Source organism: Gasterosteus aculeatus, chromosome 14 (assembly GCF_964276395.1).
Source record: "Gasterosteus aculeatus chromosome 14, fGasAcu3.hap1.1, whole genome shotgun sequence".
Classification (NCBI taxonomy): domain Eukaryota; kingdom Metazoa; phylum Chordata; class Actinopteri; order Perciformes; family Gasterosteidae; genus Gasterosteus; species Gasterosteus aculeatus.
The window spans coordinates 9,778,203-9,922,381 of record NC_135702.1 but is presented as its reverse complement, the minus strand read 5'-3'; the positions used below and the strand labels follow the sequence as shown (position 1 = coordinate 9,922,381).

Genomic DNA, 144,179 nt, shown 5'->3' with positions numbered 1-144,179 from the left:
CGATACCCATTCAAAACTTTAAACAAGCAGAAATTATTATAAGAATTAAGCAAATCAGCAAACGTTTAATATAATTACTCGAGAACTGGACTATTTAATAAATCCAGCCAGTTCAATAGATGATTTTGTTGTGTAACTTGTGCTGCAAATGGTCAGATGGTCCACTGGTTTAGGATGATTTAGCCTTCTCTTCTTACTGCCGCTAATATTGGTCTGAAAAGTATGTGGCTCAGTGGAAACCAAAGCTTGCCACTCCATAAAAAGCTGCCCTCACTCAATATCAGCCTTTTAATCTGCTGGCTGAAAGCCATGTCCTAGTATCTGCTCTATCTTTGGCTTAGCACTTTAATACGAGCACTTGTGTTCTCGTCCACTCCACTCATTTGGACAAAAGGTGGACCCAATGCTGAAGCTCTGTAACACTGAAATTAAGGCAATAAAGCATAGAAGAGTGAACTTACATTCATTAATGTTTAGGATTGTAGCATATTTTTCACACCTACCATTCATTCATCATGCACGATCATTCACAATATCCTTGCTGTCACAATTGTTTACGGTTGTAAATCATGATGACAGCTGTTTCGATAAGCTGTTGTCCTTTTATCTAAATAGTGCAACAAAACAATTACACCGTCATCGTCTTGCTGCTCGAATACGATTGGCTCTCTACTCTCAGTACGTCCGTGCTGCCAGAGAAGTCAAAACGCGAAAGTCTCCGTCAAGACTATCGCCACATACCATCTGTTAATAATAAACAATTATTTTATTCTTCATCTGACTTGAAACGTGGCCGTCAGACTGAATGAATAATGAGTTCCCCGTGTCTAAGAGAGAGGAAAACAACCCAACCTGCGGATCTGCTGCCGATGCAAAGGGCCGCTCACCATGCAAAAGACTTGCAGGCGGGCCTTTTATAATCCTGCTGAGGCCGGCAATTCCAGCACCTTTAATTGAGGTTGGATCTGTTCAAACACAAAAGACGGACAATGCTTCACATCACAGTTCCCAGGACAATCTGTCAATCGATTTATTTATTTTTAGCCCTTTCATAGAGGTTGGTGCCGTAACCCCCCTTTACAGATGACTGAGAGTAAGATAGCTCAAGTGCGAACCATAAAAAATAACAGATCATTACAAAACGTAAATTCAAAGAAAGACAAACGTGCCAATTTGAGCCGCAAAATAATTAAATACAGTATTTAAAAAATAAAAATTTGTAATAACAAAAGTAGTAGTGGTAACACTAGATTAAGCAAAAGTATAAAACTTAATAATACTTAATACTTGGTTATGCCCCTGGTCTTGAATAGATTGCAGTAAATTGGGTAGTTTCACTATCTATGAGTAAATGCTGTAAACAGCAACATCGTTCAATACCACAACAGCAGAGACTACAAGGCTCAACATGTGACAAAGCACTCGGTCGAGACAAACTTATGGTAATTTAATGTTTGCAGGTTATTACATTCCGTTGCATCATAGTTGTTTTTCTGTTGTTTCTGGTCTTTACATAAATTGTTTTAATGAAGATGAAGCAACAGGCTGGATGTGTTGCGTCTGCCGTATGCGCCCCTCAGTCTTCGGAAATGATTGTGTGAAACGAAGAAGTACTCCAATTCTGTTCTCTTCTTGCTTTCTGTATTTTTTATCACAAACAAAACTTATTTCATACATTCCGAACGGATTTTTAAGTATCCGTTCATCCTATTGACATTGGCTGTGCGTGAATGTTAGAGCACAAATGTAGATGTTTTTGGTCAACTTGTTTCAGCTAGTCGTCACCGAGGCTTTGGCCTGTGTTTTATTATTATTGATGATTATTTATGATTATTATTATTTTTTCTATCCTTTACATCAGGGGCTTTATTTTTGCATGAATCCTCAACTCAACATGGAAAACATATTTCTTAGAAGTTAGCAGCAATATTCAGTGTGAGTCCTATTCTGATTTTCATCCTCCCTCTTCATTAGTTTTTCCCTCCTGTGTATCTTCTTTAAGTAGGCCAGTTGATGTGGGACAGCAAAACAAGCCTCTTCCTTTTTCACCTGCCTCTGAGCGGGGAGCGAGCTTAAAAGGAATAATCAGGAATGATCTTATCGCAGTGTCTCACCTTAACAGGTAGTGCAGCGTCACCCGCCTCAGGGATCAGAATTTCAATGTGTTCGACAATGCGCCGTTTTTTGCAAAGTCAGTGCTGTCTTTAAAGGGGCTAGTTCTAATGCGTGTAGACGTATCCTTATAATGTGAGCTTAACAGCTACTGCCTTTTATCACATCGAAGTGATGCAGTTGTGGTCTAACATGGCTGAGCAAATATTCAAACTGTTTTCGGATAATTTGAAAGCTAAGAGGAATATGACTTGAATTAATATATTATCAGTGACATTAACTGTTATCTTGAAAGACAGTTCCAAATTTGATGTTCTTAAAATGGAGGAAAATCTGCTAAATAATGATTAATTGGTCTCTTTGTCTATTTACAACATGTTTTTCCTTGTTGCCTTTCATGTGTTTTCTATCAATATTGTACAGTGATGTCTCCAGGTAATTGTTTTAACGAAGATGAAGCAACCGGCTGGATGTGTGGATCTGTCAATACAGTGATGTCTCCAGGTAACCCTATTATTATTAAATATATTATATATAATATACCATATATATTATTTATATATAATTCATTTGTAATAATAACAATAATACTTTCATTTTTTAATAGCGCTTTTCTTGGTACCCAAAGACGCTTTACAATGTAGATCTAAGTAATGGAAACATACAGATAATAAAAACATATGCATTTTGTCGGTTAATGCATTCTTTGAAGTACTTCAAGGTAAGGGAAAGGGAAAACACACAGGCTTATGTGTTTTTCTGCACACCCCTCTGACAGAGGACGGAGCTAACAGGTGGTAATGACAGCTACCAGCTCCAAAAAAAAAACAAAGTAACACACTTTAAGAGAGTGAAAAGAGCTGTTCTTTTCACTTTGGTGTAGGATGTATTAGATGCCAGAAAGTGCTCTGAGTCTTTATTAGGCAGCAAAGGGCAGGAATTCGACACCGTAGCATTAACAAAATATTGCTGATCAGCTTTGATTGAACTAATCTACACTTCTCAACGACCAACGTGATCTCCAAAACCTGTTCGTAAAAATGTATACGAAAATCTTGAACATACAAATTCGTAACAATACATACGAACTGGCGGTGGTTAACCACGCCCCTTGAGTGAACAACATGGCGGACCATGTCGGATTCTTGAGTGAACGTCTCTCCGTCATGTTGGATTTTTTGAGGGGGTTAGGGTTAGTATTGTATTCTTACAATTTAACATTAATTTCTCGTTAAAAATGCAATCATAACACGTTTATTTTACATCGTTAGACTTCACGAAGTGTGTTTACGGGGTGCAGGTCCCCATTCACTTTGAATAGTTGCAGTCCGTATTTATTTAGTATGTATCACTACGAATTTGTATCTTCAAGATTTTCGTATACTTTTTTACGAACAGGTTTTGGAGATCAGGCTGCAACGACAGCATCACTGCCAGAGGTTACAACTTCGCTTTCTCCTTTTCATATAATCAGGTGTGGCCGGCCGTGGTTGGGCTCAGCTGGACGGTGCCGGGAAGAGGCTTAATCCGCCTCAGATGATGGCGTCCAATGATGGTGTCTTCCCTTTCTATCTATAACCATTAGGCGGACCAGGCAGGGGAGGAGAACGCTGACGCTCCAGATGGTCTTTGTGTATGGAGAGAGTGAATTCCTTGAATAGAAGAAAAGAAAGACCATAGTGAACCGCTATCGGTGTGGACGCTCATCATTGTGCCGAGAGGATCCAGGGGGAATCTAAGCGCGTTACTTCAGGTGGAACAGAAAATAATGAAAGACATGCTACATAATTACCACAAAAGGTCATCATATTAAACCGTTCAGAATTCAAACCGAGCATCTTCAATGCTTCCATATATACTGTAGACTATGACTCACGTAGCCTCGCCACATTAACTGTGTTCGTTGTTTGGTAAACCTCGACATAATTGGCCAATTATGTAACCCATTACAAATGTAGCAACGTGGATCTTCTAATCTTATTCTTTAGGGAGCATTTTATCCATGTTTATTCTTCATTTTTTTTATTTAATTTTGTAGTAATTAACTAGGATTGAGCATCCTTGTTACATCATCACTTGGGAGTCCACATTCTGAATCTCTGAGTTATAAGAAGTCTAGTTATGAAATAAAATTATGATGATAGAATATTTGTTGAATGGCATTCAGACCTTGTCCTTGAAAAAAGATAAACGTTATTCTGTTAAGACATTAACTCTGGTCAGTTCCCTGCCCTTTATCCCTGACTCGTGGTCCACAGAGGAAATTATGTAGCAGAGAAAAAATGTCCAGTGTGAGATGCAGTCTAATTAGAAAGAGACAAATTAGAAAAAAGGCCAGACTGGGTCATGTAGCATAATTGTGGTAAAGTGCTGTTTAGTGAATATACAAAGCAATATACCACACGTCAAACAGCCCCTGCTGACGTGTACTCGACAACTACCGCTTTTCATTGGCATATAATCAGCAGCACGTCACTTTGCTTATCTCTGTTTGTGTTGGCTGTCTGCTTAATTTTTCTCTATCAGATTACTTTGTTATCTGTAGGTTTATTTTAACATCAGTACTTGAACTGCCTGTCTATTGATTAATTGGAGTCTGCTGATTCTTTTCTGTATTACAGCAACCTCCGCCTGTACACTTTTACACCTTCACAGTGACTGCGGCCATGCACATAAAAAGAGAAAATTAAAATAAGTGGCTATATGTCTATAGGGGTTATTAACGGTAAAAGAACGGGTGTAAATAATCAAGTTAATGTCGGGTGAAGTCTTCAGATATTTTCTAATTTTCTAATGAACTGGCCCAGTTTGACACATGTTTGTCAACATCTTTTTCTGTGAAAAAGGCCTATGAAATATGTTCACTGGGACGGCAATATTCTCATTGAGGAAACCTTGTTGCGGGTGGTATCACCTGCTGAGGGACAAACCACTGAAAAAAAGAGTAAACTACAATCTAGGAAGACGTGCTTCATTAGAAATAAAGTCCAACTGTAGAACTCAAAAGAAGACGTTCAGACTTGTCTAAACCGAAAGTGCCTAACATCAGTAGCTTACATACATTGGTCGCTTTATCTCTTTATTTTTCAATCAGCCCCACATTTGTTGTTAACAGATGAAGCAACTCTGTCTCTACACCTCTTCCCGTTCCAACAATTATTTATTTATTGCCACCTCCAAAAAGAAGCAACGTGAGAAAAGTCCACTATGCATTTAAAGATGCGTCGCGGCATCGAGACCGTCCTCCTCGACGTATCGCTGATGGCACACAGAGAAAACACGCCTGCACCCCGATTAGGGAAACTGAAGGCTGTATTTTCCCCCATCTGTCTATCTGTGTGTTTTTTACACATATGAATACTGACGTTGATATATTCTCACCCACCTGAACACGGCGAGAATGAGAGACAGTGAAATGGCCTTTCAAATAAACCGGGCTGGAAGAACACTATTGTTGTTTTTGCTCAAAGAGCTCAAAGTGGCCGGCGTTGCTTCGAGATGACGGCTTGCTATGTATTGCGATCACAAGAGTTGTTGTCTTTGTGAATACAACAGTGACCTAATGCCACTAGTCACCTTCTCCTCAGGGTGGGAAGAAACCAGGAAAGGTGTCTGCAGAGAAGCATCTTGTGGCATTTGAGAAGTTTGCTATTTTATTTTCTAATTCATGACAAGAATTTTAAATTATAAATCAGTTGTTATAATCACAACTATACAATTGTCTCTTCATGTGTGTTGTCTTCTCTGGACTCCTAACAAGGAAGAATGTGATCCACCAGTTCTTCATTAGGCCGTACATTGCAGGTCAACCTCAAGATGTACATGTTCATCCAAACTACTGTGTACAATATTGATGTTGACAAAGTCAAACAGTCGTTGTTTTGATGAAGTTGCTTCATTAGAGCTTGAAGTTATGAGTTAACTAGATGAAATACACTTGTCAGGCGAACGTTCTGTTCATGGTTACTCGCCTCGCTTATCTGTCCAAGTGTACAGAGTACTGCCGTAACGTTATTATCTTTACTGAGGTAGAATGTGAGATGCCTGTGTTTTTGTGAGATAAGGACTATTGTTGTTAAAGATGACAACGTATCGCTCTGTGGAAAATTGCTGGTCGGGCTTCATCCTGACGGGATTATAAAGTTATTGAACATAAATTACCTTTTTTGCTTTAAACCAATGTTCAAATGCACTATTCCTCCTTTTATGTTGTTCCTTATTGCCATTTCATGCAGATCTGAGGTCAATGTTCTGAATTGTTGCCCTGCACTGTAAAGAGATGTGAGATGCATTATTTTGCATTAACTGATTTTGCTTGTCAATTCATGACGTCTTGAAAAATTTACAATGAAAACAAATTGGATGTAATTTGATACTGAGTAAATTTATTGTAAAATTATAGTGTTAAATTTCAGTGACACAGCACAGTTTTAATGGATGGTTGTAATTTTACACTACATTACACAACTACACCTCGAATTTACGTAATGTACTTTGCATACTCTTATACATAGAGACTTTACTCTGCATAGAGTACGTTTATTTGACATGATTCTCCAGCCCATTGCCGGTCCGTCTGTCTCAGGCTCATGGAGGGTACGTCGTGCAACCTCCCGAGCTTGCTTCATCCGGCAACCAAAGCCCGTCTAGCCGTGCATGTGCACAGTGCACACCACCGTCCTGAGACAGACAGACAGAGCGGGCAAGCCGGGTCGAGCCCCGAGCTCTACCAACGAGTTCTAGTATATATTACTGCCGTGAAAACACAGCACTGGTAAATAAAATTGTCAACAAGGTTAGGGTTAGTGTGTAACCTCAGCACCGTCCAGAGTTATTTGAAATAGTGGTAAATTTATTCAACCCGATATAGTGTTAAGCATTTTTACTCTAATTAGAGTTTATTAAACAGTTAATTTAACTCTAATTCCGATTGTGATACACTCTGCAAAAGTGTCAAATTGAACTCTTTAAGTGTTACTTTAATACTGAAAAATGTACCGTGTGGACCCCCATGCTACATGAGTGGCAGTAACAGTTGGGGGTCTCGAGACTGACCACAGAGCAAAATCAGCAGAGCCAAATTAAGACCGTCAGCCACTTATGGTGTTATTTTAACACTTTAAAAGAGTGTATAAGGGTCCACTCCACAAAGTGTTGTTTGACATATTTCTATAAAAAGACATATTTGTCATAAATCAACTTAGACAGCAGATAAATGAACTTGTATATGTAAGAGAAGGATATGTTGGATGGAGAAGGCTTAGATCTTTATTAGTCTTTTAAATAGAATCAACTAGATCTCAAATTTTGATTCTCCTAATGGAGGGATTTATTTGCTGCATGCCCAAGCTCTTTAGCCTTTGTAGTTTCAGGATCAATCAATATAATAAATAGTATTCAACATAATACATGTCATGTTGTAGCACATGATGGAGCATATTATTGCAAGGGGGTGTTGAGTGTGTAACTGTCTTTTCATTGGAGGGTGGGATATGAAAGCTTGAATATATTAATCATTTCGTTCGTATTTGCGCTTTGGAAAAGGGTTGGTTAGTATGTTGAAATTATCCTCCACATGAATCGCTTTCATTTAGTTACCAAAAAATCAAATGCACAAACACTAGCATATTTTATCAAACATGTTTCAAGTAGTACTGTTAACATTTTATTTTGATTTGGTAGTTTAATTTATAATGTATTTGGTCTATCTATCTATGTAATCAACATGTGTATATTTATACATTTTCTAGGTTCATGTTTAAGGTTGAATTGAACCATGTTACGCAGTTTAAGGGTAAACACACCACGTATGAAGATCCAATTGATACTCAGCATTATCTGTGGAAATGTTGCGTTATTTTACAGTAGGCACAACATCACACATTGACATAAATTCCCCCTGACCACCTCCAGCAACACAACACAGGCAGCCTCTCTCTCTTCCCCTCTGGCTTTGCTCACTCCCACACAACACAGAAAGGATGGTGCAGAAAGACGGAGGGATACAGGAAATAGCATTATTCTCTCACGGCTTCCTCCCTGCTTAAACTCTTCCATAGCTGCCAAGGCCTCATTCTCTTGTTGGTAATCCTCCCACCTCCTCCTTACGCTGTGGGTGTTTGCCATTTTCAAACTGTCTCCATTCTGTCCGGCCTCACTCCTTCTGTCTAACTTCTCACACTTTTTCCAGACTTTCTGACTTCAATCCCTCCGTCTTCACATCACCCGGAGGGTCTAATTATACATGTGTCTCTTAACCGTTAAGAAAGCCAGCATTAGGCGGAAATAAAGGTATATTTTATTTGTTAAAGACAATGAGAATTAGCTTCAGGCTCATTCTTTTACTTTGGTGGAAATGATGAAATCATTGAAATGATTACGGGACCATACAGGACACAAAAATCCTGACATCAAGCCCCATCTGTGGTATAAATTCCACACATGAAACCTGAAATACGCATCAGGAGCAGTTAGAGCTGCAGCCAGAGACGGTGCTGACTGACTTCAGAGGAGGTCAGCTCTGCCTGGTTTATTGACAGACCACCACAGCCTTTCTGTCTTTGAAAACAGAATGAAAATATTAAAAGCAGAGCATGCCAGCTGTGTGTGCATAGGCACTGTGATGTGAATAATTCAGTGTGTGGGACACTTCAGATGTTGCTGTGGATGCACCGTAGGAAATTAAATGCGGCGACAGGAAGAGCGCATATGTAAACGCACCTAATTTAGCTTACTGTACAGTTATACTGATCAGATTGTTTGTACCCGGTTCATTGAACTGCAAAAGACAGAAAGTTCTTTAGGGTAAATTTCTCATTTATGTGAAATTTTAGATGTAAAGAGTGCTGGTTACAAATACCCTCAAAACAGCAAATTAGGAAAAATGTTTTTGGAAGGATTACATCTATTCCAAACCAGAGTGCCTGAGACTTATATAATGAAAGAAAATCTACAAGTAAAGGAACACTACAGATTTTCTTGCTGTTTTTGTTGTGCTCAAACACTTTAATGTTATTCTGGATGCTGCTGTTTTAATCCGTCATCCATCTGTATTCGTCCAGTTTGCCCTGCAGCCGTGTGATGCAGATCCTACACTGCTGCTTCGACCGGAAGAAAGAGCAAACCCTTGCTGTCTGCTTGCTAGCGGCAAAAACATTTTAAAAAAACAACCCACAGTTGGTAAACCTTTCAAGGCCAGTATGTTTTACTTTGTTGTGTCTTTACAGATATGAAGATTACACGGATCTGTGGACTGCAGACTATTCTGTCCAGGGTAATGTGCATGTAACTTTTTAATAAATGTTTGTTGTGGGACATCAGCATTGAGTCATGTAAGCAGTAGGGCATTTTAAACCAAAAACGTGTCAGTACTTTTAAGTGAATACTCAAAACTAAGTGTCTGGAGAGTAACAATTTACTTGATTTACAAGTGGGGGGAGTCAAAGTCCTGCTTTTGAACAGTGCATCACAACCTAGTGAACTTCAGAGAGCCACTGCTGCAGACTGCGGTTCAGCGTGCGCCGGTTATGATGAACAAACACTTACTGAACCAAAGAAGTCACTCATTCACACAATAACGAGTAAGGGACTAAATAAACGTACCCAGTTGAGCCAAATAACAATAGCAGATTCTAACTGAAATGGCTGATTCAAGCTGCAAGCTTGTGAAGGGTTATATTTTCTTTGCATGTTGCTGGAGGGGGACAAACAGAACCAAAAGAGTCGTCCATGAATCGGCTCACTGAGAGTTGGGAAATCACGAGGACCAGGTTACTTGAGAGAGTCACTTCATTTAATTTGACATGAGTTTATGTGATGTCATGTGTGACGGTGTAAGAAACTCAGCAGCTTCTATGCTGTCGGTCAGAGGTCATTTAATGAATCTGCTGAGACTGCTTCAGGCCACAACAATAATAAAGGAGTCGTCTAATAGCTCTGATTTATATTGGAGATGAGGGTGGCTATAGCTGACATAACCATACTTCCTCCATGTGTCACGGCTGAGGTGGTCACGTTATTTAAAATTTTATTAAGAGGCATTGTAAAGGTCAAGGAAGGTCCTATGTATTCTCTGCACTTATGTATGTACACCAGTCCTGTGTGTATGTGTGTATTTTAAGACATGCATGTTTTAATGAATAACACAACTAACGGAAAACTTTGAATCCCCAATGAGGATTTAATGAGGAATCAATAAAGGACTCCGTCTAGGAGGGGCCGGATACTTAACTTTTTATACAATTTATCTCAGGGCAATACGTAATTTCCCTTCAAAGACCTATGGCTCCAAAACGTAACAGGGGGTCGTGGACTTAATCATAAAAATTGCAAGACAAGGAAAAAAAAAGTTGCCAGTGCGTCTTGGGTGTCTTTGCATTTAAATAATTTAAGTCTACGTGTTCTTTTTTTTTGTGACCTCTGCCTGTGAGCCACAGCCACCAAAGAGTGACACTACACCGCTGTGGGTCTATACAAGTCTTTGTGACACACATTGCACTCTATATGTCAAAGTAATCTTTTCTTTTTCGACTGTCACAAATATGAATTGAGATGATTAATTAATTAATTCAATTTTTTAAAGCTGATCGTCCAATGTGGACTCACTCGGCAGGATATTTCTGAATATAATTACTAGTGAACAAAATGTGAGGTGACCCTTTGACTTTGTCGTTGGCATTGACGTGCTTCCCACTATTCTGTTTGGTGATACATAACACTAGAGTTCTCAGCGATCAATAACTCCTCAAACCACAACACGTAACACCTCATTAATAATGTAACACAGCAATTTTAAATTAGATGAGAATTAGTTCACATTCCCTTTAGAATATGGAAGTGGGACACGCACACACACAAGCATATAGTTTTCTTTTTGAATCTTTTGTCATTGACCTTGGCCTGAAATATGATGCTCTTTAGTGCGGAATTAAACTCCTCTGATGACCTCGATCATTTCGCCCCCTAACAGCTATGATAAAATATGAATGTTCTATAATATAAGAGGCATCACTGATGTTTCAATTACACAATAAAAAGAGTTTCATGCAAAAAAATCGTTACTAGCACGTCACATGTATGAATCAGATTATCTAATAGCTGAACTGAAGGATGACGGTCGTGAAAATTAGTTAAATGGGGCCATGGTCAAAATACTCCCAGGTAAGTCCCAAGATTGGCCTTGTGAAGAAAAATCATGCAGTTATCTTTACTTATAACTGGCCAGTAGTTTTCATGGCCAAATGTACTGTTTGTTTCTTTGTCTTTCATATTTACATTTCAGGCGATGTTCTTAAAGGTTCTTAAAGAAATTATTTGTTTAGAATTTTCTCACATTCTTTTTTTATAAAAAGTTATGTAACCTTGTGTTCATAAGAAAAGATACAAGGCAGTATATCTAGTTCTACAGTATGAGCACAGGTGCGGTGCAGCTCTTTATTGGACTACATGGGTAACAGTCACTAAAACCCACGAGCATGTGTTAAACCACTGAATATTTTCCTAAGCCTCGCCAGCTAATGAGGACGGGTCTTTCTTTTGTGGTCACAAGATAATGATTAAGGAAATCTGTCACTCCTCCTCTGCCAAAGAAAGATGTAAGTGTGCTTACCAATGTGGTACCAAATGAACTGAGCATTACTTTCACCAGCATCACACCCACTCTGAGTGGATGCTGTCGTGATCCCAGGCTTCAGCTTCATCGAGTGTGCAACATTTGGCATTATGCAGAGGGAGTTGTTTCTCGCCAAGGCACCTTGTGTCAGATTAAACGCAAGGCTTAGAGTGAGTTTGCAGCAGTTAATGAAGCGAGTGGAATTAAAATCACTGAACACCTGGAACACAGTGGCACAGCAAAAGAAGAATGGACAGTTACAAATTGCTCTTGAATGCTATTGGAAACAACAATTAATGGTCAGACCCACGTTGCTAATATCAACAGTGTTAACAAATGTTCAATTCAGGCAGTATTTCTTGACAGACGTGTATACAAAGGCGTATATCACAGAATATCATTCCAGTTTAGCCGATTTCCGCTTGTATACAATCTATTGTATCTATCTAATGTAATTAAATTGTCACGGTGTGGTTCACTTCCTGTCTTATTTTGTAGTTTTCTGCCACTCGTGTCCTCGGGTAACTTCACTTCCTGCCTGGTCCTGTCGTCCCCTGTGATTGTCGGATTGTTTCCACCTGTGTCCAATCACCTGCACCTCCCTAGTGTATTTAAGCCGTGTGTGTTGTTTGTCACTTGTGGCGTCATTGTCTTTTGTCCTGGATGGTCCTCGTTCCTGCCAGCCTGTTTCCCCACCGGTACTTGTATGTGTTTGTAGGCCTTTTGCTTTGTTGGACTTTATGGCTATTAAAGTCTTTTTGCTTTAAAGTCTGTATTTGAGTCCTGCCTTCCTACCCTGACATAAATGAACCTTCAAATTATTTCCTTGGATTTCTTTTGTGCAATATAATAATCTGTTTTTATTGTGGACAAAGGAAGAAGTATACAAGGACATTAAATTTGTTTGAGACGCATTATTTTATTCCCGGGAGTGAAGGTGAGAAACTCTCATTCATTAACATTCGAAGATCCAGGGACAGATGGACACACTCTTTCTCACACACCAAACTGTTTTACCTTATTAGCACACCTTGGTTATGCACATATGGATTTTAACTCGTGCAAAATGAGAGGTTGTCTAAAAAAAAACATTGGACATATTTCCTTCTGAGCAAAAACACTGACACTTAAAAAGCCAGCTCATTAACTCATATTTTTAAGCTGTTGCGTTTACTATTCTCTGAAATCCCAGAGAGCACCAAAGGCTGCGGTGAGCACAAATAAACAATTTGGCAGCATTCTATAGAATATAATATATAAATTATAATCTGAGGATAACTTTCACTGCAGCAGGGCCAAACTCTGTAAAGTTTTATGGATATCACAAAGTCAGCTTGAAAAGTGTCCCTACAACAAAGCTGTTAGCTATTTCAATCTGCTGATGGCCACATTTCTATAATGACAGGCTCTGAGCAACAGCTGCATGTAATACAGCTTTTGCAAGAAAAAGCAAGAGCATCAACTGATTGCCGTCATGATTTAAAATGGATTTCTGCATCTAGTGTTCAGAACCTCCTTTCCTTCACATAGGTAAATGTTTCCAGTGCTGGGTATTGTTTCTAGATGAAATTTAATATAATATTGTAGAAGTAAAGGATTGGTTATGTTATTTTTCCATTTGCAAAACGATTATTTGACGGTTGGCATATCTGTGGAGATTCCATGGATTTTAAATGCAAAAATGCCAGTTCTCACAAACTGAATGAAATAATGTTGCTACAATCAATTAAGTGCATTACCTGACACAATGTGAGCCAGCCACATATTATTGTGACAGCAGTGAAGGTGTGATGGTAAAAAAATCAGCTAAATTAAAATTGGATTAATTTGTCATAATTTAGGCGACTGACAGAAGACCTCCACAGAGACACACAAATAATGAGGCAGGCTTTACTTTTTAGTCCCTTTCATTGTTTAAGAAATCAAATTTCTTTCATCGCATTGCAAAGTCGCCAACCGTGAGAAATGGAGTGAAGGAAGGGTCGGCGTGGGGCCGGGGTAGAGAGGGGGTGCCGGAACAGCAAGGTTGGAGGTTCGAGCCCCGCCTGCTCCACGTCCCATGTTAAAGTGTCCCTGAGCAAGACACCCAACCCCTAATTGCTCCCTGGACCAAAATGTAAAAAGCCATGGGTCAAAAATGCAACGTAAGTTGCTTTGGATAAAAGCGTCGGCTAAATGACCTAAATGCAAAAATTGTAGGTGTACTATTTAGCTATTTTCTGAAAATAAAATGTATTGAGTGATGAAAAAAGTATCCCTCTAAAAACATCACTGATGACAAGAAACGTGTGAAGGTAAGACCCTGCCCCCTTGCCCGTATTGTTCGCTTTTCTTATTTTACTCCGGCACCTCCGCACAGGTTCATGGGGAGGAAAGGATGTTCAGATGTTCCTTACCGCTGTGAAACATTCAGAAAGTAATGGTCCATTCTTCTGATTTAATGCTGTGTTCTCATGTCCATCACCCCCTTATCTCACTCTGCACCTGCGAGTAACACTACAGGTGACACTAAGTGTCACACCTGAAAGCCACAGGTGAGCATTTTTAAAACCACTCAAAATTTCATGTGGCTCAAACTGTGTCACCTAAAAACTGTTAGAAGTTACAAAATAAGTCAATACGTGATTCACCCTTTGCAAACAGACACACCCAAAGGTCAGGTATTTTTTTTTAATCAAAACTAGTTTGACTTTGACTTAATGAATGTCAACTGTACTCATTAGGGGCCCATATGGCTCCCAGAAGCAGCGGCGCTACATCCTGAACGATACCTCGAGGAATGCAAACCCGACTGATCAACTCTACGACGCCTGAATACGATTTATTTTTGATAGTTAAACCACACACCGATCCAGCAGCTGGATTCCTGTAATGTATCACCTCAGAGTATTCGCTGAAAGACTTACAACACCCAGTGATGCAATCAATTTGTGCCTGGGGCAAACTGTGAGCACATGTAATTGATTTCTAGCAGCAAAGAGTCTCTCTTATGTTCCGTCTAGAAACTTACTTCATCTTCAGTGTTCACATGGGGCCTTTTAAGTAGACTCAGAGCAAAGCAAATCATCAGAGTAGTGCCGCACCTTTCATGTTAATTCATCCATTCATCACGCCTTTAGACGGCGGCGCGAAACAACGGACGTGAACCTGAAGATTTCCCTCCCATCGTGTTGCCGTTTTGTCATGCTTGTTTAGACAATGTACATAGAAAGTGGCCTACGCTCGTGGCGCTGTATCACAAATAACTGTCAGCTCGTGGAGCAGTTCCAGGTTTGAAGGAGATGTGGAGATGAATAAAATCGTTCACCAGAGACAAAGCCTCTAAACGAAACAGCCTTTTATTCCTTTTATTATTTTAAATCGGTGGTTTTAGTTCCTTTGCGAGTTAGATTTGTCGCTAGATATCGTTATATAAGTTGATTTTAGTCTGTATTTCCCAGAATAAAAGGATTCCACATAAATGGTTGAGGACATTTTTTCCTCTTATTAATCAAATCACAGATCCAGTCAGTCAGTCATCTTCAAAGCCGCCCAGCCTTCATACTGGAGACAATCACAGGCAACATCGGGCGAGATCAAAGATCCAAAGAGAAACTATTTTAACTTTATATCGTTGAGGCCATTTGCTAGGCAAGAAAAACTGTTGTGCATTCATATGGTTATTTTATGTATAGAGGTGAGCCATCTTAATTACTCTTATAGGTTAACCTTTCCCTGGAAATATGTAATGCAGGACTTAATATTCAACTCTATCAACAATCCAGTAAATTAGTTATTTAATTTGAATTAATGCCAATGAAATGCCACACTCGAGTAGGATATTCCTTTGGTTTCAGTTTCTCAGTTTAATTAGCTCAACCCATAAAGGGTACAAGTCAGATGTCAGACTGTACAATTACTAAAGGAAAAGTACAGTTTGAGTCCGTTCTACTATCTACGATGACAAAAGTTCACCGTGGTGTCTTTTGTCTCCAGCCGTTACCTTTTTCATGATGTGTAAAAAAGAAATATCGTTACATCCACAGCCCTTGTTGTTCTGCAATCAGGTTCCTTGATTTTACTTCAGGAGAGTGAATCATGAACTCATTATTTATAACCTTTAATCTGTTTATTATTTGGGGACACTTGACAAACATTTCCACAGTGGTGGTGTTTTTAAGCAAAAACATCATCCACGTAAGAGCAAAACTCTCCACTCTATATTCAAATGAAGGGCGCTCCGAGGGGGAGGTTGAGCCAGAGTTTAATAGAAACCACTAACTGACATTGCAGTAATTATCAAACTCCTGTTAATTCGAAAAGGACACTTTTTAAAAATTCACGAGTCACTGTTTTGAGTACAATTTTGAATCTTGTTCATATGGGGCCTTAATAGTGGGCCTGTAATAGTGAGACACCAGTAACCAAATACGTTTCTGAATAACTTTTCCAGTGGCAGTGTGAGATTTGGGCAACTTTTCAGCCTGTTTAACAAGTGTGCGCCCGCTGGCTGAGGGGCAGAACAGTTCTAAAGCCTCACTACAGACGCGCGGCTTGCATCCTGATCTGGGGTCGCAGTTTCGGTTCCTGACAAAGAAATACCCAACAATGTGATTACGGAATGCAATAGTACATTTACAGTAAAAGGTCTGCTCTATGCTCCTGTTTTCACTCCTGTTGCGAACAGTACAACTGCACAGTTTGTGGAGAGTCATCTGTGGCTACCGAGGTCATCCGCCTGTACTTTGGGAAGGTATTTCCTTTAGAGAAGACCGAGACAGTCGGGTTTGAAACATGCAGACTACACATTGGCAAGCTCTCCCTGTCAGCGGAGGCCAGTCCATCTCTATCAAGTACGGGATGTTCAATGTTTGTGATGAACTGAGAGAGGAAGCGTGTTCCTCCATGGGTCAAGAGTATCCGCTTTACCTGAACATCAAAGTACTTTTTTAAAGGGACAAACACTCATGTACACTGAAATGGGAAGTATTTCTATTACTTGTAGTTACGTATTTCAATGACCGTTGAGTATTTTCGTCATTTGTGTTCGACAGGACCGATAAAAAAAAACACTTACTCCACCAATCCAAAACAGTTCACGAGTTCAGATTTCCCAGGTTCAACAGATACATATTTTATCTGAGTGTCACAGGTGTCAATTAGCTTGATGTATAATTCATGTCCGGTGTGGCTTCATTGCCGGTTGATTAAACATGGTGATGGCTAAAACATTCACACACTCACGCGGGCTTGATCAACCCACATGTGGTGACCTGTAACCTGGTGTGTCACCACTTATTCTCCAACATCTCATGCTGCTCCTTATTAGCAGTATCGTAATTTGAAATCATTATGTGGTTTTACCGGTAGCTCTATTCTAATGACTTTTGTCAAACGCGTGCCCTCCCAAGCTCACAGACCCTGTTTTTAAATGATCTCATCTCTCATCTTGCATAACCAACCCATTATTTACTGACATATCAATTCTCCATCAAAGCATAAGCCAAGAGTGGGATATCTATTTTATTTTACTTATTTTACATAGGGAGTTGAACCTCTTTAAAGAGTCTGCAGTGTTGAGCCAAATTGAAAAAGACTACTTCATACTTTTGTAAAACCTAAAGGGCAGCTTGAGAAAACAAAATTGAAAATTTAAACCATATTCTGTAAGCAGACACCATCTAAAGAAACACGAGAAACAATTTAATTACATAGAGAAGCAATTCAGTTGTTGCCACTTAAAACAAAATATATCTCCCATTTTACCTCATCTCTGTTTTACTGCCTTGTGCGTCATGCTGCCTGATAACCTGAACCTGGTAGAGGCAGAACCAAAACCATAGCAGACGCACTGATACAAGGTTATCAGGAGGAGGGACTTCAATTAGAGAGCCACGATGCTCAGGAACAATAAGAGGAAAAGCAGAAAATAGCAACAAGTAATGGATTCCATTACGGGGAGTACATCGGGGAGCATGTTGTTGTTTGAATGTGTTGAATAATGGAGGAGTGTTGAGTGGTCGAGGGTGGCGGGTTTAGATCAGACTTGTTACTTTGTAACAGTGTGTAAGCAAATTATTTTCAAATCAGATTCAAGTGTATCCGCATCAAATTGGATTGAACAAGGTCATCTCCTGACGCTGTTGTTTCTGTGGCTTAAAGCGCCGATGTACATTTTCATTACCAGCCTCAGCTCACTGTTGCCCTGTGCGATATCTACACAGCGACAGGCACCGTTAATAAGCACAATGCCATTACGCCGGATGTGTGTGACATCAGCATACTGTTCACTTCTCCCTTCGAACCGCTCAAAAACTCGCTTAATGCCGTCAGTCACCTTCAAAGCCGCTGATCCTTCATACGGGGGCCCCAGCCAACATCGGGCCAGAGACGGGGGGCAGTCTGGACTGGACGCCGGTCAATCGCAGGGCAAACAACCCGTCACATGCATTTAATGCTGAATTCCGTCATCCTTAAGAACCATATTATATCAGTTTGACCATGCTGATGATTTATGTATATGAAAACAGGTGACCTGGAACAGTCTGGGATCAAAACTTCGCAGCCCTTTTTTGGCATACAAATATGGTACAGTGTTTTTGTAATTAAAACTTTAATTAATTTAACATGATTGTAGGGGTCCTGCATAGAATGTGCTGGACTTATTATACAGTAATTATTTGCAATTTGAAGTCTATTTCACAGTTGAGCAGGCTGCTGAACTTTGTCTTTCTGCTTGTTGTTAGCTGTTTACCAGCACAGGGAGGAGCAATGCACTCTGGGTAAAATCTAAGTGGGACTGGGGTGAATGTTAACTAGGTCCAATTTGAGCTCGTCAGATTGAAATGGCTTAAAGTCCAGATAAACTGTGTTTTGGTTATGAAGCAGCAGCTACCTTTCACAATGAGTAGCAGGGCATCGGGTGCATCCTTCACTGTATACGATTGAAAACGAATAAGGAGGGAAGAAAACGTTGACACATGTTTGAGGTGAAGGTGAGCGATAGAGTCAGTAATTAAACACGGTTTGAAATGACATCTGAAAAGTTGTTGCACAGGAGTGGGTTTCTATGACTGCTTTTGTGTGCCAGTGTTTTGAGTGTGTGTATCCTGCGCAGATGAATGTACAAGTGTGACTAATTGATGAAAAGTGGTGCTGTCGTTTTACATTAAGTCAAGTGGCAACCTTCAAAGCGATCTCTTTTGATCGAAACTCCCGCATACCTGCCAGTTTTCCACCTCTCTGCCACCATCGTTTTGCAGCAGTGATTTAAAACTGTTTTCCGTATTGCAATAAGCCCAAATATTGTATGTTTTTAGAAATGTTTGCATGTATGCATGTATAAATGATCTAATAATTCTAACACATCATTGGTCGTGTTGAATGAGAACATTCTAATCGTATGCATCACAGGATGCTTACGGTCAATGATGTGAACACGGAGAGCAAAATGCCACTTTAAAGTCTTTAGATGAAGCTCTAGCGTTGGTTGAGTCAGGTAGCAGGAAATACTTTAGGCCTGAAGTTTATTTCTCATACATCTGCCATTCACCTCTCACGCGTGAAACTCATTGTTTCCTCGAGCCCAGTGTTTGGGGCTGTCAATCAGGACATCAGCTGTTTGAAGCAGCTGGTTCTCTTCTTACCAACGAGCGCAACGAAACAATGACATCGTCAACCTGTCATCTTGCTGCTGTCGCCTTTTGAAACCACTGAGGAGCTTGAACATTGTATATATTGGGGGCTTTGCATGAGTGGTTTGTCCTGCGACGAGTGTAGAGAGGAATAGACGGGGAGCACAAATGCAGTCAACAGAAAAACCTGCATTTTTTTAAGGGATTTACTGGAACAAAAGGTTGACAAAGCAGGTCTAAGTGACTAAGTGAGTTGCTGCGGAAATAGAAAGATTGGAGACGCATGTTGGGAAGTGGATGAGTCTGGTACGGAAGCACGAGAAACAAGGATTATTTGCAGGTTTAACACACCTTTGTTTTTACCTGCACGGAAAAACAAGAGAGAGAACTGTTGTGGGAAAGTCTGATGAGACCTTGTGAGACTGGGCCGACCCGTTCCCTTCCAAAACAAACCCACAATGAGATCAATTGTTTATACACTGCAGGGTCACCTTGCTCTCATCTGGGGATGACGGAGCTTTGGCCTTTTACCAGAAATCTTTAACCTTGCTAAATACCATTTGCCTGGCTAAAGAAGGCCAAACCGGGACCCTATGGGATAAATTATTTTGGAAATTCAACAGCAAATATAATTGTTGAGTAGATGGAGGGAAGGTGTGTCAGCAGAGCAGAGTGAGTGAATGATCAGCTGCAACAGCGTTGAGCAGGAGCAGGACAAACAGGCAGAGGCACGGGTTATTTACAGCCCCTGCTAAGAAAAATAGATCACGGTAGGATGAATATGCAGCATCCTCGGCTTGCTGCAAATATCTGCAGAGACACAAACTGACTGCCGACGGCAAACTGAAGTAAACAACTGGGAAGAATACAACATCACGGTTGCATACAACATGTACCTGCTGATTATGGGGTTTTGGCCATGGCGCCGCATGTAGATGTTCCTGCCGGGAAGATGTGAATTAGATATTGTTAAATTTTACATATACACATTATATTCCCGGAGAATTCGCTAGTTTTTCTGTTTACATTCCTCCCTATTGTTTTTTATTGAGAATCATTAGCATAGACTAGGTTACAATTCACAGAGTAAATTGTCCTGTAAGTTTGAACCTGTATGTTTCGGCCTCTGTTTTGGATTTAGTGGTTTTCACCCTGTATAATTGATGCACGGTTGGTGTGCTTCTCATTAAGATTATTTACCTGAATGTAGGTGTATGAAATCCTGCATTTACTGCCTCATGAAATCAAATTCAAAAGCATGACACAAAATCCCCGTTTGACGCGGAGGAGCAGCATTGAGCACTGTGGGTGCATTTGTCTGAGCAATTTAACACAGATATTGGAAAATATTCTTTCAAAACATCAAATGATTGTGGCTTAGTAATCGGCGGCCTGCTCGAATGTTTCCAAAAACATGTGCATGTCGACTGCAGAAATTGGATTTAAAAACTAATTGGCGTTTGAGAAATTGCTATCCATGGAAACGTGTACTCAGGAGTCCTTTTTCCATCTTCCAGACGACAGGTTTAGCAGGTATACATTCACGGTGATTCAGAATGTGACTGCTTGGTATTCATTTGAATCCTGTTTCATCCACTTGCGGTGTGTGTTGCTCAGCACGGGGTACAAACAGCAAATCACACTGTGTCTATAGAAATTTTCACTGCCACGTTGCGGAGCGCTGCGAGTGCAGCAAGGAAAACGGAGACGAGGACAATGATGGGTGTCACTAAGTGCTCACAACACGCAACCGTCGCACACATATAAGCCGGGATCACAACTGTTATTGGTAATGTGACTGACATGAGTGACAGAGAGAACAGAAAACATGAGAAAAAAGCAAGGTGGGGCGAGTAAAAAAAAAAAAAAAAAAATAGGAAAGAGAAAGGCTTACAAAAACCGAGTGAACAATTGCTTTGTGTGAAGTAGGGAACACAAAGAGAAACTCAAACTGTAGCATTAGTTAGACCCCATGAGAGTGTGACTGCTGCCATCGGAGAGAACAAACAAACACTCAAAGAGCTGGAATAGGTTGCCTATCCACTCTCAGCATTGAGCCCTCAGTGTCTCAGCAAAGAAACCTCATTCTTCCAGTGACCCATGTTACTCTATTTCGCTGCAGAGCTTTCATGCTAATGTTGCATTGTGAGTGTATTATAGTGTATGTTTATGTCATGTCGTGCTGTCGTTACATTGTCTTTTTGGATGCAAGATACGTTCTTATTACGTATTAAATGTGAGTGCGAAGTGTGCAGGGAAGAAAATAATTACGCTTTCATCTGTCGGAGGGAGAGGTATACTGAGGAGAAGAAATATTGTGTGTGAAATAGAATAGGATTGTTGGGCAAAATATGTGCACAGTAAATCTAAAAGAAATTGCACTTTTTTTATCCCTATGGTTGAAATGCACTTATGGTAGGTCGCTTTGGATAAAAGCATCAGCTAAATGACATTTAATGTAATACAAACAACACAAATACAAGTGAGGCAGCGTTAAAGGGAGCAATAACATGAAAAGACAGTTTAGGTATAGCAGAAAGACTCTCTTCTCAAGGAGGATATTATTGAAAAGTAAAGAGATTTCCGCTATTCTTTCTTCCACTGCTAAACACTATTTTTTCAAATCTGCTTTTTAACAATGCAAATGGTCTTCCGTCCCTCAATGAGCACTTCAATTATAACACAACATATGTGTATTCCATGCACATTCATGGCTGCAATTAATTTAAACCCATAATAGAGAAATATATTAGGGTTAGTCTTGGCGTGCAGTTCAGCTGCTGTTGAGTCTTTCATGATGAAGCTAAGTTCAGTCAGGAAGACTAATTGGTAAAACAGTACTTGGAATTCACCTTTTTTAATATTATATTTGTCTGTGACAAATCATATGCAAATGCCTTCTTTTATGTACAGTGCTTCAAACTCATCAAATGTATTCTCGGAGTTGAACGTGAGAATGTTCCGCGTGTTCGGATCTTCAGCAGACACTTGAGGATTTGGATCAAATTAGAGCAAGAATTGTGAAATGCATCTTCCCAATTATGGAATTATTACAAGTGCAAATCTTGACAGTGGCAGGGAGAGGAAATGGAGCCATGGGAGTCCTAGAATGTTATGGTATTTATCTTCGCTGCTGACAAGAGAGAGCTCCCCTCCACAGCAGAGGTAAAGAATCATGGGGGGAGGTTTGGATGGAGGAGGCTGCGGTTTGACAGTTGAAAGGTTTAACAAGCAATTTGTTTTGTGTTCCAAAATGAAGAAACTCCAGACGGACAAAGTACATCTTGGAATAAAAAGTTAAAATCAAGAGTATTTAATTATTATTTATAAAGGTCAGAAAAAAGGGTTTTGCACTTTTTCTGTAAAAGTTTGTTCCAGAATGAGCAAAGAAGATAGTTGAATAATGAAGGAGACATCTGATTGGCTACATACTTTATTTATGTGTGCATTTGAATGAGTGCATTTTCTGAGATAAATGTATTTGGAAATCAATCTGTGTGCATTTGTAAATCTAATATATTTGTAAATTGTTGTGTGCGCGAGTCTTTCTGTGTGCATTTGCAATTATTGAGACTGATACGACCCCACAGCCTTCCATCACTCTCCTTCATTCACCCCTTGTGTTTTCCCGGGAAAAAAACAACATATTCTCCCTCTGTGCCTGGTCTGTGTCTGGATTTGGGTCTGCAACAACACCCTGTGACCAGCAGCCAGCGGTTCAGCCCCCCGGACACACGTGGGGAAGATTGGTCTCTGCAATAAGGCCTGGACAGCGATGGGGTTGGTGAAGTGTAAGCACGCTGGGCAGAGAGTTGTGCTGCCTTTTACCGTCTAGAGGGTAGAATGGATGAGAAATGCACAAAACACAATCCATGCCAACACCAGTATTGCCAAAGCCTCATGTAACATCAGATACATTTAGACATATGTATTTGCAAGAGTGGTGTATATCTTTTTAGCAGGGGATTTGTTAACGGCACTCTAAAATTACATGACAAAGAATTGCCACGGGGCAAATCGGTTTCAATTCTCTTTTGTGCATCTAAATAATGTTTTGACTCGGAATATATTGATCAATGCTTAAACATGGGTTGGTAGTTTATGATGGTAATCAAGCCTAGCCCATCCAGTTTACCAACAAAGTACGATAAATAACAACAATCGATTATTTTTTCCTTCTCTTTTTTAAAAGCCTAATGTGTGCTTGGATTATTTAGGACTTTTAAGAATATTTTTTGAAAACATCCACCATGAAGCTTTTCTAAAATCAACTTAATACAGCCGGGAACTCTTTATATCTTTAGAAATGTGCCGGCTCCGGTGAACTTTAAATGAACGCTGACGCATTCACAACTCATTACACTGTACAGAAGGAGATAGTTCTACTCGGTGAGCATTCAGCACATGGATGGACAACCTTATTTTACATTTTTCAAATTCTCCTTTATCCTCTCTCGTATCGCCTCAACCGTCCCTGTTATTCAGACTTCCAGTTTTACTGTATTTCAGAGCCTTTCCATTCCTTCTCTCGACGTACACACAACTGTATAGGTACTGATACGGACAAAGGATACAACTAGCATGTCCACGAGGGTCAGAAAGACACACTGTCATAAAAAAAACGATTTCCCGCTGCTCCACAAGAATAACTGCAGTGTCGGTTGGATCGCCGTTGTCATCGCTCATAGCGTATTGTTTCTTGCAGAGCTGATGAAGGTGGGTAGTCGGCGTCAAGCAGAGAGCAAGCCTGTGAAACAACAAACATGTCAACGGAATCGAGACCACCACAGTTTCGACATTCAATCGTGTGTGGTCAGGAATTTGTGTTGTGTAGCTGCAGTGTCAGTGAATCTCAGTGGAGGTCTTGATTGGAAACAGTTGCTCTTTAAAAGCTTTGGACGTTTAACCTTCCAACCCAACAGTAACGCGGCGTTGTTGTACATCACAGATTAGCTTCAGTATGTTTTACCTGAGTGACGAGGCTCTCTATGTTAAATATCTTACCTCAACACCGACTAAAGATCCAGATCTTATCTTTCAGGGCAGAGAATCTTATCCTGCAAATGATTTGTGTCACAGTGTGACGGACTGACACGTTCTGGGAGCGAGGTTACATATTTACTGAGTTTAGAAGGTCAGTGAAGGGCTCACAATGTTTTATGTCAATCATCCTAGTGCCACTTATGGGAATGATGTTCGTGGGTGGGTTAAGTAACGGGTTCCTGTGATTGAAAGCAATGGTTTTGTGTCGGCGTAGGCTGCAGCCCACAGTGGCCTGTTTCATAATAAGATCCTAAGAAGAGCGCGTTGTCCAGAGCTTCATTAGCGAGAGTCGCCACAATACTGTTGGAACCAAAGGTAATCAGCACTAAAGAAATAAAGAGCTGTAGGAAACATAAAAACACAAGTTCGGCTGATTCACTTACTCTGCACTCTTGTCCTTAAATAACTTAGATAGATTGGATCCACTTCTTCTATAAATTTGCATTCAGTTCTTAATGTGTAAGGAGTGTTGTCCTGAAGTGCTGTTTTTTTATTCCTCTGACTTCAATTAGTTCTCAAAATATTGATTCACAGACAATGGAAGCTGCACGTACCAAACCTCGGGATGACCAAGTTGCCCACACAAAACAATAGAGATGTCTGAATATATGTTTCTCCCGCAAGGGAAAGGTAGAGATGGAGATGAAGATGAAGATGAAGAAGTAAGTCGAAGAGGAGAGAACAGGAGGTTCTGTCATCTATAGCTGAGATAAGCACAGAGAGATAACGGTAATGATGCTCCAGTCAACGTATGACACTGAACAAAGACCAGATCTCCCACCTGTCCCATCGACATGCTGACAGACAAAGCAATGACAAAACCAGCTGCACTATAAACCCCTGAAAGATCTTTCAGCTAGAATCAGTGGAATTTTAACACCAACCTGGAATATTACAAAAATATATGTGCTTGTAAAATTATCAAATATTACATTTAGCATTATATACTAAATCAGAATTTGAAGTTTTAACAAAATAGCTGAGGTCAAAACAGCTGTAATACATTTGTTTTGATCAACAGAATACGGGTGAGTAAAGGGTGTCGCCTTTAGGGTGAGACCCGCAGTTGATTGTTTACCGAACTTGGCAGTCGCCCTGAGCTCTGCAGAGCTTTATATCAGGAAGGTTGATTCCATCCCGTGCACCTTACAGCTAACAGTAAGTAAGCGCCTCTGAATTCAATTCACCAGCTAAGGAGATATTAGTTATGGTGAGCATTGGACTTAAACTCTTTACATGTCCAGACAATTCAAGTCCCTAATCAATTCAACCTGTCAAATCATTACAGTTGCATGAAAATGGACTAGTGTCATTTTCCGGGCCCTGGTTATTCACCCCTAGCTGCCTCTGCAGTGCCATTATTTAGTCACTTCCTGCTGCAGTTAAATTTTCTAAGTGTTCATTTGTGGTTGAATATCCTTGAGTCTTCCAGAGAATCCACAGCAGACGTTGGTTTTGAAAATGAATGTACTTCACGCATTTCAACAACTCTCTTGTGAAATAAATACCAATTCACAATATCTATTCATAGCTCATTAAAGACAATATACAGCAGATTGGCCAGACACAGCCCGACAGCATCATTTTAAATTTTCATTAGAATAATTATATCAAACTATTCCGTAAATTGGCTTGACTAAGGTATTCAAATCAGTTGCCTATTGCAAAACAGTGCTTTGGTCTCTGATGAGACAGAAAACATTGAAAACTGTCTGTTTTCTGCAGTGTGTACACTTAGACCTATGAATATAGTAAGTGCACTTGTGTGTGTGTGTGTGTGTGTGTATATATGGTCTTGTATCTCGTTTAAATTGTCTGAGTTGAGTACTTGGATGCAGCCATGGAATTGAAATACTGAAGCCTGAGCCAGCTGGCTTTGAATAGTGATTTCCTGCCGCGCTGAAGTGTAAGCCTCACCTTTTCATTTTATAGCACCTGTTCTATACACGAAACGCCACAATACAAAAAGAAACAAACAATAGCTAATATTGTGGTAAATTAAAGCACACTGAATACAAAGTAAAGCCCATTTTCATCCACGCAGCAGAGTTAATAGGATGGTTGCTGTTAATTAGCAGGTACTCACCAGCTAAGGCATTTGCGTTCAGGCTGTGTTTGTACACCGGTGAAATGTTGCTCTGTTCGGCTCTTAAATTGGTAAACACCTCCAGGCCATTAAAGACGATGGTAATGACAGTTTGTTTTGCCGTTCCCTTAACTTTTGACTTTCTACAAGTTGTCTATGTCATCATAGAAAACAAAAAAACATATGCTGTCTTTTATGTTTTCCAAAAATAATCTCCTCAAGCAAATACCTTCAGTCTTGTACAAGAAGTTTAGTCTTTTTCTCATTTCTCCTTTGAATTGGTTTGAGTCGGCCAATGACTGCTTACTGTATATTAAATTAGGCAATTTCGGTGATTCCCTGATGCCTCCCCTTGCAACAATAGGAGGATGATGATTTCTATTAACTATTGGAAGTATTGGCTTGACATTTTACAACTAAAATACAAACATTTGAATTAATTTCTATATCCTCTGATATCCTCGTTACTAACACAAATTAGTCAAATGTTTCAAATTCCCCCAAAACTTCGGTAATGTAGTACTATACTAAACCCTTGAAATCAATACGCGCACAGGACTTCTCCTGACGGCCGTCTCATTACCAATCCACGAGACACAGAAAGTCTCTGCCAGGGAGGAGCAGGTTTGGGAGTTTTCCAGCAGAGGAAGCAAAGATGCACTTTAATGACCCGGGTGGTTGGAGAGGGCTTTAACTGCCACGGTGAGGGAGTTCATGCAAACCGTGTGGTCCAGCCTGAAGGGTTGGCAGCAATTACACACTGCCGGGCTGCCTGTAGGTCCTAGTTGGCCCTTCGGGTCTGGCCACTGGTGTGTGGATGTTGACTGTAACTATTAATTTGTGATGAAGGTGACCATTGACAATTTGGAGGGTGCAAGGAGGTAAGCGTTTGGCCCGTCCCAAAGCGTTGCACACACACACACACACACACACACACAGCACGAATAAACATTGTGAGTATGCTAGTTTGAATTTAGCTCAAAGTACTATAATGCCAATACTCTCTGCAGCCTCAAACATCTGTTAAAATGTCATTTATATTATATATTCCTCTTATTCTTCTCCAGCTTGTGTTGGTTGAAGCATGATAGCTGCCAATTAAACGTGGCATTGAGCCAGCAACACACCATGCGTAGTCAAGAGACATTCATTTCCTTAAGCACACTCTGAGTCATGCGACGATCAGATCAGAAAAGAGAGAGTTTCAAGAAAAGATTTGAGATAGAAGAAAAAAAACATTAGTGTGCTAAATAGGTCAAAGTAATTACAACTATTGATACAAATGCAAGTGAGAAGAACGGTGGATCAAATTGCAAGAAACCAGGTTGTCGAAAGGCAAACTTTGATGATCCAAAGCTGCCAGCCAAAGAATTAGAAAAAGTAAGCAGGCAATGTCATAAATATAAATGAGGGTCTAAAAGCTAAAACCGGGAACAAACTATATTATGAAAGATATGATGAATGATAAAGGAACATCAGCATCAGTTTGATTGAAGTGAAATCAAAGCTGGCAAAGACAGAAAGGCAGACTCGTGAGATGAAATGTTTTAATAGGTCTCCTCGGCAAACACCTGGATGGATCCAACGCCTGTAACTGGAACAGCACAGGACTAATAATTTTTCTTTTTTTAATAAATCTGTGGTTATCTGTCGCTGCAGCCCCATCCGGTGACCAGGGGCCCACGTGGAACACTTCGGCCTTCTGGACGGTCAGTGCGCCCATTAATGTGAAAAATGGCAGAGGAGATATTTCAATACAATGTGTTAGAGACCGGACTGTACCTGCAAGTGTCTGAAGGAATGTTTCGCATGAAGAGAGAGTAATGTCATTATGACAATATGGGGCAGGAGAGATTACTATCTTTTGTATTTGATCATTTAACATTGACTGGGTATTTGTTATTTACCCGAGACAGAACAACATTAATTACTCCGTATTTTAATGTACATCATAGTGACAAATTCATGTTGTGCTATGTGGATTCACTTAGATGAAAATAAAAAGGTTTCCATACCCCCAAATTAAATTCGGCTTGAATCCCACATTCAGCCTCCGGCTTCACCGTTGCCGTTATCTTTTATCAGAGAGGACACGTGTGCGGTGGTGTTCAGCGAAGTGCTCCTCCTCGCCGATTTGTAAGCATCAACACTGCCACCAACAGGTCACGGCACAGAAACATTCCTTCCCCTCTTCATACGCTAAACCTCCGTCCTCCACACCGTATTATCCGCTGTAAGCGCATACGTCTTCTGCTTCTTCTTAACGCTTTTATTTTTCTTCTTCTATATTCACTATTTTCTCTATTTCTGTGCCTTAGTTTCATTGAGATGATGTGATGGTTATCAGAACGTGTATTCTGCAGGATATGTGATGGTTATCAGAACGTGTATTCTGCAGGATATGTGATGGTTATCAGAACATGTATTCTGCAAGATGGGATTATATCTCTTAAATGTACTTTTCTCTGTAAAAAAAAATAGTCATTCTCAAAAAAAGACCAAAAAATAAACAGTGCTTTTAAATGTATGTTCACATCATCCTGTTTATCAGCAAAAATACCTCATTATCTGGTAATAACAAGAGGACAGGGAGGAATCAGTGGACATAAACAATCTGTATTAAAAACTGACACTTGAGCTTCAGCAATAGGAAAAATAGTAAACACTACGTTAAAGCCTATTATCGGCAAAATGAAAGTATATATACAACTTGTTTTCAAATAAAATCACTTCATTTAGTTCTCTACTGGGTTTGAAAGGGCACAAATGAAAAGTAATATCTGGACTTGACTTGAGCAGTCCCTTCTGGGGCTCAGAATAAACTCAAAATACGTTGAATTGTAAGCAACTTGCGCGCTAATGGAATTACATCCACATGACTGCTGATTGTCTAAGGAAAATCAGTTCTTCGCTGTGTTTTTTCATGCACCTTCATCCCTCCGGGCTTTCTATTCGGATGTGCAATTACAGTTTCCATTATCCAACCTCCCAGAGTTTACAATGAGGGTTTATTAAAAAGTGACTCTCTTTCTGATGTGTGTTTTTTTGGCTTTAGTTTTCAGGTTCCAGTTCAGCACAAGACTCTGCAATGTGGCTTTTAAGCAATGATCAGAGTGGTCTGTTGGATAATTGTGACAGTGGCCAGAACTATTGAATTTGCTGTGCATTCAGTGCTGGTTTGTGGTCATGTGACAACAGTGCGTGATTTTTGAAAAACTCTCAAAATTCTGCTAGTGCCATTGTCACAACTAAATTGCCACTCTATTGGATGTGTGCGAAAGTGTGTGACTCTTACATATTGTGTCATTCATGCTAATGTAACGGAGTTAGAAATACACTTATTTTCAATGTATCGTATCGTCTTTTTGGTTATTATTCCACCACTGCCTCCGAAGCCAATTGTGACACATTGTCTTGTTACCCAAATTGAACACGCTGTGATCTAAGATTAATATTCCTGACAGAACCTGGATCGAACGAGGCTTGAGAGAATCAAAAGAAAAAAGGTAAACACTTTTTCGTTCAGCGCCACTAATCAACAAGAATTACGGTGGTTGATGAATTCTTTTCTCAACAGGTAAATACTCTTTGTTGGATGTTATTTTTTTAATAACTTCCTCTTGTTGCATAAAAGTGCTTCTCTTCTCTTCCCTCGATGATTGTAGGATTCTATATATTCTAAGGTAGCCAAACCGGTTTCCAAACATACATCAGCTCTGACACGCATCACCGTAGCTCTAACGTCGGTCTGCTTCTTCCCCTCTGCAGCGTAGCCCGGACTGTGATCAGCGAGGCTTTCAGGAGTCGATAAGGTTCATCTGCTCCATCTTTTCGCCTTTTTCAGAGTCAGTTATCTCAGCCTCACTGTTGAAAACCAGAGGATCCTCGAGCTGCAGCACAAGGCTCAATCATCGGCCTCATCCTGAAAGGAGTAATCAGTTCTCATTTAGGATCAATCCAGGCTTATGGTTATTAGGCTTGTATCTGGATATGCAGCTAATGATACAGCTAATGAAAGGACTCCTTTTCAATTGATTGGATTATCGTTGGGCTGTAAACTGTCCATTATCAGCTGAATGTCGGAACAACCTCAGATGTTTTATTTCCCATTGTCTTAAAAATGATCACCAAGCAATGTTTAGGTGCAGTAAAACAGTTTTAATGATATTCCCTTACAACGTATGGCTCTCATACCTAACATTAACCTCACAATTCTTGCAATTATACAACAAATACATCCATATGTTGTTGGATATAATATTATATATATATATATATATATATATAATATATATATATATATATATTTGTAATTAAAACTGTCTTTGAGTTTAATACATATTGAGTTAGCAGCCTTTTTCAGCAATTCAGTGATATACATCATCCTTTTAAATCTGCCTCGTTGCATTTCCTCGACATGATGGAGAATTTCCATGAAAACATGATAAGATGTAATCATGGTAAGCCTGGACGGACAGCAGACTTGTACTTGGAGTTGGTGCCTGTCCCTCTGAAACCAAGTTCATAAAACCAATGGTCTCCGTACATACAACATACCACAACCACTACCACAGTTTTTTAAAATATCAAGTGGAACATAGAGATTTTGGCCTTCAGCTATTTTATTGCAGACAATTAGGCCCCGCTCAACAAACATGTTAACATGTGAGACAGCAGTATTTGCAGGGTTTATTTTGCTTTGCCTTTTATTTCTGTGACTTTTCTGCTATTTTCTCACATTTTTGTATTTCAAATTGATCATGACAGGTCGAGGAGCCGATCACAGGTGCCTTATGTGCAATGTTGGGTCGGGTTGCTCGGAAAGAACCCAAAATGGTCAAAGGGAACTTTGAGAGACTTCACACTTACATGTGTGAGGTGGAAAGAATGGGTGGGAACTTTCTGAGGGGTTTGTAGCACCATGCGTCTTTCAGAAGGGTGATATATTCGGCCTAAAGGAACGGCCTGAAATGTCCTTAGAAAAGCTTCACTGTCAAGGTTTTGACACGTGGGTGCGGGGCAGTTTTCTGCTTCCTACTCCATAATCCAAATGATCCAATAAGTCTCTTGCTGTAAGACCTTCCTCTTTGTGATTAAAGAATGATTCAACTTTTAAGTAGAAACTGGTCAAATGGATGCCTAAATAAAATATATTTTTCTTGTCAGATATCATGAATTAATGAGCCCATCCTGCCCAACACACATAGGAGCAGGAGGAGGCATAAATACTGTATGTCTTTTTTTGTATTGCTTTTCTGGCCCTTCACCTGCTGTTGTTTAACCACTTCACATGACGGGAACAGGGGCAAAAACGATCAGCACATTGCTGCTGCTGCTGCTGCTGCTGTCGTTGTGACAATCCATTAAATCAGTGAAAGTACTTATTACTTTCCTGGTAAGCCGGTCAGTCAGTGAAGGAGTCTTAAGTTGCCCTTGCTCATGCAATTAATTCCCCCCCCCTAGCTGTGCTCGTCTATATGGCTGGTTCATGCTCTGTTCTCTTTGAGCAAGAGGCAGCCACCATCAATAAAGCAAACCATTGGTGGAGTGACTCCCATTAAAAGCGCATGCATAAATAGGAGAAGAGTTAGTCTTATCAGCTGAGACACCATGATGACTCGGTGCCAGGCCTCGATCCCTGCCCGAGCCTCTGTGCTGCAGGGCTGTAATTATCCACCGAGTTAATGAGAGGTTCCATGTGTGGGAGCGTACATTCACTCTCCAATAAACTCCTGCCAGGAACAACATCATTTCCCTCTCTTATAATGGCAATTTAATAGATAGTCGTTTGAAAACACGACTGAAGAATCAGTGCGGCAGAGAAAGGCGGAAGGTACAGAGATGGGAAAGGTAGAGATGCATATGGGAGTTTATGCGTGTGTGTTGGGCTGACCACAGTTTATGGTGGGATGTGCAAAGAGGAAACATAACCCAAAGAGAGAGGACGCAGGCAATAACTCTGTATACGTATTGAAATCAGAAAATACTGGTATCTATAGATTTCTTCTTTCCTGTACAGGATCATTAACTAAAATATGGTGAGAACGAGGTACAGTATTGTGTGTTGTAAGAAAGTCACAGTGTAGTAAGTTATTAAGTGTTGTGATCAATCAAAATGCAGAATGTTAAAAAGAAAACCTAAATATTCTCATTTTAGTTTGTCAAAAAACAGACATAGACATAGTATGTCAGGAAAAGGTAAAAGCCTAGGAAGTATTTAAAAAAACATTGCAATTAATTGCGTAGTATTAAAAAAAAAGAATGTCAAAATATAGAATAATAAAAAAAGCACATTAGAAACATAATATAACATGTTGAAAAAGAAATTTAAAGTTTGTCGGAAAAAAAACTACTATACTTTGTTTTACTTTTTACAACACGTTATGAATGGAGTTTTGGCAATAAGGGTCCGCAGTTAAAACAAAATAAGGCTACATATGGTGTCTCTTACTGTCAGCTATCTTTAGCAAAGCAGGAGCAGGAATTAAAGCCACAGCTTGTTTTGCTGACAATTTTTTTCCAATACTTCAGCTCTTAGTTAGATAATAATAGCATTTATCTGATCATTTTATTAAAATGGGTATTAATCTAATCAATAAAAGATATTTAATACATACTGGTTACACTGTATACACTCATATGTCACCTTCTGTTTTTTATGTAACATTTGCAGTGCAACACATGAGGACAACAAGAATACTAATACAAAATAACTATTTTTGAGGTGTGGAACATACAGAAATGAAAGATAACTTTAGAAATAGAACCATAATAACTTTGTAACCGCTTGCAGGCTGCCTCATTTATTAACCCATTTGCCGCAATTTGTATTTTACTAATATTTTTTGACAACTCTGATTTATGTCTGAATACTTCTTTTGTTTCATTCTCCCTATTACCATATGGTCAAAAGCGCCTGTGTAAAGCTGGCCTCTCCTTTCCTCTGGATCAGGCCCAGGATCAGCAACGCTGAAGTATTTCCGAAGCTGTCAAGAGCTGTATGAAAAAATACTACACAAAATAGGAATGACACATGCCCGATGTGCTGAATCATAAAGATTTACACTCATATGTGAGTATGTATCTGCTGAAACAGCTGATGTGCATCAAATGAAACACAGTACCTCAGCTCACAGGCAGAGGACAGCCTTGCTCACCATGCTTTGCAGAGTGATTTACAATAATAATACCTCATTTTTCATTTTAATTCAGCATAATGCGTATATTTTCTTATCTCTGCTGATAGTGTAAACACATATTTTTTTATGCCCAGGAGAAAAGTATTTTTTTTTACTAATTCATTTAGTCACACATTTGTGCCTGTAATGCATCTATCTGAAAAATGTGTACCGCTCACATGTGTCTTCAATGTTCAGCTGGTTTCACAGTCGATTTCAGTGCTTAATTCAGTAGGTCAACAGCATGTAGCTTGATTTCACTATAAGCTATTCATACAACCCTGTCAAATGTCTTTTCTACATTTTGAATGGGGGAGGATAAATGTACCTGCTCGCGCTACCGCAGAGCTGCCAATAATAATGTTGCTCATCGTGACCCTTGAACTTCAGCTCTCTCCCTGCCAGTGACCGCGTTGATCCTGAGCACACATTCCTGGAGCTGAATCTGAGGACCTCAGAGTTTATTGACAGTGTAAGTGGATATCAACCAAACCCACTCAGAACCCGTACGGCTGAAGTTGGACTGTGTTAACATTGAGGGTACCTGTGTGTTACAATACTGAACGCGTATGAGGTCCGTATGGTGTGTGTGTGTGTGTGTGTCTTATGGCTCCAGGCTTGAGCGCCCAGTGTGGGCTTCCTTTTATCAATAACGCACCCTGAAAAATTGTTCTCTGCGAACAGGATCTGTTGACCCTGGCTGTAACTGAGTGACACCCTGCGGAGTAACACCAGCGCACAAATGGTCCATTTGTTTATAAGATGACGATCACCGGTCGGCCGACCCTTAGAGGCACTGACAGACATAAACATTGTTTTTCCTCTGCAGCCTCTACCTGACAGCAAAGGTGACTGCGTGTCAAGGTTCAGCCTAAATAACCGCTTTGATAATTCATTTGCGAATTAGGAAGAGGCCTGTTTATCTTAGATTTTGACATGCAGGGGAAAAAGGAGCCGTGTTTAGCTGGGATTACAATGCATTATCCTCTCTAACATCAAAAGTCAACGCAATATACAGTTCAATGCATGTATTTGAAACTGTTGAAAAACAAATAATTCACAAATATTGCATGACGTTGGTGGGGGAGTTTAATTTCTGCTTAAGAAAGTTATCTGTGGAAAAAAATGATCCTTTTTAAACAATATATTGTGTCATAGTAGGAAAAGCACAGGTGTTACCAATAACATTAGTAATCACATGGTTCCATTCAGGTGTTAATGATTAGGCCATTGCTGTGGGATAGTGTGCGAGCATACATGATAGGAAACTGAAGCAGCAAAAACAGGAATTTTACCATGATTCATTTTATTATTCACATCTGTGCCATTTGACAATATGTTGCTGCAACATTCTATTTATTGTCCCAGTGAAAGGCGTGATTTCCCGGCATAACTGAGCACCAGCAGGTGGAAGTGTTTCTAGTCGGGTCTGTTTTAATAGTATCAATGTGTCGCCGGCAATTAGAAACATTTGCAGCGAGACTTTGTGATAACCTCATTGTTTTTTCGCTCAGTTACCCGTTCCGTTTAAATGGGTTGTTGTAAGTACCTTTTTAAATTTGGTAGTTAATTATAATAATTCTAAATAAAATAAAAGTTGAAAGAGACATGATTCAAGTCCTGAACATGTCCAACACATGCATCTTCTATTATCCTCAGAACTTGAAACAAAGCATGATAAGGTGAGTGAATGCTGCGAAGAATTGGTAGTATTGGGGGAAATTAGCATCCACGTTCTCGCAATGAAAACATGAAAAGTACTGATTGAACAGGGCGTAGTGACCCGATTCATGGAACACATTTATTCTCGCAGACATAATTATTCTCTGATTTTCTAATAATGAAGTCTGAAATACATAGAGAAAACTAAACCTCATTACATTCTGTGTCTCATTAAATTCAGTTTTTGCATTTTAAAATATGATTTTTCCAATTTCTTCACAAGGGATGTGTGTTATTTTTAACGAGGTCTTTAGCTGTACCAGCGAGCGCCATTGAATAGTGTACGATTCCCGTGTTTCCAGGACATAAACTACCAAAGATTTTCAATGGCCATGTCTTTATTTTTTACCTTTTCTGCTCCACAGGAAACAGACGTCTGCAAGGACATCTGCTTTCAATTTCTACAGGTTTACTTTGTCCGATCCTGAAGCCCCGCCCCCGTCCCAGTGTGGTGTGTTTTCATAAGACCCATTTTCCTATTTGATTGTGTTTTAAGGAGTAGATGTCAGTCAAGAGCATATTTATTCCGTCTGAATGTGAAGAAGGAGGGGATAATGAGCCACACTGGTGCAATAACAGTTCCGAAAAAATGTTTTCCTTTACATGATGAAACCAGTTTGAATGTCTTGACTGCGATTCACCTATCTGGATAATGCTTTTTATGTAATTCTGTGCGTGAACAAGTATTCAAGTGTTCCAATTCAGTCATGTTGAAATAGCCTCCTGCAGCTAATTTATGTCCATCATGCTTGCAGGCACTGGACACCTGGGCTTGACCCTGCAATTAGACTCACCTGATATCGACATGCAGGCTTTACAAGCTTAGATTACATATGGAACACAGTTACAACCAGGAAGGTAAAAGACCACCCAAAACGTGAAAAACATCACTCTTATTGGAATGAAAGTAGCTGCTCAGAGTTCAACCTTGGTTCCTGATCTTGGTTTTGATGTTTTAAAACCGCTTGTCTTCCAGTGAGCTCTTATGGTACTTAGTTTGACTTGTGGAATCCTTCATGCAGTGCGTCTGTGCTGCAACATCAATCATTAAAAGTACTCAACGGGAGGCAATTAGAGAGGGGACCAGCGCCCCCGTTTGTTTATTCTTTTGCAAAATGACTGAGTGACTAACATGGTCTGCTTTTTTTAGGGTTTTGTGTTACACAGAGCAGAAGAAAAATGTTTAGAGCCAGCGTCATTCTTTTTTTTTTTAACATGATGTGAGTTCAATGGCTCTTTAGAGCAGTTTGCGTTGGTACGGTTATGAAATATAAATTGTGTCCTTCTCTCCTTTTCTTTCTAACATATTCAGTGCTGCATTTATACATCAATCAACGAGAGAAGCTACCTTACTTTATTGAGGAAATCTCTGCTGTTTGTGTCATATATATAATCAGTTTAGATGTTTTCATTGTATCTCAAAATCAATTGGGGATTTTACCTGACTTTTACCAAAGTAGTGGCCTGGACTCTGCATGCAGCTATCGGATGAGAGCGCTCCTTCTTAGTAGAGTAAAAAAAGATTCAAACAAATCTGCAAAATCAGGGAAAAGGCTCAGTTGCAAGAACTTTGCGGATTGAATTACTTAGTTCTCATACCTCACATATACCCAAATACCTTGCGTCTCAATATTAATCCTGCTCATCAACTATGACCTCATCTAGCACGCAGTCACTTTTAAGTCAAAGCACAAACTAACAACTCAATTAGCTTTCTTTTCCTGTTGATATACCAAACAAATTAACTCTCATTTCCTGTACATCTAAAGAGTCTGCTATTCCAGTTTGTTCCCTGCAGGACCGACGTGCGCCGCCTTGTTTTGTGGCGGACCACATGCACACATCAAACAGCTGTTAATAGCAGCCGCATCACAGCACATTAACCTCGCGTAAACATGCCGTGAACCTCGGGTCAGGGCAGGAGGTCAGCATGTGTGTGTCTACTCACACACACACACACTCATTTGTTCAGGACTTTAAGAACCCACAATCAGTGCAATGTGCATTGTGTTACCAGTTCAATGTTTCGCCTCACATATTAGTATTTTGTCTTGAAGTACCTTGAGATATATTCCACCTTATGGAATTTAACCTTGCATGAGTTAAATTAGAAAGAAACATGACGCCTGAGTTGCTACTAACTTACTGGTTTGTCCTCCTGAGTGTCCCTCGCATACCACACTTAGTAATTTGATTAACATATTCATCATAGCAGCTAACAACCTCTTTATGATGGAAATATGTATAATTGCCCCTTCTGGGAGATAAAAAAAAAATGGGTGGAAGAAAATGAAAATGAAATTGGACTGACGTGATGTAGATAAATATTTTATTGTCATAGTAATACTATTACAATCATCTCATGCCATAAGGGAAATATGAAAGATCTAGAACACTATGCTGTATGAGGTCTATCTGTGTAGACAGCTTTAATTATTATTAGCATACGCGTTTGAAGTCAAAATTAAAAAATAGTTGAAATAGTACATTTGGACATCATGACCGCAAGAAAGAAAATACAGTATAACTATAGTAGTTAAATAAATTAAAGAAATGATGATGTGAAAAAAAAACACACACATAGCGTGAATCCTCTCAACAGCAAAGCAATTGATAAGTACGATACAGTCATGACAGTGAGACACTATGGGGCCACGGTGGTTAGTTCCTGATTCGGTTTTCAAAAATATACTGCATATCTATTTATATATTTATACAAACAACAACAAAACCTTTGATTTTCATTTTATTTCATAATTCTAAAATACATCTATAATATTTAGAAACAATATATACAATTAACACCCACAATTAGTTTTTATGCCAGAAATTCTTCCTAAATGGAAGAATAAATTAAGGTCCAAGGAGAAAGACTTTAGTTTGTAAGCCCAGGCGGGTTTAAGAGCTGATAGACTTTGCTTGTCTCACACACACACACACACACACACACACACACACACACACACACACAAACACACACTCTCTCTATTCCATAGGCACACACACAGACACACACAAACAGACAAAGGGCATATGGTTCCAGTTGTACTTATTGAAGGTAATTGATACTCAGCAAATGTTTTGCTGATGTTCTCAGGTTCTCTTATTGACGAGTCGAGAACTTATATTATAAGAGGTTTGAATGTTTATTATTTAGATTTCATTGTAACGCGAAGGGAACTAGCACGCCTTGTAATATTTGTGCGATGTCCAATAATACTTCCCCCTTGTGAGCTTCCCCTTTTCTTTCCGCGTGTGTACGTTTTGCGTGTGAAACAACCGAAACCCCACAAAACATTTACGCTTCAAGAGTCGTAACGTCGTATGAACTTTCCTGCCAATGAACATCTCAAGAGGTTCCATTGACTCACCCTTCAACGCAGACTTTATCTAACCCAAGATCCACGCAGTGCATTGATACCATACAACCAAAGCTGATCTCACATCCTTTCTCTGTGCTGTTCTTCATCCCTTCGAGATTCACCACCTTCTTTTCCAGCGTCCTCCAGGCCGTGTGACGCACAACCAGATCAAGCTCTTTACGTGAGAGTTCTTTCTCGCGGAGGGCTGCCTGCTTCCATGCAGTCCCGGCAGATGCCCTCCTACAGAAACACCGCGCATGCCTGTGGGATAACCGTCAGCAATGTGCAGAGGAAGACGAGTAATGATGGTGCGGTGGAGGCGGTGGTCCACGCCGAAGACATGTGGTGGCGGTGGCTGTGGACTCTGTCCGGCGGCTGCACTGTGACGTAACCATTGAGGATGCGAACCAGCGGCGGAGGTGGAGACTGGACCATACTGCTGCGGGGAGGAGGACAGACAAATGATATTTAGAAAAAAGATCTTAATATTTCCAGCCTGATTTTCCTATTAGCCATTAAACGTTGGGGTTGGAAAGACAATAATAATGAGCAAAAGACCTGGACTCTCTGCATCCCCATATTGTCCACAATTCAAGAGACAATGTGCAAACTGCAGGAACTAAAAATCAGAAAATATTAATGAAGGCGAGGGCGACACAGGAAAGAATTCCACAGCACAGATCAATCAAACAAATAAAAACTCCTCGCCGTGCAACTCAATGATCAGCGTATGGCTTTAAATCAACAGCCAATCAGCCCGCATGCTTCTCCCTTTTTCTTCTTTTCCCAATATTATCCATCCTGTCAGTCTGTCTGTCAGTCTGTTTTCTTTAAACAAGTCAGGCAATTAAACCATTTTTGATCTGCAGTTTGAATCAGAGACTGTGGAGCTTGTGTGGTTTGGACTCAGACGAGGTCCAGAAAAACAAACACTACAGTTCCTGAAGTCAGAATCTCCTAACACAACTGGACCGGCAGAGAGGTTTGGCAAGAAAAGTGTGTCTATCCGCATTTGGAGAAAAATTTTCCCAGCCCTAAAAATGATCAGTGGTCGTAGTTCTGACTGTCTGCAGACAAATCAGACTACTGAAATGAAGATGCTTAAAGCATTCTGTGTGTGAGAGCTGTATTAAGAGATGAGAGAGAAAAAACACCCAAATAGGTAACAGCACACACACACACACACATATTCAATGATTCATTAATTTGCCATGACTGATCTCCTTACTCACAGATGCTTGGAGATAATATAATCTGCTTTGCATTGATTGCATTGATCGACTGTTCAGCCTGCAGCTGTATTATTTGCAACATTTTAGTGTGGACAATTATTCCATACGGACCAAACAGGGCAGGACTTTTAACTGGTACATTCTTGGCAAGGTGTATTTATTTTGTCTGTGTGTCCATAAGCTATTCAAGCAGCTTTTGAAAGTCCAGAGGAAAACCTCTTTTTACCTTTTTTTAACGATATGAATCAGGTTTATTTAGGTTTGAGGGCAAAGACAGCTGTCATGCATGACATATTTGACACCGTCTTTTGGACTAAATATCTCCTTTGCTCAATCGTCCACCTTTTGAGAGATTAAAATATACAAAAAGGTCTGCCGTGTACACTAACATATGCACACAAACAGTCAGTTTCCTTTCTGTTCAAAATACAGAGGCTCTCAGAAAGTGAGAAAACATTTCCACAGACATAATGTACACAAACGCTCACAAACCCCCTCTGTTAACGAGAAGAACAGACGCTGGGTGGATATTTCTTTCTGCAAAGAAATTGGGAAATTGTATATTTCTGTATACAGGTAAAATATATCTAGATGCGTAAGAGCAGAGTCCCACACTTGTCTAGTTTTGCTCCCTTAACTCACCAGCGAGCTGCAAATATTGATATGCACGAGAATTGCAGCTTTACCAGGTTCAATTTTCAATTAAAAAGACACCAGACTTTACATTCTCTTGTTCCTCATTTGTCTTTTTCCTTTCATGTTCTGCTCACACCCGGTGCACGAGCCACAGCACTCCGCACTGCTCCTATTCCACTGCTTTTCTGCCACGGCGGGAAACGTAAAGGACTCAGATCAGCTCACGTGCTAAACCACATGTTCTCCAGCAATGGAATCATTTACATTCTCCCAATCACCCAGCCTGCATGTATTTGGTATGTTATAGGAAACTATAACAAACACAGGGAAATAGAATGAAGATAATTGCTGCTTTTGATTAACAAAGGAAGAAGAAGAGTCATTAAAAGCAACATCAACGCGTACAGACATTTAGTAATATGAACCACAGATTAAAAGAATGATATTGTTGATGCTAGCTTTTCTCTTCAACGGGACCAGAGTTTATGTTCTTGCATAAACAGTTTCCATCTGTATAACGTACCAGCCATAGAAAACAAGCTCTGTGTTCCACACACATCAGGAGGATGGGAGGGTTGACACACATGCAACATGTTCTCATTCAGGAGTTTTGGTAAAAGGAAAGAAAGACACTAAAAAGATTCATTAGGATTTTGCACCGTTATACTACGTTCACGCTACAAGCAACAAGCTACAAAGTAATGATTCCTCCCACGGTAACAAAATTCCCCGAGTCAAGTGAAGCTGATCCTCTAAATTGCCGCTAGGTGTGAAAGTTTCTGTTATGACTTGTGAGATTATCGCCTGCGCACGCCGATATATCCTCCGTAAGCTGGTGTACAAAATGCATGACGGGTCATATAAATATTTTTGCTTCCTGCCCGCTTGCACAATTTCATTCATGAAAACACTCCAATTTCGCCCTGCAACAAACTGAAACAGCTCTCCACATAACAGACCACACCTCGTGCAGAAGGCTCCTTTTTGTCTGAAAGATGAGCTTCGTTGTCCGGTTCGATCTCTGCCTGCAGCTACTTTGAGAACAAAACCAGATACTTAGCAGGAATTCCCAGGCTGCTATTTTTCCATCCAAGACACTTATAGCATCTAGGAACGAGTCTGGACATGGAGTGTGTGTGTGTGTGCGTGTGTGTGTTTATGAGGGATAGGTGTGCAGATGGCATGAAGAGTACGGTGATGTGATACGGTGGCTGTTTGGGCCTGCGGCGTCGCACCAGGAAGTGTCAGTTCTAGTCTCCGGACAGGTGGATCGGCTGCATTACACATTTCCAATTTCCTCACTTCCTCTCTGTCTATCTTACCGTTGCACTCTTCTCTCTTCTATTGCCCGCACCTGTTTGCCCTCCGTCTCACTTTCTCAGCAATTCTCCTCATCCCCTTTTTACAGCAAATGAATGACAGGTGTGTATCCGACACGGGATCTCACCTTTCCTCAATGCGAACCCAAAGGTCGTTAAAATGCCGGTGCCGCTGTTTCTTCTGCTTGTTCCTCCTCTTTTTCTTCAGCATTTTTCTCTCCGCTTTCTCCAGCAGCTCCAGGCTGTCCGGGGGCAGATGCATGTGAGGTAGCAGATCATCCTCCAGGGGACGCCCCTGATCGTCCTCTTTGTAGGGGAGCTCGTGGAAGAAAGGTTCTAGGAGAGGGGGCTCATCGTGGTGGTCTTCTGAATCTGATGAGTCAGGTCTGGATGATAATCTCCTAGCGGATTAAAATCACAGGAACACACAGAATTAAATTACAGGACGTGCCGTTTGACCTGTTGGCATATGTGGGACGTGACCTTTATTTATCAGTAATTCTGGGGTAGAATTGTATTATGGGTGGATTAGTACTAATAGTTTTTCTCATGTTGCTGTCAGTAATGTGGATGCTATGTGAACTTAATATGGGCAGAATTCATGGAAATGCAAAACTGAGCTTGGTTTGGAGCGAGCAGCTAAATCCGGTGGAATCAACAACCTAAGAAAAAAAAATCTTCAATGCCTAAATAGATCAATAGTGCTGCTTAAATGGTTTCCATGGATTTTGTGAAAAAAGGTGTGCTGAAACAAACTAAACCCGCATTCATTCTCTTACACAGTCCACACAGAACAAAGATCTGCAATGAGATAGCCACCCGCGCAGTGTGATACGGTAGACTGCCCTACATGCTTCACCGCGGGAGGTATAAGCTCTGCTTTGGTTGGCCTTTTCAACAACACTTCATTGGCGGCTGGTAGAGAGTTTTGTCAGATTTATCAGCATTACAATCTACAATCTACAATCTCCAGTGAATAAGGGACATCACTGAGCATACTTTCTGACTGAAAAACATAAATATGAGATCCAACCATCGCACGGCACTCCTTGACTCCACATACTCATACATGCAGTAAACTGCAGGACTGCACCCCAACCACCTCTTACAAAATGCTTATGCTTGGTTCATGAGAAATGTCTGCGGAATTATAGTAAGATATATTATGACATCAAATAATTATACAGAATGTTGAAAGTAATTTGATATAACATTTTATAAAATAAAAAATAAAAAAACATAATAATGATAATGTATTTGAGGATGGTCTCCCAGTACAAAACGCTGCTGTTTAGCTATTCCCTATTTGCCATTGGGACCACAGTACCGTGGACCAGTAAGGATGCAACAATACTGTAATACCAGTTTTCTAAGCAACGGGGGGGCTTCCTTCATCACTCACTGAAGAGGGTGTAGGATGGCCGGCAGCTGGATGTGCTGCCTTATTTACTGCGGTTTCCGCTCATACTTGCGTTGGCATCTCCTGATTCTACGGCTACTGTTATACAAAATCCCATTGAGTGAACGTGGAGTCAATTGTAGGTCTTTTTTTCTCATAGTACTAGGATTACACTATCGTAACCTTCGTTTTGATGAATGAGCGCGGTCAGCCCCTGTTGCTGTAACAACCACGTTGTTTCATTGCTTCACAGTTAAAGCCAGCTCATGATTCGCCAGTTGCTTTTCATGTGAGGCCGTATGCATTTGGTATGCATTAGCAGTAACTTAATACAGCTCTGATACAGCCTTGGGAAAGTGAACAGTAAACAATGCGTCGGTTCTTGTGAATCCCTCATTTATTTGAGAGCAATTATATTCAAATCCAGGCATGGAGGGCTCCGCCTGTCACAATGGAAACTAATATGGAGAGAGGGATAAGTGGTATAACAAATAGGGGTTTGATTCCATGAACATCTTAAGGAATATGATCAAATATTTCAAACCAATGAGTACAAAAAATGACAAATTCCTGCAAAAATCACTGTTTTATTATATATATTTAAAATGAAAACAATAAGTCTATAATTTTTGTACTGAAAGTTAAACATAAAGTGCTTAAAATCTCCACATTTTTGGTTTTCCTCTTTATGTAATCTATAAATAAAATAGATCCATTGTCAATAGTACAGGTAAAATAATAAATTACAACTACAAAATGAAAAGCTGTTTATGAACATTTGGATAGAGTTTGACTCCCTTAATGGATAAGTAAGGAGCACAGTATTTCCTGATTCGCTAAGCAACGCATTTCTCACAAAGGGCCGAAGCAGAACTTCAACATCTGTTTCAGGTCTGAAAATGAACACGGTCCAACTCTGCAGTTGTGCTTACTGGTGAAATTGATTTCCCATTTCAGATCCAGTGAAAAGGTTGAAAGGAATATATTCCTGTCAGGGCCATGAGACAGCGGTTGCCCTCTGAAATGTGTTGTGGAAATGAAACTGAATACACCCATTCAAATGATAAAGTTTGGCCTTGGAGTTTTAAAGACTTGTGTTTTCAGAAGAAATCATCAATACAGCGACTGTGATACAGAATAGTTTTCCATCAGTCATCTCTGTATTCCACACCTTTTCTTGCATTTCAGATTTTGATGGAGATGTGTTAAATGTATTGTGATGTTAAGTTACAAAATGTCGGCGCTCAGAGATACCCGAGAGCATGAGCGTGACTGTGGGGAGCTAGAGGCGTTTTAGCAGTAAATGTACCTGTTTACGGGCTTCCCAGCAGGGGTGTGCTCCACACGGTATCCCTGGCGACGAAGTACTTCAATGACTGTGTTGTTTCCCAGAAAGTGACCTGCAATCAAAACGAACAAAAGTCATGTCACCTCACCTTCAAAATGCTAATGATTAGGCACAGCGAGCAAATTCAAACACAACATGTGCAACTCTTCCAACTGTAGTTCCTGGGAGAACTCGGCGTATATTTGCATTCCGTTCTCCACTATTGCACCTGCAGATTTACATTCTTTCAATTTGCACCATCTCTCTTCATCTTTTTTTCCCCTCGGCCGCTCTTGTTTCATAAACTATCCTTTGTTTCATTTTTCTCCACCTCTTTGTCTTTCTTCCTCCACCCTAGGTCACTCTTTATCCGCCCTCATATCAGCCGTTTTTTTTTTTCCCCTCCTCCCTCCATTTTCCTCTCTCCGTTCTCCTTCGTTATCTCTAACTCGCACTCTTCCTCGCTTTCTCGCTACTGACCCTCTCTAGCTACGAGAAGTGGGGGCTTTGAGGCTTCAGGTTGCCATGTCAAGAGGTCTCCATTCTTCCCCTTTGCTCTGACAAGGGGGAGCATGGGCCCATTGTTTGGGCCCGCTCGGCCGTGGCACCACAGAGCTGTGTAAACAATGAGCCCCGGCACTTTAATCTGGCCCAAAGCCATTGATGGAGAGCTTGGCCTCGATTCACTATTGGTGCCATAATTCTGCCTCATCTCTAGAAGGCGTTAGTGTTGGTTAAAACCAAGTCGCAGCGTGTAATAACCACGGAGGAGTACTAAGGAATGCAATGTCTGGTATACTGGTAAACTAGGGATTTTTGTCTGCCGACTGAAGGGAACAATGTCAAAGAAGTTTGATGGACCCTTTAAAAACTGACTATTTGGTATTTGGTATTTCTAAAGTCATGTTTTTAGTTCAGATTTAGAGTAACTGAACATAGACACCTCTCTAAATCATCTGGGCTCCTGGGAGAGTCTGAAGAGCAGCTACCAAGCATCTATTTTCTACTTCTAGCTGAAATCAGTATCAATACAGGTGGATGAATAAGCAGCAGCTTTTAACTCTCCATGGGGCTTGGAAACCACACCGAGAGACAGAGTTTCCCAGCCTGCCCACGTTTAGAAACAACTCAGTGTGATTTATGTGAGTTTGCTTCAGAGGATTAAGGTGGGACAAATGGAGCTGTTCGGCACAATGTAGGACCACAGAAGGGTGGGCGGCATTCAGGACTTCAAAGGTACACACTCTCATACACACTCTCATGCACACTCTCATGCACACTCTCATACACACGCAAATTCTATTAGGAGGTAAACCATCAGGCCTGATGTGTTCCCAAAGGATTCAATGTGTTTTTTGGGGCAAGAAGGTACTGCTATTATGTAAGAAAAGGAGATATTGAATAAAAGTGTTAGAAGAGGCCTGATGAATTGACCAGTCTAAACGTCCAAATTCCAAATCTAAAGATTGGCCAAAGCTTTTTTTTCATGAGATCGAAAGTGATACATTTTTATTTTGAGAAATTATTATGGGAAACAAAAGAATGAAGGATTACATTACATGCTTTAATCCAAAGCGATTTACATTGGATTCATTATTAGGAGCAGCCGTCAAAAAAAAAATGTTTGATACTAACTCTGCCAGTGAGACGATGTCACTGAAGGACAAACACAAACCAAATTCAGACACCCTTGATTGAAAATGATTGATGCCACAGAAAAAGGCAAAAAGAAGGAACAGAAAATTATGTTTTGGAATGTCGGCATTTTCCTGAAATTAGGCCTTATGTCTGATGCCGCCGCCAGTAAATGACGTATTTCTTCTATATATATTTCTTCTGTATATTCTAATACTTTGACATTCGCTCCAAAACAAAAAACATAATCGAAAAAATTCTGATTCTTATTGCGATTAATAATTTAGCATTCTTCCATTCTGTGTTAAGTTTAGTTCTGTCCCGCTGGTTTCACAGAAAGTAGACGTACTACAATTCCTTCAGGTTATTGGGTTTGACGTGGCTAATCTGAACGTACTCCAGCTATAAACATTTGATGTTATTGTTGAGTATAACTTCCACACTAACGTCAAAAAAATTGTTCAAAACATTTTGATTCTGTAGTTATTAAAGTTTTCCAAGTTAAGGCCCAAAATGTGTCACATCAGTGTTGCATCGGGTTCCGTACATGAGAAATAGTAGCAGTCATACGAGAAACTAGAAACAGGCCTGCAGCACATAGTTAAGACCCAGCCCCACGATTAAGAAACCCACTTCTGGAGTGACATCTGACATATATTTCCACAGATTATTTATTTAGGCCAATTTCATACATTTTAAAGCTATGAAATAGGCCCCCAAAAAATATATGTATACATATATACATCAATGCACAATATGCAGACTGTGTGTCTTTCCAGGAGCGGGGAGATGGCAGAGATAATGAGCAGAGACAGAACTGAAAGCTCTCATTCAAAGTTAACTGCCTACACGCCGCGACATTCATACATGGCACCGCTGAGTCATTGGGTCGCAGGTTAGCTCATGTCATGGTCATAGAATTTGTGGTACTGAACTTTTCTAAGAATTGACAGCTTTTATAACATCCTATGTCCAGTATTTTAAGGAAATACAATGGCTGCTGCCTGGAGCCGGGAAGCGGGACTTTCTTATACCAGTGCATGTGCACATGCTCTTATCTTAAGGATTCAAAAACACGTGGCTGCTTTTGCAAAATGTTTTAAATAACCATTTTGCAAAAAGCATTTTGAAGATACATTTGTCAAAGCAGTCTTTTTGCAAATGTATTTCAGCATAATGACTTATAAGTAGTATAAATGTAAAAGACCAGTTGAAAGAAATGGAATTGTAAGAAAAGAGATCGCTTGAGTTGCAAGCAAAGTTAAATTATCTCATTATTGGAGCACAGAAAGGTTGAATAAAACCTTTCCACACACCTGTACTCAGTAAGGAGAACACCAGATGAGCACACACATTATCCGTCCCTAGAAAGACATCCAGTCTCCACAATCAGCGGCTCAGATTATTAGAACAGATGGTGAATCTTAAATAATGTTCCTTTTTCCATTCACATCAATATTTACGTTACAACTCGTAACCACTAGCCAAGCAGCAGTCCTCATAACATTACAGCATGTTGGATAAACAAACCCTACAGGCAGTTCTGAGGCCATCCTGCCCCATACAGATGATGCTAACATGTTCCTGCTCGTGTGCTGGCCTGAGCAGCCTTCTATCACTAAGACCTACTTAAAGGAGACAGCGAGGTGTCTGTTACTTTCTTTAGTATTCTGTGTTTTATTTGCCAATGAAAGCACACACACGTTTGGTTTGACTGAGCATTGAAACGGGCAATTTTTAATGCTGTTGATTCTTGTGTAGATATTTGACATTGCAGTGGTTTTCGGAATAGAAATTACAGAGAGCTGTTAAAAAATAGCATTAAGCTTCTCAAACTATCATCAAAACTCAATAATGGACTGACATTTAGGATTTGACATTTCTATGACACTAGCGAAAGGGTTTTTTTTGGGGGGGGGTCCCTGCATTGGCTCAGAGTCAACAGTGGAGTGAAAGCTCGGGGTCTTCGTCAGTCACAGAGACAAAGCCATCCATTAAAGTGTCAGATATGTCAAAGAAAAGTAGCAGAACATGTATCGGCTATCCACTGGCATGAAGATCCAAGAGCCCCAAAAAAACAAGGCCAGAACTATATTAACGCTCATATCAAGTTCAGGGGAAAAAACCTCCCTGGACAGCACTTCTTCTTACGCCGTGAAATTGTCTGGAGTGTTTGACGGGGAGCCTGTTCCATCTCAGTCTCATCTATTAGCAGTCAACTGCAATTTTCTTGAAAGGAACAGGACACTGTTGCTCTCCTAATTAAGGAAATATGATCAAATACTGTCGAGATGCGTCATTATGAGGTAGCATTATAATGTAGTCTATCAGTCTTTATCTCCTAAAATGCACAACATGTTTGGGTGCACTCACTCAGAAATACTGTCATTTTATTATAGGATCACAAAACTCTTTTGGATGTATCCTATTGGGACCACTGACATACTGTACACAATTGCAATCCATCAAGTAGTTGTTTCCGTGTTTCAGCATGGCGGGAGGAGTACGGCAGTGGTGACCCCCACCACCGACCGACATCGTCATCCCCCCAAAGCTACTTTATAAAATGTTAGACGGCGACATGAATCCAGCAGAGACGCGCTAAGTGCTTTAAGTTAACATATCGTCACCGCAATTAAATGACATGAAAGCTGCAGTTACTGTTGTTTAATTCGAGTAACACAGCCAACTTGTGGTGTTGAAACCAAACAGCCTCTTCATGTTGGTAAAATATGCATCCCAGCAGGCACCACGGTTCTTTACCACTGGATGAGTCCTGGAAAAATGGTTTAAAACTAAATTGATGTTTTCGCCTGGAATCAATTTAGGATGATGTCACTTGCAACGATATGCTGTCATTGTGATTCAAACTCTGCAGGATAAGGATACGCTTAATATAATAGCATAGGGGAGAAGGTCTGTAGACGAACCGAGATAAGTTTGGTTAAATGTGTCATTTTGGGTTAAAAGAAAAACAAATATTGCACATCATTGCTCAAGCCGTTCTAAAACATACAGCATATTCGATTGTGGTACTTATGTACATTTAAAAAAACAGGTTCAGTTTTAGAGTGAAAGCGATGACTGAGCCAAACTAAACCTCGACATGTTGTTTCAGAGCTTCTGCTGCTCAGCAGTTAATTACCTACTGTAAAGGCCTTGTTTCTGAGCATGATGTCAACATCTCCCTAAAATTGAGCTCACCCTTAGACTGCGGTCATTCGCAATATCAGCTTCGGTGTCAGCGCGGCGGTATGACTCATCTATCTGCGGTCGTTAACATTACATCTCTGGTTGATTTGGGTTTGTTTTAGATGCGTTTGTGTCTTTGTCTTTCATGTTTTAAACGGTCTTTTACCCAACAGGCGTGGTTCATTCATTTTAGCATAAAATCACTTATATATATATATATATATATATATATATATATATATATATATATATATAGATATAGACAAATGTATGTTACAATAAAAATATACTCAGTGTATTCATAGATTACACATAGAGGTTAAATAAAATTTTATAAAAATGCGATCAGTAAAAATGATGAACGACAGTATTTTGTGAAAACCGCAGCATTACAGAAATCTATTATGACTTCCCAAGTGTAAGATATCAGCGACATGAGAAAGCTGCGATAAAACCCAACGGCGATATGGTCGTGTGAATTTGAAAGGACCATAAAAACAAGCAGAGAGCACAAAAAAAGACAGCTCTATTCCACGAAATTCGTTTAAAGAATGCAAACATCGCAACCACCATCAGAACATTTCTCTTTCAATTTCTCCCAGCCATAGTGAGACGCACAGATCAGGAACCAGCTGAATTCAATGGGTCATTCCTTTATTGTCTAACTGATACGATCTGTGTTTTGTCAACAGACACAGGCTGTTGAAAGAGAGACGGAGGGAAGAAGAAAAACAAAGACGCAGGACTCCGACAAAAAACACGAACAAACAAAAAAGAAAACAGAAAAAGACGGACGGAGGCAGAAACCGAAGGAACGAGTGCTGAGTTTAACATGGAAAGAGACAAACAGAGAGAAAAGTCACGCAAAATCAACACAGGGATGTTAAGTCTTTAGATGCCAGACTGTGATGGCTGAGAATGAGAGCATCCTGTGAGGATTCGGATTAAGGCTTGAACACCTCTCTGTTGAGCCCGCGCAGACTGTATCTTGACACGGTGCCCATGTAAAGTCTGCTACTCAAAAAAGCAGTGGAGCCGGGGCTGCGTGAAGCGATATCTTAGTTCGGCATGCATGTTTTCCGAAGCGAAACCGTAGCGCCTGGTTCTAGAAAAGACTAGATAGATAAATAAAAAATAACTTCTCACCTCTAAAACTACTAATACATCTTTAACCATAAAGTAGTTGTTACTGAAGCAAAATAAATATAATCCTTCCATATGATATTCCCAAATGTATTATATCAAAGTAGAATCATCTCAATGTTTCTGGAAGAAAATGTCACTGCCGAATGTTGATGACTGATCTATGGAAATCTATGTTTGGGGGAGTGCACCTAGAATGAAGGGAGAGGTGGTTTGTTTGGCTTACAAAGAAAATCTCCACTTGTGGCAATAAAAAAGAGATGGGCCATTAAACATGCCCACCCTTCAGTCTTTTCATTTACACGAAATTATGTTTCGCTGTGTTTCTCGTGAGGATAAAAAAACGGTGAAATGGTCTGCGCGAGTTCTCCCGAGATCGTGCAGAGCAACCTCGGCTTTGAATTTATGCTGAAAGTAAATGAGAAGCAGAGCACATAAGAGGCCTGTGGTGTGAGGTTGTTTTTTAAATAAACTCACATTCAACGTCTGTGGTGGCACACAGAAACTCTGGAGCTGTGTTAGGGATTACATCTGTCAGACTGCAATAGTCTCCACACTGTCCTCCGCTCGGCTCTTTCTGCCAAGAAATTATCGTGCTTGAGTGCACACCAGCTCGTTCGCTGTGGTCGCATGAAACCGTGATCAAGATCAAAGAAAATTCTGTTAAAGTGAGCATTTCTTTTAACAAAGTAAACCAGACGCTCTGAATGTCTCCTTTTTGCATAGAAATACCGTCTCAGACAACATCCCTACAATAAAGTCAAGTGAAAGGAGATTCCAAAGGCAGTTAAGTTGCTTTTTAAGTATTAATAAAATTATGAAAATAAAAATAAAAAAAAACTTTTTGTCTTCAGTTTGCCATTACCACACAGAAATCTACATTTGGAATATAAACGTATAATCGTTCAAATAGATATGTTTAACATTTAAGGGTAGGAAGGCTGAAAGACAAATTGTACAATTTATTTCAGAATATATATATATTTAAATCTCAAAATTTCTGGATGATTGTACGTCAGATAAAATGGATTGATTGAAACAGACACATAGTGCAATGTTATGAGCCCCTGCATTAGCCTGTACAGGCTGAACGAGGCTTCACACACTGCAGGGTTGAAGGATGCACTGTGGGTTCACATGGACCAGATTGGCATCAGTAAAACCATTACTCTAAAACAGCACCAACAAGTTTTGAATTAATCCAAAGCGAACTTATGCAGGAAATTGAATGGTTTCTACCGTGCAGCACAACCAGCTGTGTTATATTTAAATCAATTGAAGACTGTTATGCACACCGAAGGCTTGATCGCAATCTTTCAGCTCGTTCAACCAGCAGACGTACTGAGACATAACAGTGTTTCTTTTCCTCAAACGTGTGCCCTTTGCTCGTCCAAACCTTCCCAAATATATTCCATCAGTTTGCATTTTGCGGCCTCAACTTAAAACACATGATCCCGGCCAGCGTCGTATCCTGCTGCGGGTCTTTGCTCAGCCTTTCGTTTCTCTCGGTACAGAAAGAGGAAAGCAAAGGGGGAGTTGGATGCAAGATCATTTTTTGAAAAGCTGTCCACTGTCTCAGATGTTTCTCAAAACACGTGGCTCTGGGGCAATTTTGTGAGTTTTTAATTCAGGTAATCTGTCAGAGATCTTGTAGATATCAAATAAGGCCTGCAGATCATTTGTCATTTAGGTTTAGGTTCTAACTGAGAGCAGATCCAAAGGATGAAGGCTCTGTTTTTGTTGTTGTCTTTCCCTATGTTTCTTTTCATGCCTTCTGGGCCACAGTTCCTTACAATGACAGAAAGATTAGTCCGTCTTTTGTCCCATTTCCTCCCTAATCGCCGAACCCTCTATTCGTCACTCACTAGTTAACTAGTTCTGGATGGAATAGAGAGCTTGTCCGAAGGTATCCTGCCTCTCCGCCACAATGAAACATGGCCGATCTTTACATCGGTACATGTAGGGAAAATAATATCTTTTGAATAACGCCCTCTTATTTGCTCTCATGTGTAAAATAAGGTATAAAACCCACTCAGTGATTTCAACAAAAGCTGAGCCTGTGTAGAAAGCAGCGGATTGCATTGCTTTGCCTCATCAGTGGCATGAAACAGTTTACCCAAGATCTAATTCCCTACTTTCTTCTCAATACCTTTTCGATCTTAAGACCAATAAAACTATTAAAAAAAACTAAGATATATGAACAAATCGTTATAGTCGATTGATTCCAAGATATAACAACAATATATAAAAGTTATATTTGTACACATGCAGCTCATTTCAATGTAAACACTCAATCTGGTGCTCTGCGGCATCCCCGAATCCTGCACGGATTCAAACATCCTCTGTGACGATGCACGTGAGCCGTGCACGGCCAACAACACAAGTTCATTCATAGAGACAACCAGAAAAACTCCCCGACCCAAATGAAACAAAGTATTCAATACGTCCAGTGAGAGAGGGGGGAGAGTCGAGGCCACAAACCACATAAGACATGTTTTCGTATCCCCTCTGGGCTCTGAGTGTTGCTTTCATGTTTTTCCTCCAAAATAAAAAAAAGGACGGTGCTTGCATAAGAATTCTCACTCAGAATAGTCAATAGATGCAGAGCTTGTCAGATATGTCATTTTTCCATACGCTTTTCCTTTCATATAAGTGAGGTATTTGTGCCCGTGGGGAGGCCTGTTAAGAGCCGGTTCCAGGTGTACAAGGAAATGCTGCTGGGTTTGAATGGGGTCAAAGGGTGAGGAGTTCAACTCTTTCAATAAATCAAAACAAGCTGCATGAAATATGTCTTTCAAGTGCAGGGACACGGGCCTTTGACCCGATGAGTGCAACAAAATGTTCGTGTTTAGGTGCCTTTCACTCAGCAGCTTAACGACCAGTTAGTTTTTCAGAGCGGCTGACAGGTTTATCCTCCGATTTAGGAACAGACAGAGATGTTCCACGTGATACATTGCAGATGCTCCCGACGTGTTGACATCCCACTGTGCGTCTCCTGGTTGTAGGGGTTGTGCTTGGGATCGTAAATATGTAGAATAATATTTCACTCCTCAAGAGGACGGAGATGATGAGAGAGAGAGAGAGAGAGAGAGAGAGAGAGACACACACACATGGTCAGCGAGTCTGAGTTTCACATACCATAAAAAAAAGATCAGCGCATCTAGATTCATTTTTAAAGCAGTTAAAGGAAAAGTTGTGCTGTCACTGATATTAATACTGATAAAGTAATCTACCTGGATCAGAATATTTACGTAAAATATTCAAATTACTCGTAGAAGAGATTTAAAGGAAACAAACAACCTTACCTTAGTTTGCATTTAGGCCATTCAACCGGATAAACCCTACGCCTTTGCATTGAATTTGATCAAATACTGAATGACTTCTTCATCTCAAAGCTCATTTAGTTGAACCGCAAACGTGGACCTCAGCTGTTTCTCTTTTCTTACAAAGTAATTGCTTCAAGTTGTGTTTTTTGCCTCCAGAACTCACGGATCTGAAGCATTAAGACATGCTTCCTGCTGCCACGAGTAACCGAAGGTGTCGCCAAATCCACCAGAACAGAAATGTTGAGGAGTAACCAGACAGGCAGCATACTCCGCTTGCAGGCAGTGAAGCCAATGGAAGTCTCTTACAATTTGCATCTCGACTGGCCAGCAGGTCTCAAAATATGGTAACGTCTGTTCAATTGTTGCAAAGGGCCAAGACTGTGGCAGATGTAATCCAAGATGGCGACGCACAACTCGCCGAACAAGAGGCTTCAAAACCAGTTTGCAAACCAATGGGTGGAGAACTCGGCACAATTTGGACATGCAATATATTGGCATTATTTCATAAAAAAAGAAAAAATTCCACGAGATGCAACATAAAAATGTGAAATAATTACAGAATAAGAGTTTGATGCTAATTTAAATGGATGGACTTATTAATCCAGGCTGGGCAGGTGTTCTGGTCCACCCAGAGTGTGTGGTAGGTCGGGTCTGGGTTTTAATGGTGCTGTATGACATGTGTGTACTTATGTCAGCGACTGCCCCAAACAGTTGTAAACTGGCTGTTTATGAGGCTGAGGTGCTGTGAAAAAAGCACGTTTCTGACTTTCACACCATCAGTGGAAGAAAAAAAGCAAAAGAGTGCACCGACCGCAGTGATGCAGTTTGAGTGTGAAAACACACTGGAGATACTTTGGAAAGGTACGTGTGAGGTTGGAATGTTCAGTCGATCAGCTGTAACTACAGCCTAAACTCTCATGGGCAAAACCATACATAGTTAAGGTATGGTTTGTATGCAAAATGCATTCGATAGACGTCTATTTCATTTATTTGAAATTCCCTCAATTCTATTACGACTGCTTGCTAAATAGACTTAAATTATTTTATTCGGAGCTGCATGACAATATTGTGTTTTGAACAGTTTGTTATAGGAGATCTATATACTAAGGGCAATGTGCCATGTATTCCATGGAGGCATCTTTCACATTTCCAACGGTCTCGGTGCATTATTTAAGACACATTTTCCAACATTTCTGGCATATTTGAGATCCTTAACACGTTCAAGTTTTATTTTTAAATAAAGGTCGTGATTTGTTGAGCAGGTTTTTGCTGCACTGCGTGCTCCCTGGCTATGGGTCAACAGTGATGAAGACAGTACGGTGTTTTTAAACCTAAAAAAAACATGTATTTTGTTTCATTGTCAGATGCTAAAGATGACTTTGAACTAGAAAGCACTAAAAAAAAATGTAGGTCACTTTTCTTCTCTGCTGTCAAACACATAAATTTGGTTCAGCCAGTTCACCGCGCTGACTTAAACTACACCAGAGTATTAAGTGACTATTTCCTCGCTCAAGTAACGACAGCAGCCCACACTCTAACAAGCCGGGGTCCTCTCTGTGAGTTATGAGTTCATGTCATGAGCCTCAGCTCCATTTATCACAGTCTAGCCGCCACACTGAACAGCTCACTAACCGGGGAGGGGGGTCACTTTTTTGGCCCTGCCGACCTAAATAGCAAAAGATCCAAAGGTGAACCGTAATTGTCTGTGTAAAGAGTCAAACATGTGAGGGTACAGTAACCATCAGAGCCCGTCGACCACATGGGCAATTACACCACCGCAAATATTTAAATATGTGGTTTGGGAGCGGAGAGTTCGAGGGGAGTCATGATGTGCTGAGCGCGTCGAGAAACAACGATGCGTTTAGGTTCAGCCAGGAGAGGCTAAGAAAGTCAAGAATTAGTGAGAGCCCTCAGCCATCAGCGATACGTAAACACATCATTTCATTCTAGTGCCAGCGCATGGCCGAGATAATAAAGTGAACATGGTTTGAGATTGTACACTTGGATTGGGTTACTGTACCGGCAGAGCGCCGCAATAACCGCTTCCATATGCCTGCCTGCCCGTATGGCGCGTTTTAAACAGCATCATTTGCGTTGAGTGATGGCCGCGCTGTTCCAAACAAACACATCGGGTGGAACAGACAAATTTCCAGGAGGTATTTACTTACAGTGCAGTAAAGTATAGCAATGCGTGACAATGCCCTAAAATCGGAGAGCCGGGGTACGCGGGCAGCGGTTCAGTTACGCGCCGGGAGACCAAAGAACTTCAGTTCTGACTCCGTGGATACGAGCAGAGTGCGTTGTGTTAAGTTACTGCTCTGACATTCAAACCCTTCCTGACGCAGTGTAAGAACTGGCAAGTCTCATCCGTCGAATATCTCACTCCAGCCAGCAGGCAACTTTTGTTGCTTTAAAAAAAAAAAAAAAAGCAGCACTGAAAGCTCGGCCAGATTCCAGAACTCCCGTCAAAGCCAAAACAATTGTTTTATGTGGATGTCAGTAAAGGTCGAGGCAATTGTTCTGGTACCCTTCTGACCCTTCTTTTTAGTTGAATCTAGCTCGGAGGCTGAAGACTATTCAGGGGAAAGTGCTGTAAGGAACTTTGTGTTACACGCAGTGTTTCCTATTCCGTAAATCTAACAACGGCCACCTAACAGTAAATAAACCTCTGTGTGGTCACCACACAACACAACGCTGTTGCAGGCGGCTCTCATCATCTCTTAGTCCGTCTCTCAATTACCTTTGTTCTTTGAGCTCAAAATGCTGTTGGCCAAATCCTCTGGAGAAACCAGCTCTGTGAGATGCAGACACATTTTAGAGGAAAGGCACAGAAAGCCGTGTGTGTTCCTCTCGGCTGACCGGTGACCACTTGTGTTTGTTTGACTGTTTGCCTTTCTGACCACTACTCCGACCAGACCGCTGTACAAACAATATTTCACCAAACGCCAGGGCTGGAATGCAAAATCGGTCTCTATATCTAAGAACTGATACAGAGTTAACGTCAGCGCCTACTATATAATATTGATTGGGAAGTTTCTCAGATAGTTCCTCACAAACAAACTGCGTCTCGTCTGGTGCTGTTCCTCATCCCGAGGATGTCGTATGTGTACAGACTGTAAAGCCCTCTGAGGCCAATTTGTAATTTGCGATTTTGGGCAACACAAAATAAAATGAATTGAATTGAATCCAGTGTGTGGACTAATTTGGCATAAATGTGATAAAAATGAAATATTGCACAACGTCACGTTGTTTCTTTGTGAGATGCTACTAAACGTCTGTAAGATGTGCGATCGATGTAAAAGCAACGTTTTTTCTTTTCATAGTCTTTTTCTAACTTCTGAGCAGAAAGATACTCCTAGAAAACAGGACAGCGGGAGAATGAGCGTGCGTGTTGCGTGTTATGCTGTAAGCACATGAGAAATCATTTAGGGTTAGAAAATGTGAGCTCTGGTTTGGCACTGTGGGACGGCCAATTATTAATGCCTTCTCCGTAAACAACCCCCCCCCACCCCCCCAACCCATAAAAAAATCACTAGACATTTCTTCCACCAAAGACACAGAGATGGGAGAAAAAACATTCACCCTGTTTTCTTCACTGTTGTTAAACTTGTAACTACATGAACAGTTATTAAGGAGTTCAGCTACTTTCAATCACAGTTTTACGAGACTTCTGCTTCGGATTAATTTATTTAACAACAGGTCATGATTGAATATCTACAACAGGAGCATTGGGTTTTACTGCAGAGGTGGCTCATCACCTCAATACGCCGGGCTTTTTGGCAACAAAGTTCACAATGCTATCAGATTAGACGTTGTTGCAGTGCATTTCGGATGCTTACTGTCATTAATCCTGGCAGACAAACATGAACTGGGCCTCCAGAAGCACTAAAATGCTGTTTCCTTCAGCAAAGTGCACGCTGGATCCAACCAGGCAAGCTGACAGGAAATAAATGATGGTGTACAAACTGTTCCGTTAAGTTGTTGTGGCTATTAGGCTTATTATCGGGGAAAATTTAAACCCTCAACAATTTTCCATACAGGTCAGTAAGGAATCTGCAAGCAAAGCCCTGCACGCTAATGGAATCCTTCAGAGAAATATGATAAATATGTGGCTTTTTCCTCTGAATCCGATTTACTTCAAAGTCTGGAAGGATTTTAAGTAATCACAATTTAAGCTTACTAAATTACAATTTTAGGTTCCTTCCAAGTTCCTTGTCGTTGCAACACCTCAGACTGATACTAAATTATTAGCTAGGGAAATACTAAATGCTCAATAAGCCTCCGAATCTGTCACCGCATCCTTTTGCAAACATCCAGAGACACGAGATGGTCATTGATAAGACTGCTCTCACACCTGACAACAGGAAAGTTGAGTACACCGACATAATGGACTCCTTTGTAGTGAGTGTGTGTGTGTGTGTGTGTGTGTGTGTGCGCGCGTGTGTGTGTTATATCTATGTGTCTGTGTGTCCTCTGACCCCTCCAGGGATAATTAGGGGCACATTTTTCTCCGATCTGTCTTGGGGGCAGTGGAGGTTGTGCGTGTGTGTGTGTGTGTGTGTGTGTGTGTGTGTGTGTGTGTACATGTATATGTGTTTCATGCATATGCACATGTGCGTGCCCCCTAATGTGCCCCATCCCGTTCCTTGAACATGCCGATGCAACCCGCCCTCCGTACGTCTGGGTCTAGAACTTCTGGGCTGATTACCCGTATCACTTTCACTCACCGGCTCACACACACACACACACGTTCAAACACACACACACACACACACACATGATAACGGACACACAAATATACACACACCTTTTTAGACCAAGCCCTTGTAAAGGCACCTCCTCAGGGACAAGTGGTGAAATGTACTCCTTGTTAGGGTTTGTGTGTGTGTGTGTGTGTCTGCTTTTTCTCAGCTGTTTCCTGTCAGCTCTGAGACCAGCAGACTGTGAAGGCTTCTCTCTCTCTCTCTCTCTCTCTCTCTCTCTCTCTCTCTCTCTCTCTCTCTCTCTCTCTCTCTCTCTCTGTCTCGCTGCTCCAACTTTGCAGCGTCTCTGCTTCTAAATGACCCAAGAAACTTTGGTTTCTGACAATTCCTTCAGCAGTCAAATGTGACTGTGAAATTCGTTGCATTAAAAGGGTTTCCCCTCTTCTAAATAATGACTGCATATACGCTTAATCTTATTTGGGGGGGTCACATTTTCTTAATAGTTTCAATGTTCTAATGATAAATGGAGTAAAAGTCCATATTATGCATTAGTGAGTGAATGTGATGGACTAAAGATGAATGACATGGATTGTGACCTTTAGTTTATGGTAACATTGTATTTTAAATACAGTTTAATTGGAATTGATTCATGAACACTTTTACATTTTGACACACCCCCTTGGCCTTCAACAATTTTTGGACCAACAAAAAGGATCCTTTGGATAGTTGAGAAAATGTTGGTTTATGAAATCATTTTATAGTTGCAGGTCTGTTATACTGGTCTCTTATTCATTGGTGCCGGTAGACTGCTAGAAACATAATACATTTGGAGAAACCTGGCCATTAAAACCACCTTTTCTATGAACTAGTTATCCATCTGCAGATGTCATTTGCAGTTAATACATATTTAGGTTTATGGCTTTATCTTCTTTCTTCTGCTCTTTATTGCACAATGAATCAAACTTGTGCACTTAAAGTTGTGTTACCGTTGGCTTTTGGTTTGTATCTGTGCTTAAAGGATGCAATTCCTTCTTTACCTTAAATGTAAAGCGCTATCTTGTGTGGAAAGCATTAAACGTTTTGGAGTGAAATGAGAACAAACTAAATACATTTATTTGATTTTAAAAAACGCATTCGAGTAAATTATTGCTTCTTTTTCTTGTTTTTCAGGTGTGAACAATCCTTTCATTAAACGATAAGAGGCCAAACAAAGTTTTCCCCAAAACAAAGACAGTCTGCCCCTGGATATGCTCAACCGAGAAACACATACACACTCACACAAAGAGCCATCGGTGCTTTCAGTAGTCAACTTTGTGGAATCGCCAGTTATCTATAGTCTCTTTATAATCCCTGTTTCAAGTCAAATCTCTTATCGGGCTGTCATGAGGTTGCTTCGTAGTCGTCGAGGAACTCTAGGAATTGAACTGAGCTTTCTCAAACTATGTGAAAGAACTGAAACAGGCCAGATGTCGGCGTCTGCTCAGCCCTGAACTGATAAAAGGACCATTTATTGAGCTTCTGCCTTTGGACCCTCGGCTGATAAAGCTATGGATCAATGTTTTTGTCTAGTCTAGTTTAGTTAAGTCCAATAAAGGCGCTGATAAATGGCCGAGCTGCTTTTCAACAGAATGAAAAAAACAATGAGAGGGAGGAAAATGTGCATTTGTCCTGAAAAGTAAATGTCCGAGGAGGAATTTGTAAATAGACAGAACATTGCATCTAACACAATGTTTCTTTTTATTTTTTTACATACAGCCCCGCAGATTAGAGAAAGCTAATCAGTGAGTTGCCACATCTCAATCAACTGGGATTTCTGTGCCTCTTTTCTTGTTGTCTCTTTGTCTCCATGTTTGTTAAGCTGCTCAGTCCGTTAAGCCGTCCCTTGCAGAAGTGCTCCTCTAACAGAACGAGGAATTTAACTCATTTTGCGGGAGAGATAAGCGCAATCTTATTGAGTGCTTTGATGGAGGACTAAATAACTAAACGTGTCGGTCTGACATTTTGGCCTGGAACCCAGAGAAGATCATTTGATAACACACACTCACACAAACTACACGCTTAGCACCAACCTGCGCCGAATGCGAAGAAGAAGCTCTTGTCGGGGTTGTCCTCCAGCAGTGCCTTGACCCTCTTCCCCATCCTCTCGTTCCTCTTGTAGATGAGCTCCTGTCGAAAGTAGCTGTCTATTTCCTGGGCGGTCACCTGCTCGCTGGGTGGCAGTGTCACGTTATTGAAGTTAGGGACCTAGACAGGGAGAGGAGATTACTTATGTTTTGTCTTTCCCAGCGCTTAAAGACCTTCTAAAAACACAATGAAACGTGTATTTGAAGCGACTACGATGAACTGGGGTCGTTAGGAGGAAGACGAGAAAACATAATAGAGACAAAGACGCGACGAAGACAAACGGAAGGACGGAATAAGTTAATTGGCAATGTGACAGAGAAGAAGGTAGAAAGGTCGGGGTGAGGGGGGGATGAAAGGTCAGTCAGCGGGTTAGGGGTTACGGTAAAAGGTCAAGGGTCATGTCACTGGGACACTCAACAGGTCAAAGGGTCATAATGACTCTTTGCCTATTAACTAGATTGAAAGTAGTTAAAGTCCACCGCTGTATGAGATAAGATAAAACAACGATCAGACAGGCGAGAGACGATGAGACTGACCTGTGAGGTGTCATGATTGAAGATGATGGAGTTGAGATCTCCACAGTTATAGTGTCTGATGAGGTCCTCGGTGGTGTACGGGACCTGCAGGCTTCCTGCCCTTAAAGACTCCTGCTGCAACAACGTCTGGTTCAGGGCAAAGATCACCTAGAATGAGACAACGGCATTTAGTTATCGATTCATTTGTTTACCCTGAAGGCTCTTAGGCCTCATAGTTCTATACGTATTTGGTAAAAGCAATTAAACGTATGTTTGAAATTACGATACAGGATTAATAATGCACGACTTTGCTCACGATCATCTCTTTCACCTGTAAAAACAATCCTGGATATGTTTACTCCAGTTAGAGAACTTGAATGAGTTTGAAATGACTTAAGTAGTTTAAAACTACTCGGGGAAGTAGATAGATTTGTAGATAGAAGATGCGACAGTAACTGACGACAAAGTTATCAAAATAGGTTTCAATTTAATAATTAGAGGATGTGTTACCACCTCTGTTACAGTTGATTAAATGAAATTAAATGCAAAGCTATACAAACAGTCTTCAGGCCTGTATCAACCGGCCTGGACCAGGAATGTAACCACAATCCATAGAACTGTAATTGAGATATTTCCATCTGGACCAAAGCACTTTGCTTTGCATTGCCTGCTTTGCATTTTAGCATTTTGTCAACTGACCAACAACAACAACAACAACAACATCGCTCTCCATAAAGGCCTTAATTCACACGTATGTCTAGAAAACATATTTTTGTTACGCCTTGAAACCTTGATGTGATCTAAAACGGGTAGCAAACTTATAAATACTCTGACTGCAGAGCAAAGGAGACAGTTTGAGTTTTCTAACCCTTCTGTGCTCCGCTGCAGAGACTCAACTATTGTGTGAGCGTGAAATCAGCCAGTGTTTGGTGAGAGGGCCCTGGTGTGCCTATGATCAGTACGGACGCATGCATGCACACAAACACACGTGAACGCACACACACACACACACACACACGTACTCTGGAAGTCCCAGGGTTTGCACATAGAAGACTGAGACAGACACACAAAGAAACCACGGCCACTCACCTCAGCTCATGCTCTCCCTGTGATCTCCCCGCCGCACAAACACACACAGAAACACACACACACGCGCGCGCGCGTGCACACCGCTCACCCTGCAGGCCATTGATCTCACGCTCCATAGAAGAGGAAAGTTTGTATGGCTTATTTGTATCTCAATGGGAGCAATCAGTCAGAGTGAGGATGTGTTTCATCAGCCGTGGAACAGCCATGTAAAGGTGAATACAGTATGTCCGCGTGTTTTTACACTGCAGTGTGCCCGCTTGCACTTTCAGATCTTTGTCAAATGGATTCTGTATTGATATGCATACCCGTACGCCGACCGGGGCTTTTCTAAGGTGCTCCGATGACACTCTTCTCTGTCGGGCCGGCCGGCCCATTGTGGGAGCCTTCGGTGCAGCGAGGAGAGGAGGAGATGAGGGCAGCCTGGAGCAGATGCCTTCTTGTCCGAGAGACAAAGAACCCCTCCGTCACCCTCTCTTCTCGTTTCCCCTGCGCTCCTTCCAGCTTTCATCGGCCGCGCATCAAAGTAGCGCTCTGCATATGAAAAGGGCCCCCGTCTTTATGCCGCGCAAATTAGCCTATCGCGCCCCTCCCCGGCTCATTTCACAAAAAACACCCTCACATCTGTGCCACGTCAGTGAAGGAAGGCCCTCATCTGCAAGGTCTCCCTTTTTTTTCCCAGCTCTCTCCTCTCCTCTTTCTCCGCTTGCCGTGCCTTTCAGCCCCTTAAATTATGGCTGCTGAGGGAGGAGGACAAGGAGGGAGGGTGGTGGGGGGGGGGGGATCAGTCATAGCCAGTTAAAAAGAAAGAGAGTAAAAAGAAAGGGGGAGGTTAAGGGATGGAAAAAGATAGCCGGGAAGAAAACACAAGCGAGGAAAGTGAGAGAGGATACGGAGAAAGGAAGAGAAAGAAAACCTCCATGAATGATTTCTTTCTTTCCTCTGGGATCCTCCTCTTCTGTTAGTGCACTGTGGGTCAGTGGGTACACTTTCCCACTCGGCTCCTTTCATCAGGTTCCCCTGTTTTTTCTTCCGACCCCCCCCCCCCCATCCCCTTCAGCACGCACACACAGACACACCCCTTGCTGATATCAAAGCAGGCAGAGCCAATGAAAGTCAATAATTGTCCTTTGTCATGGAAATGCCCCCCCCCCCCTCTCTCCTCGTTGAGATGGACTAGGGTGGCTGTGTGCAACCAGAGCAAACAGCATCACAGTCAGATTCCCACATGTGGAGGTTTTGGAGTGTTCGGCTACACACAAAAAAAACTCTCGCTGCTCCACAGTTGGTTGTCTTCATTTGCAAGATAGCGAGGGGGATTCCATAGTTGCCGTCATGAAATAGTTGATCACCTTCCAAAAATCATTAGCCTGTTGAGAAGAGTAATATCACTTCCTCAACCTACCTCCAGCTGCACGCACCGGGACCTAAGATCTATTTGCATGATCAGAAGTGAGATTCCACAAAAGAAGCAGACAGAAAAACAACCACCTGCACCGTGCAACTACATCGGGGTGATTGCACACTCCCTTTTTATTTGAAAACCACTATTAGGACATTAGACATATGTGAGACAGAAGTGTGTGTGGGGAGGCGCCATAAGGATAACAGATCAACGCCGAGCTGGCAACCCAGTTGAGGTTTGTACGGTAATATAGGGACAAAAAAAAAGTGAACTTGTTGAACGGTTGTTTCAGTTGTCATTCATCCCAACTCGTTTGCTTTAAAACCGACAGCACTGTTGAGCCGAAAGACCACTTTTAACAGCAGGACGGCATCGCGGCACCGCAGCCTGCACCGCTCAAACGCAGTTCGACACCCGGCTGCTTTCACGCTACCGCAGCATAACCACAACAAGTGGAGGGGAGGCGATGCAGCGTATTTAGTATCAATCTGTCAGCAACACAGTTTGTCTGTGTGTGGATGTATAATGTGTGTAAACTGCTCTCACCGTGTGAATCTGGTGCAATGAGAACAGCTTATAAACACAGAGATAAACTCCCTGAATGGAAAAGCCTCTGGCTAACTGATGTTTTTCTGATTGGAAGTGTTGGCAAAGGAGATGACAAAAGTTGAATTTGAATCTGGATATGAAACTAAAGAGAAGCACTCAGCTGTCGTTCTGTCGGTGTGTTTCCTCGTGTTGTGTCCATGTCTGTGTGTGCTTGTCCCAATGCAGCCTGTCCACACTGTGTTGACCAACCATGTTTTTCAGAAACGCCGCACTTGCAGCGCTGGACACCTCCCAAATATAAATGAATGACCTCCAAACAGTTTCCTCCCCGACTCCCTGAAGTCATGGGAGCAATAAGACGCTCCCTCTCTCTGTCATACGTATTGCACACACATAGAAGGGGAAGGCAGGGGGGGGGAGGGAGGGAGGGAGGGAGGTGAGGCCTGTTGATGCTGTTGAAAATCGACAGCTGATCCCAGAGAGAGAGAGGACAGACAGAGATAATGAGGGAAATGGACTCTGAGTGTTGATGTTATCAGAGGCGGAGAGCACGAAGGTAAATAGAAATAAACAGAGATTAGAGAGTTTCTTATGAGTTCTTACGTTATCCGCAGATCTTAGTCGGTGCAAAAGACGACAGAAGCACAGCAGCCCTGTCACGTAGTCCCACATTTAGACACCAACACCTGGTTATGGGTTTTTTTAACTGCAAGATGCAACTTGTCCTCTTTTTTCCGCATGGCGGGGCTCAGGGAAAGATTTCAGCAGCAGATTTTAGGTTTGATGTAACCGACCCTGAATATTAAGAGGCATATACGCCTGTTGTAAGCATATACGTCACATTGAGTCAGAATTGGAAACCAGTGTGTGAAGCAGCCATCCTCTGAGAGAAGTGAAGACAAACACTTTCCAGTCACCTTGGTGGTGACAATGTATGATACAAAACACTTCTCTGGTGGAGTTATCGGTTACTTGGGAATAAAGACGTGAAAAATAAACTTATTTTCAAGTGCATATACGTTTATGGGGAAATGACTGTCGGGAGTATTGCTAATGGGTACTGCAGCTGCAACAAATGGTCACAGCCTCATTCAACAGGTATTCAGATTCCACATTCGCACACACACAGACACACACATCTGCATGTGCATTAATCTTTCAGCACTGCACAAGTGAGCTTTCACTTTCTGGCTTTAAACACACACACACACGCACACACACACACAGACCTGTCAGTTTAAGTTATCTGTATTGTTTTTACGTCCTCTAACCTTCCTCATCTACATCTTTTTTCGTCCCCGGCCCCCCTCTTTTCTCCTCCAGTCCTTTCAATTTCCCGCATGAGCATATTTTCTGTTAGCCCCCCCCTTGGCTACACCTTCGCTCTCTCCCGTCCATTCATCCTCCCATCATTTCATTCCTCCCTTCTTCTCTCCTCTTTGATCATGTACATTCCCTCCCACCCTCTCCTCATATGCCTCCTTCCATCCATCTCTCCCTCCCGTTCTTTCTCCTTTGATCCTATACATCCCCTCTATCAGCCAGGTCTTTAAAGATTTGACCCCCGCATTCCTCAGGTCACACATGACCTCTTTGCTGCATGTGTACGTATGTGTATGTGTACACCGCCTTGTGTGTATACACCTGTGCAAGATTAGGGTGTTTTTCTGTGTATTTGTATGTACATGTATGTGCTGGTCGTTGTATAGATGTGTGTGTGTGTGTGTGCTTGTGTGTTTAAATGCTTCATCATTGTGGATTACTGCAGCTGAGGGACTCAAAGCCGACCTTTGAGGATGGCTTATTCATTCTCAAATATGAGACAAAAGAAATAAAATGAGGGGCCTTTCGAGACAGAAGAGAAAGAGAGAAGATGGAGAGAGAAAAGACAAAAAAAACCCAGATGATTTCATTGCTAAACCCGATAGAGAAAAAGGTCCACGCCTACATTTTTGACAATATTGATGACTGAAAATTGTTAACCTCGTCTTTCCGAAAGGAATATCCACCGGCATAATTGATGTTTATCCCATTCCTTTTGATCTTGAACAACTAAATGGATGAATGTTGCCAAGAGCAACATTCTGCACAGCCGGTGTGCACGCGTGAAAGTATATTTCGCCTATAAAAGTTCATGAGAAATGTTTTTCACTTCATGAGATCGCTCAAACATAAGGTTTATTCTCAAAGGGAGCGTGTATTTTCAGCTCTGCAATGGTCACAGCAAATTATTATTTTCATTGACTCAATTTATTCATTCTTTTTCTATGAAATATTTAAATGATTTCAGCACCCATGCCATGAAATGGCAGAGGAGTTATTGTTTAATGTGTCCAATTTCCAAGTAGTAGTTCGAGATGTATTTCTAAATGTTGGCAAATACATTTAATTTATACGTTATATCTGCTTACAAATACTACAGTGTACAGTGCCAAAATAAATAGATACTAAATGGGAGGGTGGGGGTCCGTGTCACACTAATGGCCAGCACACAAACCACATGTAAATGTAGCGGTGATTCCGGGTTTTCTCTTTCTTTCTGTGTGTTCCCTGTTTTCTGTCTTTGTGTCTTTGTCCAATACCTCTCTCTCTCTCTCTCTCTCTCTCTCTGTCTCTCTCTCTCTCTGTAAAAACATTGTGGGGTGCGTTTAGCTTGGTGCCTGGACACAGCCAAATATTTAGGCTGTCACAAATAATCAGCCTCAAACCTAATGGCTGAAGTTCTGTGTGTGTGTGTGTGTGTGTGTGTGTGTGTGTGTGTGTGTGTGTGTGTGTGTGTGTGTGTGTGTGTGTGTGTGTGTGTGTGTGTGTGTGTGTGTGTGTGTGTGTGTGTGTGTGTGCGTGTACTGGGGATTGTGGTGATTGAAATGTCAACTTCTCCCACTCTCTACACTCTATCCCGCTTCACTGCATCCTAAACAAGCCGTACATGAGCTGCGACCGACAGACGCTTAGACACAAACGTGCCGTACTAGATGTGTACACATCACTATTATATTACACCTTCAATAATGTACGACAATCAAAATAAATACTAAATGAATGTCCGGCAATTCTGATAGTCGGTGAATATATTCGGCTTACTGAATGTGCGAAGAAATAATAATAATAATTAATATATTAAGTCAATATAGCAACGAGTAACACAGTCTGACACTACTCCAATGAACGATAGACATCCGTGATTCACGTGTGTCACTCTTCCTTTCTCTCTCTTATACGCGCACACACACACGCTGGTACAAAGCAGCCGTCAGTCCACCGAGGAACAACACGAGCGCCTTGAAAACACAGCGAGCCACAAGGAAAACAGCCATCAATCTCCATGACTTGTCTGTGGACCGAAGGAACGCTGTTAATCTTCAAATCGGCACGAGACAAGAACAACACTGGTCCATGCCGGGATTCAAACCAATGCAGCTGCGAGCACTTAGCGCCGATTCACACTGACCATCCGACTATTCCCATTGCGTGACGGCTATCACGCAAACAAGGATCACAACCACAATCGGAAGCCATTTGCTGCCACATATGTTGCACATATCAATGTGACTTGGTGAATTGGTGCGATATAGGAATAAAATATAATACAATAAGATAAAAAATACACCAAAAATGAATACATATGCACGCTCATACCATAACCAGTGAGAGCCGTACAAAACTCAACTGCAGACTGCTCTTCAGTGTCTCTCTATTAGCAGCACATTCGTATTTGCACTCAATGTATGGAGATGTGTGGTTTTCTCTCTGTACGGCACACAAAGTATGAGGCTCTATTTCAATCGCTCAGCTGTCAATCTCCGGCAGCAAAACAGAATCAAGTAATCCTTATTTTTGGAAGCTCTATTAGAAAGTTTCACATTTCAGGAGAGCACAAATACACACACACACACACACACACACACACACACACACACATACATAGCTTCTACTGAGGTCAGACAGCTTGACCTCTCGGAGACTCTAAAGGTCACTAATGGACTTCCTACACCGATCGCTCCATTAGAACGGTCGCATAAACAGCATTGCTTAAACCACAACGAGCTCAATGGAGGGAAACAGTTAATTCATACAATATTAATGCTTACACGTGTGTGCATGTTGAGGCCAGAAGTATAATTTTGGTAATCTTTCTGTTTTGAAATTCTATCGACTAGCAAAAAGCCCTGTTGCACTAACTCACAGCGGCACATGTAACATGTAACGCATTTTATACAAACACTGGGATTGACCGGCGACGGCATGTTTCCAGTGGGAAAACGCCTGCTTGTGATTGGAGGAGAGACTGTGAGCTACAGCAGGGCTGTTTGTTAAGCTTAGAGAGGTTAACGTTTTGGAGACACAAAGGTTTTTACAGGAGTCACACTTATGGCAACGAGTTGTTGAGATATCAGGATTACCGTTTATTTGAAGATCTCTCTCCAAATAAAACCGCTTCTTCCCGAGACACTGCATTTGGGCTCAGGATGGCGGGGAAAACAAGATGTTCCCAGCAACTGGACAACAAACACAGGCCTCTTTGCCAGACATAAATTACTAACTTTTTACTCTGAAAGAGGAAGATAGAGAGAGGAATAAAAAAAATCTAAAATCCAAAACATAGCGTTCCAATTTGTTAAACCACTGGCTCGGACTCCAACACCAAAGCACCGCTGGCAAACCACATGGAAGGAGCCACGCGCACGCACGCACCAACACACAGGCATGCATTTTCATTTTCACATTAATATGCATGTAAACACTTTCCGTCAGCTTGCATCAATTCCCCCCTTCTAAGCAAAAACACATCTTCAAAGCACATCGCCAGAGACCTTTAACACCGGTGCAAATGTGTAGCCTCACACATGCAGTATGAGTCAGTGTCATGGAAAATAGGGCTTTTTATCCAAACCATCTGAGAAATGCATCTGTTTATTGCGGTGAAAGACTGATCAATAGTGGAGACGGGAGGCTTGAGAAAGATAAACGGGAGGCGAAGACATCATTGAGAGACAAGACGGTGGGAGGATACAGAAATCGCCCGTGTGAGGGAAAAGGGAGTGATGGAGGGACATCGAAACAGAGAGAGAGAGAGAGAGAGAGACCGAAGAAAGGGAGAGATGGTTGTTGTTGTTGTTGTTGTTGTTGTGCAGATGTCGGTCACGGCCCAAAACCTCAGAACCACAGACGTATAAATGGCCCAAAAAATCTGAAAATCCTCCAAACATCCTAAATGTGTTGTTCAGTTTTCAGAAAAGTGTCCCTTTCAATCACTGAGGATGGTACACAAATAAAGCTGCTCCTGTAACGTGAGATCATGCGCAAAATAACAACAATGGTAGGAGATTTAAAAGAAAGAAAGATTTCCCCTCATTTCAGCGCAGGAAAAAAGGCTGTGGGTGGAGAGACGAGTGACAGACAAACACATTTGACTTCAATTTGGGAATGTAGCTGAAAAACTACTCTTCAGAATCACACGAGGGATCTGTAGTGTGAGTAGTGACACGTGCTCGGCAACACCTCATTCATCACATCTGACCATGAGGCAATTCATTGACCTCGTCCCTAAAATAAATATTAAATCATTAACATTCCCTCAAGAAATGTTCAACCTACTCATTTAACACACTACCCTCCAAAACACAAAGGTATTTAATTCATAATGATACAAATCATCATAGAAGGGCCCAAATAAATAAACCCAAATCCGTTAAAAGTCCCGGCTCCTGCAAGCAGCTCTGGTGAAGCCGCCTTCAGGCACAGAAGGGCTTTCAGCTGAAGTCACATGATCACCGTAGTTATTATTTCCCGTCCTCTGGGAACCACGAATGTCTCTACAATACTCCGTGGCAATCCATCCCATAGCTGTCTGGACATTTCCACTGCACATTGTCCCTCTCAAGGTGGTCCCACGTGAAAAGTCAGGGGTTCACAAAAGTCGGTTTGATTCCTCCCCCGGGGACCACGCGTGTCTGTATCTGATGTTAAAGTTTTGATATTTCTGTCTGACTTTCTAAAGTTTGCATTTCAAGAAAGTACTTTAAAACGTTTGTATAGTAACCGAAACAGAGAAGGCCGACACACACACACACACACACACACTGAAAAAGAGTGGGGAAGTGAGGTGGGAGGCCAAACAGTGGCGTTGCTGTTAAGCTCTCACAGGTTTTATGACCTCAGCCGCAGCTCAGACAAACCCCCAAAACATAAACAGTGTTTGGGTAGCAACAAGCCTGAAAACCTTCATCCACACCGACACACACATGTTTATGTGTGTGTTGGTCTGATGTGTGTGGATGCTGACGCAAACGCCTAAAAACATGTGTGCATATAATAGCTTGCATACACCCATGACCTTGATTTTGTATCTCTGTGCATCAGGTGCTAAAATGGCCATGGCATCACTGCTGTTTTTAATCTTTACAATACTATTCAGATAGTGATCAATTTAACACAACAGAGTTAACTGTATTGGATAAATACACTGGTGGGAAACATAAAAGAATGTATTTTAAAATTATTTCCATTAGAAGTCAGAATGACGGCAACTTGCTCCAACTGATAAAAACACAACCAAAAACTGCAGGTTTACACAACATCCTTTGCAATTCTCTCCTTTAAGGCTGCATGAGAAGTCAGAGCGGTGGACCATCACATTTATAGTTGTGTTCAGACAAATATCTGTCAGCCAAGAAGCAACATCGATCAAAATCTGAAATGTGTTCCACTGGAAAGATGTTACGTTGAAGCTTTAACTACCGGCCGTTTGAGCTGGCAACACTGAACCAGTTTTCATCTTGTGCAATGCAAATTATGTGATATTAAAATCTCCCATTAAACCCACTGTTGTTGTGGCAAAAATAATGATCCATGACGCCTCTGGAATAATACCGAGAAGTTTAGAACGCCTCATGAGACCCCTAAGCATCTAAGATGCTCAAGGCATCATAGTTGTTGATATTCCTGATATCTGCTGCTGTATCTTCCTGCTTGATCACCTTTGTAGGCATGAACGTTGGGATTGGTTCTGGCTCAATGTGGTTCAACAGTGTGAACATGTGTCTCAGGTTCAGGTGAGTTCTATGCAGAAAATGAACAGTTTCCATTTGCACTTTTTTTGCGCCAATTTGTAGAAACTACTACTGAAATACCCGACAAGCACAGGTCTACCAATTATTCCACAACCTGTAATTATTAAGAAAGTAACACTAGATATTCTAACTTGACCATCGCATGCAATGTCAGAGAGCAACTTTGCAGTGAAAAATTCACCTTTGAAAGGAACCCTTTCATCTTACTCCCAGTCCAAGAAATGAGACATTGTCTAGACACATGCTGGTTTCAGTCTGGTCGAATCATCTGTGGAGAAGTCTCACAAATGTGGTGGTGCTCACCTGTGAAATTCCACTAAAGCCACTAAAATGTTGCGTACTGCAGCCAGAAAGGCCCAAGTGGATATATGGTAGGTCATAAACTGCCTTCTGAATGTTTCAGATGTTAAAAATTAAGTTTCATCGGCATCTATATCCATTTGAAATCACTACAACTGTATATTGATCCGTATCACCTGGTTTGCGGTTTAACTATATACAGTGTATATGATATTAACTATAAATATTAACTATAAATATAAATATTATACTATAAAATAAAATAACCTCTTTTATGCAAAACAAAAGGTGCCTCAAAGCAAATAGTATCAAAATGGATCCTTTCTCCTTCTTGCAGTTACAAAAAAACAAAATCGTCTAATTCCAACTCACTGCTGGACAAAACCTTTCCACAGGTTCCAGGTGACACTCTGCGAGGACGCAGAAGCCATTAATCCTCTGCGCTTGCAGCATGTGGACAGCTTTGGCCTCGTGTTGCTCGGCTGAAGTGCAGCCAGGTTTGGCTCATTTCTACAGGCACTGATTTATTGCCCACCAGCACCAAACCGGGTCAGTACTGGAAAGGCTTAAGTACACAGGTTGCAATTCATGCAATGTAACGTTAAACCGTGAGAGCATTTACATTTTTGTAGAAACAATATCAAGCTACGGAAAGAAATTATATATTTTTAAAATTTCCACATAAGTTGCAGTTCAATTAAAATGCAATAGTAAATCAAAAACCCTTTTCAGGTTTATCCTTTTTGGCAATAGAATGAAAGTGTCTACATCGAAGTTCACAAATAGGCACTTGAGCATCGTTTTAATACAACGTAACCACACAAACATTACAGCCAAATCCTTGGTAACAGTAAGATTAAGTTTTGGGTGCCTTTATCACTGTCACGCTATGTGGCATTACAGGAGTTTAGTGGTTAAGCTATTGTATGTTGATTCCACTGCCACTGATAATATCCCACCAATACAATATTGATTCATGACTCCCTCATAGAAAGAGGAAATATGTATAAAGTCCATAGTAAATGCGTGCTGTGTGAAAGCAACTACTGAAAGATATTGTTCAAGGGAATGCTGATACTATTTAAGGGTTTGATTAAAAAGTGAAAGTTTAAACCCCAGGAAAGCGGTAAATCAATGTCCACTCTGCAAAAAAAATTATGAATTATGCAAAAAAAGTAATTTTCTACAGAAATGTGAACATAATGGCTTCTCTACAGAGGATGATTTATAAATGTTCCAAATGACAGATCAACTCATATCTGCAGTTTTTGGATGTAACAAAAGCAAACCTGAAAAAAAAATATTTTTACAAAAATTTAAGTATTTTGATAACGTAGCTAACATTATGCAATTTAATTGGGTTTTTTTTCCCAATACAAATATATCAATTCCTTAATTTAGATCGGTCATGTGCTAATTCACTATTGATTTACTGGTCACAGTTTAGTAATAACAATGACCCAAAGGCCACATTCAGGGCAGCAAATATTTTAGTTTACAGAACAATAGAAGGAGTGATTGCCGCCAAGCAAATTCAGATTAGCATATTAAAGACTCTAATTGCTCTTACGTATAACTTACATTTGCTTTTAATGAGAGGTGGTTGCTTTTAGTGAGTGTTAAGTACATTTGTAGATGCTGAGCTTTTCTTACACAAATTAAGGTGGAAGACGCACACCGCGAGACTCACAAGTGAGCGTCCCCGCTTCAGTGAAACAATGAAGTGAAAAAAAATCAGTTTGTAATTCCATCTGTTATTACGTTCAGACTTATCTCCAATTGTTGCATTTGAGTTATTGCACATTCATCTTTTGAGGGGATCTATTCGTTGATTAATTAATTGTGGTGAACCTTGTAAAACTTTTTAAGCTTGGAGCAATTCGACCAACTAAAGTATTACCGGCCAGCTGCATCATTTACTTCCAGGCCTCAATAGGTCTTCAGAAACTGCAGGTGACTTGTGATAAGCATTAAGTAACAAACAATGTATTCTCCTGAGGTATCAGAGAAAAGCACGGGTGTAGAGCAAAGTTTTCCTGAGCCGGTGTTAAGTCGGAGAGACAAGCTCTTAAATCCCCATTTAAGCTGCAGAAGCCTGAATTACACCACCAGGAAAAGCCTGCAGCAGTCTCCAGAAGTCCGCCTCCACTGGAGAGTATTACTACATACAGTTTCAGGAACGTACAATCTTTTTCTTGGCAAACGGTTGGCACCATACAGCTGCATCCGATCCACTTACAATCAAATATCAAACTTGGCAAAAGAACATTGGGTGGACATGCACAGGAAGGAAAAATAAATCGTGTGAAATGATTTTACCTCAATATGACAGCAGCAAAGAGATGGATTTACGCATCGTTATGTAGAAAGTGTTGACTGGAAAACAAACATACGCTCTCCTGAAATAGAAGCCATGCTGGTTCAAATGTTATATTCAAAACGAACCGAAAGGCATTCATCTCTATCAACAGTCCACAGAGCAAACAAGTCACACCGATGACCTTTGGGGCTTTTTTGTTCAATCCCCTTTGCTCGTGATCACTTGTTGACAAACCGTGTGCTTCAATTTCTGTCCATCAGGCCTCGTAGGGGTTTTTGAAAGTGAGACGAGCTCAGTGTCTATGTCTCCGGTGTATTGTATCCAGAGAGAGACTGACAGATAATGTCAGAAATCTAATATGTGACTGTTTGGTCAACAGCGGGGAAGAAATAAAGCACCTCTGTGCCACTTGAAACCGGGGAGCTGGAGTCCCCCGTGAGGACATGTTGGACCATAGATGTGTATGTGCACACACAAATGCTCATTCGTGCAAAAAAACAAAACAACTCCTGCATGAATGCACAGAAACGCACAGACGCAAACAATAATAAACGGATACAAGCAATTATATGATCAAATACACACTGGACAAACAGACATTGTTCCGCAACTGAGCTAGGAAAGTTTACTCCTTTTGATCAAAGTAAAGGGAACAAAGAAAAAAATAAACAAGCTGTGAAACAAATTGCTTCCTGCAATATAATTGAGAATACATGTGAAAAAAGTCATTATTTATGTAACAGGACGACATTCTTTAACTTTAATATGACTGTTTGCACCAAAATCTGCTATTTTCTGTAACTCTAACCCTTTTGACAAGATTGGACGTGTGCTATTAATATCTTACATGATGTCATTTACTTTGGATGGACTTTCATTGGTTACTTAAAAATGTCCACGTCATTCATCATTTGTCTAAAATAACAAATGAATATTTCTTAAGCCAAAACACAACTTAATGAGCTTAATATACTCCAGCCCAGGTTAAGATTTATTGCATTTTTTTTGGCTGTGTCTACCCATGTGAGCACATGGATATACATTTCATCCCTGCAGGCCCCTTCGCGCTGGTGATCCCGAAATCAATTGGTTCTTTCAAGTGGTACAATGAGGTTTCTTCAGATTGGCTGCCAGGGTTTAGCTGTGCTGCCGCACGTGTTCTCTCTTTCTCGCCATTTAACGCACTCAAACACCCATTTGCTTCCATGCCAAGGATTAGATAAGAAGATCGATACCACTGTTACTGTACAGCTCTGAATAGCTATGCAGGTGTAACCAGGGAGACAGTTAGCTTCCTCCTCCTCCTCCTCCTCCTCCGCATCCTCATTTTGCTGTCTAATCTTATTACAGAAGGAATTGAGACCGATTTGCCTCAGTGGCCGCTCGCCCCAAAGCGCTGCCCAACGCCCGCCTGGAAAATAAGGACAGCCATTGTGCTGCTGCAGGAAGTCAAGCATGTATGCTTAACCAACACACTTAGCAGTCTTAGCCATCGGGACCCCGCCGGGTACGGGAGTTTTTTTTGGACGCTTACACTTTGTGACATCCTCTGTCCTGTCCGAGGAGGAGTTGATGTGCAGAGTGAGCTGCCTGCTCTCACGAGACCCCTCAGACCGGATTTATGGTACTAAACATGTACTTGGATTTATTTAATTTAAAATGTACACCCGCAAACCAGAGAGCTCTGCTTTTCTGGCTCTAACTGTGAACGGACTTCCACTCCCTGTGTTTAACCCACGTCACTAGACCAAGGGGTCAAGATGATCTGCTAATGTTAAACCTTTGACCCCAAATGTCGAAAGGTGCGATAAAAGGAGACGTGAAATGAAGCAGAATAAAACAACTCAGCTGTAAAGTTTGACATGGGCTTGATGTGCTTATTACAGCAAACAGTTAATTAAAGAGGGTGGGTTTTTCTGGCACGGACACATGTCTAATTTACAGACAGACATGATATCTGTGTAAATGGAAGGTTAAAGAAGTGGCTTTTGTTTGCATTACATAAGACCGTGCCTCCTGAAGCCCGTGGCAGCAAATCCAGAGACCTGAGGTGGGAGGGAGGGGAAACATCACAACCGGAGTTGAAAGGCTGTCAAAGAGGGTTAACGTCATGATACCTTTAATGGAGATGGAGTCACGCCTTCCTTCCTTAATGGCTCTCCTACTGAACTCAGTCTGCATCTCAACGCTCCCTGTTCCAGTCCCTCCTCGGCATGAATGAAGCGAATGGGCTTCAAACATTCCTTCCCTGTTCTCATAGACGTACACTGAGACCTGCATTCATCACCTCTCCATGCACCATTACTCCCAGTGATGGGAGGAAAGAAACAACACTTTCATTAGCAGGTCCGCTCCGCTGAGGTGTGGAATGTCCCGCGGGTTTCCAACAACGGCCTTCATACGACCATTGTTGTCCTCAACAAGCTCACTTAGTGTAATGGGCAAGGCTGAGCTCGCTCTTCAAAAGACGAGGGGCACCGGGCAAGAATAAGAGCAGTCATGCTTAGCCAGATTAGGGATCTGAGTTTAGAAAGCATAATTCATTGTGGTTTGAAAAAGAAATAATGAGCTCAATGGGATTCATTTATAGCGGCAGCGAAAAAATGGACACATCCCCTTAAAGATGAAAAAACAGCAGCCTATTTGTAAGGACATCCTCTTATTGCCTATCGATTTAACAGGTATACAATATATAACAATATTGGAATGGCTGTAAAGATGAACATAATAAAAAAAACATAATATCAGGCTTGGATTTTAGAGAAGATTCCAGTTACATCTTACACCAAAGGCCGAATGTTAAATGATCATTATATATTTTTTACCATCAGACATCAAAATGCCGCCGTGGGATCAAAAGCGTCCCGCCCACGAGCCAAGGCAGCAGATGTCACACAAACTACTAAAGTTCCCAAACAACCATTCAAACTGTTCTATCGGAGTAATATTAAGCCTATTGTCACCTCAAACTTCTTCACAACTGGACTGCGAAATGACTCCAGAAGAGAAAATCACGCTCAAATCCATTTAACCCGATCAGGTGAACACAGACTTTAAGAAAGGCGAGCAAGTAGTGAAATGTTCCCGATACCTAAACATGAAACGTTATATTTTCCATTTGCCTTTCCGCTTTCCTCTAAAGTCTGTGTCGTGCCAGATGTAAATGGCCAGTGAAAACATTACGGAGACTATTAGGGACCCTGGATATGGTTCTCTAGTTGTAGCCTCGTTAAACAGTACTTTCAGTTAATAATGGCGTCTGAGGCGTTGTTTCACCAAGAGTGTATCTCACTCACCACGCTCTATCTGGACATTTTACACTTGAGTTGAGCCAAAAGTCTTTGAATGAGAACCGTGAAAGACGACGTTGATTGAAATATCATGCGGGCTGCTTCAAGCCGGCCCGGTTAAGGCGTCCGTCAAGCTGCTGGTGATTGGAACGAAACCAAGTGTGGAAATTATGGAGTGCCAAGCTGTGTGTGCTGTGCTGGTGCAGTGTCAGGGTAGGTCCTTTCTGGGACACTAGAATCCATTGTTGAGCCCTCTGGAAACTGTGATGAGGTTTCTCTCTGTTTATAGACCCTGTTGACAAAACCCAACTTCTGTCACCGGATTTCTTCCTGCGACATCCGTGACAAAAAGCCCCCACGTTTAACCACCAGAATGGTCTTCCAAGAGACGAGTTTGACCACTTGAAAATGATGTGTAATGGCCTGCTACCTTAGGAAGGTGTTCAACCTACGGCTGCCTCGTCCATGGGCTCTCTAGCTACGCCATAGCTGAAGGAGGCCTCCTCAAAACTGCTAGATGTTTTAGTCATGAAGATTCTACCAACCTTCTGCTCAGCACGATCAGCTCTACTCTTACAAGGTCACAGTTTGCACAATGAAATGCTCCAGACAGTAAAGTTTCACAATTTCACAGGAGAGGTCTCCGATTTAGCAACAAGGCGAAAGTCACCAAAGTGCAATTTGTACGTGAGTGTGTAGCCCGCAGAGTGAAGTCAAATAACTACAATGGGGATTATGTGGATGGCTGGAATCCGACACTGGACCACAAATTCCAGCACGTGCCATAGGTAGCTATGGCGGGGGTACCATTAGCATGAATCCAGCTTCAAAAGACACAACAAAGAAAGCGTGATTTCATTGTCTACCGAAAAAGGTTTCAGTACTTCACTACTAAAAGACCTCGGCTGCATTAAAACGCCACAAGAAAGTGTTGCATCTAATGTGCCATAATTGAGTGTGAGACTGCCTGAGCACCCGACTTCTCGGTGAGAAGTGAGAGTGCTTCCTCTGCAGAGGCGCGCGTGTGTGCGTGCGTGCGTGCATGTGCGTTTTGTGAATAGCGTCATGTCATGTCACGTGTGTTTGCCATGACAAAAACATTGCCCCGTTCTTCATCCGCGACTCGACAGAATGCTAATAAAAGTGCAGCCGGTGAGGTTTTTGGCCGAGACTTTGCGTCTGAGGGGCCGGCGAGGCCTGCTTTAAAATAACAACACTTAAAGCTTCTGGGTGTTGGGAGTAAGTGGTCAAGTGTAATCCCCTTAGCTCCTGACCAGCATTAGCAAGAAATTCCTCAATAATGCGCAACATGATTTCATAGTGACTGCTGCTTTTAAGAAGTGTTTGTAATACTGGAAGGGTGAGTGAGGGTCTCAGACGGACAGGCAGACAAGGGGACTTAAGTGGGCGGATTCCTTTTTTTTTCCTGGAAATTTCAGACTCGAGTCATTAAGATCCATTTTTTTTTAATAACAAAGAACGCGGCGGAGCACGTCTGAATGTTTGTACAGCTGATTACTGAAGCCACACCTTTCTCCACTGGACTACGCCGCGGCACAGAGAGGAAAAGACAAATCTATGGGCCTCTGTTATGAGAAAAAAGAACGAATGTCAATGTGTACAGCTGCTCATTTGTATTACGCATCTTAGTGCTGGCGAATTCTAGAATATGTGAAGCTGAGTAGTTTCGGCGTTGAGTTGATTGAAAATAAATGTAACAAGCGTTAAAGGCGGACCCAGCAGCTCCTCCATGAACACACACTGCCTCCACCAATCGTATTCTTCTAACACTTTGCCAAATATTATGATCAAAATCAGCCAATGCCAGGTGCCAATCCAATATCAATTACCAAAGACAGCTGGACTAGACAGCATGAATATGGAGGTTGTAAAAGTCGAGGGCAGTCGCTGTAAAACTTTGAGTATCCTTTCGCCTGACATGAAATGAAAGGGAACCAACGTCCACGTCCTTCTGGAACATAGTTGAGTTGTAACAGTAACTACTGAAGGACCTCTCTGGCAGGAAACAATGAGTTTTTTTTTTTTTTTCCAGCTTTGAAAAGAATCTTTTTGCATTCCGCGAGAAAGAACTTTGGATGCACTTTTAGGAAAAAATGCACCACACCAAAACTGGTTCATTTGATTGGTATAATAAACGTCAAATGAGCACTGATCATGTGGTGGTTTCTACTAACGCACTATATAATGGAAACTGTTCTTTGTAGAGCTTATTGTGCCCGGAGTATGCTGCCCACCCACCGACATCAAAAGTTGGTGATCAGAAGTCGGTCTAATGTACTTCTACACTGAACACAAAAACACACAGCGCCGCAGCCAGTACAGTGTCACTCACCTGGGAGAAGTTGAGCCCGTTGAGTGGATGGCACTGCTCCTCCACCTTCTCCACAGCCCCCGTCCTCTTCCTCATCCTCTCCGCCTCCTGCGCCAGGTACAAGTCCAGCACCGGCACCCCGCGCGTCTTAATATCTGCCTCGGTTAAGGAATTCACCATCAGCATCACCCAAACGGGCCGCTTCCTCTCCCAGTTCCCGGCAATGGCGTTGAAGAGGTAATCGGCGTAGAGCCCCTTGCCTCTCTGATCCGGGGTCATCCACGAGGGCATCATGAGTTTTACATACTCGAGGTGTCTCTTGAGTCTCCGGTAGATGTCTCTGGGCAGGACGTCCTGCAGGTTCTCGCCCTGAGGGAGCAGCTGGCAGCTGGTCAGTGCTGAGATGGTGTACGGGTCCGTCAGGTCCAGCTCAAAGTAGACGATGTTGCTCTCCTGGAAGGCCTGCTTGGAGTTCTCAGGAATAAAGTCCCAAACGCGCGTGTAGGGAACGTGGATCGTACCATAGAAGTATGAGGGCGGGTCCCGTTTGATTGTCCACAGGAAGGAGTTTAGGTCAGTTTGCTGGGGGGGGAGATAAGAAGCAACAAAGTATTAAATTTAGTATGATTTTATGCTGATTAATGTCTTGATAGGTGGCAAAAATGTGTTCAATATAACCAAGAAGTTGCCTTCAAATTGCTTGTTTTTGTGACCATTTTGGACACAAATATAAAACACAAATATATATATATATACATAACACAAACGTTCTCATTACTGAAAGCTGATTAGTGAAGGTATTATCATCAAAAAAGTTCCATTCTAGTTGTAAATATTGCTAAGTCAGAACCAAATGATTGCCATTTAAAAGAGAGAAATCAGGAAACACGCGTGGAATCCACAAAAGAAAAGCGACACTGGGTTTTATACTCAAGTTGCTTCGGGCCATTTACTTTACAGGAACCAACACTCGGCCTGTCTGGCACCATCCGGCAAACGTTGTCTGCGAGAGGCTGTTTATTAGACGGACTGCTAACAGACTGATAATGACTTATTAACAGGCCACTTAGGACCCCGGTGCCAACAAACAATACACAAGTCAGCGGTTGTCAGACTGTGAGCCTCTGCGTGTTTCACCGTCCTGTCTCTGCCGGATCCCACCTGAGACGCTCTGTGTGAGTGCAAACAACGTGCAGGAGTGATTGCCGGGTAATCATTAAAGGGAAGGGTTATTAATCTGAGCCATTTGTATACAACACAAAAACAAAAGGACAGAGTTAACCTTGAAAGGAAGCCTCTTCCCCCAAATACACACAGCCAGAGTGTCTGAAATGCAATACACAAGAGTGCTGGAACTATTTAGCGGTTTACGATGAAGCTCATGTTATCTTATCAATCACAACCAATGGTACTGCTACTAACTGTTAGTTACATGGTCAATTGTCATTATATGACTCATATTTGAGTTACTATGCGGGTTTTGGACTGTTGTTCACTAAACTAAAACAATTTGAAGACAACCTGTGGGAATGTGGAGCTTTTAATGGAAATTATTATACAGCCTTTTAACTCATTACGAACTACAAAAGGATTTAAAATAGATAATGATACAAATAATAAATCAATAATGAAATCAATCATTAGTTACAGATCTTAGTAAAACACAAGGGTTTCAGGGAACCAGGTTGATTTGACCATTTACTCTTCATCCCTGCAAAGTGGGAAGCAGCCTCACAAAGTGAGGGTGCCCAGTGCGGTGCCACTGGACAAGAAGTGTTGAAACAGTAGCAGAGAGAGGAAGACAGGATGCTCCTTTACTGACACTTTACACTTCAAGGTAAAAAGAAAACCGGGTTGTTGTTGTTTTTAGAGGAAAGTTACACTTTGTAATGACTTACTTTCTTGTTGAGTTCGCAGTTGTCGGAGTCCTTCAGCCTCCACTGGTCAGCGCGGACCAGCAGTATCACGCAGGACTGAATGAATGCGCACAAAGTGCCCCGCATCGTAGCTCCCTCCAAAGTGTGCGCCTCGCAACGTGTTGCGGCAGCGGCGGGATGATGAAGCGGCGTCACCTACTCGCACAGCTCCGTGCGCCCGCGCACCGTGGACCCACAAGTACCCGACGAACCGCCGGACAGACGCATGCTGTCCCGAGCCCCGGGCATGCACGCGCTGCTGCTGTTTCACGTGTGTTTGAGAGCGAGGGGGAGAGCGAGGGGGGGAGAGGGAGGGAGAGAGAGAGAGAGAGAGAGAGAGAGAGAGAGAGAGAGAGAGGTGGTCACCGGAGTTTACGCAGGGGGTCGCATTACCTTCTCACTGGCGCACTCTGCGCACTCCGGAGTTTTTTTAGCGCAATGTTTTGCAACAACAAACAAAAAAACAAACAAACAAAAGATGTTTGCGCGAGTTTTAATTCAAAAGCTGGAAGGTTTCGGGTCGGAGTGAAACGGCGGTGTCATTGCACCGGGAGCTGTGAAGGTAAAGAGTGAAAATACAAGAAATAAAGTCCAGGCCAGTGCGGCTGATGAAGATGAGCCTGGTGGTGTGGACTTTAAAAGCCAAACTTCTCCCAAACACACGCTCTGTCTGTCTGTCACACACACACACACACACACACACACACACGCACACACACACGCACACACACACGCACACACACACGCACACACACACACACACACACACACACACACACACACACACACACACACACACACACAGAGCAAAACTCCATCCACCTCGTTCATGTCAATAAACATGGTGTGACCATTAAGACTTACATGTAAAGGTTATTTTCATGAATAGCCTGGAAAATCATATCCTTTACCCCTGAAGGCCCTGCGCTCTCCTGCTGTCACGACCCACAGGAGGCCCGCGGGCCATCGAGGGTGCCAGTGGAGATCCCGTGGATAGATTATCGCGCCCTGGTACTTAATGCCTGACAAACCGGAGGCATTTGCATGTGAAACGGCGCTTCGCTGGTGCGATTCATCCCATCACGGACGCGGAGAGCACAGAGCTCCATCTTCTCGTGAAGATGAACGAGATAAACAGACCTCATCGACTCACCGCGATGAGAAGCCTCAGATGTGGGACCCTGTCGGAGCCAGAACAGTAGAACTGTTGTAGCCTTTAAACGGGCTCGTTCTCGACAGTGAATCACGATGCAGATGCATTTTGGCTACATTTAAGGTGTCTTAAAATATCCATTTGGGCCAGATCTTCCAAGAAGTCCACTTGTGTAATCAGGACCCATGAATTTAACGGGACCATGCTCACGCTCCCCCTAGCGGACACACGCATTCATTTACCAGTTTATTCTCTGGTTTATATCAACTTTAGGGCTGTAACATCTGCGTGCTTGGTTGAAATGTGTAACATTGAAGGAGGGAGATAAAGGCGAAGAGAGGGCGGAGGGCAGGTAGATACAGTGAGCTAAAGAGCTCTAGATGTGAGTTTTTTTCTATTATTTCTTTCATTCTCAAACTGGGTAATAAACACATACTCACAAAGTGCACAATACATGTACATTCGTTGATTGAGATGTCAGCAGATAACCTTAAAGAACTTTTCTCTTTTCTCTCAAATGCACAGTTCATTTGTGAACTGTGCATTTGAAAAACGTTTGTTTTTGTTACTACAAATTCCTTCACAGCCTACTGATTTGTGTCCAAGATGCTGCAAGATCACAACAAAAGGTCAAAATGATATGATGACTGTGTGTTTGTTTGTGTGTGTGTGTGTGTGTGTGTGTGTGTGTGTGTGTGTGCGTCTGCTCATCTTTGTTGTGCATCCGTACAAAGGTGTAAAGAGAACCTGCAGCTGCTTCCTCTTTAATGTCTGAAAAGGTGGAGAAGGTGATTTTTATAAAGGGACATCTGTGTGCAGCCACACGCATACGCACGCATACACACGCATACACACGCATACACACACACACCACAAACCCCACAGAGACTATTCTCCAATCGACACAGGACCTGTTAACCACTGTTAAGTGAAACATTATTTCAGCTCTTCGCTCACACTAAATTTAGGATGAAGTCTGAGGTTTACGAGCAAAGTTTTTTTTTTAATAATAAAACGATGTGACACGTTGCTGTGGGGAGGGGGGGGGGGGGGGGGGGTTGATGAGTAAAAAACTGACCTCATCATTTGAGTTGGAACAAGTTTATTCTTTTCATGTAACTAGAATTTGCAATACCCTTAAATGTGTTATTTTATCATGTTCGATTGTATCATAGTTTTTTCATTTTGAAGCACACGTTTAATTCAAGCTTAGACAACATATTGTGCACAAAACAAACCTTTTTTTGTTTTTTTCAAACAGTTCTTGCTCCTGATGTTTAATAATGAATCAATTTATGAATACAATTTTGGAGTGAATTCAGTTGTTGTGTAACCCTTTACATGCTGTGTAACAGGTAATTGAAAACACACCAAATACTATTTTAGAGAAGGAAACCAGGTGAGGGATCCACAACCAACAAACTCCAACGTTTAATTTATTTGAATATATTATTCCTATTATTCTGTGGAAAGGGAGTCTGTTTGAAGCCTGTTAAGGACAGTTACCCCTGTCAATAATGATGCTACGGCACATCTGTACATTTCCACTTTAAAGTGTTTGTGCAGATCAAACAGTGGTCGGTTCCACAGAGGGTTCCCGAGCAAACATCTGATTCCGCCTCTTTAGAGAGATCTTCAAAAGGATTTGACAATATGGAAATGACCACATATGTTTCATTTTATAAAAAGTGGGAGGTGGATGTATTTGATCCTGTCAGGTGGCACATGCAACTCCGTCTGTCTCTTCAGAAGATCCAAACTATGGGATGTGATATTTACGCCCCAAACATTTGGAAAAAAAACCACAAATGCCAATAAACAAAGAGTGCAAGTATGTGCGTATGCAGAAGTGCTTGCAGATTGTTATGGTCTGCGGTTTTTGTATGTCTGCATGAACACTTTTTTTTACACATTCCTGATGTATTCCTATAATGCTGAAAATGGATCAAAGAAGACACAACTGTCAGTAAGCAGACTCCTGGACAGATGTGCCCAGCAGTGGGAGCCTGCCAGTAAAAAGTTTCAGTTCACATGACTCAGTCTTATAGCAGATGGTCATTCATTTTGACCATGGTCGACTTTCTTCACGACCCATTAAACTCTGATAGAAAAGACCGGGCGCTAGAATATTCTGTTCTGTAGGCTTGTGTTTGTGTGTGCAAGTGTCTCACTGTACGTACATGCAACAGAACGACTATGTGGCGTTTGGCCCGAGTGGAGGTCTGCGTTCCCTTAGTGCCCTTCTGTTTGTTATTTGATATTATACTTATTGCTATTCTCAAGTTATTGATGATTGTGCAGGAGCCGTAGCCAGCTCAAACATGCAAAGTCGCTTAGTTTAGCTTGGTGTTCAGCCTGAGAGCAGAGATGGTTACGTAGAGCCGTTTTGCAATAAACAAACAAGATATAACTTGTTAATCAGTCAGCGCGAGAGGCGCTTGGAGACTGTTCTTCCCTTTGGGCATAGCAGGTTATTGTTTCTGTCTGCCCTTTAACGTACAGACAGACATCAGAGTGCTGTGTTTGTCCTCACCTGCAGAAATCTGTCTTCCTGTTCTGCCTGCATACACATTTTAAACATCAGAGGCTTTAGGAAAAGCGCACTGACAAAGTACATTATTACTTCAAAGAAACACTGTGAAACATAAAAGCTACCTTGCATGGATTGGATTGAGGGCTCTAGACACACGTTGATCTGCGTAATCTCAGTAAACACTGTCTTTCTTTCAATTTTCTGTGTGGAGTCATTGGTGTTAAGGTCTATTAAATCCTCATCCTGGATTTACAAAGTTATTTTAACAGCATCGCAACAAGAGTCATTCACTAACAGAAAGAAGATTTGCCCTTTGAAAAGATAATCCGTCTTGCCCGCAGTAATGATCTAGATGGTGTTTTTATGGCGTTTACAGTAATCCCATCTATTCTGATCTGTGACTTCCCAACGCGAGCAAGCAAACCATCCAGATAACTCAACCTCGCTCAGCTTTACACGCGGACATTCTAGTTTTAGCGGCGATCTAAACCACATGATTGCTGTGTTTGATATTCGTAACACATTCAATTATCCGCTTCTAGTAAACAGCCATAGTTTCGGGTTTTTAAAAACAAACATGACATTAAATCCAAACGACACACAGACAGCGAAGGCCGGACGGTGATGGAAGTGGTTGAATGATTGAGCCTTTAGTCACAGCATCAAAGGGGAAATGGTGTTCATGGTAAAAAACATTTACTGGAATCCGGGAGTCCTGGTGGTTCAGTGGACACACACACACACACAGACACACACACACACACACACACACACACAGCAGATTCAAAGGCCTGCTCTAGTTTACTTAATTACCGACCTCCACCACCACTGTCCTGTTTCCCCTCTCTATTTTTAAGTGCGTCTTTCCCAGGTGTTGTTGATTTGTTTCAAGGAAACTCCACAAAATAACACGTTGTACCACTTCTATTACTACCAATGCTAATAACAATGTCAGAATAATAATGTCAACATAGAGCCATATTGTTAATAAAGCTTTAAGATAGAGACTCCAGGAGTTGTAAAACCAATGCATAATGAATACAGCTCAATAAGATGTATATATGTCAAAATATCTTATACCTACTTACAACAAAGTGCATTTTATTTGGTTCAGTTCCCCAAATTCTATCCTGCTGTCCATTGCAAAGGACGTGTGAATAAACAGCTGTTAAGTTGTGAACATCAATACAAGTTTGTTCTCTCAGTAACTTTGTACCACAACGCAGCGTGATTAGTTGACGATTACACACAAATGACTAAGTGTGCAAAGTTACGTGTGCATATCTAATATGTTGGATTGTAGTTTAAATATGTTTGGATTCAAATCACAGACCATGACGGACTGGTGAAATTTGCTGAGTTTTCTTAAGTTAACGGACTGAAATCTAACCCGTTGCTTTTCCAGAGATTGTCCCCAGTTGAGGTCAGAAGTTGAATCTTGAGTTGTTAAATAATAATTATCTTTCCTGCTATTATCATTCCAACTCCGCCCTGGACTTCCAGCCCTCTCCGTGAAGACTCTCCCTCTCGCTCTGATGTGCAGCCTCCATGTTTATTCAGATCATTAGGTTTTACGATGACATGCTCAGATTGATGTCTCAGTTATCTGCCACTGCCAGAAGCGCAAATGTGTTCAAAAGCAAAGTAAAGTAAAATAGAGGTCAGCTGTTCTTATATTGATCCTGACTTGTGTGATTTTCCACGCTTGTCTCCCTTTCACTTCACTGGCAATCTGTTCAAACATGCACCAATATCGATGCAGTTTATTGCTTTTAAATAAACATTTTGAAAAGTCCAATGTTGGAATAGAATGGGAAAAGAGGTGAACTAAATCAAATGGAAGTCCAGAGAATCAACAGAACTTTGAAAACGTTAGGAATCATTCAAATTAGGTGCCGAGTTTTTCCATACAAATGCAATTATCGTGCCTGTCACTGACAACCATTGGCACAACAGTATGTGGCGCTGGAGGAGGGCGGCTGTATGCGTGAAAAGAAATGCAAGCCGCATAATGACTCACTCGGGGCTGTCGCGGGTCCGTAAATCAGCCGCAGTCGCTGCTGTGAAGCCTCAGAGTTCCTGCGTCTCTCATCTTTATGCTCGACCTGTAATAGGCACCTGTCCACAGTGAAAGGAGGACTTACCGCACTCCTGCCCTCCGAGAGGGATGGAGGGACATTGTGGAAGAGAGAGAGACAGAGAGAGAGAGAGAGAGAGAGAGAGAGAGAGAGAGAGGGGTGAAGGGGTGTGAAGGAATGCAGCTGTTCAAACAACTCTTTGATTCAGTGGTCACGGAGCCCAGCGTGACTCACTGTGGCTCAAACACACCCCCCCTCTTCCCTCCTCAGACGTTCATCCCTCTGGTCCGATGGTTTGCTGCTCTGCTGGGAGCATGTACACGTGTGCGTGTTAGAAAGAGACAGATAGTGACCCTTCAATGAGAAACCACATTTAAATTCATTACATTTCTTTTAAACTGAGTCATTCTTACTTTGCGTGCATGAGGCCCGAGACAGATGTTGAGTGCATTTGCTTTCTCATAAAACACTTTCCAAAGTTTATGTCTTTGAAGTCTGCACTGTTTACATTCACCTGCCAGTAGTAGTCTTCTTCTTCCATTCCTTTGTCTTTGCTGAGGCATTAAAGTGTTTCACATCAGCACCCGTGTTTGTTGCCTTTCTTGTGTTGCCATCGTGAGCCGACTTTAAGGCCTCATAAACAACTTGTGGTACATACAGCAACTTAGATTTTAGATGTAGACAGTTGTTGCTGTGGTTCCATGTGAGTTATACAGTATGCCATCTCTGCATGCGCATGCACATTATTGCCATATTGTGTCAAGAATTCAAGCACTTTAATCGAGCGTGTTCTCGTTCTCGAAAATCTGGTTGAATGTGAGGCAAAAAAAAGCGAAATGACGAACCCAGAAATGGTGGAAAAAAGAAAGTAATCCTGATTATTGTTGTCATTCTTGGGTCACTGATCCCTACAGTGAACGCACTAGTGGGCTTTATCAGAGGGGAAGGAAAGTGGCGGCGAGCCTGTGAATCTGGATGGAAATTTCACTTGGGAAATTAAATCAGCTCCGTTCTTCAAAGACCTCGGCAACCAACCGCTTAACCAGAGGCACTTTAACAGCAGAGGAGGCGAGGCAACTCCTCCCTCCTAATAACGGGCAGAAATAAATACATCTTCACGTTAAATGAAAGAGATGTGTGTCTGGGGCAAAATACTGCACAGCGGCTGTCAGTCAAACAGCTCCCCCTTTAAACCCTCACTCGCTTCCAGAGGTCAATGCAATCCAAAGAGGCGCTCCGCCTTCCTTCTACTCTGCGACTGAGTCAACAGGGGCCCGGCCACGAGGTCTCGGTTTCGCCGGTGCACTTCTCACCTTCGTCTCGCTGAAGTCGTGCCAAAATAGATCATGTAAAAGTGGAATAGTTGCCTGTCTCCTGGCTGACAGTGATGGGCTGTGTGTGTGTGTGTGTGTGTGTGTGTGTGTGTGTGTGTTGAAACCTCAGGTCAGAACCAAAGCGCTGACACGCCACCCGATGCCGTGCGTGTCTGATTGTGTGTGTGTATCAATGAGGGCCTTGTGTTATCAGACCCCCCCGCCCCTGCTAGTATGATTGAAATGGAAATTGAAAGTGTCATGAAGCCCATATTGTCAGCCAGATGTTAAGTTATGACGAATAATAACAGGTTCTTTCATTAGGGGAAACGACAGCTCTCGTTGGCACTGATTTTACTTCCGCTGGAACGTTTCCGTAATTGCTTCAATATTGAGAGTCAAAAAGATAAAAAGACACATCTGGGATCGATGACAAAAACGTTTTTGGATATAAAAACAATGCTGTTTCACCGGCAGCGTTTGCTGTTTGTGAAATGAGTGTAAAATCCTTTCACCTGCAGCATGTGGCCACTAAGCTGACGTTGGGTGGAAGCATTAATGCTGCTGAACTTACATGAAAGCCATTAGGAACATGGACATGGTCAGCGCCTCTCGAGTTAAATTCCATAAATATTATTTCATCTATGTAGAATGTTTTAAATTAATTAATCTCGACATCTATTTCATTTGTGGAACTAATAATAATGAATCAAACAGCTTGTTTTCATCTTTTAGGATGAAGCATAATAATCGGGGCCTTGTATCCCGACCACACGAGTGGTCCGTGCTGCTGGTTGTCCACCCTGTTCACAATGTTGACATGACTCACCGTCTCATTTCTTTCCCTCAACTCCCTGAAACCCTCACGACTAACGGGAACAAACTGGAGCTACAACAACCGGTAAATACCAGTCAAAATGAGAGGCGGGTCCGTGTAATTTCACGGCCATTTCTCTCGGAGGGGTCGAGAACTATTACACTAACTACGTGGCAGAAAAAGTGCCAGTTCCTGATGTATATCACACCCACTTTATTTTACACGGCCTTTCATTGTGTGCACATCCCTTCAGAATCACCATGACATAATCCAAGCATGTCTTTCCGTAGCTCCAGCAGGAAAACCACGAACAATTCCAGTCATCCAAAGAATGCTTCCTTGCGAAATACGAGCAACATCCGGAATAGTGGACTTAACGGGGACAACCATCCCGGCGTTTTTCTTTTTGGGACCTAATCGGGATGAAATTAACCATCAGCACACATGACTTGACCCAGGTAGACGTAACGGATTTCAACACAGGACCCTCCTCTCGCCTGCGTTCAATCAGACGAGCCTGCCAAACGTCACCAGGGAGAGAAAGAAGAATGAGACACCGATATGGGGGAAGTTCTTGTGTCCGTTGCCTCGAGGGGGCACCCAGACGTCCTTTCCCAGACGGGGATGCGTTTGTTTGAGGCGGATTCCTGTAAGGTTCGATGTTCGAAGCTGTGAGGCTGAAACAGAAGTAGGACAAAATGGTGCTGTACTAGTGAGAGTGGTTACGGCGCTGAGGCCAAAGTGAGGACGGCGGCTGAAGGCCAACTGTTGTTACGGAAAAAACCCACTTGGCATTCACAAAGGCCAAGCTTAACGAAGCACTATAAATAAGAGAACGCCTGAATTGGATGCCGTCCCACCTGTCAAATGAAAGCAAAGACGCACTGCTGGGAGGCGCTTGAAGAAGTGGAAGGAAGGACTCAGATTCACTACAGGCCTAAACTTGAATGTTTTTCTCTCTCGTGGTCTTTGCAGCCTAAGGAGCGTGCACGCGTGTGACATACCTGCCCTGATCTCTGTGGCCATTTCTCCAGCAGCAGGCCATGGGAACGGAATCTGGCTGATTGAGGGAGTACACCTGCTTTTGCCGACGGCTCCTTGGGGTCAGAGAGGCGCGACGTTGATGTATAAAGTTGTTAGCAGATAGTTGCTTATTTGCACGTTCAGCAGTTATTTAACCTTCCTTCACAGATTTACTGTAGTCTTCTGTCACGCAGCAGATAGAATGTTATATCATCGCTCCTGCAAAGCAATTGTCATTTGATGTATTGATGGTAAAAAGAAGTTTTGCATGCAAACAATGAAATATGAGGCCTTAGATTCATTTATGTCCACTGTCCTGAAACCAGACACAGAACGTCTCTCTGAATGATTCATTGGTCATCATGATCTGTAAAAATGATACACAGACAAGCAGCCCGTTTTATACAAGCTTTATTTACAATGTAATTTCCACGTTTTGCACTGCAGGGAGCACCTTCAGGTCAACAGGTCCCGATCAGACGGATGCTGGATGGAATCCATCTCACTTGACACGAGTCTTATGATCATCTCATTCTCAAATAGCCCCACACTTCCTCTGGCGCCGCCACATGGAGTATGTACATAGTGTGTTTGTATACAAGCAATATAAAACTTGGCAAATGCTACTTCAATATGTAAAGAAAGGTTTTCCGAGGAGTAAAAAAATACAGCGAAAACATTGCATGCGTAGTGATATGAGGTTGACCTGTTAGCAGCCCGGTGTTGTTTGCTTCACCTCGTGTGTGGAAGAAGAAGTCACGCAACGCTCGGGAAAACCGGGTCCTCATTTTTAGTTTCGGCATGTTAGTGATACACCACATTATGATCAGGTTTTGAACACTGAAATATTCATTTTCCTGTCCTCAGAAATGAATACAAGGACATGTTTGGGGGTTATAGTAATGAACATTACATCAAAGTGTGACCTTTCCTTCTTTATTTTGAAGAAATTGGCATTAATGTGGTCCAAGAATGTCACAAACTAGCTGGTTTTCTCAGGTTATATTACAGTAATAATCCCCCCAGTATCTAATTATTTGCCAGTAATATACACGTAAAACGAAAAATTACAGGTGCTGACTTGATGGGGAATAAGAGACGACAACATAACAATTATTCCTCTCAGGGGGATATTAAATAGCAGAAAATGTTTCCAACATCTCTGGTTGGATTTTAAACAGATCAACCACAATGTGGATGTGTTCCATTATATACAGATTTCTCACCAAACCAATAACTCATGAGGACGGACGGTTAAGAGAGTTCTGTGTAATATAACTTACATCTGGATGTTAATGGCAAGTGGGTTTAAAAACATTTGGACAGAACCAAGTTGTGAACTAGACAAAACATTACGCCTTTACTTTGCAACTGAATTCATACTGCAAATACATCAAATTTGATCGAGATAAGTAAATAAAACGTCAGAGCTAACTAACATTTTTATTGCATTTACACGTACATGTCGAAAAGCTTATGAGCCGTTGTTGCCGTCGCTCAAAAACACTAATGATCTTTTCCAGGTTAACAGTAAATTCCCCAACAATTCAGTCAATTAAAAGTGTAAAAATGTGCTTTTTGTTCATGAGAAAAATGCCTTGTTTCCAACATGACACATTTTCTAAGAAACTGAGTTCCTTAAAATACTGGGAGTAAATGGAGCCTTAAGAGTTTTCTCCATTTTCCACTCGACACCGTTAATATAATAACCCGTGCGTTTCATTAGATGGAGACAAACACGGCACCATTTCCAACCATCTCCTCAATCGTTGCATAAGTATGTAACAGAATCTCAATGTCAAATGGAAACTCCATTGTAACTGTACAATTGCTGATAATACTACAGATGTAAAAAAAAAAAAAAAAAAATCTGGGAACACTGCAACACTGCTGTACATGCGCTGAAAGAATAAATAAGCCTTTAAGATAAAATGCAGGGCATGAATTAAACCAAGGTTACACAATATTACATTTAGGAGTAAAAATAGGTCAACGTACAGTGAAGAAAAGCCCTCATTAAGCCTACAGTACTTAATGTGTGCATCGGAGATTAAAAGCTCACAAAATAAAACTGGTCTTTGAAAAGGTAGTATGATGTGGTAAAAGGTCTTCTTCGTTTTGTGTAGAATATTTCAAACAAAGGCACTAAAATTGGAGGATTCAACCATCTCTCTCTCTTTTGAAAAATGCACTTATGCCTATAATATGCATAAATCCTGAGCCCCAGCTCTCTCTCCCTGTACTAATCAACATACCCCTATTATGCTCGGAAAATAAAATGGAAATAAGACACACCGTGTGCAGAATGTCTCAAGTAAGTTCAGCTTCCATTACTATTACTGATCGCCATCATTTGCCTCCTGTAGAACTCATTCTGCATTAACGCCTTATGTTAATGCCACATACACACACCTTTATTATATACTTTACTCATTAGATACTTTTGAAAAGTATTAAATAAAGGTTTGAGCACGGTCAACGGAATCCTTTAGGATTGTTGCCGTGGTTTTCCCTTCATACGTTTAAAAAAAAAATAATTAGCCCTTTCCGGACAACAAACTGAATGCACTGTACATGAGCCTGGGTGAGCGAATGTACGGCTTCTTTCTCGTATCGTTATAAGGAAATTATTAGATCAAATCAATATATAAAACATGTAACAAAATGAACCATTTGCAGAGCTTCTTGCTTTTGGCTCAACTAGATTATTATTGGTTATTTGCTACTTAGACGTAACGTGGACAATATAGTAGTCAACTACAACCACTATATACATACTATACTGCATTGAATGATTTTATGGAGAAAAAGATGCTGCATGCACATTCAATTCCATTAAAAGAAATGTGAGTAGACTTAATGGGGGCTTTTATCCTGTATAAAAACAAATCTGTAACAATGTTATTCATTTTAAAAACACTTATTTTGCCATGCTACTTGATTGGCAGACAGCGCTGCTGCGCTCTGCCCCCCGTCTGTGTGTAACATGAATTGCACGGTAACAAACTGGATGCGGTGTGGGAGCACAAGCAGGCACGTCCACGGAGAGTGAGTGGAGGGAGGAGAGGAGAGATGCCGGTGAGGAGAGAACTGAGACAAGTGACAAAGAGCAGGACAACATGAGAAGCAAAGAGCTGGATAGGTGGGAAAGGAGTTTAGTTCTTTTTTTTTTTTTCCTGGCCTCCTTGACGTTGTCTGGGGGTTGCAATGCACGACACGCTGCAGAGGGGTGTTAGTGCTCATGCTGTTACTGGTGCGCTGGTTATTCGCAGACTCAGTCATGCAGACAGTAGGCAGGCAGGTAGTTCATGCATGGTGCGCCTCAGTCTAGCCCAATCGGCAAGGGGCCGGGCGACTCAAGGCTTCGCCAGGTCATTGGTGAGCCGGTCATGCAGTGACATTGCTGTTGAGGGAGGAAAGGGAGAGAGACAAAGAGGTCAGACGGCGGGGTTCGTTAGCTTGAGATTCTGGCCTTGACCGAGACACACACACACACACACGAGCAAACGAACTGGGTGACACGCAAGGCTTTGAAAAGGTCTGTCAAAGAGAGATCATTCGTAATGCGGCTTAAAACAATGATGATGTAAACAAAGTGGAACAACAGAGGGGTTAAAGAAAAGACTGGAACAGCAACAACGAGCATACCTAGTCGAGATTTGTGTTTCAAGTGACATTGGAGGCACTGTGCACTTCTCTGAACGCCTTAGACCTTGATGATTGCTATCAATCGATAGATTCTATAAGGATATGGAAGGTAGCCGACGGTCATCTCTTGAACGACTTATTAGCAGCAAGTGATCTGCAATCCGGATCCCTATCTCAGGATCTAGAAATGTCACGACTAGATTTTGCCCGTAACCCATTCCCGTCTGTGCAGCGCTGTCGCCCTGACACTGGGTAGCATGTATCGGGGTGTGACACTATGGCACATGGGGTGTTGTCTGAGACGACCTGGTGGCGGCTGGCGAAGCTACGACTATCTGAACCGATTCATTCTGTTTGCTTGACGAGAGGCTTCTGAAGGACGACAATGAAAGCAAACAGTTACCTTATGTCTCATTGGGCTCATTCAGAAAGCAAATGGGACACCTGCATGAGATGAATATATATCTTCCTACATATTCGTTGCTCAATATTGCATCTAAATTCAAAAATTAAATAGAATGACACGGCAGGACAGCCACTTAACCCCGTTTGAAAAGAAATGAAAAAGATGACGCAGGACAGAGAGACTCAACTCCATTCAAAAAGGGAAAAAAAAAAAAGACCTTGAGCGCTATGACGGGGAGGGATGTGTGTCAATACGGCACGAACGGGCCCGAGCGATTCCTCGAAACACAAATGGGCGAGAAGAAACTTGTCAAGAAGACGCAATTCCGCTCTGCCTTCGGGCCCACATTATTTGCCTGACGAGGTTTGCTCCCCCCCTCCCCCCCAGAGTACAACTTAAGGACGGTCAGTGGTTGAAAGGGAGGTAGACAGGACGTTTGGGGCCACCGGTCAGACGCTATTGAATATATGCTGCGGTGCTAAAAGGGTTGAAGCCTGGCGTCTCAGAGCTGGGTAAAATATGCTGTGTGAGGGGGATGGGGGGAGTGGGCGGGGGAAGCGGTGGGATATTTTGGGCAGCCTTGACCTGGCATCTCTACCTCATGGATCTGATCAAAAAGGAAAAAAAAGGAAATCAATAGGCGGAATGCAGGAAAACAAGAACGTCCATTAGCGATAATTAGCGTGCCTTGAAGGAAAAAAAAGGCATGTCTATTGTACGCGATTTCAGGGGATTTTTTATGGTTGAGTTTGTTGCATTTTTTTCCCCGGGCCTCGCTGCCATCTACCTGGCGGTAGCTGGCTGGACGTGGCCTGGATAGGAGCGACGTGTGCTGGTGGCTTGTCTCTGCCGGGCCAGGAAGGACTGACCGGAACCGGTGTTGGCAAGTCTGTCTTCAGCCGCCTTCTTTTGTAGAGACATGCCCTGAGAAAAGAGACAGAGACAGTCTTACTGACGCCCACAATGGGACGGTGAGTAGATGGAGGATGAGCCAGTAAGTGACTCAGCTACCATCAGTGCAGTAATCCTGATGCAAGAGAAAGCAAATAACACAACATAAGGTCCTATTTAACAACTCGTGAACAAACAAAGGAGGAAGTGTCTTTATCTACAATAGAAAGGCGTATGCTGCCCTCTGGTGGTTGAAGCGCCCGCTTGCTGGACTTAAATAATGAAACAATTTCAGGCCAACTTCATAGAGGGTATTACAAAAAATACAGCATTAAGATGCGTATGGAATGCTATGTATAAGAATACGATTGGTTTAAAGTACCTCATTGTGAGGTAAAATGAGTTACAATGTGAGGTAAAGTGACTTGCAACTCAATGATTTGTATTATCAAGTACATATTTGGGAAATAAAACATCAAAAAACCTCAAGATACCTCAAGAATTCTTCATAATAGAAGTTGGTAATTAGTGGTGTTGAGAAGAGACAGAGGGAGAGAAAGGCTTCGAGAAACGATTCCCTTCCTGATAACAAATCCCAGCTGTAGATCATTGAAAAAAAGTTCCTTCTCACCATGTTGTACCAGGCCGACACGATCAGTTTCTCCTCGTAATCTCTCTGGATTTTCGTCTTGTCCATCTCTTTCTGTTTGGCAGAAACATAAAACACACACATTTAGACATCTGTAAAGGGGACCGGTTCCTTTAACGGATCGTCCAACTCGAACATTTGATTACCTCTAATGAGTGCAACATCCTGTCCTTCTCCTGCAGCTGGTTCTTCAGGGCCTGGACTTCTGGACCTGAGCCCTGGTTCTGCTTGGGGTCGAGGGTCCGGATCACCTGCAGCAGACACGTTCCCATCACATCACATACACTCTCTGGTTGACCCGCCTCGGCAAGCAGGCATCGCCGGCTACAATGCACCGTGCAGAAGATAAATATACTCACACTCTTGGCTTTTTCCAGGTATTTCTTGTATCTCTCCTCCATCTGCTTCATCTCTTCATCTTTCTTCTTGAGGGCGTCTTCCAGCTCCTCCACTAGTTGGGCTGAGAGGCAACAACATGAAACTTTACTTATTTTTTTTTTTTTAAGCCTTTTTGCTATGAGTAAACATTGACGAAATACAGGCTGTCTTGGTGATTCTGTAGCAGTTCTTCATATATTAAGATAAGAACAGCTGGGCGGAGAGGATGGCGGTCAACGGGCCTCAGCTGCACTTCGCACATTCAGAATCCAAACTCACAGCTTGTGTTGTATTTGGGCTCCATTTCATCGATGAAAGCGTTCTTCTTCAATAACTCATTGTTCAGCTCGCGTAGCTTCTCCCTGATGGAGGGAACAAAAGCACCAACGTCAACACTGTTTTTCCGCCTCAGCTCAAATATCTCACAGCAAGCATCCCGGAGGAGGATATTTGAAATGTATTCCAATCAACAAGTGTTTATTTGTTATCATATTTCTAGGTTTTTAAAAAACGGGAACTCACATGTGCTCCTCGTATTTCTTCTTCAGGATAGAAGACTGAATCAACAAAAATAAGATAGAGATAAAATAAGATTATATTCCAACACGCACAACCTGCAGATACAACATACAGTTAAAATAAAAAGTTTTAAACATTCAAAGAGACACAGAGTTGCATTAATCGGGCGGGAGATGAAATTATTTTCTTGGTTGGATGATCAAGAATATTGACAATTTGGGGATTTGTGGTTTTATTTTCTTTGGTTCCATATGCATGGAAAGCACCACTGTCTGTGCAGCAACATCATGTGAGAGCAAAAATCTGCAGAGCATCTCGAAGCTCAAATTCAACGACTATCAAGTAAAGAAGTCTGGTTTCTAGAGAGGACACACAGAGAAGACATCAAAGAGCTGATCACAGAAGCCTCTATTTCTAACAGGAAAAATAAGAACTGCAGAATCTCTGAACCTAGCTAGGAAAAGAAGGAACTACTACTTATGTGCAAGAAACCTAATAGTCAATTAATATGGTTTGTATACTATAGCGGCAGACAGTTTCAATGTCCTTGGGACTTGTTTCATGACATAAAAAAAAGCGAACATCTTGAAAGAACAAGGACGTAGAGAGGGAACTTGTGAGGAATCACAAAGTTATACTCACAATAGTCTGAGTGGAAGCATTATTTGAAAAGAAAATGCAAAAGTATTTTAATGAGAGGCTAAAATCATCCACAGGATAATCTGTCCAAGTGTCTTTTCCATGTTTGCAACCCACGTCCTCGAGTCATTACTACTTAGATGAATAAAAAAGGTCTTCCTAGATTGTTCCTCCAATATTGGCATATTTTTAAATAAACATATTTTCTTCTATTCTGTCAATTGCTTACTTGTTTTCATAAACTGTACTGCATCTAGAAACACTGAAAGTAAGTGGTCAAAGTACTTATGTAAGTGTTTTTGAGACGGTTAATTAGGTTAATTACACCAATCCGGCCTTTTTCCCCTGTTAATATTGCTTTTTAAATGAAAATATCAAAGCACCGATCCTCTTCGAGGATTTGTGTACTGCAGTCTGGTCAGACATCTTTGTTTTACTTTGTTTTGTTGTGCATTGCCAAAATGTCCTCTTATCAGTTACGCCTCCACAATGCGGAACAATCGTGTCGCTACTTACGTCGTCCGCCTTAGAACCCTGCTCTTGAAGATTCTTATGTAGCTCCTCTACCTGACTCTGCTCCTCCATCAGGCGCTGATTGATTAGCCTAGAGGAAAAGCACAAACAGTCGACAAAAAGGTTCCAACCGGCTCCTGACTGAAATGTCATTGAGTGAAATCCCAGTATGGATGAAGAAGATCCCATTGGAGAAATAAATAAATAAAGCCATCACAGGGAAATCCAATAAAACTATATGAACACAACAAAAGATTCTCATCAGATTTCAAATATAAATGTGCACAGAAGGAGAAAATGTAAGAAGGTGTTTCACAGGAAAATAACAGAAAGAATTTAGCCTCCAGTGTGTCTTTGATTTTGCAGTTAATGCTACCGGATTACATTTCCACGCTCTCTGCGCACCTGTTTTCTGTCTCAAGCTCATTTTTTCTTCTGTTGGCATCCTCCAGGAGACTCTGCAACAGTGCAATCTTCTCATTGTCTGATCCCTCCTGGGCCAGCTTCAGCATCTTGTTCTCATGCTGGAGACGAATCAGATGTTCTCTGGAAAAACACATTGGACAAAAGCCCGTTTTAAATTCAAGCAACACACAAGAAAAAGTTGAAACAACCAATATAGATTTGTTTTTGTTTCTTCTTGTTAGAACACTTTTCTAGTATTCAGGCCTCACAAAGAGAGGGTGGAGCTAACATGCAAGGGGCCACCAGCCCATCAGGACTAACTTGAGAACAGATAAGATCTGTTATGTCTGTTGATAGCGTTGAGCACAGTCGCTCTCTGGTACCTTTGTTTTTTTTTTTTAGGGTGTGCCTGTAGCCGAACTGGCTAAAGGAAGGAAGCCGTGAGAAGAGGGTCCGATTCAGCGTCATGGGGAAACATTAAAGTGACAGGGCTGGGTTTCCTTTGGTGGCGTTTCCATTCCTACCCTCCAGCACATTGAGGAGGGATTAACTGAACTCCAGCTGTTGCTCTGGCTGTTTTAGAGTTTAGAGGAAGCCGACGGACGGAAACCAACCCCAGAAGCTGCTTATAAAAGCAACAGGTAGAATCGGTTTAACGGCACGGCCTGGTTCCGTACTCCCACTCACTGTCTGTCTGTCGGGTGCTGAGCTGACGATCACAAGCGAGTATGAATCATCAATTTTCTACTTCAACCGCAGTGGTTCTCTTTAGATATCTCACACGGAACACTGCTGTTGCAACATACAACTTCCACCTCCGAAAGCTTTGCAGGATATGACATCACTTGAGGCCACAGCAGTTCCATCCTACTTTGAGGGGAATAATTAGTCTGGGCTCAGTTGACTTAAGTAATGTTTCTCCCCAAAACATTAGTAGCTTAAAGTAAATCCATATTTATTTTGGTTCGCAGCATGCTGCCAGCACAATACCCAGCCCTCTTGGAAAGCAGCACACAGGCTGATGTAACTCACACGCAACCATTACGTAACTCGCTCCAGAGACCTTCTTCTGAAGCCAAAATCAGCCACCTGACAAACAGCAGCATCTCTCTTTTGCAGAGAAACACGGCCTCGTCCTCCCCACGTGCCTTCGTCATTTCAAGAATATATGTTACTCTATCAAAAGCCTGCACGTACCGAATCTCTGGGGTGGTGATCTCGGCGGCCAGCGAGTCGGAGCCGTCGTTGCTGACCATGGGGAACAGGCCTGGAACAAACGGAGAGTTCCGTGAATACGGGGTGAAGCCAAATATTTACTTGCATCTAGCCAGCCGTCAGATGTGTTCGTTCTACCCGATGTGAGCTGTCCCTCCTGGGCTTGGACGCAATGGAGCTCTTCAATGGTCTCCTTCAGGGAGTCTCTCTCCGTGCGCATACGCTGCAGGGGGAGGGAAGAGCGTGTGAAGTTTCAAAGTTATGTACAGCCGGTCTTCCTTTCCTCTTACTTGTAGGACAAAAGGATAAATGACAAAGAAAGGCTCTGGTTTTCATGCATCGGATTCCACGTAGAAAATCTAAGTGGGAAAATGTACAGTGGGACGTGCGGCTAAACAATACTGTGCCAGTTCTTATAATAATACACTTAATTGCACACACATCTTTTTCCTTTTGCAGAGAGTCCACTTTCTCTTTGACGCGTTTGTATTCAAACTCCATCTTGTCGGCCTTTTTAGACTCTTCCGACAGTCTGTTCTGAAGTTCCACCACCTGTGCAGAGAGAGGGCACATCATCTCTTAAAATATACATATAGTTAGCGTGCGAGTATTATATAATAACAGATTCGGGGTACGTGGCCAGTGGCTGTAGGTTACCTGTCTCTTGTATGTCTCCAGCTGTCCCTTGGTGGCATTCGCCTTCCGTAGCTCTTCTTCCAAACCGACGTTGCTCTGCATCAACACCGTGTTCTTCTCCTCCAAAAGCTTACTCTGGAAAAGAGAGACAGGAACGTCAACTTTATGCGCTTGCTACTTACTAGTTACAAATAGCGATTGGGGCTCATTGCAAACTAAAGGCATGAGGTCATTGCTGCAGTCTGTCCGTCCACCTGTCTCCTGAGGAGTCCCATGTCCTCCAGTTTCTTCTTGTAGTGTTCCACTGTGCCCTCCAGCTTTGACACTTTGTCCGACGAATGCCTGGGGAAGGAAAAAAGGCGCTTTCATCTTGTCATGTTACATTTACAGAGAAGAACGGAGGTGGGGGGGTCTGAAATAACAGTATAGTGGTCCAACAACACACTAGTTGCCTTGCTTCATCTCTTCAAACCCTTTTTTCTGACTCATTTCATTTCCATTTGGCATCTCTTCACTGGTTGAGTTTAGTTTGCTTCACTCCGGCAATCACGGCGTGCTGAGAGCCAAGCTTTTTTTTTTTTCGCATCGCCCTCTCACCGGAGGACATCCATCTCGTCCTTGAGAGACTGTGCTTCGTCGGCCAGAGACGCGAGCTCTTCGTTCTGCGACTTCACATCCGCAAGTTCCTTTTCCAGCTCTTCACAGCGGATCCGGTAGTCATCTTTTGATGCCTCCAACCTGGACGGAAATAGAAGTAATCATCTTTTTTTTTAAAAGTCTCATTTTTAGATCGCCAACACTTTAAATACGAGTGTCTCTCCTATCGACTGCGCACCTGAAGGTTTCTTCCTGTAGTTGCTCCAGTTGTGTCTGCAGCTGGAGGTGTCTGCGTCCTGCAGGGCTGTTTATGTCCTCTATGGAGTCGGAGTGGTTAAGTCTCTCCATCAGGAGCTGGTTTTCGGCGAGCAAACTGCTCTTCTCCTCTTGCAGCGCTGCCACCTTTTGGAGAGGGGGGGGGGGGGGGGGGGGGGGCGGCGATCAGTGTAAATGCAACAAATTCTATACTGTAGCAACACTTCTGTTAATAAAGCAAGCACACATCAAAGACACTTTGACGAGGTAAAACCAACAAACTCCAACATGGCAAAGAGGGCTACATATGGTTTTATGTTGCCTTCTCCATGTGAAAGACAGGGTCTGAAACTCCACAAAAAGCAAAGCAGGAGCAGATTTGTGGTTCGACGTGTGACTCTATGATGGGGACTCATTACCAGGTCGGTCGCACCTCATAACAAAAGAACTGATTTTCAAACTGCTAAATCGCCCGGCATGAAAAGAAGTCTTAATTCCTTGATCACGATCACGTCAACAGCCGATGTACAGTTTGACTTTCCGTTGACATACTGGCTGTGACTGCTGTGTTAAAAACGTTAACTAAGGGTAAAATGTATCAGAAAGATTTATGTGAAGTGTTCTTGGAGAAGTAGCACAATGCAACATGACTATTTCCCATCAAGCTTGGATCAGGAGAAAAACAAAAAAAATCCTAAAAAGCATCACAGAACAATAATAGATTTGAGATTTATTCAACATTTTTGCCCCTTCGCGTGTCTCCCTCTTACTGTTTCCAATGGCTGTGGCAGAGCCATGGAACACACAAGGGTAAAAAGGCAACGCATAATCAGTGAGGTCACACAGGACGCACGCACACCGAACATGGCCAGTGTGCCCCACGAGGACCATGTGTGTAGGTGTGCACACACACACACACACATGCACGGATAATTAGTAGGAGGGGGATCTGGGTTCCAAAGGGGATGCTGATGCAAGCAGACTGAAAAAACAAACCCAGTGCTGTTGTACACACACACACGCACACACATCATGGATGAAAAAAAGCGAGACGGAAAGAAAAGAAAAGTTTGGATTTACCCTCTCTTCTAGCTCATTAAACTCTAACTTGAGTCTATCACGCTCCTCTTGGACATGGAGGGCCTTTAAAGCAACGCACAGAGTGATGGAACAGTCAGGAAATAAGGAGGAGGAGGTAACTGTTTACATCACAGCTCCATTTGTTTTTGCATTGCTGTGCCTGTAGTAGTGTAGTAGTGTAAATTGTGATCTTCCGTTATCGAGAAAGATACATGAGGCCGGTTTATCTCTTTTTGCAACACGTTATCACGATAGGATGAGTGAGTAGGATTCGAAATCTAACAAGGGAACGTTAAAATAAGCAAGTATAGGAAAGTACAATCAGATGTGTTAAAAGGGAGCTGCTATTAAAGTGTAAACAAAACATAGCTGTGAGAAGTACAGCACAATCAGGTAAGATATTAAAAACGGTTACAAAAATAAATAAATAAAAGTTTTAAGTTAGTTCATTTCACGCATACTTTGAATAGTTACTGTACCCGAGCGCTCACTCATCTTTTCAGTTTAAAACTTATCGTCATTCCACAAATTGTCATAGGCCAGAAAGTCCTCTCCTAATGACCAGCCGCATATAAAAATGTTATCCAACACTGTCAACTATTCACCCACTCACTTAGTAAAAGTGTGCCACTGTGACAACTGACAGATTCCCAGGCCGCCCGCTGGCGTCTTTCAGGTTAGGAGATCCAGACACGTGATAGAAGCACCTGAACACTGTGACGATGCCAAACGCTACCGGTGAATAAAACCCACCTGCATGTCAAGCTCACGACACCTCTGGGAAATCTCTTCCTTGGTAGACAAAGCATCGTTCAGCTCCTCTGCCGTCTTCTTCAGCTGAGAAACAAAAGGATTTTTTTTAATTTATTCTAATTTCCACACAATGTTTTATCTACATGGATGAGGCCACAGACCAAAACATGTTTAACCTCGGGGAGCTGCTGGTTGAAGGACTAAATACTGCACCCCAAATAACAGGGTGCTTGTACACAGTAACGGTGGCACAACAGCACAGCTGCATTTCTGTGTTCACAGTGTAGCTTTGTGAGCTATCCAGCTGTTTTACAGGTCTGCGACCAAAAGGAGGAGCCTAGAACATCTGTTTGATTCAGAGATCTGGGTCAAGTTTAGGGTTGAGCACGTTCCCTGTCCTGGCTTTGGTGTCTGCGTGCGAGCATGTTCAATTATTTACCTAAAAGTCTATTCAATACAAAACAGTTGCATGTAAACTTTAAATCCGTCTCATCTGAGACCACTTTGTCGGCACGGTTACAACACACGCAATAAAACGCCCCGCAGTCGGGCTTTACAGTCTCCATACCTGTCTGTCTAGATCCACATATGAGTCATTTCCGCCCGGCACTGGAGTCTCTTTACTCATCAGCTGCAGAAAGACAACACACACACACACACACACAAGGGCTACAAGTTGGACAAAGTTGAGTGTACACAGCACAAACTTGTTACAACATAGCTCAGCAACGACGACATCCAGCCTGCAGCAGTCCCTTCATCCATCTCGATCCCTCCCCAAATCACAAATCAATTATTGTTAAAGAACAGCCCGACAGCTCACCTCTTGGATAGCCGTCATGACGACGTGCTGCACCGACTCCTCCATCATCATAATGGTCTGGATGTATTCTAGGGAAAGAGACAAAGTAATTGGGGTGAACCCAAGCCCCCTGAGGCTGCTGGGGACGCGACATCACCGCTTCTTTAAGCGCCGCGCCGCTCGCGTGTACCTTGTTTCTGTTCACAGTTGACAGCACAGCCCAGGATAAGTTGAAGCATCCTCCCGAGCTCCGCCGGATCAGAGTGTTCCCCGATGAGGTTGACGTCTGGTAGAGTGAAGTCGTTGATGTGCTGGCCTAGGATCTAGAAGAGAAGAATTATTTGCATGGCCTGTGTTGAATTAAAGGATTACGGGTAGTTTTTACAGTCACCATTTTACCGTAGCAGCAACACATCGGCTTATGAAATGTGGATTGTGGGTACTGATCAACTCAAAATAAACACAGTAGATCCTTCTTACCTCCTGGTTATAGTCTAGGACGCCTTTTAGAACTTTCTTCAGATTGCTGATCTGAAACGAGAGATAACGTATGCAGCGGCATCCCGTCAACATTAGAAATACCAACATAACTATACAGTGGGACATTGTCATTTTGTCAATAAATCGCCTTTTCATTCAAACTTGGAAGGTCTGCTATGACGTTCGCCAAGAAAAAATAAATCGCATTAAGTATTCTTACCTTTAACCTCCAGTTGTCTCCGACCTCGGGTTTGACTCTGCTAATCCAAACGTCATCGAAATACACAGCATCTCTGGAGAATGAGACGAGAGATTAGGGCTTAAGGGGCCGTCAATGAGTCCAAGTTGAATCTTTTCCATAGATTTATTAGTGAGAATTACATTTACCGCAGCCAAGGAAGGATTTTTAGACACCAAACACTCACATTTTCTGTAGAGCTTGAGCCATGACGATACCGCTCGTCAAGTCTTCTACTTTCTTGCATGGAGCCTCCACTCCAAACGTCTGGATCTAAACCACAAAGAGACGTGCGCGTGTTAAGGGTGAAGCATGGAGCGACACAGGCGGAGTCAACAAACATTTGACATGTTATGAAGTTCCGAAAACTGTCTCATGATGGTGTCTATTCCACAGTGGCTCATTGAGGCCGGAGTGGAGGTCACAAGTGCTCCGCCTTCATCGGCTCCATCTCTGTTTTGATCGAACTTGGCGAGCTGTTGTCTTTCATTTCCTTCTTTAACCACTTCTCCTCCAGGCTCAACGTCTGTCGCCCAGACGTATTTCTCCGTCCACGTGCCAAAGTCTGTCTGGAATTCTGACGACGCAATTTAAATTTTTTTTTTTTTTTAACAGTCTGCCAGCAGGTCGTTCCGCTGCTCTCAAATTTCCGCCAAAGTGGCCGAACATGCGGCTCTCGGGCCCTCGGCCGCAGATTGTAACAAGAGCACAGGGCAGCAAACTAAATACGCCGTCTGAGGAAAACTCCTCTCAACACGCGGGTTAAGTCCCTGATGAAGGGCTCCACGTGAGCCGCCAGCGTCGATGCAATCGGATCAGGTTTCGGCACCGTCATCGCATGGAACTGAATCAAATGTCTTATGCAACATCTTACTGTGAAAGGCAGCTACAGGTGTTTGGAACGCGCCATTTGCTTGGTGTTGTCCCGACTAATATTAAACAGCTGGCAGTAGAAGGTTTATCTTAAAATAAAGATGATGCAAGAGATGATGCATCTATAAATACTGTGTGGCTGTGATGGGGATATATTTTTGGACACATTTGAAATGGAAAAGGGAATTTGTCCTATTGCTTTTTTTCATTCATTCTGTAACATGTGATCATGAGGTATAGGACACAAAGCAACACATAAGAGCCCTATAAAGTCCCTTATTAGCGGAGACAGAGGTCAGTAAACAAGACATTTGACACTGTTTGCAATCAAGGACACACTTTACATGGAACGGGGTCAACGTGACACTCACAACAACAAATACACAATCAGTTGATCGTGTTTTTATGTTCCTGTGGTTTTAGACAGCGGTTTGTCCTTTAGATTCACGGTTGAACATTTGGTGTTAAATCCGTGCGGAACTGTGAACATTGAAGAGGATTTGCTCGCCCACATTTCTATATTGTGTAAAACTAAATAAATTACGAAAAAACAATTTAAAATATACCCAAAAAGGGGGATAAGATCGACATATTCGAGCCTCCATGTTTTTTAAACTTGTAAAATCCATAAAATATGGCAGCTTTCGAATGACTGACATGTCAACAAGATGACACCCGCCTGCACCTGATCTAAAAACATCTGTATCATCATCCCTTCTTCCCAGGTAACCAAGCACCCATGAGTTGGCTTCAAGGCCCGCGGTGAGGTCCAACACATGGGGGTCCGTCATAATGGCAGACTAACTGACCGCCGACACGGCATCCCCTGTGACGGTGCCCCGTTTCTGCGCCCTGCTCTATTGTCACCAAGCAGAAACGGGTCCTTGTTGCCTCCGCTCACACACGCTTGACCGAACGAACCCGCGGTGTGCATGCATACATACATACATACCACCGGAATACAAAGCCTCTGACACAGAATGTACGCCCATGTGACATCGCCTGAAAAGGCGACAGCGGAGCGGTGCTGCAGAGTTCCTTTATGCCGTGCAGGACATTGTGCTCGGCACCGGCCATCTGCGACAGACGACTCCGATAGCGGACGGCACCAGGAGGTGTGGTCTTAGAAGTTCTTCGTCTGGGTCACACTCGACACGTCGAATGCTGATCAGGAATCAGCTATAGACGTGGCCAGAACAGTCCATTGGATATTAAGCTAAATGTATTGTATGTATGCCGACTAGGTATGATATTTGTTCTCATACCTGGTGTTTAAGAGAAGGGAACAAAACAACACTTTACGTGCGTCACATATGTATGTATGCGAATTTGCATTATTATTATTATTATAAGATTATTGCGAAACTTTTTATAAACCGCTGACAACCACTTCTGCTTAAAGTCTTCGTGTAGCGTTTACAGAAATACCCATCAGAGCCAGCAGCTGTACATACAACACAAAGCAGGTTGAGCAGAATATAAACACGAAAGACGGTGTACTAATTCATTTGCACCCTTACGGTCATGTTAATGCCCAATCTCTGTGTGTGACGATTTTAAAAAACAATTCATCTGGGTAGAAAGCATCATGTGTTCTGAGGGATTTTGAGGTTCTGGTTCAGCGAGATTTGCTCATGTTCCCAGATTAGTCGGTCTGCTTTGATCACGTCATCCACAGCAGTCTGGTAAGAGCGTAGATAGAAGAGCATACCTGAGCTTAACTGATCGAAGCGCACGAGGCCTAAACAGCAGCCAGAGCTTCACTGAGAGCGGCCTTTCCCACAACATTGGCCTTTCTTTGTTACACAAACAGGAACGGCAATTCTGACTAATGTCACATAGGAAGCGCACACCTAGGACTTTGTGGAAACAGCTGGAGAGGAGACCGTCCAGCTGTGGAAAATACGCGTGTCGACTCACATGACTTGGCCAAGTGATCGTAACAGATACCCTTCCCTCTAAAAATGAAATTGTCCATAATTACGTCTCATCATACAGCTTATTGGTCAACTCTTTATTTTGAATTTGATGCAACAACACACACAGCGCCACACATGGCAACCCTGCAAACAAGACAAAGTGTTTTCAGCTACATGAGGACGTGTTAGAAAGACCAGTGCATCACGTCTGTGAGCGGTAAGCAGACATAATTCTATCTTAGCTGTGCTTCTACACGGCATTCGGATCTATTGGAACTTCTTAAATGCAGCTATTAATACATCTTGTGGAATTACAGATTTTAGCAACTGAACCGCTAAAGAGATTTAATGCAGCTCGGGCCAGAGAGCAGCTCTGCTGGACTCATTTTCTATGTTTATGCGTGTTAAATAAAGGGCATGGAATGAGGCATCTTGTTTCCAAGCAACTACAATGTGATGAGACATCGTGTGATCACTTGAACAACATTATCGTTTCAGACAAACAAACATCAGCTAAATAATATGACTGACAGAGTCAACGATGAACCATCCGTCTGATGAGAGCTTGTTATATTTTCCACACTGGTAGCATGGAATACTTCATGCTTTAGAGGCGTAAAAAACAACATCTTAAATTAGGGGAAAGATAATTAGCATTCGAAAAGTGACAGCTTGCCAGTACGTCATTTAAACTGCTTTTTATGTGACAGCACATCACATTATGTTCCTGGACACGGCAGTCATTACTTTGGCGTTCGAACCAGACTGACTGCAATCATAAACACGCTGACTTCTTTTATTTCTGTTGTTAAAGTGTTTGCTGCTAGAAATGGTGTCATAAATCACCCACTACTTCATCCAGCGTGCCTTCGATTACACCTCCTGCACTTCTTCCAATCCCCATTGTGGAAACGTTTAAAAAAAGAAAGGTGCTTTAGTAACACTTGGTCACACTCTGTGCTGTGATTTCACAGTTAACAAGTATGTGAGGAATGTTTACCAGCCACGTCACTCCTGGGAGAAGGAAGAAGGGCAATCCGGAGTTGGTACACCAGAAAGCCCATCCACGATGAGACAACAAGAGATCAGAGCCCAATGTGCATGTAGCATGTTATGTATGATTATGTGACATGTGAAGGGATCACGTGACTACATAGGAGGCTAGATCCCGTCTGAGCTCCTGCTAGAACCAGCTGTACGTGGACGTTTCCAGGATCCACTGCCGACATTTAAGCCAGCAGTCTGCGGTGAAAACAAGCAGATTTGCATTAAATGACACGTGGGTCGGTTTCTGTGCACACCGAGGCATCAGAAATGTGTGATCGGTTAACGTATTACGGCCGTTTTGCTTGTCAAACATGTCGACGTAACAGGCAAGAGATTCACGACCTCTCTTGAGATGCGCGTTGTTGTCAACAGTGCGATCATCCTCCAATCCCCCGTCGGACCGCTGGTCGGGTTTTTATTATTGTCTAGAAATACGAAGTGCAACGTGAGCCTCTTTTGGGCATCTCTTATCCCGGGGAATGAGCAATGAGAGATCGGACATAATGACACGTTGGGTCAACAACGGCAGGAATTTCAGACTAATTGCAGACCCCGCGCTCGATCCGGAGGAGGACAAAAAAACAACAACAACAACAAAAAGACTCCGCTAATTTAGCGCCGAACCGCAACAAGGCCGACGCTGCTGCCGCTCGATCCACCGCCGTTTAACCGAGAGGGAATTAACGTTAGAACCCTGAGCTAGCCGAGCACCCGAATGGACCAAACCGGTGTTCAAGGGCGGGAGGGGGGAGGGGGAGAGAGAGAGAGACGGTCTTCCTGGCAGCTAGCGAGTAACACATGAGCAGCTAAAAGCGGTGAAACAGCTGGCCTGTGTACGTAACGAACGCGAGCCTGCGTGTTTCCCTTTAGCCTGCTAACGTTGGATCACCAAGCTAGACGTACCGTTAGCATCGTATGCTAGCTAGCATCCCGGCGGCGCAGGAGAACTGTCAGTTACAAAAAATAACAGCCCTCCCTCCCGCTCCGAACATCATATTTGATCACCTACCCATGTCAAGAGGCTTTCACAGAGTTCCATTCGATCCAAGGACCCCGATGTAGTCATCGTTAACTAACGTAAAGCGGCTTTGCGCGGTGAACAGAGCCTGAAGTTAACAGTCGGCTTCATGTAACGTTACTCCCGATATTCCTCAGTCGCGTCGGCCAATAGTTGGGTTCGTTGGGTTGCAGGTCCGGCGTGTGCCGGAGGAGGGCTGTGGTGGGCGGAGTCTCCTGTTAAAGCCCAGTGTTACAGAAAAAAACCCCGATCCATTATGTAAAATGTTGAACTTCTGAAGATGGGTAGAAACATGAAGCTGTGTGTTGAAGTTTAATTTGCAGCCACCTTCGAAGGAAAACATATAGACCTCTGCTGGCTGGGCTGGGTGATAAAATGTGGAACTAACTTTTGGGCCGATTTGGGTTTATTGTGCCTTTCCGATGCATTGCCGAGCTCATGTTTATGTATTTATTAACTATGAAAACATTTCCATTCAGACAATTTTGGCCCAATGCTCTGTCGGAAGTTCAAAAAAAGGGCATTCCGGCCATGTTGAGTTGTGGCTCCCATTGACATCTATGGTGGCTCCCAGGTAGTGAGCTACACAGGAAATAGACTTCAGTGTTTCTCCTACCAACATATCAGCCCCCCCCCCCCCAAAGTTGTAAACCTGAACACTGGACGTACAGCTGAAACGGAAGTGGCCTACGGTATTAATAGCAGTCTTGTCTGCACCCATTCATCGAGCAGCATCAGAACAGAGTTTGGGAAAATGCACAGCAGACGTAGGAAGTCTGAGAAGTCTGTAAAAACCCTGTCATTTTGTATGAAAGGATACGTGCGACAGTGCGAGATATAACATCGACAGGAGTCAGTCATAAGGGCTCATAGGGGGAAATTCCGATGCAGTCTGCGACAACGGACGGACGCGATACCAGCAGCCACATTATTTTACTCTCACCTAACCAGTTCTTTGCTGGAGATGAGCAGAAGCATTTACAAAAACGAAAGGGTGGCGGTTGCTCAAACACTCCTGAGACAAACTGGAGGACACATGAATCAGTAAGAACCATGAAAAGGCAAGACGACGCCTGGCATGTGTCACACCTTCCAACTAGGACATTCCCAAGAAGACACGTGATGTGCATTTCACTGATAATTCGACACACAAGCCATGATTGCAGTCGCTTCATCTACCCTTCGTGGACACGAATAAGGAATGTGCTTGTTCAGCATCTAGAGCCTCAAGAGAGCAAATGTCCTGGATACAGTTTCAGTTGCCACTCTGAAGCAGCCATTTTCAGGAGGGTCACGATCCCCCGATGGAGCCACAGTAAATTCAGCCTGCCAGACAAAGCTGGAGAGGACTGGGACACATTGCTCCAACCTTAAGATTGATTCAAGAGGTCACGTGGCAAAAAGGTTGAGAAGGAGAAGTGCAGCTCTACCGTTAGCAGGCAGAAGACCAGCATTGTTTGGCAAAAAATGTTAACCGCAAAAAGAGAAATTAACTGACTCACATATTGCTCTTTAATTTAATTTTGAAGTATTAATTATATTTTTAATTTACCAACAGGTCACAAATGAAGAAGCTGTTCATCTAAGACTCAGCCTGTATATTCTGTACAGAAGACATAAACAATTATCTTAAAGTGGCAAAGTAAGCTCACATTCAACAGGACCTATAATTATTCCCTCACACCTTCTTTCGATTGTGAAAACTACTTTTCATTTCTAGGTCTGATTGTCATGTGAATCCTCAGATTATAAGAACACATTTAGATCTGAGCAATAAATGTAAACTGTCGGAAGCAGAATGATTAAGGGATTTTCTCACAGGCATGAAAAGCTCATTCTTTGTTGTCATTATGAATATGCATAGTCACCAATAACTTAAATAAATGCACCCTCAGTTTAATGGACCCAACAGGCTGAGACAGCCACAGCAAGTTGCTTCTACGCTCAACAATCTCAATGCATGACAGCCAACTTTAAATGCATAGAATGAAGATACTGCAAATAATACAGGACATTCAACACCACGTTGTTACACAGTTGTCTTCGTTATGTTCATGCACATAAACCAAATAACTGCCAATGCTGTCAAAATCGACTGGACAGGGAGCCCCTCAAGTCATTGAATGGACTAAAACGATGTCCCGGACTACTGCAGAGTGAATCTAATAGGTCTCATAATGTATTGTCGTTCCTCATGATGTAATTCAATCTACGAACTGTTAATGGTGAGTGCCATCTACAGAGTGAACATTCACACCTCATTTCCTTTGCTGACCCCACGTTAGTGATGAACTGAGAACTCGGGATTCAACGTAAACCTCCCGAGAGATCCGGCATTATTGATTGACTTGTGTTCTTCAAGTCAGTCTTAAACCATCCACCCCCGATGGCGTGTTCACTCCTCCCGAGCCCGAGACGAGCGAGCAGAGTCCTCTTGTGTGTGAACCTCTAGCCATTCAGCCTCTGTGTAACCACCTCTCTGTACATGATGGAGATGTACACGAACAGAAGCAGGATCACAAAGAAGTCGTCCATAAATCCCAGCAGACCAAACAGGGCCTCGGGGATGATGTCGAGCGGCGAGGCCAGGTAGGTGATTGCTCCCACAAGGCAGAGGAGAATTCGAATCCTGAACATCCAGAAGAGGCCGCCCACGGAGAACATCTCCCTGAAGGCATGACGAAGCAGGGTGGGCACATCTCGCAGCCTGTCCATAAACTGAGGAGACAATATATATGATGAGTTCCATATTACTCCCCTGATTATAATGCACTGCACAAGTGAGTATCTTATATGCGTACTAGCATCTCATGCCACCTTTGTTGTAACACTCAAAAGCAGCGTAACAGATACTGCTTTTAACATTATTGAATTACTTTTACAGGGCGACATAATGTAGCATTTTAGACTTGTTTCTATTTTAAAATGTGCTGCTAATCACACACACATGTAAACATTTACATTTTTCACAATTTACTTGAAAGTCAATACAGTATTGTAGCAGTGGTACACTCACAGATCTTGGCTGGCCTGAGAACCTGCGGTTGTAATCGTTAACGTCTGTGAGGATCAGCTGAGGCTCGGCCCCCCCGTCCTGGACCCTTTGAGGATTGGTGTGCTCGTGGAACAGCGGGAACAGCAAAGTTACCTGGGCAGGAGGGAGGAAAATAAATCGAGTGGCAATACTGATGCCAAAAACAAATTGTGTGCCGCACACTTATATGAATACAAATAACTGAACCAGGAGAGTAACACTTTATATAATTTTACAATAGCAAATGAAAAAAATATATATATTGAAAATTAGATATAGTACTACCAAGACACAAAAAGTTTGTAATAGATTAGAATTAGAATGGAATCAAGAAATTATAATATGAAAGTTGAGGTTAATCATTGTACTCTTAATATTTATTATAAGTCTCACCATTTGTCTGCATATGGGGCAGTTAATAGCACCGAGCCATGTGCCATACCTCCAGTAGGCTATAATGCAAGATCCTATGCAGAAAAGAGGGTGACACTTAACAACTTGGAAGCACAAATTATTCTATTAAAAATAACATTGGGACTTCTGCATATTATCTAAAGGAATGTCAGTATGGGCTGACAGAATACAGGCAAATACACCCAATTACCAATTTGAGTCTTACCGCAGAAAAGATGTCCGCAATTGGTTTCCACAGGCAGAACTGCCTGCTGCAAACACACAGGACAAGACATGTCTGTGTAATACTGCTGCCTGTCCTCTGCCTGAGAGTTTTCATCCTGACAAAAAGAAATCGAATGAATTAAAAACAAAATACAAAAGTTACATACCATGGAGAACACAAATTAAAAAGATGTACAAAAAGAAATTTCAAAAACATCATTGAAATGTGTAGAACTTAGGGTTAGGGTTAGGGTGTTTCTTAAGTAGTTTTAGTGTTGCTCGCTCTCTGTTAGCCGTGTTTTGGCGGAGAGGCCAGCGTCGTGTTTGTCGGTCTACCTGCTCGGTTTGGAGCTGTTGTCGGACGGCTCGAACATGCTCCTGATTCTCAGGGTGAATGTTCTGCTGCTCTTGTCTGCAAGAAGGTAAAAAAAAGGGCAGCTATTTTACAGCTGAAGTGAATTAGTTTAACGGCACATTAAGCTATGCGTACGGAGGAGAACGTTTGTATTTCAAAGATTATTTAGAAAGCGAACACATGCGTCAAAGAAACGCACTACTAAGCCTGCTTTACAGATCACTGTAGTTTGAATTGTGGAAAGACTTGCAACAGGGAGGGAAGCTGTGGACAGAAGGTCTCTTATGCAAGACTGGGCAAGAAGAAAAACGTTGGTGTTTTGGTGGCACGTACTTACTGGTCACATTGTACCAGATTAGGTAACTACAATTGCAGTAATCCTCCTTTTCTAAAAAAAGAAAAGAAAAAGAATACAGATATTTGTATATGGATTTACCTGCAGAGCAAAGTGAGGAGGCCTGCGAGGAAGCTGATAGTTAGCACCACGACCAATAAGACCGAGTTGCTAACTCCTTCGATCAGGGTAAACTCATCTTGGATCAGGTGGTCCAAGTCCCCACATTGACTGTCCTCCATCACCCACACTCATAGCCTACAACACTAGAGAAAAAGTGGGGCGGGTTAGGTGCAATAAATCAATGTCCTTTAGTAACAGAAGTTATTTAATTATTACAATGTCTAATATAAACAACATAAATAATCGAAACCTTTGAGACTTGAACATTTTCACCGTTTACAGAATATGTTCAGTAAAGCGTGACATTTTGCAGTTATTTATCTAATCGATTAGCGGCATTTCCGGACGTCACATTTCCAATGGCACTCGTCATCCAATCTGGTGCCAGAAATCACCAGATGTTTAGGACCCTGCTGTTGTTTACTTTTTCTGTCACTGTACTCACACCTGCTAATTAGCCACGTAGCGTCGAGTAGGCGGGGATCGCTCATAAAACCCCTTGTAATTCATTCATAAATGTATTTATGAATATATATTTACGCTATGGCGCCACGTAGCTCGGCTCTCTGAAGGCACATCTACCCCCCGGCGTGGATGATGAAACATCGATGAAATGCAAATGTCTGGTCAACACAATCCGAGCTCAACCTCGCGCGCAGGTGGTCAACTGTTAACCCGTAAACGCGGTTAGCTTAACGGCTACTGTTGCTCGGTTAACCGGGAGGTGGAGGGGGGGTGGTCGGGTTCATCGAGTCCAACGGGTCCAGCACCGCCGCCGAAAAAGTCACCGTTTAACACAACCGAGTCGATACGGAATATAAAGTTACGTTACGTGAGTGCGCGACAAGAGTACGACGATGACGAGTCCCGTTTATACGGCTCAACTCACCGGAGCCCCGGGACGCTTCCTTAACCATCCAGGCCGGATGGAGCTCGGCGAGTTACTGTATCGGGAATAAGAAATGATTTTGCTGATGAGTTCGGTTTTGGTTTGTATGGTACGAGCAGGTGTGCAGCAGCCCTGCATGCTGGTGTGTTGTGTTGTGTCAGTTCGTCTCTTCCTCCTCTTCTTCTTCTTCGTATCTTACGTGTCGCCATGGCGCCCCCGAGGCGGTAGGTGGCAGCACTGAGTGGTTTGAACGTCCCCGCAAGAGCAGGAGAGCAAGACGTGCTAACGCGTCCGCGCATAACACAGTTACCCGTAACTGTAGCTAATAAAACTATTTTTAATTTGATTGCAACACCTTCTGTTTGAGGCGAAATGCCTCGGTTTGCGCAGCTGGTGATGGGTCCGGCCGGCAGCGGCAAGGTAAGTCATCACGTGCGTAAAACGCCTTGTTATGCCATGCGGCTAAAGCAATGTGCTAAGGCATGAGGTTGTCTTTTTAATTATTATTTTTTTTATTTCAGAGTACCTATTGCTCCACCATGGTGCAGCATTTAGGGACCCTCAACCGCTCGGCTCAGGTGGTCAACCTGGATCCAGCAGCTGAGCACTTTGACTACCCCGTCATGGCAGGTGAATGCAGCGTGTTTTGATAGTTTTTACATCCTCATCACCCTGCGAAAGTAACATATTAACTCAATGAAAATATCCAGCACGAATAGGTTACACAATATAGAACCAAAGAAAAGTGTTAATTCCAGATGGACGGGTGGTTGTTATAAATGAGTGTGTTCCCCATGCTGCACACCAACGCAGTCCTCCAGGACACAGTCTGATCTCACATGGTCAATCTTGACAAGTTAAGTCAATCAAGTGGTTAGTGGGCTTATTTGAATGTAATTACCTGACGAAAAGGGATTCCTTCTGCGCCGGGCAGCACAACGTTAGTACACGTACGTCCCCAGTAACATGCTAAGCTTTCTTACTTACTTACCATTTCAGTAAACTTACAGCAAGAACTTGATTTCTTCGCTGTTTCTATGTCCGCAGACATCCGTGAGCTCATTCAGGTGGATGACGTCATGGAGGATCCCTCACTCAGGTTTGGCCCTAACGGAGGCCTGGTCTTCTGCATGGAGTACTTTGCCAACAACTTTGACTGGCTAGATGAAAGCCTGGGTCACGTAGAAGATGACTACATCCTCTTTGACTGCCCAGGTAAACGCCTCAGCAGATGTGAATGCTTTAATGGGGGGTGAGATGGGATGACGTGTGTCTTTGTTAACACATGTTGAAGTAACTATGGTAAGAATATAAAATGATGAGTGACTGTCGGCAAAGTATAGACATAGGATTGTCACACTTTGGATGATGATTTTACAGCTCTGGCAACATTTTGTGGATTCTTTCTCAGGTCAGATTGAACTTTATACACACCTCCCTGTAATGAAGCAGCTGGTGGAACAGCTCCAGCAGCGGGAGTTTCGGGTGTGTGGGGTCTTTCTGGTTGACTCCCAGTTCATGGTGGAGTCTTTTAAGGTAACAAGGCAGTCTCGAGGGGCTTCATCTGTTTATTTTGTTCATTGCTGTGCCTGAACATGGGGTGCACTTAATGTTGTGATGAAAGCGATGGTCTCACATCTTTCCTCCTCTCCACATGCAGTTCATCTCAGGAGTCATGGCCGCCCTGAGTGCCATGGTGTTGTTAGAGATCCCTCAAATAAACATCATGACCAAAATGGACCTGCTGAGTCCCAAAGCCAAGAAGGAGATTGAGAAGTAAGTGCTGTAGGAGTTTGGGAAAAAAACAAAAAACATGTGCCATGTTTCACGTGAAGTTTCCTAAAGAATACTGTTGCTACTAAGACACAAAAAAGGAAGGGTCATCGCAAATTAAATGTTTCACAGAATTGTTTCAACGGTATTTTTTGTAAGTTAGTAAAAAAATAATCTTTTTTGTGATTTTGTTTTTTTTACTAGATACCTGGACCCAGACATGTACGCAATGATGGAAGATAACTCTGATAACATCAGAAGCAAAAAGTTCCAGAGTCTGACTAAAGCCATTTGTGGTCTGGTAAGTAAAGGCCTTCATTTAATATAGCATGTATTTCTGCATCAGAATTTCAAAAAAATGTTTTTGTCTGTTGGTCCAGATTGATGACTACAGTATGGTGAGATTCATGCCTTTTGACCGCACAGATGAGGAAGGGGTTAACATGGTACTGCAAAATATTGACTTCTCAATTCAGTATGGAGAGGACCTTGAATTTAAGGAGCCAAAGGTGAAGAAACAAACAAACACAACAAAACCTAATCGAAAGAGGAGTGATGCCAATTATTATGCATTCATTATTCATGTTTGGTTTCTACAGGAGGTTGATGACGATTCTGGTGACTTAAATTATGATGAGGCTTTTCAAGACAAAGTGGACAGCTGAAGAGTGACTCCAGGAATTCTGCAAACTGGACTAGAGTTGTAAAAGAAGAAAAAAAAATCATTGAAGGCCTACAAAGAACCAGGATATATTCTATCAACTCCAGCTGGCGCATAGCGTGAGAATACAAGGACAAGCAGAACGCCACATGTGTGTGGAAAAGACTGACAAAAGATCCCAAATACCTTGTATCATGTATAATCATAAGTATTTGTTCTTGTCCTTTTCGAATATATTTGGGATTTGAACCCATTTGTGTTTCATTATTTCTGGGCCATATTCAGTTTTAAGGACTTGTAAGTAAATACATATTTAGTTATGCTATATTTTTAAAAATAAAATATCACATTTAAAACCTACAATTTGACTTCCTGTGTGGGGAAAGCGCAGCGCTGGCGCCTCCGTGTGGCCGCTACGCCACATGACGCGTGGCCACTTCCTGTAAAGCCGAAGGGTGGGACAAGCGGAAGCTGGGTCCTACCGAGCTAGCAGTTTTCTCTCCGCCGAGCAGCAGGACCGATTATCATCACTCAACATGCCGGTGAGTGAATTCTACGCGGTTGTTGACCCACAGGAGACTGCGCGGTGCGCGTTTGAGACGAAATGAACGCACGTAAACTGTTTGTCACCGAGAGCCTCCTTTGAGTTCGCGTCAAATGCGTTTGACGGGTCTCCTCGGCTAACGGTAGCTACGTTAGCATCTGCGCGCGACGTCAGTTGTGGATGTTTTTGACGTGTCTGAAATCACACATTCCCCGCTGTACATTTGCGTTGGTGTCGCAGTAGCACATACGGATAGAGCCGTAGCAGATATGTTACCAAAGCTAACCAAACGTATTAGCGTTAGCAATAAACCAAATCAACTTTTTCCCTTTTTTTTTTGTTTGTTAAGGCGTATCACTCAAGTCTGATGGTCCCGGAAACCAGGCTGGTGGGGAACATGGCTCTGCTGCCTCTCAAAACCCAGTTCAAGGGACCCGCCAGAGGAGACGGTGAGGCCGTGCGGCGGTATTGACACCAAACGGATCCCCCCTCTTGATTCCAGAAACACTTCGATTAGCTACTGTAGTGTGATAACTTTTTATTGTGACTAGTTCCTGATTCATGGATCAGCTTCACCTCCATATATGGGCTGACGAGTGCACTCGTCGGGTCGAACTTCTCCATTCGTGTCTTCCGGCCGGTCACTGTGCCGCTCCGATCGTGCAGACGGGCTGCAGCGATTCACACGTATCTGTCACGGTGTGATGCAGCACAGTGGGGGGAAATAAGTGCCTGATTCAGATCATGCATTTGTGTTGTCTGTTTTGTTTCACAAATCACTGAATAGCTGGAGACGACTCCGCATTGATTATCATAGTTGGACAACACTTATTTCATATAAACATTCATCGTATGAATCTATTTGAGTGCCTTTTATCCTGATGCCCCTTTTTTCTTCCTATTTCAGGTGCAGAGTCCGACATCATTGATGAGGCAATCTACTACTTCAAGGCCAATGTTTTCTTTAAGAATTATGAAATCAAGGTAAGTCGTGGACTGTAGCATTTTTTTTACAGTCTTAACAAATGTAACAAAATAAGAACATGTAGTTTTAGAAAGTTGCCTGTGAGTACCTCACTAGTCTGCCTGTTGCTGTTTTACTTTACCGTCTGTCTTGAAGCAGCTGTGCATTTTGGTTCCTCCACATGCCCCAGCTCGCTTCTCCGCCCACCCTCCTCTGCAATGCATATTTGTGTTTGAATTTTAAACTATTGGTGTCAGTCACTGTTCAGACCTGGTTGGAACTCTACTCGTTTTAACAACGTTCATGCTTTAGTGCGGTTTGTTGTTTTCAGAATGAGGCGGACAGGACGCTGATCTACGTCACACTGTACATCTCTGAATGCCTGAAGAGGCTACAGAAGGTAAAGTGCATATTTATTCCTGTACAAAATGGATTGTGTTAAATCCATACTTTACACTGGTTTTATAACATTGGCAGCATCCATTTAAAGGATTGTATCACTCAGGGTTTTTGAGGCGATCTAGCTAACCCTCTGCATTGGTGTGTTTGGTTGCCGTTTGCAGTGCAGCTCCAGGAGCCAGGGGGAGAAGGAGATGTACACGCTCGGCATCACTAACTTCCCCATTCCTGGAGAGCCTGGCTTTCCTCTCAATGCCATGTATGTCAAGCCTGCAAACAAGCAAGAGGACGGTAAGAAGCAGCCCCGACGATGAAATCTACTGTTCTCTTCCTCCCCTCTCCAGTGTAGAGACTGTATCCTTTGTTTTTCTGGAACATTTTAAAAAGGTCATCAACTAGATCCTACGATCCTCTTTCCCAGTTTTGATGTGGCTGTAGCGAAAGAAATGATAAGTTAGCGTGTGTCAGCCATCGGTGGCTGGGATTATAATACTGGCTGTGCCTCCTTTTCCAGAGACCATGAGAGCGTACCTGCAGCAGATCCGCCAGGAGACCGGCCTGAGGCTATGTGATCGCGTGTTTGATCCCCAGACAGACAAACCCAGCAAGGTGAGGCCGATAAAGCTCTACAGCCTTATGCACGTTTATGTGTAGGAGAAATCCAGAAAAGCTATAGGTGCTCCTCCAGGGCCACGGAGCAATCATGTAGCACATCCACTATCAATGTCATCTCGATCAACAAAGTACAGGAACTACGTTTGAGTTGTTGCGCTGTGGTTTTGTGCGACATCCTTCCCCACCCAGGCGCTTTTCTTGTAACAAGCTCATCTTTGTTTTTCAGTGGTGGGTGTGCTTTGTCAAAAGGCAGTTCATGAACAAAAGCCTCTCCGCTCCTGGACAGTGATGGACTCACTCCATTTCTATTCTACGCCTGCGAGATGGATGGATTTCTTTTTGTGTGGGGTGGATGTCTGCTCCTATGTTAAATGATTTTTTTATAATCTTTGAGTTCAAGGATATCTCTTCACATTTTCAGATGTTGACCATATTGAGCTGGTGCTTAATTTAATAAAGCAATCATGGATAATTATGTGGTACTTTTGTTCCTCACACATCTGGGGACTTGTGATCAAAAGGTCTGGATGCAGTTAAATTAAATCTGAAAAAAGATTTCACGACTTAAGCTGAAGAAGTTTTATAGTGGAGGGGTAGAAATATTTCACCAATCACACTCGCATGTCCACAATAAGGTTTATTACTATCATTCACAGCATACCTGTTCAAATGGTTCCCATACAAATTGCAGTTTTTTTACTGTACAGCTCCATTATGTCACTTGATCAGCAAACCATTGTGTTGTTTGTATAGCCAATTACTACTGTAGACATTTTGACTTGTAATAAAGTGGCTACATTCTGTTCAGGTGCAAAGCAAACGTTAAGAGTACGTTGTACAAGCACCCTGAAACTGGAGCAGCTAAACGGAATCAAGCCACTTAATTCTGATATTCTCCTGTGACGCGTCAGAATGTCTTCTGTAAAAATGCCTCGTTCAAGCGCTACTGTACAATATCAACATCGCGCCTCTCACAGGCAAGGTGAGTGACTTCTCTGTACACGTGCAGTGTTCAAAGGCGCATTGACAGTTTATCAAAGCAAGGACAATATTTTAAGAGGTAAAAAGGGAGCATGTTCTTTAAAATATATATACATATGTATGTATATATATTTTGAATCTGTATTCTCTTTGGTTTGTCCATGAGTTGTTTGATTCAGTCCTTGTTGAAGATGCGTTTCCTGTGCTGGCAGTCGACGTTAAGGCAGCGCTGGCTGATGAGTTTGCCCATCGGGGAGAGAAGGATCATTTTCTCTGCAGAAACACTTAGGGTGTGCAGTAAAACGAGAGCCAGTGGGACTGCAAAATTGCATATTCAATTAAAACTGCTGTGCACTGGATGGCTCAGAGTGGCAGGTTGAAAATGAACAAACAAAAACTCTGTTACAGATTTGCATCTTAAAAACAGCCACACTCTAAATAAATAGGTCAATATAAATGTAAACTAAATAACAAAATCATGCATTTATCGAAGGAGATTTCTCCTAAAAATGTATGTACATGAGAGAAAGTAGGAGTCAAATGTGAATGCTGGACCAGAAGGAGCCTGGTGTAATGATGGTGGAAAATGTTACTTTTGGCTGAATAAATGCCTCTGCTATTCAGCATAATTCATGAATATCAAACTGCAAGACACAAATTAGTAAAGAAATATGGTACTTTTTCCTGCGAGTCTTTTCTTTTTCTTGTCGGGGTGACTAGTTGATGGCCCCATGGTCCTCTAGCCAAGTAAAGTGTAACCCGTTGTCAAATCCCCTGTGCAGTTCCAATCTGAAACAAAAGGAACATCTAGGATTAAATCTACAGCACTTCGGTTGTGTGGTTTCACAAGGAAAGACGTCCCGTGGAGGAGCAGCAATAGGAACGGTCCCGTCAGGTGATCCTGACAGGTGGTGGTACTTACCGAAGGGGATGGCTGGAGTAAGGGCCTCAGTCATAAGCCATCTCTTGACTCCTCCGCACACATCGCGCCACCTTTTTCTTAAAAACTCCTTTAGGATCCTCCCGCCACTCTTTCTGCAAGATAGAAAAACACTCCAACAATCACCTTGGTGTGACCATTACTCCTTGACTCCTAACCCATTCTAGGGACTTCTTGGACACACATTTATCACAAAAAAAAAGGACCCAACACGGCTCAACAGTAAACGCTTTACTTCATTTCACACTTGAATTTGAGGTGTTGCCCTTTTCTGTTTCAAGGCAGCCCTCTGAATAAAGACATGACTCTATTTGACCCAACAAGGGACTCAACGTGGCCTTGATAGGCAGCGAATGCTTGGGTCAGTATCGTACACTGGTGAAAATAACAGTGGTTTCTCTCTCCATGGACATACATACGTGTTTTAATATACTTATATGTTTAGATGATTAATTGTTTCTTGTATATTTGTATCTTATATTGCACCAGGTCAAACTCCTCTATGTGTAACATATGTGCCAATAAATGGCTTCGGCTTCAAGTCTTCAAACTGACCCCAGAGCATTCTCAGGAGACACCGCGGGAACTTACGGCTGCGTCTACGTTGGCAGGAGAGTCTCCATTTGGATCGGCCAGCATGGAGATGACACTGATCATGATGGTCTCCACTGTATGGATTGGCAGCCAGCGCTCCTCAGGCTTCTCGTAGCCATACTTGTCCTCGCCAGGTTCATGCAGGATGGATATGCAGACATCTCCATTTTTTGCCACTGGTAAAAAACAACAATACAGATTACAGACACGGAGGGCTGGGGGCAATAATTCAATTTTAAAAAGTATTTAATTCATAGGAGTATTAAAAAAAAAAAAAAAACAGGATTTGCAATTAGGTCATTCTTTTGACTTTATAGTGAATCACCCAAAAAGGTGCTATGGTTATCTATATATACTTTTTTCTATAGTGAAATGAAATTGTCTAGAACAGGATTGTAGATTTAGGCTCGTACTAAATCAGAAGATCGGGTCCCATAGTGCAGCTCTCCCACCAAACACATTTAATCACAGCTACTGGGAGGGACTGTTGTCTACAAGCACCTTTACCATAGAAGTCTAGCAGAAAACTCACATCAACTAGTAGCCACTGTTTAAGTATTACATTAAAATACAGAGAATGTAGTCCTTCGTCAAGTGAACGGACTACATTCTCCACACACTTACGCTGAGGGCCGAAATGGTTGACATGAAGTACTTTCTTTGACCCGGATTAACTAGAGTTGCCTGGTAAACCCGTTCTTACCGTTTGGATGCCAGATTTCTGAGACAAACCTCATCTTGGGGGGCCTCAGGGGGTAGTCACGTGGGAACGTTAAGGTGGCTTTGAAGAACCCTCCTTCACTACAAACAGAGGATAGCGTTAATATGTCGACCCGGACATCTAAAAAGAGGGGAAGCGAGTCCACCGGTTAATGATTTTCTCTCACAAGATCGTGTCTTGAGGTCCAATGACCACCACTTCCCACTGATAGATGTCATCGTCATCTACGAGGCCGGCAGAGAAGCCCTCCACGGGGTTCTTGTTGAGCTCTGAGGGGGTAAATTGCAATCAGCCTGATGATGTCATCTTAAACGGGTTCAGAATGCGGGGTTACGTCACAGCGGGAGGATCGACACGAGGAGCGGAGCGATCAAATGCGTTTATACGCTTAGCTACCAATCCAATCTATTGAAAATGAGTAGTACTAAGTGGGGTTAAGTGGCCCTGATCGGCCGGCGAGACGACGCCCAGCGGGGCGCAGTAGCGGCCGTTAGTGGCCTGCGCGCGGTCGTTCAGCGACCCCCACTCCCCGGTTATTGAGCAACAACTAGCCGGCCACATCGCCTCTAAAAACAGCTGTCCGGTTTCCGTCTGTAACGTCAGCTCTAGCCCCGCCTGTGCGGAGGAACATAAACTAATCGCAGAGAAAACAAACCCCGTGGGCTTGTGAGAGTGACGTTAGTAACGTTCACAGCTCAGTAGCGACAGTTAGCCAACTTACCTGCTAATTGTTTACGTAGCAACAACGAGGAGCGTTCCGTCATTTTGGAGCTACTGCGTTACCGTTCCCAACTACGTCACTCGTTTTTGTCGACACCAACTGATTGTCAAGCTGTCAACGCGGCTGAATGTGACATTGAGTGAGGCTAACACACCGTCCACGTTTTCTCATCTGCCTCTGTGGTCAAGACGGATAAATAACATGAGTCAAACAAACCAAAAGAAAAATGGTGAGAGAATATTTGTGTTATTATTTCCCTCGGTTTTATCTGTCAGGTAGGCCTCTTCCTGGATGCGTTGCGTTCTCTATGGGTTTCAAATCATTCAAATGTAACGTCACACCAACAGCTGTCGCTGATATATGTGTTTTTTAATGAATTATTTACAATGTATTACTAATAAAACGTAAAGTGTTCTGCCTGTAATGTCGAATTGAGGGCACATCCTATCCCTGACCACATTTTCTTCTTCATGTAGATTCGCAGCGGTTAATGGCACCGTTGGCACATTACTGCCCCCTGCCGATTAAAATGCATATCACACGTTTTCCTTTTGCACTCTGAAGTTTACACCTGCGCAGAAGATGCACAAGGGGCCAAAAGTTAAAACTACACTGAAATGATCAATTATTTCCAATGTTAGCTTTATTCCTGTCGATGTGAAGAGGCCCGACCTCCACTCTACCCGAAAACTTTTATATGATCTGGAAAGCCAACTCAAATGCATCTGTTATTCACCAACAGCAAGGATTTATAGCATAATGCTGTTGTGGCTAAGTGGAAGCACAGCCCTGAGCTCAACTTTATGTAGTTTATAATTTATTTATAAGTTTTAATTGAGCCTTGCTTTGATATACGAGTCTTAATTATATTTATTACTTAATCACTTAGATACAGAATGTGTCCCATGCTGAAACACTGACATTCCCTATGCTCTCCTTTACCAAATTATTCTACCATCTATGTGATATTTCCTCTCCTCCTCCATTTTTTTTAGATATCTCCAAGGCAGCTTCAAATCCACATCATCTCACTCTATTCTTCACCTGCTACAGCCACAACATCTTAGACTAATGGTTCGCCAATCTCGAAAATTACAAAAGCACTCCTTGTATTCACTCAATTCATTGGCACTAAAGGCACGAAAACGTCTTCAGGATTGACCAATTGTCGCCTGCTAGTACTGTAAGTGCATCTGTCGAATGAAATACCTGTAATTGTGTTATTCATCTTACTCTGGTGAAAACTAAGGCAGCAGCCTTTTACAGATAACCATTTGTGGTTGATATCTAGCAGTGAAAATAGGCACTTCTCATTTGTGCTTTTTTTAAAGATCTGGTGATCATTGAAATTTGGCCAGAAAACTGTCACATTTCTAACATGTCTACACGTCTTTGTCTTGAGCTCATTTGTATCCTGACAGACATCGTGACGTGCTTCTTGCGTCCCCTGGAAAAGTATTCCTTCATGTATATTTGTTCAAAACTCCTCAACTACTTCAGGAACTTCTCTGTTGCCTCAAACAGCACTACGTTGTCTTGGGTCTTTGACTCACATTGTTTTTGCCCACAGGCACTCATGATAAATGTAGGGAAATTACAGCGTTCTCATCCAATATGTACCACGGGGGCAGGGGGAGTTCTATTTGGGTTGGTTTTAAGGGTGGCGTTTCCATTCAAGCCCACAGATCCTGCTGTCAAGCTACGTTTTTCAAAAAGCCTTTTTTGCATATGATTGTTGCCACATTCCCCCCATCATCTTGCATCACTCCAGACTACGGGAACTGTCAAGATTTGAAAGAGGACAAAGGTGTGTGTATCATTTTTTTCTATTTGGTGAGCATGAGGCATTCAGGGAAGTTGACACTTGCTGGTTTGGTGGAATCTTTAAAAACAGAACCAATACTTTTACAAATTGTCAGATGAAACAAAAACCCATTTAAAACACGCATTTATCTTTCACAAAAAGGCCATTTGGGTAGTGACCGAAAGACAGAGGTAGTAGATACTAGCAGCTAACATGAGTTTATTTAGTAAGGTGGGTGGGCCTACTCTGTCATCCAGAGGACACTTAGGTTGTTTGGTCATGGGGAAGCTCTAGTCACCTTCGTGTTGGAGGTTTTGAAGGCACGTCCATCTATTCGGAGACCATGGGTCGTCTCTGAATAATGCAATGGTGCTTTTAAATGCTGTGTAAATCACAAAGCAGTGAAATAGCACATCACTGTTAAAAAATACTGCCTGCATTTGCCTTTTGTGTGCACATAAACTCCAAAACCACAGGAAGAAAAGAGCCAGAGCCACAGCCAGTGGCTAATAGAAAGTGATTTGTTCCATTGATTAGAGCTGTCTCATTGGTGCTCCGAAGTCGAAACCGCATCGGACAATACAATTGATACTCTTTCAAAGGAGACAAGGAAGAGGTTGCTGATGCGCAACTCTTTTCTTGAGAATTAATGATAAAATGGAATCTTAGACACCTTTTAAAAATGGCTCAAAAAGGCCACACCAAACAATGATTGAGTTGTAACTTTGGAAGCGTGAAACCTGGAAATCTGATTTGTATATTTCCCCTAAAAATAGAAAGGTCTAATGAGAAAAAAGATCAAGCGGGAGACTTAGATGTGCTCTGAGAAAATAAATGCATTGTTTGTGTTTGTAAGGGTTAAGGGTGATTCCTTACCCGCTTAAAAACACAATATTTTGGTCAGGCGTGAGTAACCTGAATACACATGGAGCGCCTGACTCTCTAAACTGAACGAGTAATGCTGTAATGTCGCAAATATTTAATGCCAATACAAGTTTGAGCCTCGGGCAATGCTCTATAATACATAGTCCAGGTGGACCAAGACTTACTTGCTACTCAACACGAAAATATGATCAATTCAACTAAATTCCATTCATTCTGAATTCAATTCATTTTGTATAGCCCAAAATTGCAAATGACAAATTTGTCTCAGGGGGCTTCACAGTCTGTACACATGCAACATCCTCTGTCCCAAAACCCTCACATCGGCACAGGAAAAACTCCCCAAAAAATGAAAAACCCTTCTATGGGGCGAAAAAGGGAAGAAACCGTAAAGGGAGAACGTTGGAGGAGGGATCCCTCTCCTGGGATCGACAGGCAGGAGTCAGGACCCGGGTCCAGACGGAGACCTGCAAGGTGAGAAAGCACCAAAACTCGTGATGTGCCTTAATGAGATGTGAATTATTATAGCAAGAGAGAGGGAAAGTCCCCCGGCACTCTGGGCCTACAGCAGCTTATCTAAGGGCTGGTCCACACTAACCTGAGCCAGCCCTAACTAATAAGCCTTATCAAAGAGGAAAGTCTTAAGCTTTATCTTGTCTTATTGTGTCTGCCGCCCGGACTGAAGGTGGAAGCTGGTTCCACAAAAGAGGAGCTTGACAACTGAAGGCCCAACAACAAGTAAGCCAGCATCAATTCAATTCAATTCATTTTATTTTGTATAGCCCACAACCAATTACAGTACAAGAGGGTTAGAGAAAAAAACAATGTATAATACATTCCATTCCAGTGACAGAAATGATTCAAATAATAGTGAGAAGCAAGCCAGGCGCACAGCAGGACCACTGCAGGGACAACCACCGTCACATAGAACCACCGTCCACAGAAGCAATCGTGATGATGCATCAAAAGCTCAGCTACTTGTAAACCTGTGTCAGAATGAACATCATCCTGTCACAATTCATCTGCTCGTTTCTCTGAGTTTGTTCATGCCTACAGTGATCAAAAGCTGTTTGGGAAATGTTACGCCCAAATGTGCCGACGACGTCACTGTAGTCGTTAATTCAGACTCCTTCATACTTGTCTTGCAAACGCTTGTTTTACACTCTCTGCTGCTCGTTTTTGGGGGGGGGACTTGATGGATCTAGATGCTACTGCTTCAGATGGTACTTTCCCCTTGGATGACTTGTAAAAGGGACATGTTCCACTTGTCATGGAACTACAAAATAGCAAGGCGGTAGAAGGCCATTGTCATGGTGCTAAAGCAATTAGTAGAAAGTTGTTACTGTTGAACTGGAGGCCAGTGGGATTATTGGCTCTCTGGGGACTGTGACCGTCGTAAAAAAGGGTCACAACAACAACAACAACAACAACAACTTGCAGCCTGAAACCAACGGCGCCTTGAACTGTGTGCACCAACAGAGATTGTGCGCTCATCTCCATCTGTTTTTTCTTTTTTTTCTTTCTTCATTGTGTCAGAAATCTGCAGTCTGAAGTCTGCAGCACAATATTCAGGCAGCAGCAGTAGCAGCAGGAAAAACTATTGATTTGAGTGACTTTCTAACCTTTCCTCCAGCAGTGTTTGTCAAACGTATCCACAAGTGCTGCAGTTTCTTTGCTCAGGAGTCCCAATTAATGGCTTGACTGTTTCTGGCCAGCCAATAAGAACACCATTAAAGTATGTTTCAGTAGACATCCATGAAGGTACATCTCTAGAATAAGGTGATTCATGTAGACTTCCCTCTGGAGCGATTTGATTTCAACTCCTGTTCATCCCTTTTTTTTGTTTTCTTTGCTAAGGACCCAAAGCTGCACTCCTTGTTTGTAGCACATTACGTCACTACGGGGCTCAGCGAAGGAAAGGGCTGCATGCCGTGGAAGTGTTTCAATGTTTCACCACTATTGAGAGAGACGTAGAGGTGGATTGTAGCTTTCACTTTATTTTATACAAACAATGTCACAAGAGGTTCACACAAAAGCTTCTTTAACATAAGCTCAGATTTGATTACAGATACAAACATAACAGCCATTACTCAAGCTTTTTTAATTACACCGGCTGAAGTAAAGACTATTAATGTTATGCAATATTAAAAAAATGAGAAATTAGACACACTGTATATGTCAAATTCATTATTCCATTAATTATAGGTGATTGCACGTAGCCCACCTGACCACTCGAGCCCCTGCAAAGAAAATAATTATGTCTGGGAATAGGCAGTCATGTTTTTTTATGTTTTTGCCACAGAATTTACTTCAAAAGAAAAGGGGATTAATATTAATAACACAAAAAAACTGTTGTGATATGAGGGAAACCAGTGATGTAGAATTGTTATAATATATAGATGTATGAGAAGAAGAAGACAATGAGGAGTAAAAAGAAACTTTAAAAGCTCTAGTGCAGCATATGCGCTGTAGGTAGACATTATCTTCCAATAGATGGCAGTGTGACTCACATTTTAAATAGAAGGCTTCAAATATGGATGAGTCTAATTGCAACTTTGGTTGTTTGAATAGTTTCACAGTTTACCTTTTTATCTATATATTTTTTTCCATCCGGAGAAGATTGCTCAGCGTGCAATTTTTTGGAACAATCTTGCAAGACGAACCCTCGAGAGAGCAGCAGTGATTCCTGTAAAGCAAATGTGCGCGATAAGAACATCACTTTCGCTGTCCAACATCCTCCCCGATCATCCGGGGACCCGAACCAGCTATCTAACAGTTGCACAAGACTCTCCCGTCATCCTGAAAACATACACTCTAGATTAGGATGATTTACCAGAGGTCACGGCTTACAGGCTCATTATCTTTCAACAGACACCAACTATTCATCATGTGTGTGAGAACCTAGAGGGAGCCACTTTGAAAATGTGAAGTTTTCTGGGTAAATTCTGTTTTATTCAATAAGGATCAATAAGTAAAAGGTTAATTTTGATACTAAAGGAAATGAAAAGCTTGAAAGGACGTTCCTTTTGATAATAGAGTTCTTCAATAAGAAAGAGGTAATTGCAACTAACCTAAATTGAATTGATGAAATTGACTAATTTGGAGTTTTTAGTCTAATGTTTTGCCAGTGTGCGGTTTTTTTTTCACAATGATTTGCCCTGCTTTAAATAATGGAGTTTTAAATCCCCCGGGGACAGCTCAACACCCCGCACGGCTGATTACATCCTGCTTTGATTTAAATGCACTCATCCCTCACAAACATCACTGGAGTCCCCTGGTTCTGCCGGAAATTGGTAGGCCGGTCAAAATGATTAATAAACAGCTGGTAAGTAAATCTGATTTTGTCACCGTAGAGCTGACACCACCCATTCCGTGTTCCAATATCCCCCTGTCTGTTTGTATAAGGGGTTTTAAAAGAAGTGTACGATGGCTCCCATATTATTCAGACACCTGCAAAGAAAAGCAAGTGTCAGAGACAAGATTGTTTTTTACCCAAATAGTTAAGACAGACGATTCCTGTTATATTCTTTTCAGTGAAAATCTCTATACCTCCACAACGCTTGTTCCCTTCCACTGAACCAATCTAAGTAGGACTGAATTTTAAGTCTTGTAAACAAATACAAGTTGCATCTGAAGGATAAATGATAGATTATGCGGCAAATACGACACACTAAATACCCATATAAAAACAAATGAACAAACTCTGGACTCAAATGAGACTGTAGAGTGCTTTTTGTTGCCTGTTGACATTTCAGTGCAGGACCTTTAAACCCTCCACTGTAAGTACATAGAGCGCCAAACGGGGACGACACATCCTGCCCCGTGGGTATATAGAAAACAATCGCGCCTGAGCACCGTCTGGTTAGTAAAGTAATAGGCACAGGGCCCCCTCGGGCTCATGAACAGGAAGCGCTGTCCTGATTGTCCTCTCAGTTGGTGGCCGTGAATAAGAGGCTTCGCGTGTTCAATGTTCATCAATGTTCCTATTTATTCACACGTACGGATAACACAACAAGCCACGGCACGGAGGAAAACAGGATTGATTAACAAGATTACAGGATGAGAACAAGATTGGCCCGGATAACGCAACAACCAGCGCGGACCACTGATGCACGAAAAAGAGGTGGAAAGAGAAGCTGAGTTGGAAAAGTGAGTTTGAATGTCCCCCCTTATACTTCAATGTACTTTAGGACACGTGTGATAATGTGGTTTCACATCTGATTTTGAGGGAAAAAACTCTTTATCTTGAGTACCAAGCAGTTTAAAATAGGAAATGTAAAATGTATTCTTGCTCCAGTGTTTCAAAACAAATCCCCGGTTAACGGGGGAAGATAAGAAAAGATGTTTAGTAGATATTTGTCTCAGTGGGTAATGATTGCTCCAGAGCCCTTCAATATATTTATTTTCCTTTTGTGAAAAGCCATTATCTACGTGTCCTAGAGAGTTATTTGCTTCCAAATAGCACCAATGACCGAATCCTAAAATTGAATTTACCATTGATGTTTTGAGATGGACACAGGAGAAATCCTCAAGTACAATGAGACACAAGAGGCAGAATTGAGGTTACTGATGAGCTCTGTCTGAGGTGCAGAATTTAGATTTATGGCTCCACGACATGACTGCAGTGAGCACAGGTGGTGCAATCAGAACAACGGTTGGTGTAATCCCGTTTTTACGTCTTGCAATATGTATGTATCTAATGGATTTTTCAAGTTTGGTCCAAATCCTACAAAATCACCATTGTCTTATATTGAAAGTCAACTATAAATGACTAACCCCATTTGATGCATGTTTTTGATTCGTCTCTCATGCCTTTCATATCTATGTGGCCGTTCACCCATCACTTTGTTCATTGCATTTGCCATATTTCAGTGTGGTTAAACCCAAATCATGTAGAATATTGACCCCTTACTTAAATAGCTCCTGGGAGGGGGGGGGGGGGGGGGGGGGTAGTAGAATATCCCAAGTTAATTTACAATATGGTGATTTGATTAAACTATTATGTGCACATATTGAGTCAGCTTTAACCTTTGGACACAAAATCATTAAGCATGTGTGACAAGTAGATAGCAAACGAGCAGTGGAAATAATGGAAAAATGATTCAAATGGATAGATCAGATTATTAGAGGTAGAGTAGCTAAAAGTATATGCATAAACGGTGGAGGTACTCAGTGGAAAGTAATGGTTGAAATATGCAAAATAAGCTAATGAACAGTTGGCTTAAAGTAATGGATCGATAGTTCAAGCATTTAACGTCTTCCACTCCAGCAGGTAGTAGCATGAATGCAAACATTGAAAAGAAAATTGTACCCTCCACTATTATATCCACGTTTATAACACTGACAGTTGAACAGTAGCCGCTTGTTTAAGTTCTTTCTGTTAGTCTGACTGGTCGGGAATATCTGGTTTGCATTAAAAATCAATTAAGGTGTTTACTTCTCTCTATTCTCATCGACACACGTCATCGTATCTGACCTGTAAAGTTTCCCCGGGTCTAGAATACGCGTGCAACGCTTGGGGATCGACAATTCTGAATTTTTTGTGCAGAAAGCGATTCCACATGAACCCCGTCACCTACATCGAGTGTGTGCGCTAACTCAAATTTCCAAACTTTGGCAGCCTGCATCTCTGTACCCTCCAGAGTCAGATGAGTGCACGCACCAAAACATGATTTCCATATTTTAATGTAGCGTAGGTGGAATGGAAAGATCTCTTGTTGAAGGAAAACTCAAAAGGTGAGAACAAGTTGGCACGCCGAAGCCTTACATTAAGGTTCACATAGGTTTCCTTGTCCTCTATTCTGCCAGTTAAAGCACATATGGTCCTAATTACTAAGAAGAAGAGGACTGAACAAAGAAGAAGATAGGGCTCCCGAAGGCTTTTTGGCAATTTTGGGTGCCTGACTTCTTGAAATTGAAAAGATACATACGCAGCGTCGGGTGTATATTTCTCCTGAGATTTCTGCCGGTGTGCCGGTGACTTTTGTGCAATTTAGAATCAGGGAGCTCGATCCAGGTACTTCTGCAGTAATGGCTGGTGCACTCTCCATCATGCACCACATCATTTCAATGCAACAGACAGATTTCTGACTGGCGGCCCGAGTTTGCAGTGCTCCCCATTTGTTACCAGCAGTTATCCTGTGTGAGCTTCGGTCTTGAGGGAGGAACGACCGGTGGATGAGGTGGTTCTTATTTGTGTTTTTCATTTTTGGTCCTTATCTGCAGCTGAATCAGGCCTATTGATCATGATCAGGATAGTTCATATTCCACCTGTACTGTTTCGCGCAGCCTGGTCCTTCACCAAAAGTTGTTCTTTTACGGCAATCGCCAAAATCCAACTGCTGCTGTTCAAAGTGGCGGGGAAGCGTGCTTGCAATCAAAGGCAGCCGCCCCATGTGTGCCTGCTTTGCATTACGGGGTTCTTTCCCACCACCACTGTTTTGCTGTCGATCGAGGAGAGGACAGAATAAAGGCGACTGCTGCAATTTTATCCCCGTTGGCCCGCTAGCAAATTGGCCCTTTATCAAACAGGGGCCTCATCTATCAAGCCAAAGACGGGTATTGAAATTGCCCCACTGGCCACAAATCAGACCAATGGATCGGCCTTTATCTCAGACAAGGCCGTCATCACTCTGTAGTGGCTGGAAGGGGAGGAACCAGGCCATTTAGGAGTCTATCCTGCCTTTCTTTGCTGATGGATGTGGCCCGCTTGACCTCCCTGTGACCAGGAGCTGCTGGACGAGGGCCAAACCTGTGCTTAACCCGGATCATTATCTCTCCGTTAGAGTGTGTTGGATTCTCTTTTAGTCTTTTGCTCTGACTTTGTCTCACTCTTTTGTTTTGTTTTTCTCCCCCCCACCCCCACCCATACTGACATGCCTGTTCCTGTCTGTCTCTCACCTCTATTACTGTGCGATTTCGTTTGCCTAACCTCTGCTTGCCCATCTACCATTTCCCCCACTTCTCCTTTCGCCCGTCTCACATGAAAACTGTCTCAATCCGTCTCACCATTAGTTTTTGTAAATCTTTCCTCTCACGGCTCACATTCATTTTCAGTAACCAATCAATGCAAATAGAAAAAGACCATAATAAAGGACAAGACGGATGGGTGCAGGATTGTCAGCTGTTCCTCCATAGTTTTATACATTAGTCTGCCTGCTATGATTGATGGAAAGCGGTCTTCAGGTAATACCCTTCTCTTGCCATATTCCACACAAGCTGCTATCGGTAATGGTGGAATATCTACATTGCCCCGCTCGAATAATTTGACTAAATGTTTCTGTCTGAATGAATAACATAAATGGCATTTTAGGTATTGCTTCCACTATATTAAAAGTGATGTTAACAGATTGTTTCCTGCTCCGCCGGTGATTCTCCTTGACAACTAGATCCATTTACCAACACGTCGAGAGTTATAAAAAGTCCACAAGTTTGTATTGAATTAAAGCAAATGTGGTCGTAACACAGAGTGATTAGTGTGACCTGTGATCTGTCATTCTCTTCCTTGGCAGTCGCCGTCTTTGCTCTTCCTCACAGATCAATATAGGTTTAACTTAAAGCCCATCTACAATCTAATCCTCTTCTTAATTATATTTCAACTCCTGTGCTCTTATTTGATTAGATTCAATCACAGTGCAATTAACCCAATCAAAGACAGGGATGTAATCTTCACATAGAGATGTATTAACACAACGCTGTTTTTTTGTCATTTGGAATATTGGAGTCACTTATTGGAGTCAACTTTCCTTTCAAGCCAAGTACTATTTGTGTGGTCTGGTGGGGATGACAACACCTTATAGGGCCACCAGCAGTTTTAAATAAATGCTAAGTATTTTTATTAGTGCCATTTTTATGCACACCTGTAACGTTGTAAAGCAGACTGCATAATCCAACTGTTTGCCCCCGGTGCACAGCAAGAAAATGGAGCACCATGAAATGCTAATCAAATTTAAGGGAAAGCCAATTTGGAATTCTGAAAGCTTTATCCCCACCCCATCCCCTTGACTCAGTATATGGGAGGTGTTATCAGTCCCTTCGGGGACGCGGGGCAACTTTGGCCTGCACAGTGTTGAGGAAGGGAAAAATAGAAGTCTTCGGGGGGGGGGGGGAGGAGAAGGACACCCACACACACACAATAGACGCCGGCAGAAAGTAAAACAGGTCAGGGCTCCAGTGGTGTGATAAGGCAGAGGACTCATGAATTAAAGAGTGGTGGAGGAAATATGACATTTTTCTTTTCCATTCTGGCTATCGGGACTACGGTCGCTTGCCGGTGAAATTACCTGGAGAGGAGCGGGTCCGATAGGAGCTGCAGGAGACGACATTCACGCTGGTCATTTCTCTCTGCCTGTAAGGGCAGACTGGCATTGAAAATTCAACACTTTTGCTCTTTGAGAGAAAGGGGAGTGACATTATCATAATAGATCATGTGTATCCGCTTAAATGCCTATATTCATATGGTATAATGGGAGCCATTCTTCTGCAAATCATTCCATATTGGATGAATATTGGATATAAAAGGCTCATTGCGCTTAATTAAAGGGGCCAGTAGCCGCCTTCGTTATTTCCAAAGTTACATATGTCTACTCATATTTAGCTTTCACGGTAACATAATACGTCACTTTACATTCTGAGCAGCAGAAGCTGCGTAGCTCCACCGCTCCAGCTGGCTACTAATGCGGATAAAAAGCCCAAAAACCATCCCTGCTCTGTGGTTTTGGGGGGAAATGAGGACCTTTGTTCTTCTTTACTCCTCCTGCAGCGAGGTGGCTGATTAATACGGAGGTGGTAATGGCAGAGGAGGGCAAGGATGCAATGGGTCTTCTCTTTCTAATGATTGGTTTAATTGAGTGCTGCAATGGGCTGTGGTGCCAGTGCCGGTGATTTACGGCACTCCCTCCCGTCGGCGCAGCATTAGAGGAGCCTCGGTGGGTGAGTTTGGTTATTCCTTCCCAATCATTTTAGGAAAAAAGAATATAAATTCACACAACACCCGTATTAACCTGCTGTATGTATACTGCTCTTTACTGAAAACCAAAGGGTGATTCTGCATATTTATAGCAGGGAGAAAAAAGAGCTGAGGGGCCCTTGTTCCAAGCTAACCTTTAACTGAGGCCGTGGGTGATGCCGTGGAGGTGTGTGATGGCAAAATGATCAACGGTGCTTACAGAGAGAATCGCCGGATGCAAATTCTTGCCATAAGCCCCAAAGTTAATACGTTAAAGCATTCCTCACTGTAGCGGTACCTTGAAACAGACCTCGAGCCCAGAGTTATAAGATGCCGCTAGAGCACTTATACACAAGGCAGCTACTTCTCACTTTGAAAAAGGTTATACTGCCCTCCGTGGGGTCTTTTCATGGGCAAACAAAGTAAAGGGGAGCCCGAGGGGAGGAAAGGTGGGTAAATAGCTGCTCTAATGGAGTCCTAATCGGAAGAGGCAATCTGCAGAGAGCTGCCCCTGGCTGTGCCAGTCGGGATGATGAGACAGAGGTGACAGCATGGCAGTTATTATTAGTGGTATCATTGATCAGACAGCCGCAGCGGCAGAGTTGGAGAGGGGATGATGGATTCCGTTTCTCCAGCCCGGCCTGGACATGAAGGCTTGTCAGGAGCCAGTCGGGGAGGGAACCGAGGGAGGGAAACAAAAAGGATGGGGAGTTGGAGGTCTTGGGATGTATTCTTATGTATAGCAGGTGGGGGGCTACAGGCTGTAGTTCAGAGACATTTTAGCCGCATTTGACAGACGTCATACATCTCAAGCAGTGAAATGTTCTGCATGAAAGAGTTAAGTTTAAGTCGGGGTACACAAAATGTGAAGGATTTGATGAAAAGCATAAATTATCATTTGTTTCTCTGAAATGGAATGATAGTGTTTTAATGGATTATTTTTCACGTTATTGTTGGCAATGAACTGAACTGAATGAACTTCTGGTATCGTTAGTGAATCTAAGCAGCCCCCCGAACGCCACAATAGAACATTTAATTGGACCCGTGTTGGGATAATTACCTTTGACTGGATGTTTTTCAAAAATTTCATAGCAATAATTCTCACCCACCCGTGATTACAAAGTTCTACCGAAAGGTTAAGAAACAAAAAAGAAAAGCAAAAAGTGATCAGGCAAACACAAAATAGAGCTGGGGGTCATGGATTTGTCATTAGAAATGCAGGTATCTGGTGAGATGCCACAATATTGGGAAAATGAAAACGTTTACCTGACGTAGTGATAACCAAAGTTTAGCCAGATGGATAAATTGTCCAAAAGTCTGTAACAAATGTCATGGAATCTGTATTCATCATCTGAGAGCAATGCATGTCTAACTCATAGTTCCCATTTGGTTTGCAAAAAGGTCTTAATATTCAAAATAACAAAAGAACGAATGTAATTTATGCATGATTGAGATTCAGTAAAGTGGCCAAAATGATTGCAGTGCTATAAAGAGGCTACACTCAGTATAGACTTTTGTCTTTGACACGCTACGCCAATGTCGAAGTATCAACATGGACATGTTTCGAAATAATTTGGTGTGTTTAATCAGAAAATAAGCACATACATGAGCTTTAAATTTAGCATATCTATTACAAATACCATAAATGCGTCTGAAACTAATACTTAAATGAATCAATAAATAGTGAAGCAATGATGCAAACAACTCAACGCAACACTGTGAGATGATGTTCATGGAGTAAGCATAAGCACTGTTAAGGGAAAAGAGGACCAGGGAGCATACATTGATAATAAACTCAATAAGAGACTGGGCTGAGAACATTGAGGCCCCACAAGAAGGACTGAAGCCATCTCCATTTTCTGAGGAGGCTGAGGTCCTTCAACACGTGCCGGACAATGGAGAGAATGTTTTATAAGTCAGTGGTGGTCAGAGCTCTGCTGCTTCTTGTGAGACAGGCCGAGGGTAATGGATACCAACAGACTCAATAAACTAATCCCAAAGGGCATTTCCTTTGGGGAGGGGGGGGGCGGACTCTCTGAAGGTGGCTTCAGGAAAGCGGATGCTGTCCGAGCTACGTGTCATAATTCACAATGGACGTCTCCATCCCACTCCACGAAGTGCTGGTCCAACACCGAAGCACATTCATGGCTCATTCCACCAACATGCACTGAAGGAAGTCGCTCCTGCCCGCGGCTATCCAACTTTTCAACTCCTTACTCAGAGTGTCAAACACTGAGTCAATTCCCTGGCCCTCGGACTTATTTGAATGAATCCGAGCAATGATTTAATACCGCATTCCTATTGTACATTTAAATAAACATCATAATGTAATTATTGGATACGATATTCTTTTTATTAACCTGTTTACAGTGACTGCATGTTACGCGTGTGTTGCACGACCGTATTCGCACATTATTGATTGACATTTTGACCATTATTCTTTCACTGCGGCAACTTTCCTTTGCAACGGAAGTTTGTACCGAAGAGAAGAGCTCCTAACTGGCTCAGAGCCTCAGCAGCTCGAGGGCAGAGTTGGTCTGGAGCTGAGACCGCGCCCACGCACTGTAGAGTCGGGCATATTCCGTTTGGCTGACTCAAGACCAAACACATCTGGATCCCTTTCATGCAATCAAATTGATTGTGTTTCTAAGCAGGGGAAAGAAAGAAAGAAGCACACATAAATCAGGAACACGGATGGGGTAGGATCCCTGTTTTTCTTTCTCTGCTGAGCCATCCGATACTTGATGATTACACCCATCAATCAAAGCACCTGAATCTGTTCTGTTGTGTTTACTGTTGACACCAGTCTTGGTCGTTAGATCTTGCAATTGCTCCATGTTCGGTCTTAGTGTGGTCTCCTTCTGACGGTATATGTAAATGTAAATAGTTTATTAAGAAGATGGAACCTTGAATCATTTCCCACCGTATCAACTAAACACTGTTCCAGTCTCTAACCTCTCCCCTTTCTCTTTTATGTTATATAACAGTTTTGAATAATCTGCCTGGTTGTCTGGCCACTTGTGTTTCCTGCTCTGAATAAAGTGCCCACGTTCCCCATATCAGTCAGTACGGCAGCGAAATGTCAACTTTCTCAAAGAAAGGATGTACACAGAATTAAAAAAGGAAGAATTTTTCCTTCAACTTGCCAGGTGGCTTAGACGCCTCCGTGCCCTCAATTATCCCTTTGTACCTCCAACTGTCCCCCGCCTGTTCCCCCGAAGCCACTACTTGTCATTTAAGCTTCACAACGTCTTTTCTAAAGTCCTTTGGAATTGTTTTCTCCTCTCGGTAAAGCTTTTACGTGAGAGGATTTTTGTTAACAAGAGGTAGTGAAATAAAGACTCCATTATAGTCGACTAAAAGTTTGGGAAAGGCTGAGGTCCAATTTTAGGTCCAATTTGCATTCAGTGCTCATCAAGTTTGTTCAGTAGCATTTTGTTCAAGGTCTTGCATATGATACGATTTAATCACAATCGCCTGGCACAATGGAAGATGCAACTCTCACTGTAGCCTCTAGCCTTGCTTAACCTCGCTGTGTTGCACTACTGATTGCTGGAGGGGAAACTGTTCAGTCTGTCAGGACGCCTATCTGCAGAAGCTGCCCTTCTTTGCTGAACTCCGCTATTGTGATGAACATTTGAATATTTTTAGAATATGCTCTGCCTTTATGCAGTTTTACGGGAAAGTCCAAACCTCCCACAATAAGTTATGTGATAGTCAGCCAGAGGCATTGGCACCACTGCGTAACGTGGACGTCTCTTTCCTCAACTTGAATTTGATGCCAAACTTTGAGATTTATGTGTCAATACCCCCAAAAATACCCCATTTTGTTTTTTGCGTTGTTTGATTAACTTCATTCTATCAGTGATCCTTGACCGCAACACATCTTTTTATATTATCATTTAGTGAGTATATAATATAAATAATAAATGTAATACAACAAAAAAAAACATTGCTTTACTTGACAGGCGCATGACTTGATTAGTTTTGGGGAAAATGACTAAATTAACTTCAATGGGTGTACGTATTTTGTATACAAATGTAGAAATATAGACCCCAGGTCAACAGCTTTGGGTGGGGGGGTGTGGGCCGTCGAACCGTCACTTTCTGTGCTCACCCATCTGTGCGCTCACGTATCTGTGTGTGCAAGTGTTCATTTGTCATTAGTTTTATTCTTTTTGGGGGGTTTGTCTGGTTACTAAGCATTTCTTTATCTAGTGTATGTCGTTCGTACATACATGGTACTATTTTGCCTTCCAGTGGAGGACAGATCCCTGCAATTCAAAAATGCTTATGAATAAAAATATGCCAGTTTAAAGGGTCCTAGAAGTGAACTGTGCAAACATAAACATTTGCACAATTTACAACAAAAATGAGACCTTTTATTCAAAAGCCAATTTCAAATCCATCACCCAAGGACAATGCAGCAATTTATAATTAAAGGTCAACAAATTTATACAAGCGGAAACCATGCAAAATGAAAAACAAGACAAGTGGATCCGTCAAGGATATCCAAACACATTTTATGTATGCAGATTAAAAAGCCTGGAGGAGCGCTTATTTAAAAATTTGACTTTTCAGTTTTGTCTTAAAACAACAACAGATTGCATGATATGCTTGGGGTCCTTAAAGCCGTGTCCTCCCTGTAGATGGAAGTCTACACAGCTATGGTGGTAGCTCTGTGAAAATGATCTTAGCCAAAGCATGGAACTGAAAGTTAACGTTGGCGTGCTAACAATGCTGATGCAAGCAAGTACCGTACGACGTCTGCTCTGTTGACCGACTTCATTTAGCGTGTTAGTGTGCTAACGTTTGCTCATTTGGACAAACCGCAAAGTACACCTGAGGCTGATGGCGGTGTAATTACATCGTTAGGTATTTGTTCATCAACCAAAGCATTCGACAAATTGAAATGTCGACCTCAAATGAGGCCAGATTAAGAGGTCAGGGGAGCGCCAGAATTATTATAACCGGTCCTCTGCGCAGCAGCCGTTTGTCCTCACGCACATACTGGAATGGGTGTAAAAGAGAAAGAGAGTGTTGTGAAAGAGCACAACTTTCAGGGGAAGAAGCCGTACCTTTTCAATAACAACTTTAACTCTATGCCGTCACATGCGTGATCTTAACAATAGCAGTGTCCCCAGCCTCGGTTTAGTGACCCTTCTGCCTTCTTCATTAATCAAAAACAAATACAACCAAAGAAACAGCAGAGCTGCGGCTCTTTTAAGCAGGAGTTGCAACTGCATGACTGAACATCTCATTAAAAAAAGCCCCACTACCTCGTCGAGAACAGTAGTATGAGAATAAGACCATTTTTTGCAGCATATAAACCAAATCAGTTATGAGTTTGTATTAGCTAGTGTTAGAAGGAATCATAGGAAACAACTATAATTACCATAAAAAAGCCCTAATCACCTTAATACTAGTACACATGATAATATTTCAGTTTACATATATTGTCCAAAGGGGTACATAATTAATGTTATTTGATATGCCTTACACTCCTCTATTAAATTCATTGAAACTGTATAATTGCTTTTTTAAATATTAAATTGAGCACAAAGGTAGATAAATCCATAGGTTAGTACATAAGCTACAATAATCGAATGGAGCCGGCGAAAAGGTAAAGTGTTGCCAGTGAAGATAATTGCACGGGATGATGAATAAACTCTCTGATTAATTCTTGCTTTTGTGTTTGTGGCAGTCTAAAGCAGGAAAACCTTTTTCATCTTCCTCCCCAAGAGCCTCTACTTGTTATTCAGCAGGATGCTCTTTGTAATAAATGAGACTCTTAATTGCCGCGAGTCTTCCAAAGCCAAATTAATCATAAAAAACATCCATATGTGATTGTGTTACTACTGTGCTGACTAAACAATAGGCCGGGTTCATGGTGACATGTCGAGTGGTTGCATGATAATGAAGGCTACGATATTGCAACCGCAGTTCCAAACTAAAACTCTCTTTCAATCAAGACCATGCGTTTTATGCCCACTTCAAAAATCAAACAGGTGTAACCTGCCTATCAGAAAATGTCTAAGCAAATGCACAATACGCAGTATATGAAGCATCACGCTACGCCCCCCTGCCGTCCTCAACTATCCTGAGGAGTGACGGGGCCCTTGACAGGTTCTGTCTGTGCTTATAGAACTATGGTTGAAATACCGTATAACCTTCTTTCTGACTCGTGCAGGCTGTGTGGCTGGAGCCCGACGATTACACCCCCTTCAAGGACATCAAATCGATCTATCTATATTGATCCCGACCGGCTAGACTTTAGTAGTTGCAGCCCATCTTCTTCTCTATAACCTATGCTGAGACAGGACGAGGGCTCAGGTGCAACACGACAAACACTGCACCCTTTTGACCAGTCCAGACCCCGAAAAGGTACAGATAAGGCCTTTGGCTTCTGTTTTATTACCTCATAGACCATCAGCCCTTATCCTAAACCAGCATCCATATACTATTTGCCCCCTTGTTTCTAACAGCACTACTGCAGTAGTTATTGATGTGTGTTGCGCTCTAATTCTACTATTGTGACAAAATCAGCCTCCAAAAGCAAAAGCCAAAGCACATTTCTTTTTTTGCAGATGAAGCATGACCGTATCAAAGTCATTTTCATTTCTAGCTGGCAGGATGAGAGACACACTTAAAATCGATTACATCAAAAAAGCCCCGTTCATCATCTTTGGCTTCAGCCTAGAAAAAGAAGAAAGATATACATTGTTTATTAGGCTAAACCTAGATGATTGTACATCGGTCTTTGGTTGAAGGATGGTGCCCCCAGGCGAACGTGATTAGCCCGGGGCTTTATTACCCTCTGTAAAACACCCCACACTTTAATGTTCTTTCTTTTATTCTGCTGCAGTGCTCCCTCGCCCCTTCTCATTACAAACACGCTGCTCCTGCATTCGAACACCTCTCCAACCTCATCTTCAGTGGCCCCACTGCCTCCTCGAGTTTAAGCACTTTCATATGTCACTATGACATATCCAGTGGCTGGAGCGAGAGCACTTTGGAAGGCCGTTGTTTCCGCCATTTCATCAGATGCCGTGAGATGTCATGCTTAGTGTGGTGGACAGCGGGGCATTGCATCATAACCTGTCGTGATAAACAGACACAAACATGGGAACACCAATTTTCCCAATAACATCTCCTTATTTCTCTGCCTTGTTGCAGCACCCGTTGATTTATTTTCAGACCAGGGTTGTTGAGATGTTCTCGGCAACCTGTTATGGGGGTGTGTGCGAATGTACAAGTCAATAACATGGATTTAGGTCAGCATGTAACCGAATAATAAAAAAAATAGAAAGAAACCATACGTCCAACCTCGACAAGGATTTAGATGTACGAGACAAGCAGAAGGTCAGGAACACTTTAGGACCACATTGATGAGACGTGCATGTGCAAATGCCGGCTCACATGTAAAACCAATTCACCGACTGTCTCTGTTGTCCACCGCATTTATTTGTGAGATCCTCCTGCTCTGTTTTAAGAGATAACTGCAATACCAACTCAAGTAAAGCCTCCAAACATATCCACCTCTTATCGGTCGAAAGGGCTCTAGGACCCTTGGTATAAACACACACTAGTGTTCATATAAATAGTGTTCCTTTAAAAAAAAAAAATCACATATGTTTGAGATGGTACAACATTGTTTTTGGTTTATTCTGTGCTCTTGTTTGAGTAGGCAGGAGCCATTTGGGGAAAAAGGTGATCACCTTGCTTCCACGTGCTTCTCAGTTTCCATGACTGTTGCTCACTTGTGGACATTTAATCCGTGTAGAAAATGTTTCAAGCCATTGACAATTTAATTGACTGAAGCGATAAATAAACAAAATCAAATGAAAGACTTTTAGATGTCATCACAAATTAATCAATTTTGCACTCCACGCATGGATGGATTTTAATCATGGCTGGCTCAGGAATCAAAGTACCCCTTGTAATATGAGATCATGTTTACCAATTACCCCTGAAGCTGAAAAGTACTTGAGAAAAGTAAATGATAACATTTTTGGAAGTCCATCACTGATTTTCACCAGAGATAGCGCGCAACGTGTGTAGCAGTTAGTCCTCCTAAACAGCCTCTGGTGGATCACATATAGTATAGTTAAATGGGCCGCATGGCAATCTGTTGCTGTCAATCCCACTTAGCCAGGCACTGCAATGGGGAGCTAATGTTTGGCGGCGTTGCAAATAGTGGGGGCTGTAGGGGGGGGGGGGTCTTAGACAATAAAGGTGCTTTAGCCACCTGGGAGGAAGGCTGTCACAAGGCTGAAAGGAAATCTCGTGGCCCTGGAAGAAGACTCTTCGCCATGTTGATCTATTACCAGATGTGTCAGCGGGTTCTTTTTTTTCTCCATTTTCTCACGCTGTGTGATCAGAAAACTATCAGTATTCCTTTCTGTGCAGGGAAAAGCACTTCCGTGTTACTTTCAGGCTGTTGGAGCAGTATTACATTACATTCAAGGTGTCTAACCGCTGTAGTGGCAGAAACACTGTCACACAGACCCTGTGTGTCTGACTTGCATACAAAATCACACACATATAATTATCTCCTTCTGTCTGACATTATAAAATGTTATGGTTCCTTTTATGACTTTGAATAACTTCATGACAATGATTCATCAAGCGCTTTTCAGTTGAAGCCCAACTATTGTCTCTGTCTCAAGGTGTATGGAATCAGGAGATGTCATTTACTGGCTGGAAGATTTTTACATTAATTCAAAGAGTGATGTGTACTTTGTGACTCACAATGACACCCTTGCTCATCTAATTAATGCAGCTTTTCATTCATTTCTTTGCACAAAATCCGACGAAACCCCCCGAGAATATACATTAATTAAACAGAAGTACA

General features: G+C 42.2%; 6 protein-coding genes across 11 annotated transcripts; 2 read left to right on the top strand and 4 right to left on the bottom strand.

The window, feature by feature from the left end:
- Positions 1 to 37,676: 37,676 nt before the first annotated feature.
- On the bottom strand, positions 37,677 to 87,371 carry trabd2a (TraB domain containing 2A). 2 transcript variants are annotated; one of them, XM_040198260.2, is made up of 8 exons: positions 87,255 to 87,371; positions 81,531 to 81,810; positions 79,654 to 80,214; positions 61,299 to 61,445; positions 60,708 to 60,882; positions 44,622 to 44,712; positions 42,042 to 42,314; positions 37,677 to 39,162 (listed from the first exon to the last, which is right to left on the bottom strand). In XM_040198260.2, the coding sequence occupies exons 2-8, from the start codon at positions 81,633 to 81,635 to the stop codon at positions 38,967 to 38,969; spliced, it is 1,548 nt and encodes a 515-aa protein (XP_040054194.2). In that variant the 5' UTR covers positions 81,636 to 81,810; positions 87,255 to 87,371; the 3' UTR covers positions 37,677 to 38,966. The 2 variants fall into 2 exon arrangements, with proteins under 2 accessions (XP_040054194.2, XP_040054193.2); XM_040198259.2 differs by having other exon boundaries at positions 37,677 to 39,165; positions 87,255 to 87,368.
- A 3,489-nt stretch (positions 87,372 to 90,860) lies between these two features.
- Positions 90,861 to 109,740, bottom strand: hook3 (hook microtubule-tethering protein 3). 5 transcript variants are annotated; one of them, XM_078088427.1, is made up of 25 exons: positions 109,418 to 109,740; positions 104,757 to 104,842; positions 104,552 to 104,624; positions 104,332 to 104,382; positions 104,042 to 104,174; positions 103,873 to 103,940; positions 103,618 to 103,680; positions 103,050 to 103,133; positions 102,297 to 102,359; positions 101,200 to 101,363; positions 100,962 to 101,102; positions 100,619 to 100,706; positions 100,386 to 100,499; positions 100,170 to 100,280; positions 99,867 to 99,951; positions 99,711 to 99,780; positions 98,514 to 98,654; positions 98,112 to 98,199; positions 96,960 to 96,994; positions 96,717 to 96,799; positions 96,419 to 96,519; positions 96,206 to 96,310; positions 96,042 to 96,113; positions 95,307 to 95,443; positions 90,861 to 95,126 (listed from the first exon to the last, which is right to left on the bottom strand). In XM_078088427.1, exons 1-25 carry the CDS (start codon positions 109,472 to 109,474, stop codon positions 95,114 to 95,116), a joined length of 2,226 nt encoding a protein of 741 aa, XP_077944553.1. In that variant the 5' UTR covers positions 109,475 to 109,740; the 3' UTR covers positions 90,861 to 95,113. The 5 variants fall into 5 exon arrangements, with proteins under 5 accessions (XP_077944553.1, XP_077944551.1, XP_077944555.1 ...); XM_078088425.1 differs by having other exon boundaries at positions 90,861 to 93,868; XM_078088429.1 differs by lacking the exon at positions 102,297 to 102,359.
- Positions 109,741 to 110,947: 1,207 nt separating this feature from the next.
- Positions 110,948 to 115,005, bottom strand: rnf170 (ring finger protein 170). Its single transcript, XM_040198538.2, has 7 exons — positions 114,780 to 115,005; positions 113,870 to 114,033; positions 113,415 to 113,490; positions 113,080 to 113,194; positions 112,854 to 112,927; positions 112,443 to 112,574; positions 110,948 to 112,144 (listed from the first exon to the last, which is right to left on the bottom strand). Exons 2-7 carry the CDS (start codon positions 114,007 to 114,009, stop codon positions 111,875 to 111,877), a joined length of 807 nt encoding a protein of 268 aa, XP_040054472.1. The 5' UTR covers positions 114,010 to 114,033; positions 114,780 to 115,005; the 3' UTR covers positions 110,948 to 111,874.
- Positions 114,997 to 117,573, top strand: gpn3 (GPN-loop GTPase 3). The gene is made up of 8 exons (XM_040198537.2): positions 114,997 to 115,199; positions 115,301 to 115,409; positions 115,827 to 115,994; positions 116,191 to 116,315; positions 116,440 to 116,555; positions 116,757 to 116,853; positions 116,933 to 117,061; positions 117,152 to 117,573. Exons 1-8 carry the CDS (start codon positions 115,152 to 115,154, stop codon positions 117,215 to 117,217), a joined length of 858 nt encoding a protein of 285 aa, XP_040054471.1. The 5' UTR covers positions 114,997 to 115,151; the 3' UTR covers positions 117,218 to 117,573.
- Positions 117,574 to 117,575: 2 nt separating this feature from the next.
- On the top strand, positions 117,576 to 120,207 carry arpc3 (actin related protein 2/3 complex, subunit 3). Its single transcript, XM_040198540.2, has 7 exons — positions 117,576 to 117,755; positions 118,107 to 118,206; positions 118,665 to 118,741; positions 119,053 to 119,121; positions 119,285 to 119,411; positions 119,635 to 119,729; positions 119,962 to 120,207. The coding sequence occupies exons 1-7, from the start codon at positions 117,750 to 117,752 to the stop codon at positions 120,022 to 120,024; spliced, it is 537 nt and encodes a 178-aa protein (XP_040054474.1). The 5' UTR covers positions 117,576 to 117,749; the 3' UTR covers positions 120,025 to 120,207.
- A 152-nt stretch (positions 120,208 to 120,359) lies between these two features.
- On the bottom strand, positions 120,360 to 124,166 carry LOC120832340 (ubiquitin-conjugating enzyme E2 G1). The gene is made up of 6 exons (XM_040198541.2): positions 123,693 to 124,166; positions 123,138 to 123,240; positions 122,954 to 123,051; positions 122,248 to 122,426; positions 121,639 to 121,751; positions 120,360 to 121,505 (listed from the first exon to the last, which is right to left on the bottom strand). Exons 1-5 carry the CDS (start codon positions 123,733 to 123,735, stop codon positions 121,665 to 121,667), a joined length of 510 nt encoding a protein of 169 aa, XP_040054475.1. The 5' UTR covers positions 123,736 to 124,166; the 3' UTR covers positions 120,360 to 121,505; positions 121,639 to 121,664.
- Between the last annotated feature and the right edge of the window lie 20,013 nt (positions 124,167 to 144,179).

Excerpts from the sequence above, each read along its gene's own strand:
- trabd2a (XM_040198259.2), bottom strand. The coding sequence starts at position 81,635 with ATGCGGGGCACTTTGTGCGCATTCATTCAGTCCTGCGTGATACTGCTG. Across the intron at positions 80,215-81,530 it reads ACTGCGAACTCAACAAGAAA|CAAACTGACCTAAACTCCTT; the intron begins GTAAGTCATTAC and ends CTCCCCCCCCAG. Across the intron at positions 42,315-44,621 it reads GCTGGGAAGCCCGTAAACAG|GAGATTATCATCCAGACCTG; the intron begins GTACATTTACTG and ends TTAATCCGCTAG.
- hook3 (XM_078088425.1), bottom strand. The coding sequence starts at position 109,474 with ATGACTACATCGGGGTCCTTGGATCGAATGGAACTCTGTGAAAGCCTC. Across the intron at positions 104,383-104,551 it reads GAGACAACTGGAGGTTAAAG|ATCAGCAATCTGAAGAAAGT; the intron begins GTAAGAATACTT and ends CTCTCGTTTCAG. Across the intron at positions 95,444-96,041 it reads TGTCGGCCTGGTACAACATG|GGCATGTCTCTACAAAAGAA; the intron begins GTGAGAAGGAAC and ends CTCTTTTCTCAG.
- rnf170 (XM_040198538.2), bottom strand. The coding sequence starts at position 114,009 with ATGGAGGACAGTCAATGTGGGGACTTGGACCACCTGATCCAAGATGAG. Across the intron at positions 113,195-113,414 it reads AACAGCTCCAAACCGAGCAG|GATGAAAACTCTCAGGCAGA; the intron begins GTAGACCGACAA and ends TCTTTTTGTCAG. Across the intron at positions 112,928-113,079 it reads TTGCGGACATCTTTTCTGCG|GATCTTGCATTATAGCCTAC; the intron begins GTAAGACTCAAA and ends TTTTCTGCATAG.
- gpn3 (XM_040198537.2), top strand. The coding sequence starts at position 115,152 with ATGCCTCGGTTTGCGCAGCTGGTGATGGGTCCGGCCGGCAGCGGCAAG. Across the intron at positions 116,316-116,439 it reads TCATGGTGGAGTCTTTTAAG|TTCATCTCAGGAGTCATGGC; the intron begins GTAACAAGGCAG and ends CTCCACATGCAG. Across the intron at positions 117,062-117,151 it reads TTGAATTTAAGGAGCCAAAG|GAGGTTGATGACGATTCTGG; the intron begins GTGAAGAAACAA and ends TGGTTTCTACAG.
- arpc3 (XM_040198540.2), top strand. Across the intron at positions 118,207-118,664 it reads GGGACCCGCCAGAGGAGACG|GTGCAGAGTCCGACATCATT; the intron begins GTGAGGCCGTGC and ends TTCCTATTTCAG. Across the intron at positions 119,730-119,961 it reads AGACAGACAAACCCAGCAAG|TGGTGGGTGTGCTTTGTCAA; the intron begins GTGAGGCCGATA and ends TTTGTTTTTCAG.
- LOC120832340 (XM_040198541.2), bottom strand. The coding sequence starts at position 123,735 with ATGACGGAACGCTCCTCGTTGTTGCTACGTAAACAATTAGCAG. Across the intron at positions 123,241-123,692 it reads GCTACGTAAACAATTAGCAG|AGCTCAACAAGAACCCCGTG; the intron begins GTAAGTTGGCTA and ends TTACCCCCTCAG. Across the intron at positions 123,052-123,137 it reads GGACCTCAAGACACGATCTT|TGAAGGAGGGTTCTTCAAAG; the intron begins GTGAGAGAAAAT and ends CTCTGTTTGTAG.